Here is a 130,834-nt window from a genome sequence, read left to right as displayed (position 1 = left end):
CCCACACTCCAAGCCAACTCTGGGCTCTGTACTTATTTCTTTGTTCCTTCTCACGCCAAGCAAGATTGACTCTGTGGCCCCAGCCAGCCAGATATTTTCTATTTTTCTCTTCCTTGCTCTTTATTCTACAGAAGCTTCCTGGCTCCCACCCCATTTTGCAGTTCTCCAAACAGAGACTGTCTACTTCATGAAGTGTTAAATAAAGTTTGTTCATATGATCTAAATTGTCTTCTTTAATCATTTTTTTTTAACAGTGTAGTAGACAGAATTCTGGGGTAGCCTCCCTAAGATTCTTGTCTCTCATTTATTCAATCAAACATTAATGTAGGTACTGCTGTGAAGGGATTTTACAGATATAATTATAGTCTTATATCATTTGACCTTATGATTATTCAGGTAAGCCTGGCCTATTCAGGTGAGTCCTTTAGAAGAGGAGATTTTCTCCAGATGGAAGAAGGGAAGTTAGAGATTTGAAGCACAAGAGGTTTGAACATACTGTTGCTGGCTTGAACATGGTGGTACCACATGTTGAAGAATGCAGGTGACCTCAAGTAGCTGAGGATGGTTCTGGCTGACAGCCAGAAAGAAAACAGGGACCTCAAGTCCTACAACTACAAGCAACTAAATTCTACCAACAATGTGAATGAAGCAGATCTTTTTCCCAGAGCGTAGATAAGAGCCCAGCCTGATGACACCGAGATTTTGGTCTTGTGATACCCTGAGCATAGAACCCAGCCAAGCCCTCTTGGATTTCTGACCTACAGAACTATGAGCTGATAAATAGATGTTGTTTTAGGACACTAAGTTTGAGGTAATTTGTTACAGCAGCAATAGGAAACTAACACAGTTAGACATTGATATAAATGTAAAACTATGAGTTTACACTAGTTCCAATCAAATACCACAGGATTTTTTAAATCTTCCCTTTCTCAGATCTGTACCTTCAAAAATTAATAACCTGATTTCCCTTATCTTTGAGACATTTACTTATTTGCTCAATCTACTCCATATAACCAAACTCTTCACCATGTGGGTCATCTCCTCAGCCTCACAGCACTCGGGTTGCATTGGTTGAGCTCCCATCACCCCGACCCCATCACACACACTAAACCCAGACCTCACCATCCATCATGGCTATGCCAATCAAGTTACCCCCAGACTATGGCTCCCCCCAGTCTAGAAAAGTTATGTTTAAATACATTTTATTTTTTTAGCATCATTTTAGAGACTAGTTCTTCTCTCTTAAAAAACTGTGGCTATGTACCACTTCCTGCTCTAACGGTGTTACTGCTGCCGTCAACAGGAAACAACACTTAACTGAGTACCACTGTACTCAACCATTGTGTGAGACATTCTGAAGCAATTCTAGATGAATATAAATGCAATGCCTGCATTACCCGAAAAACTGGGATTACCTCTTGGTGGATGTCGAGGCAAAAGACACAACCAAGGCAAAAAGCAGGAGAAGGAAGGATTTTATCATTAATTGTAGCAAGTAAAGAAAACACCGGGGATCTTTCCCAAAGCAGTGTCTCCCCAAACAGAAAAATTGGGGATATTTTAAGCTAAGGGCACATGTATTCATGAAGGGACTTGGGTGGTGGAGAATTCAGCATAGAATTGGGCAAAGGTCGACAGCATCCAAGCTTTAGTTGATTGAAGTCATGAGGGTCAACATTATCATTCCATCCTCCACCTGGGTCAGGGGCCTTAGTTCCTGCAGAACTCAAAGACACGCATCAGATTGTTGTGTATATCCTAGGGCTCTGGTATATCACTGAAATATTGTTTCTTGACTACTTTTCCTTTCCTGCTTTCCCTCACTTCCCTTAAGATCATGAGTTACTGAGACCAACTCAAAGGCAAGCATTGTGGCCAGGCTTAGATCTCACAAAAGGGCTTAGGCCAAAATGACTTCTCTTCTGTCAAGAAAGCCATGCCTGGTTCTCTTTCTCCAGGGACCCCTTACCCTATCTGCTTACACCTGCTTTCCGACCACCATTTATGATATAGTAAGGATGGAAGAATTACAGCCCTAAATTGATAGCTGAACTTTTACTTTGCTTAACATTCTTCTTCAAAATATGATAGACTCTCTTATCCAGTTTTGAGGGTTTTTTTTTAACAAACAGCCTGTTAGGGAGGAAGAAATTTTCTTCTACCCTTCTAGTTTCTTCTAGCTGGTCTAAGAATTAAGTTGACGTGAAAGAGGTTAACAGGAGAAAATAAAACAAAGCTTAATAACATGTACACATAGGAGAGGCTAAAGAAAATGGAATAACTTGTCAAAATGACCGAAGTCCTCACCTTAAATATCATCCTCAGCTAAAGACAAAAGAAAATGTAGGACTTCCCTGGTGGCACAGTGGTTAAGAATCCTCCTGCCAATGCAGGGGACACAGGTTCGAGCCCTGGTCCGGGAAGATCCTACATGCCACAGAGCAACTAAGCCTGTGTGCTACAACTACTGAGCCTATGCTCTAGAGCCCGCGAGCCAGAACTACTGAGCCGCGTGCTGCAACTACTGAAGCCCGTGCACCTAGGGCCCGTGCTCCACAACAAGAGAAGCCACTGCAATGAGAAGCCCGCGCACTGCAACAAAGAGTAGCCCCTGCTCGATGCAACCAGAGAAAAGCTGTGCACAGCAACAAAGACCCAACGCAGCCAAAAATAAATAAAGAAAGAAATTTATAAAAAAAGAATATATAGAGTGTGGGGATAGTCAGTTGTGGGAGGTTACCAGGAAAAGCACAGTAAACAAGGGTGATTTTGATGCAGATTTAGGTCATTTCCTTCCCCACTGATAAGACCTCCTAGAGATTTGAGCATCTTTCTCTTCCTGGTATGGAGGGAGACACCCTTTCAAATGGAGATTTCTCTTACAAATGTAAATATCTCTCACAAAATGGTACCACCTACTTGGTTTTCAGAGTTTTTCCCATGTCTACTCTTAGAAAATGACCAGCTTAAAATATTTAATATGCCAAAGAGACATATTTTGGGGTGGCAAATTCTGCTCCCCTACAAGCTCATGTGCTTATTAGTAAAAGGAAAAACAGTCCTGTTTCTCCTTTGCCATTCATACGGATGTTGACCTAAAGACATACAACATAAGAGATGTGAGTTTGTCAACAAAAAATTAATCAATAGTTGACATAAGGAAGAAAATGGAAAATTTTATTTGAGACAACCCGAGGATTATAACCCAGGAGACAAAGTCTTTCAGAAAGCTCTGAGGACTCCACCCCACCCCCAGTTAGAGCTCAAAACACAGTTATACAAGTTTTTGAGACAAAGGGTTAAATGAGGTATTATTAACAGTTCACACAATTCAGATCTACACTACAAAGTGAGTAGTGGGTCATGGGGTCATCATGGCCCTTTACAAGATTAAGAAGGAATGTTATCTCCTGAGGAGGTTTGATTAATACAGTTACACAATACACATGAAAGGGGATGGAAAAGGCACAAATTTTAGGTTTAAAATGTTCTTGTCTTGCATAAAATATGAATTTTATTTCATCAAGTTTTATTCAGCGTCCTGCAGAAGACTATAGGCAAGAGACAGCCACTGTTAGCGTTGAGGAAACTCCTCCAAAGAGGTAGAGAAGCTGTAACCAAAAGTGGGTCTGGCTACTCACCACTCAGAAGCCAATAAAGGGGCAAGGTTTGTGAAAAGGAAAATTTGTTTTATTTCAGATGCCGGCAATGGCGGTGGGGGAGGGGAGGGGGGATGGACTCCTGTCCAAAGGTCAATTACCCCACCCCACCCCAATAATCAGCATGCAAGAGCTTTTATAGACGGGAGGAGGGGGCTCCATGCAGAAACAGCACAGTCAGCTCTGACAGTCATCTTGAAACTTGTCATGCGGTGGTCTGACCAGCATCATCTTGATTGTTTTAAGTACAGTTAACCTTCAGTTCCAGGGTCGGTTTGTGCTCATTTCCTTGAGGCCAATTCTTGGAATTGTGGCAGCTTATGTCATGGCTACAGTCTGGTCATCACGTAGTTAACTTCTTTCACCTGATGGGGGTTTCGGTATCTATAAGACGGCTCACAGGATAGGGCTCAGAATGTTACCTATAACCCATGAAGAGGAACTAAACGTCTTTGACTATGCTTAATGACTAAACTATTATTATTTAGTCTTATTGGACTGTTTTCCTTTGTTTCTGCAGTTTCTCATTTCTCTGATTAAAATTATTCTTTGGCTAAAGTTTTTCCACAGACAAAGGCAGGCAGAGGACATTGGGGGGAAGGACCACATGGTCCTGCTCCTTTTCAAAGCCAGTTTATATATGATTTTTTGGCTAGGAAATACATGCAATCAAACATACATCTTGGTAAAAATAACTGCTAATCACAAAGAACAGCTAACTCAAGTTAACGATTTTAATGATTTTCTATATATGGGAAGATGTAAGAGTCTGAGGTCATTAAAATTCTTCTTGTGATATGCATCTAACTATCTAAGGTGCCTGCTTGTCCGAAGCAGAGTGCCTCATCTTGTCTTAATTTCCTCTCTGAGTGCACTGTCCCTCTACTTAACCGTTGTAGAACTGTGTGGTGAGCAACACTGTTTGTTTATCTTTGTTCACACAGAATACATCACTTCTGACACTTCGGGCCACCAATTGCGTGTGTGTGTGTGTGTGTGTGTGTTTGAGAGAGAGAGAGAGAGAGAGAGAAGGGTTTCCCCACACCAAACAATTCCATGACACCAGCTAGGTATCCTACAGTTAAATTCAATTCTTACACTACCTGGTGATAGGGTGAGATCTCACAGGTTAAGGGCTTAGTCCCGCAAGACTGTACCGACAGCCCCCGGACGCAAGTTCAGGTGACCTTTGCTTCTGACTGACTGGCTATAAATTGGGGGTTCCCACAACCCTCTCTATGGGTTTGATTTATTTGCTAGAGAGACTCACAGAACTCAGAGAAACACTTACATTAACCAGTTTATTATAAAGGATATTACAACTGATACAGATGAACAGCCAGATGAAGAGGTGATAATGAAGCCAAATCCAGCCTCTGTACCCCAACACTGATTTAAATCTCGGAGACACAGTTTTGGGTGAAGTAGAAAAGAATAGCTTTATTGCTTTGCCAGGCAGTGGGGGACACAGTGGGCTAATGCCCTCAGAACTGTGTGTCCCGACCTGGAGAGGGAGTGAGGAGTTTATAGTAATGGTTCAAAGAGGGTGTGATCAGCACGTGGACATTCTTCTGATGGGTTGGTGGTGAGGTAAGTGAGAATCAGTACATCAACCTTCTGGTTCCAACCAGCCTGGGGTCTGCGTGCTTGTGGGCAGCATACAGTTAACTTCTCCCACCTGGAGGGGGTTTCAGTATCTGCAAAACAGCTCAAAGATATCATTATGTGTATCTCTTGAGTGGAAACTAGGACCATGCCCCAAGGCTGTTCCTCCCTGGTCTCTGCATCCCCTCTCTTTTTTTTTTTTTTTTTTGCTGTATGCGGGCTTCTCCCTGTTGTGGCCTGTCCCGTTGCGGAGCACAGGCTCCGGACGCGCAGGCTCAGCGGCCATGGCTCACGGGCCCAGCTGCTCTGCGGCATGTGGGATCTTCCCCGACCAGGCACGAACCCGCGTCCGCTGCATCGGCAGGCGGACTCTCAACCACTGCGCCACCAGGGAAGCCCCTGCCCCGCCCCCCCTTTAATTAGCAACTGTTTGAACCTGTCAGTTTGGAACTCAGGAAAGTTCATTATGGCGGAATGAAGCTTATTTCCTGTTATCAAGAAATGGGGGACACAGAATGGCTTTTGTGCCCAGGAGCCCCACAGGGTACCGTTCAGTTTCAACAGGGTAAGTTCTGGAAGAGTCTCCAGTGTAGAAGCTTCTGTTTGTAAGGTCGGATCTTAACAAACGGCACCGCGAAACAGAGGAAAGCTTCAAGTGAGCTTTATTAGGGAGCGCTTCCGGGCGAGGTTCACTGGTCCGAGAGAAAGGGGCCAGAGAAGTCGCACCCGGGCGAGGGTTGGGCAAGATTTTATAGGGGAAGAAGGGAAAGGGGTGTGGTGAATCTGGGAGGGCGCAGGGTATTCCTTATTTGGTGGTCTTTTCAGGTATCCTGGGGGACCGTTGGTCCCGCCCCTCGAAAGGCGGGAAGGCTGGGCTGGGTTCAAAGTCCCCAGGTCAGTTCCTGGAACTGGGTGGTCCGGAATGTCTCCAGGGCAGTTTCTGGAACTGGGTGGTCCAGAGAATTTCGGTCTGATGCAACCTGTGTATCTGATTGTGTTCCCCTGCCTCGGGCCACTTGGCCTTACACTGTTCCCTTGGAGCTGGGAGGGGCACCGCCCTCCAGGCACGTGGATGAGTTCACCCACGTGGAAACTCACATCTCCTCTCTTAGGAGGTTTTATGGAGCTTAATCTGCAGGCCACCCTCTTCTCCTTCCTAGAGTTTGGGGGGTGGGGCTGAACATTTCAAACTTCGGATCCCTTTGACTATCCCCATCCTAAGGCTACCCAGGGACCCCACCCTAAGTCACCTCCTTAGTTTAAACTCAGAGGTACTCTTAAGGAGCTCCTTAGGAGTAACAGAAGGCACTCCTTGCTGGAAATTCCAAGGGTTTTAGGAGCTTTGTGCCAGGAACCAGGAATAAAGACCAAATATATATCTTATCGTACCACAATTAGGAGCATATCTTCCACACATTTCTCCTCCTTTGGGGACCAAGAGGGACATGGGAAAGGCTGGATTTGGGAAAATGTAAAACACAATAAATTTTCATTATAATAAGTAATACACAGAACTTGTTTTGCTATCTAGTAGAAAAAGGCCTCTTTTCTCAACTATAATTTTGGCTGAGAGACAAGGACAAAATAATTATATATTCACCTCAGTCTCTCAATAAAGGCAGAAAGAGCTTTCCATTTCAAATTTGTTTTGTTTTGTACCACATGTTGGTTAATTAGATAAAACCATGTCATGTGCCAGATTCAATCAGCCTGAAAATAATCAGAATACCGGGTTTGGCATTGTTTATGCTGTCTTGGCTCCACTAGACAAAAGCGCAAAATGTAAATTGGATCCAGAAAATAACATATGGGGACTGGTGCCAGGTTTTCTTTCATGGGATTATCTCTAGCTGGCACCTGAGCTGCAGATACTGCTCTGGGGGACCGTTGTAGACAAATCTACATGATGCTGATACCGCTTTTCCACGATGAGACAGTGGACACCTCCATGAAGGGCACTTACCTTTCTGCCTTTGACATAGGCTACACCCAGCTTTCCCGCTATTGAAGTCAGTCAACTGAAAATACATGTTGAAGTTAAAAAATGAAAACACGTTTTTGTTTGGCTTATCCCCTAGTGATTCCCTTTAGACTCACTTCTTTGTTTTTAAAATCTCCTGTAAGATTAGAAATACAGTGCTGAAATCACTCTTCAGCTGTATTTTCTTGTTATCGGTAGTTCAGTGAGTATCATTAAGGAGAAGGCAGAGCAGTTCATTGTCATCCTACTTAAGTTCTGAAGGATGAACATTTAAGAAAATACCCAGGTGATCACAGAGTAACAGTCATTTTGAAAACCTAATCATCTGATCGATGATAAAATCCAAGTTAGCTAGTTTTCCCTTCTCTTCCTGCTATATAAATTGTCTGATATCAATACACAGAGAAATAGGATTTACTGCTCTTTTTATACTTTTTTAAAAAGGATATTCTTTAGAATATTCTAGAATGTGGTGTAGGTGGTGATGACTGTCTAGTCTGGATGAGAGTCCACCAGCAACCACCTACTTGCCACATTCAATGGGAACCTTTTTTCCTTACCTGTAGGTATCTGGCATTTCTCACTATTTCATCCCTTTTGAAATTTTCTTGGTTTCCATAGCCCCATTCTCTCCTGACTTCTAGCTCTTGTCCCTCCCATTGGGGAGTTCAGGTAATTTGAGCATTTGCTGCCCCATGCTCCTTGCCTGGTGCCTTACAATAAACACCGGTACTTTCCTTCACCACAGCCCAGTGTCAGTACAGTAGACTGGCCAGCAGATACAAATTTGTTTCGGTAACAAGGGAATATAGAAACAAAGGAAAAGCAGTCGAGTCCTTGTTCCTCCTCAAGAGATATGCATAACAATATCTTTGAGTTCTTCTTCAGGAATTAAGGCCCCCACCCACGTGGAGAATTATTCCTGGAACACCACTCTGTTACCTCACCACCAACCAATCAGAAGAAAGTCACACACCCTGCAGCCCACCCCCCAAATCTTGCCTATAAAAACTCTTCCCCCAAAACTACTGGGGAGTTCAGAGTTTTTGAGTACAAGACACCTGTTTTCCTTGCTTGGCCCCTGTAATAAACCTTTCTCTGCTCCAAACTCCAATGTTCTGGTTTCTTTGGCCTCGCTGTGCATCAGGCACACGTAGTTGGGTTTGGCAGCAAGTGGCATGAAAAAATGTGGGGAAAGGAATTTTTGTGACTAAATGAGACGAATGTGACATAAAAATCAACTGTGGTGTGCGGACTTCGTTTGGATCCTGACGTGAACAAATCAGCTATTTACACATTTTTCGTAACGACGAGAGAAATTTGGATATAACTGGATATTAGATGACAAAAAAAGTTATCAATTTTTATTAGATGTCTCAATGGTGTGATATGTTAGAAAATGTCCATATTTAGCAGGAAATATACTGAAATATTCAGGGTGAAATGAAATGGTATCTTCGTTTGCTTTAAAATACTTCATCCAAGAAAGGAAAATAGAGTACTTTGTGTGTGTGTGTGTGTGGGATCTTAATTCCCCGACCAGGGATCAAGCCCATGCCCTTGGCAATGGAAGCACAGAGTCCTAACTACTGGACTGCCAGGGAAGTCCCTAGAGAGAGTATTGTGGCAGAATCTTGACGATTGTTGAGTCTGGATTTAGGGGCTATGAGGTCTCGTTATACTATTCTTTCTACTTTTTAAATGCTTACACTTTAAAAAACAAAATTAAATAGAAATGAAAATAAAGGGAATTTTTACTTCATAACTAAAAATTTCAGAGATGGGGTAAACTTCAAATGAAGTTTGATTAAGGACTCAGTTTCTTTTTGACCTCCTTGTAGCTTTCAGGGGTGTTTGCTGCATCCTCAGGCCATGTCTTCTCATGGTCGTGAGACAGGAGGGAAGGAGGCAGGGCACAACCTTTGAGAGAATGACACAGCCCGAGGACATGACTTAAACTGATTAGAACCAAATGGATCCAAGATGGCAGACAACTTCCACTCGACCTGGAGCCTCACATCAGCAAGCTAAATGACACACCCACAGGAGCCATGACAGTTCCAAGACAGACCATAAAGATCAAAAAGTGGGCAGTGGCCCAATTCCTGGAAATCCCGCCCCTTCCTAAAATAGCTGGAATACTCCTGCCACTCATTAGCCTGTGAAATTACCCACCCCTATAAAAACTGACAACCCCATACCCTGGTGCCTTTCTCACCTTCTGAGATGGCCCACACTCTGTGGAGTGTGTTTCTCTCTAAATAAATCCACTTCTTACCAATCACTTTGTGTCTCACTGAATTCTTTCTGCGATGAGACGTCAAGAACCCGAGCTTCGTTGAGTCCTAAAACCAGGTGTGTGATCTCAGCTGGAAGACTGTGGGTTTTGGCCGGGTTTGAGTCCCAGCCGCATGGGTTCAAGTCCCAATCTGAGGTGCACAGTTTCAGTTGGCGCATTATGTGTCCTGGTTGATCAGGACACTCCCAGTTACATCTATTGTCCTAACACAACTATTTATAGCACTATCTTTCATTCAAAGGTGATCTAGTTTGGGATGATAAATTACAAGGTCACCCTAGCTCATGGCTGTCAAACGATTGTCAACCACAATTAGGGCTTCATGCTTCTCTGTTCATGTCCACCTGAAAAGAAAGAAACTGCTTTCCCTGAAGCACACAGCAAACTTCTCCTATACTCCCAATATCCCAGAAGGGCTATGTGCCCATCCATGAAACAAACACCACGACCAGAGTGGTGGGCCCACCCTGCCACTGCCCTAATTTAGGCCTCAACATCTCATACTCAGGCTATTGCAATAACTCCCTTGTTGATCTCCCTTTTCTAGTTTTGGCACATCCATCCCACATCATCGCTACCAGAATGATCTTCCTAGCATGTAGATCTGATCACGTCACTACCACATTTGACATTTTTTGATGTCTTGCCTTGACCTATGAGATAAACTCTAAATGCATTTTCTTATTAAATAAAGCTGGGCCGTATCTGGCCTTGGGTTATCTGTCTACCCTTATCCATCTTCATTGTCTTTGTACTTTAAGGTTAGCCAAACTGGATGACTTGCTGTACTATTCATATACGATGCCTTCTCTACCTCGTTCCCGACCCCCCAACCCAACCCCCTCCTCACCCCCGAGCCTGCCTCATTCTTATCAATCCAGCAAACTTGTATTCACCCTTCCGTGGCCAGCTTGAGCACTCGCTTCTCCGACTCCTGCCTGGGTCTTTTCTAGAACTTTACTATGTATCTGGCATTGTTCTAAGAGCTTTACAAAAGTCAATTCATGTAATCCTCACACAGGAAGTGCTATTATTTAAATAGAAGAACAGACATACACTGTATCCACTATATCTATTCGTGTACTCTATGTTTACCTGCAGGGCCAAAGTCTTTTACTTGGGTGTGGGCCCTCTGATTCAGTTCTGCCTCCAATTTCTTCTACACTGGTGATCTATCCTCAATGACTACTAATTTGGTTTTGTTAAAATAAAGCGGGAACAAGACATTTTATAAACAAACTGAGTGTAGAATCATGATCAGTTTTTATGAGTCTCTTACACCTGCCATTTGACGGCTTTTTTTTTTTCTAACTTGCTTTTGTCAAGTCTTTCCAAAGCATTTAGTTTCATTTCTGTAAACACAACTCCTTGCGCCCCCAACACTTATACTTTATCACTTTGTAATGTCTAATCAGATTATATCATTTCAAAGACAAGACAACCACTTGGGGATCAAACACAACAGTTGGGGCTGAGAAGAAAGAAGAAAATATACAAGGAAACAAGCAGGTGAAAGAGGTAATATAAAGAAAAGAGTAACTAACACTTTATAGAACTTACTCGGTATATAGAGTAAGTTGTAGATATGTTTTCAGAGCTTTACAAAAGTCAATTCATGTAATCTTCACGCAGGAGGTGCTATTATTATCCCCTACTTTACTGACGAGAAACTGAGGCACACAGAGGTCAGTTTATTTATTTTTTGCCAAAAGTCTTTTTAAAAAAAACAAATGTTTAAAACCTTTTTTTTATTGAGACATATCTAAGATGTATTACCAATACCTGCTTTTCTTTTAAAAAGTCTATTGAATGTAGCGTTACCTGTCTCTGAAGTGATTTAACTAATAAAAATAGGCCAATGAAAATTTCATGTGGATTCCCCTTTGGGTTTCACAAGAAGCATTCCTCTTCATTCTCAGGGAAGCCAGAGAAGTAAATTTAGCTAAATCAGGAAGAGATCCTTCTGGGGAGAGAGAGGACTTAATTGTTCTTGTTTCCGTCCCTTTTTTTTTGCTGGTGAGGGTAACCTTAGCAAAGAACCAAAGTCTGACAACTGAGTAGTCTTTGTGGAAGATTTTTCTTTAAAGGTGGCTACTGCTGTAGGAGGAGATACCCAAGGCAGCAGTGGAACTGGGGCAAACCTGCAAGCAGCCAGCAATCTGCTCTCAGTAGGTGGAGTGCGAGCTACAACCCTGCTGAGCCCAACTCCCTTCTATCTTGTTATCCTCTCCCCTGCCAGGTTCTCCTTTCTCCTCTTTTCCTGACTTCCACTCTGGAAGCTTCCCTCCAGTTCTTGAGCAGAGGCAGCAGCTGCCGTAAGAGGAGCTGCATTGGACCTGGGTCTCGCTTTAATTGCTCCTTTGCTCCAGGCTGGAAAACTGTGACTGCAAGGGCCCAGCCACTAGGGGACACCATAACCCTCCTGTGAAGTGGAGTCTGTGAACTCCAAGAAATCAGATACAGTAAGTCCCCTACAAAAGATAAGGAGTTCCCTTCCGAGAGCGCGTTCGTAAGTCCCACGAAATTAGCCTAGGTACCCAACTAACACAACCCACTATATAGTACTGTACTGTAATAGGTTTATAATACTTTTCACACAAATCATACATAAAAAACAAACACAAAAAACAAAGAAAACATTTTTAATCTTACAGTACACTACCTTGAAAATACAGCAGTCCAGTACAACAGCTGGCATACAGGGACTGGCATCGAGTGAACAGGCAAGAAGAGTTACTGACTGGCGGAGGGAGAGGTGGTGTGAGATGGTAGAGCTGAAGGATCTTCAGCAACAGGAGATGGAGGGCAAGCTGCAATTTCACTCACGCCTGACGGTGATGGCACAGGTCTGGTTCCTTGCTGGATTCAATTCCACCCTTCTGAAAAAAACGACCTAGTGATGTCTGGGAAGTCGCTCTTTTATTCTCGTCGTAGATGACATGGTAGCACTGGATTGCATTCTGAATGGCTGCTGCAACCTTTGTGTACTGTTCTAGGTTCGGGTCCTGTGCCTCAAAACCAGTGCCTCCTCAAATGAAGAAAATCCCCTTGCCATTTCCTCTGTCATGAATCTCTTCGGTTCTTCAGTTATTTCTTCCTCTTGTCTCTCTTCATCCTTTCTCTGGCCCTCCAATCTCATCAGGTCTTCATTAGTAAGCCCCTCGTGTTGCACAGCAAGTTGTTCAATGAAGTCGTCCTCTTGCAGATCTAGCTACGGCTTCTCGCTGAGGGTCACTAAGTGGCTGAAGACCTCTTTGGATTCCTCATCCACCTTCTCAAATCCACAAAAATCATGAACAAATTGCGGGCAAAGTTTTCAACCCCCACCAACGTTACGGTGACGGCCGTAAACTCACGCCAAGCAAAGTCAATGATTTTATAGCCTTGTAGATGTTATAGTCCTTCCAAAATTGTCACAAGGTTGTTCCTGATTCATCACTTGCCTTTACTGCCTGACGAAAAGTGTAACGTAAATAATATTTCTTGGAAGTCGTTGTAACTCCCTGGTCCATAGGTTGGCTGAGTGACGTAGTATTCGGTGGAAGATACACTACTTTGACGTTGGGATGAAAGTCGTCCATGCATGGGGAATGGCCCGGAGCACTGTCGAGCAGCAAAAGAATGTTGAATGGGATGTCTGTCTCCAAGCAATATTTCTCTACCTCCGGGATAAAGTGGTGGAAAAACCCGTCCTGGAAAATGGCTTGGGTAATCCAGGCTTTGGGGTTACTCTTCCACACAACAGGAAAAGAGCCCTTGGCTATGTTTTAAGGGCTCTTGGGTTCTCTGAATGATAAACTAAGAGACACTTCAGTTTCATATCACCGGAAGCATTTCCACCAAACAACAGAGTTAGCCTATCCTTTGCTGCTTTATAGCCTGACATCAACTTTTCCTCCTCACTGATGTAATCTTGGTCTGGCATCCTCTTCCAGTACAGTCCTGTCTCATCCACATTAAAAACCTGCTCGGGTCAATACGCGCCTTCATCAATAATTTCTCAAAGCAATTCAGGAAATTCCCTGGCAGCTACGGAATCTGCATTCGCTGCCTTGCCACTTACTTTTACATTGTGAAGGTTGGCTCTAGCCCTGAACTGATGAAACCAGCCATGGCTGACATTAAAAGATGCGCCCTCTGATTCTTTGCTGTGTTTCTTCTTCAAGTCCTCAGAAAGGCTTTTAGCTTTCCCTTGAATCAGCATTAAGCTGAGCGGGACTTGACGTTGATGCTGATCTTGCATCCGCACACTGAGAAGTTTCTCCATCTCTTTTTTTTCTTTTTTCCCCACACGTGAACATTTATTAAACATTTTTGAGTATTACACGCAATTTGTTTCCTTTACTTAGCAATTTTTGGCATTTTTCTGTCAGAACTTCATTCTTTTGTACTGCTGCAGATGTTACATTTTATAGACATATTGGTTAGTTAGTTCTCATTAATCAACATTTGGGCTGTTTCCAAGTTTGAAAAAAAAAAGTTGCAACAAATACTCTTGGGTCCATTTCTTTGTACAGGATTAATTTCTAGAAGTGGAAGTTCTGTGTCCAACCCAGAATAGTTTGAATTTTAATTCATGTTGCTAACTTACACTCTAAAAAGGTTGTACCAATTTATAAGGCAGAAAATGCTTTTTTTTTTTTTGGATACTTAATCTAAATCTTTGCTAACGTGATGGGTAAAACATGTCTTAATTTTCATTTTTTAATTCTGTGAAATTTAGTTTCTAACTTACTAATTTTGGTTTCTAGCAATATTCATTCTCAATTTATTACCTCTGAATTTTAAATTTTAGCCATTATGCTTGATAATAGAGTATTCTTTTTTGTAAAGAGCAGCCGATTCTTGTTCTATCATTGTAACATCCCATGCAATCTCACTGAAGATCAGAAACAAAGTTTTTTAAGGTCTCAGACCTTCTGCTTTAACCACCAAAATGGTAGTCTCATACCTGCCTCTTTACTATCTTTGTGGAATATCCTGGAGTTTCCCCCCCCCGCCCCTTTATTTATTAACATCTTTATTGGAGTATAATTGCTTTACAATGGTGTGTTAGTTTCTGCTTTATAACAAAGTGAATCAGCTATACATATATCCCCATATCTCCTCCCTCTTGCATCTCCCTCCCTCCCACCTTCCCTATCCCACCCCTCTAGGTGATCACAAAGCACCGAGCTGATCTCCCCGTGCTATGCTGTTGCTTCCCACTAGCTATCTATTTTACATTTGGTAGTGTATATATGTCCATGCCACTCTTTCACTTCATCCCAGCTTACCCTTCCGCCTCCCCATGTCCTCAAGTCCATTCTCTATGTCTTTATTCCTGTCCTGCCCCTAGGTTCTTCAGAACCTTTTTTTTTTTTTTAGATTCCATATATATGTGTTAGCATATGGTATTTATTTTTCTCTTTCTGACTTACTTCACTCTGTATGACAGTCTCTAGGTCCAACCACCTCACTACAAATATCTCAATTTCGTTTCCTTTTATAGCTGAGTAATATTCCATTGTATATATGTGCCACGTCTTCTTTATCCATTCATCTGTTGATGGACACTTAGATTGCTTCCATGTCCTGGCTATTATAAATAGAGCTGCAATGAATGTTGTGGTACATGACTCTTTGGATTATGGTTTTCTCAGGGTATATGCCCAGTAGTGAGATTGCTGGGTCATACGGTAGCTCTACTTTTAGTTTTTTAAGGAACCTCCATACTGTTCTCCATAGTGGCTGTATCAATTTACATTCCCACCAACAGTGCAAGGGGGTTCCCTTTTCTCCACACCCTCTCCAGCAACTATTGTTTGTAGATTTTTTGATGATGGCCATTCTGACTGGTGTGAGGTGATACCTCATTGTAGTTTTGATTTGCATTTCTCTAATGATTAGTGATGTTGAGCATCCTTTCATGTGTTTGTTGGCAATCTGTATATCTTCTTTGGAGAAATGTCTCTTTAGGTCTTCTGCCCATTTTTGGATTGGGTTGTTTGTTTTTTGATATTGAGCTGCATGAGCTGCTATATCCTGGAGTTTTCAACTTACTGACTCCTGGTCTGAGTGAACAGAATTTTTTTCAGAAGTGTGATATAAAGTAATTCGCAGTCCCTCTTTTTTTTTTTTTTTTTTTTGCGGTACGCGGGCCTCTCACTGTTGTGGCCTCTCCCGTTGCAGAGCACAGGCTCCGGATGCGCAGGCTCAGCGGCCAGGGCTCGCGGGCCCAGCCGCTCCGCGGCATGTAGGATCTTCCCGGACCGAGGCACGAACCCATGTCCCCTGCATCGGCAGGCGGACTCTCAACCACTGCGCCACCAGGGAAGCCCCAAAGTCCCTCTTTTGATCTAATTTTAATAATTGAATGCTAGCTCTTCTGTTTATAATCCATTTCTGACCTTTGGACCCATCTGCCTAGCTCCTAGCTCTATGGGCTCTGGTTGTTTCAACTCATGCTACCAGGGGAGTCTCCCACTTTGGGCTGTCTTGGTAGATATTCTGCCCTAGGCAGGTGCTGGTCACCTATTCTTGACTCCTGATGGGTATTCAGGCAGTTACAGCAAGAAATGTTTCACAAATGGTATCTGATAGAGTCTAGTTAAGATTAATGGGGAATAAAAGTACTTTGCTTAGAAATAATTATCCATGGATCTAAAATCAACAGAAGTCTCTATAACAAAAAATACATAATTTGGGGGGGGGGTAGGAGGAGGCTTGAAATAGATCAGAAAACACTTTCACATTAATCGTTCTTTTCATATACTTCAAATTTGTACTTAATGCCTTTCTCCTCCTGGACGTCAGAAAGAACACCTGGATATTCTGGGATAAGTTTATATTTTTCCAAATCAATTTTTGGAAAAAATGTGTCACTTTCAAATTCCTGCATGATCCTTGTCACGAATAGTCTAAGATGGCCTGGCTTGTTTGTGGCTTCCTTATAAACAGAACTGCCCGCCACTATCCAAACCATGTCCACTTTATTTGTTAATTCTGGTTGTTCAATAAATTTTAAGGCGTCATCCAGACTTTTGGCAAGAAAATGAGCTCCCTGTGGAGGTTGCTTGAGTTCTCTAATGAGAACTATATTAATTCTGTCCCTTAAAGGTCGATTCTTCTCTGGAATGAATGGTGAACCAGGTTTTCCTACCCATAATCACCAAATTCTGTTTACCTTCTACTGAAGAGGTTGTGGTCATTCTCTGGAAATACCTATATTCATTCCTGAGCAGGGGCCAGGGCAGGTCCCTGTTCTTGCCGATGCCCATGTTCTGCCCCTGTACACAGCGACCATGCAGTTTAGTGGACGAACCACGACAGCGGCAGAAAACACTTCCGAGCTAGCGTGTCACACTGACGCGGGGATTACCCGCCAGCTTGGCGCGAAATTCCTCCATCACTTTTCCACGCTTCTTCTATATTATTGTTGACATCATCGGCATGGCAGACTTCACACATTCCATGATCTTGTTCTTGTTCTTTAGAATCGTGCCAGTGGTTGAACGATTCATGTTATAAGAATGAACTACGTCCACCATCTTTTCGCCTCACTCCACTCTCTCAATTATTTTTACTTTTGTTTCCACTGTTATCCCTTTGTACTTCTTAGCAGTACCAGCTACAACATCGCTGTTTTTATGCTTGCTTCTGGACATCCTGCACTTAAAATAAAGGTACTGTACTACTGTACTTTATACAGTACTGTACAGTAAAGTACATAAAAGCACAACCACTTGTAGAGGATGTACACATGTGACAGTGTACTCCAGACACGTGAACTAACTTATGTGATTGGACATGCGAACGCACGTTCACATTTTGAAAGTTCATAACTTGAAGGTCTGTATGTAGGGGACTTACTGTATCTTATTTATTTACTTGGCATTGTAGACTCAGTGCCGAGTAGAGTGTCTGATACCTAACAGATGCTTAACACATATTTATCGAATATATGAATGGATGAGTGAATGAATGACCTGTGGGTTCCAATCCAATTTATTTACTTAGTTCACCAACGTCCTCGATACTTGTGGATCAGTCTAATGAAAATGAATTTATGTAATAAGGCCATTTTTCTGAAGAGTCTTGGCATGTTTTTTTTTTCTAACCCAGTTCTACACGCCACCTTTTTCATTTCTGTGTGTTTGTTTCCAGCTAACATTTCCAGTCTTCCTCCTCTTTCATGTAAAAAAGTCTTACCCATTTGTTACTGACCACCTCAATGGCTCAGTCTCCACCAACCCTCCTCTGATGACCCTGGTTAAAAATGGCCACTCCCTCCCAGAAACACCAGTCAAATTGTGGTAGTAACTCTCTTCTTAAGTGTATTGTACAAATTACTTCCATATTCTTTTTTTTCCTTTTTTCATTTTATCCTTACAATTTCCCTGAGTCAGAATGTTGGAGAAATGTTACTCCCCTTCCACAGGTAAGGAGAGATTTGAAGCAGTTAATGGGTATATTCAGGAACACAAGCCTAGAAAATGAAGGAACATACACCAGAACTCAGATCTCTTCTATCCTCCTAGTCCCTTCCTCTTTATACCGCTGTATGATGCATATAGTCTCATGCTCTGGAATACATTATAATCACTTCGTATTAGTTTTATCTTCCCTACTGGATTGTAAATTCCTCCAGGCCCTAACTTCTTGGGCTTGCTAATAATATTAACTAAATCAATAAATTAGTAGATCCTCAAAACTTTTAAATCAGGAATTAAAAAAAAAAAAGAAAAGATTTGTAAGCTGCTTTTGCGATGGGTATAAAAGGCAAAAGAGCTCCAGGTTGGTACAGGAGTTGGAAAGCACTACATTGGCTTCATTTGTTGGTTAATTTTTGCTCCAAAAGGCTTTACTTAAAAATTAATAATAATAAATCTGAAAAATAAAATAAAGAAAAAAACGAATAACAAAGTGGGTCTTTCTATATCCAAGTCAGTACAAAACCATTTGTGGGGTGGAAGGTTACAAGTTTCTTCTTTGTAATTTCATCTTACATATAGCCAGTCATATGGCGGGAAGGGGGGGAGTAAGCAGGTTGCCGCTTCTATTGCCCGCATGGATGGGAGAACCGTGGTATTATGAAGTATGATCAGTGGTTGGGCGGGGTGTGTGTGGGAGGGCAGGTTTAGAAAGGTCTGGTGTGGGTCTCAGGGAACGTCAGGGAACTTCGGCACTGCACTTAGACTCTCTGGGTCTCTCCTGGTCCGGCATCTGATGAGACCAACATCAGATCTAACATCAGACTGCAGGGCTTAAACCCAGGCTCTCAGGTCGGGATAGGGGAAGGAAGACGGGCCCCATCACGCTTTGCCCCAACGAGTCCCAACGTTGGCTTTAGGCCCGCAAATCTGAAACAAAGAAAAAAACTCCTCCACATCCTAGGGGCCCCAGCTCGCATCTGCCCTTTGGCTTGAGGGGACAAGTTGGTCTGAGCCTGGGTGAGAACGAGATCCCTTGGGGCCCCGCCCTCCACTAGCGCAGCGGGAGAGGCTTAGGTAAAACCCGCGAACGGACCCGCCCTAACTAGTTTGTCCCTGCGGCCGCCTCGTAGGCAGCGGGGCGTTCCGAGTGCCCCGCGCCGCATAGCCATGGCTGCCCGTGGCGGCGTCGCCGGCGCCGGCGAGAGCCTGCGCTACGCTGAGGACTCGCCGCCCCCGACCAAGCGGTCGGACGCCGACACTGACCCGAGACTGGTGAGTCTGCCGGCTCTCCTGCCGTTCTCCCGCTCCAAGCTGCCCGAGCCTACCCGCTAGCGCTCCCCCCCGCCCCCCCCACCCCAGTCCCTGGCTCACCTCTCTGCACCCTTACCCCCGAACCGGGGTGGTCCCTGTGTTCATCCACTATCTTTGTACCACCCCTCATTTATTCAGAGTTGATGCTCCTCGGTGCCCGGCGTTGACGAGTAGGCGTGTTCGGAGAATCTCTGGTCCCTCAAGGAGCTTTCATTCTTGTCGGGAAGACAGACCAGAGAACAGGCAATTGCAGATGCAGTGTCATAAGTGCTGTAGGGTGGGTGTTCCCATCATGTAGGAGGAGACCCCAGTCCAGTCTTTCGGGGCTAGGGGGTGAGGCCAGGGGAGGCTTCTAGGAGAAAGCGCTGTAACCATCGTTGTAAAACTAAGGTCTGAAGAATGAGTAGCAGCAGACTCGGTGAAGAGGAAGAAGCGTTTCAGGCGCCAGTAGTATCATCTACAGAGTCGTAGGCCAGGTAAACAGGGCCCAGTCAGACACAGTAAGGGGGTCTCTTCAGGCTGAAATGTAGAGCTGGGAAAAGAAACTGTCCAGTGGAAACAATGCGAGCCGCATACGTGTTTTTAGATTTTCAGTAGCCATATTTAAGAAGTGAAAAAAATAGGTGGAATTAATTTTAACAATGCATTTTTATTTAATCCAGTATGTCCACAGTGATATTTTGACGTGAAATCAATATAAACATTATTTTTTTAAAAAATAAATTTATTTATTTATTTTTGGCCGCGTTAGGTCTTTGTTGCTACTCACAGGCTTTCTCTAGTTGCCGCCAGCAGGGGCTACTCTTCGTTGTGGTGCGCGGGCTTCTCTTGTTGCGGAGCACGGGCTCTAGGCGCGTGGGCTTCAGTAGTTGTGGCACGCGGGCTCAGTAGTTGTGGCTCACGGGCTTAGTTGCTCCTCGGCATGTGGGATCTTCCGCATGTGGGATCTTCCCCGACCAGGGCTCGAACCCGTGTCCCCTGCATTTTGATGAGCTTTAAGCAGAGGAGTGACCTGTTGGACAATTGTAAAGTTCTCTCAGGCTACGTGTGAGAAGAATGGATTAGTTGGAGAAAGCCTGTTTTATCCCTTTTCCACACCACCTTACGTGTTGATCCAGCCAACAGTGATATGTCTTGCCCTTAGATGCACAGCACTTGTTGTCCATACTGTTCGTTGACTAGTCATACACAGTCTTATGACATCTTTTATGTTGACCTGTCATTTTCCAGCATTTTTTTGTTTCTTAAGAGCAGAGACTGGGTGTTTGCTTCAAGTAAGCACTCAATTTGTAAGCGCTCAGTTATTGTTACTTAACTGATAAATTTCTGGAACAGAGTCAGTGGGCTGGAAAGGTTTCAGAAAGCAATATGCTTTTGTTCAACAGACATTTCTTGAGCACTGCTGGATACCAGCCAGGTATCATCCTTGGAAGAAGTAAACGAACAAAACAGATAAAAAGTTTGAAGTAGCAAACTCTTCGAGTTCCTGCTATGTCTGATTCATTCCATACCACAGCCCTGTGAAGAAGGTCCTTTTCAGTTGTCACTTAAACGAGAAGATGGAGACTCAGAAAGTGGTAACTCATCCAGGATCATTCTCCTAATAAGTGGTGGGCCGAGGGTTCTAAATCCTAACACTCTTTCCGCTGTGACTTGCTGACTCCTTAGAAATAAGGCTTTCTTTCTTTATTATTTAACTTTTAAAAAAATTGAAGTATAGTTGATTTACTATGTTATGTTGGTTTCAGGTGCACAGCAGAGTGATTCGGATATATATATTCAGGTTCTTTTTCCTTATAGGTTATTACAAAATATTTCAAAATATTGAGGATAGATCCCAGAAATAAGGCTTTCTGAATAGAGTGTTCAGTCTGTGATGTAAACTGGATAAGATATTAGGTTAGGTAGAACTCATCTCTCTATGGAGAGTTGTAAAAATCTCAGTACTGGACTGATTTGCAAGGCAATTGGAGCCCTGTGGTATTTTGAAGATAGAAATAATATTGGTGATTTTTTTACATCTGTAGGTACTTTTATTTGGAAAAGGGAGTGTATAGAATCCAAGCTATCAGTTAGGAGACATCTTTAGTAGTCTGGGCACGTGAAGGCTAAAGTGTAGGCCAGTGATTCTAAACCTGCCCAGCCCAGAGCCCCCTTTTTATAACAAATATTAAAGTTTCCTGTAATATCCTAAAGATTTATAGGCAATAAAAAATACCCATAAGCATAATTAAAAAATCAGTGTACTGCTCTAATTGAAGCATAAAGGTAAAATAAGTATTTTATTAGAAAATAATGTGTCTACTATTTAAATACGTAAGTACTCAGGCATGATTACATTAGAAGACACAATGAAGAACTGATCAGTTGCTGGCATATTGCACCCGTGCAAAGAAATCATTGTGAGTGGGATGGCTATAAATGCAGGCTGATTTCAGATGTATTACACTGGCAGTTCAAATACCGTAAGAGCCATTGTCATCGACAAACTAATTTTTCCCAAGTTGTGAACAATTTTTGGTAAAATTTTGAATGAAACAAAGTGGAATCTTACCTCAATTTACATGATAGCTGCAATTCTGGAAAATTCAGCCTTCACTAAAATGGTGCAAAAATGATATATTTTATATGTAGTAAAGTCCTAGACTAAGATGATCATAGATAGGCTTTTCACCTACTCAGTGTCCAGTAGAGTCTTTTAAAATCTTGAGGGATGCAGGCAGTTGTTTGTTGTCCTGTGTTGTCTCATATATTTTAGGACTTCTAGGATTCATAGTCCTCATCCACTAAATACCCTCCTTCCTATCCAACTTACCGTGACAACCAGAAAATGTCCTTGCAAATTTTCAAAAGGTCCCTAAGGGTCTGTTCTGCTTCTGTAGGGAATCACTGGTCCAGGCAGTGACCAATGATGAGGTGGAACATAAGAGAGTTGATAATAATAACTTTGGGGAAACTTAGAAGTACTGAAAGTGATGGGAAGTTGACAAAGTGTAGGATAACAAAGAACAAATGACCTAAGTATGGGATATATTTGCTAATCTTATTGAAAATAGTAGAAAATTAAATGTTTGTCAAGGAATTGAAGAAGACATTTTTCATACCATTTTTTAAAAAGATGCAATTTATTTTAAAGTTTTTGAAATATATATCTGCAGTTGTAGATGTTAAATAACTGTCTCATGTAAGCTTTCCTTTAGGGATTAAGAATTCAGGTTCATTAGCCTGTTTGGGAGATTAAAAGCTAAAAATGTAGGAGGAAATACCTGCATAGTACTTCGAATAAAATACTATCTTACAATTAATTGTTTAATAATCACAAGTCATGACCAGACTTTGCTTTAGCAAAGCTGCTTCTCATGGACAAGTAGAAAAGAAACTTTAAAGTTAAGAGGAGAATATTAACAATTTTTAAAGCAGTTTGAACAAAATTCAGTTTGTATGACTTGGTAGCCTTTCAATTTTCAGTACTTTCCTGAAGAGTGTAACTCCTAGTATTATTAGGATGATGTAACATATAAGAAAATTAGCCACATATATGTTTCAGTGTAAGCAAACCTTATACATGAAAATTAAAACCTATCAGACATGTAAATTATCAAGTGCTTATTCATTACCAAAAAAAAGAGACCACTTTTATTTTTCAATTGTAATTTAAAATATTTACCTTGAAGCTTACCTTTGAAGAAATCACATGGATTATGTATTGTATATCCATATTTTTAACCTTGCCCTATTCTTTCCTCACTGTAAAACAGTGTTCCTATCATTGTTATCATAAGAGGAGGCTAAAATGTAAGCTCCCTGAAGAGGGACTTTGCTGTCTGTGTATTTCCAACATTTATAAAGGTGCCTGTTATGTGGTAAGCACTTTAAAAATAAATTGTTTAATGAGTACCTGTTATTCTGGAATGGGAAGGAATGAGAAGAATAGAGTTAATAAGAATTTTCAGTCGTCTACCAGTGAGTCCTACAAATAAAGATACAAAATTCAGCTTATCTAAAATGTAGCTCGTTATATCCGCTCCCTACGCATGGTGATTCTCACCTATCCACTACCTTGAATAATGCCATCAACACTCCACTTTCTCCCTTCTCACTGTTATTCTGTTGGTCTAGCCTCTCTCCTCTGACCTATTGTATTGATAATAGCCTTTAAAAACGGGTCTCTTTGCTTCTGGTCCTTTACCCTTTTTACACTTCACACAGCCATCAGTTATTTTTCTATACTACACAGCTAATTATGGTACTATAATTTTTTAAATTAATTTACCAAGTTCCTTTTTATAAATTTACCAAGGTCCAAACTTCCCATGGTAATTATATAAATTGTATAAATATGCCATTGTGGTATACAGGACTGTTCATGAACTAACCCCTAAATGACTGACTTACGCAGCCTCATTCTCCATCTCCTTCACTGTACTGTACCCTGTGCTATGACTTTACTTACTGTAGTTTTCTCCTCTGTCTGAAATTCGTTGCCTGGCAAACTGCTGTTCTTTTTTTTTTTTTTTTAATATATTTACTTTATTTATTTTTATTTTTGGCTGCATTGGGTCTCCATTGCTGCGCACGGGCTTTTCTTTTAGCTGAGGCGAGTGGGGGCTGCTCCTCCTTGCAGTGCGCGGGCCTCCCATTGGGTGGCCTCTCTCGCTGCAGAGCATGGGCTCTAGGCACGCGGCCCTCAGTACTTGTGGCACTCAGGCTCACCAGTTGTGGCTCGCGGGCTCCAGAGCGCAAGCTCAGCAGCTGTGGCGCACGGGCCTAGCTGCTCTGCGCATGCGGTATCCTCCCGGACCAGAGCTCGAACCTGTGTCCCCTGCACTGGCAGGCAGTGATTCCTAACCGCTGCGCCACAGGGAAGTCCTTGCTGTTCATTTTTTAAGACTCAGGTTACTGATGTGAAGCCTTACCTGACTCGAGTTCCCTTTCCCTAGTAGAATAAAGTTGTTTTATCCTAAGTACTTCCTTAGAAAGTCATATAGTTTTTTATTAAATTACTTCTTATACTATATCAAAATTATTTGTATATGTATAAGCACCTAGGTTGTGAACTCTTAGGGCAAGAACTTACATGCTTGCTTCTGTGATTGGCATTGCAGTCGATACATGGTAGTTACTTGTTTATTAAATGAACAGCTATTAACTTTTATTACTACTGAGTGGCTTAATAAATAAACATGGATGTTTGGTTCAACATATTGATGCATGTATTCTTTTTCTGTTGGATTTCTCCTTTATGTTAGTTTCTAAGGGAGAAGAGTCTGTGTCTGTCTTGCTCACTACTCTGCCCAGAATTTAGCACAAAGCCTGTCATAGATGCTAAATAAGTATTTGTATACTTATAGATAAATGCTAAACAAATGTTTGTTGAGTGACTAGTCTCCATATTTCTCCATCACAGCTACCATTTTGATGCAGAATTTATTATTTTTTAAAAATTTTCCTCTGGTACAACTATTGTCTATCTTGAAAGTTAAATGTTGCAGTCTCAAGATAGAAGTTTTAGCATTTTATAACACTTTCAGGCAGTTCATATTTATCTAGAAGGTTATTTACTGCTTTTGCTGTTTTGGAAGAATATAATGCCTTAGGGAATTTGTAAACAATTTTGATGCTTTTTTTTTCCCCAGCAGTATCAGCTATGATGGAGTGGGCTGTTTTCCCAGTTCTCAGAAATTCTTTGATTCAAGATGGTGGAATATTTAAAGTAATGTGTGTTTGTGTGTGTGTGTTTTTCTGGTGGATATTTGAAACTAGGTGATAGTAACAGATTGTTGACTTGGCCCAATTGTTGAATTGCTGGCATTATTTAAATAGTACTTCTTCTCCTTTGGCCCAATTGTTGAATTGCTGACTTGGCCCAATTGTTGACTTGGCCCAATTGTTGAATTGCTGGCATTATTTAAATAGTACTTCTTCTCCTTTTTGAAACATGTCTTTTAAACTAAAATTTTATATTCTTTACAGGCAAGGACCAAGTTTTAAGGATCCTTGTTCTCTCAGTTCTCAGCATGGTACCAGCCTTGGTTACTGCTCTATAAATCCACTGAATAATTAAATTAACAAAGGAATGAAACAACTAGATGGAAGAAAAACAGAGGATTAGAGGACATGTTTTACAGTATGATGAACTGATGGCCTTAAGGAATAAAAATGACTAAGATAAATGATATTCTCTCTCTGATTTTTTTTTAATGGTAAAGACAGGCATGAAATATAAGCATGTATTAAATATTAGGTGTAGTCAGAGTACACATGATGCTCTGACTTCTTCTGACGTGCTTTTCCAAATTTTGGTAACTTTATTGCTTGATGCTTCTGATAACACAGGCAGTCTCCAACTCTGTTTTTAAAGTTTGTCGATTCAATTCAGTATAATAGATTTTTTTTTTAACACCAAATACATAGAAGCTATATACGAGGTGTGTGTGGGGAGATGAGTGAGCCAGGATTGCCACCTTCAAGGGCAGAGGGCAGCAAACTTCTTTTGTAAAGGGCTGAATAGTATTTTAGGTTTGCAGACCTTATGGCTTCTGTCACACTACCAAACTCTGCTGTTGTAAAGCAGAAGCAGTCATAGACGTACAGCCTAGCTGCAATGATGTTAAAGTTTTACTCACCAAGAACTTTATTACTGTATAGTACTTACAGTATTTCTAAATGTGTTACATGGTTTTGGTAAAGACTTTTTTAAATTAATTAATTAATTTTTATTTTTGGTTGCGTTGGGTCTTCGTTGCTGTGGGTGGGCTTTCTCTAGTTGCGGCGAGCAGGGGCTACTCTTCATTGCAGTGCGCGGGCTTCGCATTGTGGTGGCTTCTCTTGTTGCAGAGCGCAGGCTCTATGTTCGTGGGCTTCAGTAGTTGTGGCACGCAGGCTCTAGAGCGCAGGCTCAGTAGTTGTGGTTCACGGGCTTAGTTGCTCGCTGGAGGTAAAGAATTTTAAGTAGAAGTTTTAGTAAGTGCCATGAGTTGATACCTAATTTGTATATTTCCATTTGGGGTAACCCATTTCATTCTTTCCTTCCATGCTAGAAAGCTTGTGATATTCTATTCAGAAACAGTTTAGAATCGTTGACTCATTTACTCTCAGTTTTGTGTCAGTGGATCTATGCCTAGCACTAAGTTTATTGTCTATATTTGATCAATATGGTAAGGTTTTTTAACTGTGAGATTTTGTAGGGGATTGTTTCAGGTGCTTGTAGTATAAAATCACTTTTGGCCAGTACAAAAGCTGTGACCATGTGGGATCTTCTCATGATTTTTGTTTTTTTAATAACTTTTTTTTTTTCTGAGTTTGTCTTCAAGCAGTGCTTCCCAATCTTTTAAACTTTTTATAATGTAACAAGTTTCATACCTGTCTCTTGCCCCCATAATATTAGTAATATTTTTTATTTTTAATCATTGAATATATAAAAATAAGGTAAAAATTAATGATATGCATGAATGTATTGAGTTTATGATATGCAAACAAATAGTTAGGGAGGAAATGAACTAACATTTAGTGAATGCTGTTTACCAGGCACTGTATTATATTCTCCCAATTCTCATAATAACCCATGAAGTTAGATGTTACTTTTCACCATTTTACATATAAGAAAACTGAGGATCCAAGAGGTTAATTAACTTTCTTAAGGTCATATAGCTAGTAAGTGGCAGGACTAGGATGTGAAACCAATTTTGACTCTAAAAGTCCTTGACTTTTATACTGTACCATATTATTTCTCCATCATTTAGATATAAGAAATTGATGAAATTCAACTCTAAGAAATGATATACAGTCTTGGTTTTTGTGGTACTTTTCAGAGTCTTCAGAAGCTTCAAGATATATTTTAATATTCTGGTTTTTTAAATAAATTTATTTATTTTATTTATTTATTTTTGGCTGCATTGGGTCTTCGTTGCTGCATGCGGGCTTTCTCTAGTTGCGGCGAGCGGGGCTCCTCTTCATTGTGGTGTGCGGGCTTCTCACTGCGTTGGCTTCTCTTGTTGTGGAGCACAGGCTCTAGGTGCGTGGGCTTCAGTAGTTGTGGCATGCAGGCTCAGTAGTTGTGGCTCACGGGCTCTAGAACGCAGGCTTAGTAGTTGTGGTGCATGGGCTTAGTTGCTCCACGGCATGTGGGATCTTCCCAGACCAGGGCTTGAACCCGTGTCCCCTGCGTTGGCAGATGGATTCTTAACCACCATGCCACAAGGGAAGCCCGGTTTAAAAATTCTTAAACTTCAAAGCAGAGTTAATTTTATTTCACCTTAACTCAAAAAAGGAAGAAAAGAATACTGTGTAATGAAATTAAGCTATAAGCATTACTACTGTAAGAAATTACAGCCTTAAAGTAAAAGACCCTATTGTAAGGGAGTAAAAGTAGCTTTCAGGAAATGGGATGATTTCCCAAGCAAGAAGAATAACCGACTTACAAGGTGTTGCAGGTAAACCGAAAGAGAGAGTTTAAGGGGTGCTTTCCAGGGTCTTTGAAGTCAGTATAGTAAAAGCTTGTAAGAGTACATGATAGGAGATGTGGCACATATATACAATGGAATATTACTCAGCCATAAAAAGAAACGAAATTGAGTTATTTGTAGTGAGGTGGATGGACCTAGAGTCTGTCATACAGAGTGAAGTAAGTCAGAAAGAGAAAAACAAATACCACATGCTAACACATATATATGGAATCTTAAAAAAAAAAACTGGTTCTGATGAACCTAGGGGCAGGACAGGAATAAAGACGCAGACATAGAGAATGGACTTGAGGACATGGGGAGGGAGAATGGTAAGATGAGATGAAGTGAGAGAGTGGCATGGACATATATATACTACCAAACGTAAAATAGATAGCTAGTGGGAAGCAGCCACATAGCACAGGGAGATCAGCTCTGTGCTTTGTGACCACTTAGAGGGGTGGGATAGGGAGGGTGGGAGGGAGACACAAGAGGGAGGGGATATGGGGATATATGTATACATATAGCTGATTCACTTTGTTATAAAGCAGAAACTAACACACCATTGTAAAGCAATTATACTCCAATAAAGATGTTAAAAAAAAAAAGTACATGATAGGGAGGAGGCTAGCTAGAGACACAGCAAGATCACTTTTATGGTCAGGGTGCAAAATTAAGTGCAGGATTAAAAGGGAGATACCAAAGATGAGGTATATTTGTTTCTGTTGAAGAATTTGTTTTTAAAGTTTATTTTAAAGTAGACAAATCAGAGGGTTTTCTGACTTAAGTTATTTATTAAACCCTTCTGACTGGTGGGATCGTCCATAACTTTTCTTTTTTAACCTTTATTTTTTCCCCTGATTTTAAAAGAAACAATTGTATAATAATATCATATAGTAATTGAAGTAGGTACCATTTATTGAATGTTTACCACATGTAAAGTACTAGGTGATGTATATGTATATCCTAATTTTTAAAAATTCATAGCAACCCAAGGAGGTAGGTATTGTTTATTTCATTTTACAGGTGAGGAAGCTCTAGTATAGAGGTTAAGTAACTTGGCCAAGGTTATGTTGCTGATATGTAGAGAGTAATTCAAACCATATTTCTTTGAATTCCAAAGTCTGTGATCCAAAGATTTTGTTTTAGTGATAAAAGGTAGGTAATAAGAATATATAACTACTGTTAATGTTTTGTTTTATAGCATTCCATTTTTTTCCTGTGTGCATATATGCTGAACATTCCGTCGTATAACTTGCTTTTATTCTCTAAGGTGGTCTGTAAACATTCCTCAATATATTATTTAATTGTGGATGCATATTTTAGATGTGCCTTAATTTATTTAATTATTCCCCTATTGTTGGGTATTCAAATTGTTTCCGGTTTTATATATTATAAATAATGCAGTGATGCATATTCTCATATAAAAGTTTTTATGCACCTCTCTGATTATTTTCTGAGCCTAATGACATGAATATGTTTAAGGCTGTTGATTCCTATGGTGAAATTACCTTCAAGACAGATTGTCCCAATTTGAATTCGTAGCATCAGTTTGAGAATGTTCATTGAACCACTCCCTTGACAATTGTAAGGCTTTGAGTTGTTGGCTAAATGGATGCCTCTCATTATTAATGGCCTTTATACTGGAGTGTGACAGATTGCCACATGGCCCCATCCAGAAGTTGAAGGAGGTACTAGTAATCCTACTTTTATACTTAACAAACTGTTAGTTTTATATTAAATGTAGGAGTTTTGAACATACAACTTCTTGTTGGAGGTTGAGGGAAGGTAAAATTTTGTGGAAAAAAAATAGGGAATTATATAAGGAGTGAGGACATCAAGGACCAGTGCTAGGATCTAACTTGACATTAGACAATTAAATGACACTATTTTCTCTGGGTAATTTATCAAACTACCTAGTAAGAAGTTGTACAAGGCAAAAGGTTTGTGAATGGGCACTAAAGTCAGTTAGGGATGTTGCATTGAGTATGAGCTCACACTGGAAAGAAAATTGAATGATTTTTATAATCTATTAAAAGACTGTAGGAGATTAAATTGTTGCTTGAAGACCTAGGCTGTGGTCTGGAATTAGGATACCTGTGTTCCAGTCCCAGTGCAGACACTGATAACAATTGCTGTGACGCTTCCCTGGTGGTACAGTGGTTAAGAATCCGCCTGCCAATGCAGGGGACACAGGTTCGAGCCCTGGTCCGGGAAGATCCCACATGCCACGGAGCAAGTAAGCCCGTGAGCCACAACTACTGGAGCCCGTGCACAGCAGTGAAGAGTAGCCCCCACTTGCCACAACTAGAGAAAGCCCGCGTGCAGCAATGAAGACCCAACGTAGCCAAAAATAAATAAATTAAAAACAAAAGAAAACACAAACAAACAAACAAAAAACAATGGCTGCAACTTGGACAAGGCATGTGACTATTCAGGACCTCAATGTCTTCCTCCGTAAAAATGGAGGAAGTGGAGTGGGTTTTGGCTAGATGTTTTCTATCATTTCTTTCAGCTCTAAAAATGCCAGCAAAACATTGGACATCTTATGGAAACTATTGAAAATAAAACAGAAACATATATATATTTTTTTTGTGTGTGGGATCTTAGTTCCCCAACCAGGGATCGAACTGGGCCCCCTGCAGTGGAAGCACAGAGTCCTAACCACTGGACCACCAGGGAATTCCCAAAACATATCTTTTCTGTATAAAAGTATAATGTGTCTGCTCGTAGAGTACTGTGTGTACTTCAGTTTGCACCTTTCAAAAGTCAAATAGAAATAGAACATTTCCTGAAAAAGAAAATATATAAATGAATTGGTGGGAGAAGTGTGTGATTGTGTGAGGGGGAAAGAGGCAGGGAAGGCTCATTTGAAGGTAGGCTAAAATAGTTTAGAACTTAATTCAGGAATAGTGTAGAACTCTTAATTCAGGAAGTTATTGGACAAAAATAATTTAATAAAAGTCAATAAAACAATAAAAGTACAATAACAAAATGATAAAGGATATCTGTTAGGTAAAAAAAGTCCCTTTTCTCCAAATTTTAGATAATAGAAAGAACTAAGGAAAATCCTTAAATTTGAAAGAGAGAAATTTAGGGCCAGTGAATAAAATAGCAGTGACGAACAAGTTAAAGAAACTAACTCCTAGAACTAAATGAACCTTGAATTGCCCAGAAGACCAAGCTTTTTAGAGCAGATATATCTGAAGCTTCAGGCCAAAGAACACGTCTCACAGGCTTCACTGATAGACTTGACACATCTAGCATGAAGAGCCACAGAGCACGGATGTAAAGCTTGCCATAGTTCTTACTTCCTAACAGATGTCTTCCAAACACCGAAGTCATCTTTCAGTATCATTCTGGCTTAATTTTCTAATTAGAATTTGACTTTGAAAATCTTGCCCCTTTTTGGCCTGTCTGCTTAGGGTTATTATCTTGAGATGATTCCATATTGTTAAATAGATGGAAGTTGACCTTATATTTTACACGTTGTCTGCTCTATGTTTGAAATATTTTATAGGTTACTGGTCTAGTCTGTATTTAACGTATTCTGTAGATATTTAACATATTCTGTAGATGATCCCTGCCCTCCAACGTACACATATATTCAATTGCAATAACCTAAGGTCACCGTGAGTTAAGGATAGAATCTCAATCAGAATTCAGGTTTCCCAGCTTCTAACCTTTGTTCTCTCCTGTATCCTCCCTTTTCCCTCTTGGTCTAGCATTGACCCTATCCTTCAGTTTTATCTGGACTCTTCTCAGAAGCCATCTGTGACCCAGAAGCAGAGTACTTAGCAACTGGCCACCTGTCCACCTAACCATCTACACACACATTCATCCATGCAGTCAGTTAACACTAACTTTCATTTAACCCATACGTATTCTAGGAATACAAAGATGAATAGTACCTGCTTCTTGCTCTCTAGAGGCTCACAGTTCAGTAAAGGAGACAAGTTATGAAGTTGTAGTCTGGGATTACAATAGACAAACTGGGATGTAGAGAGGTGGGAGTATTTGAATAGGGGAGAGGGTACTGTTGGCATTGATTTCTTTCATATTTGGAAATTCACTTGTTCCTGCTGCCTATCTAGAGTCATTCCATTTTTCTTTGCTATTTAGTAACTGAGAAGCCATATATATACCAGACATCCTTCTGTGTTAGGGACTGGGGTCGATAATACTATCTTTATATGAACAGTGGTGAAACAGAAGGGTGGAGACATATTAGACTCAACTGAATGAGGGTAGTAGGGATATGACTCAGATACCCCAAGTCCCTTAGAGCCAGCAGCTTCAGAGGACGGAGACCTTATTTTGGGAAGTGACCTGGTCCAGACACAGGTAGGGACCAGCTCACAGGGCAAACATGTAAGGGTAAGTGCAAGTTTCTTATTGGCAGCCTCTGATCAAATATCTGCTGAAACCGACTTTCAGCGTTTTACTTCCACTACTCCCTACTAGCACTGACTTACTAAATTGTAATAAAGATAGAAAAATGCAATCTCTCCCTCAGGTTAAACCTAGTGTTAAAGTGAAAGTTTTTACCAATTAAAAAAATGTCAATTACTATATTATTATAATCGTATACATCTTAAAGAGAGTTTTTAGTTAGTGCGTGCTTGTTTCAAATTTGATGGAATGTGTTAACACTAATTAGTAAAATCTGTGCACTAGATTATTCTCAGCACATTGGTTATCTCAGTGTAGCTGTATAAAGCACTGGGTCTTAACTCCAGTGTCTCTGCACATTGATGAGGTATCATGAGGTAACATGACAAAGGGATGGGATTACAACCATGTGCCTTTGCAAATAGCCTAGAGGGAATCTTATCTATGGTCCATGATCTGATTTAAAATCTGGTCCGAAGAGAGGGTGTGTCATGTGTCAACTTTTGAGAGTCATTGACAACTAGAATAACCATCCCTTTATTATCCTAAGAAATATTTCTGGCTAAAAATCTAGTAAGTTCTAAAAGAAATTAGATAAATTTATGGAGAAATAAAGTATAAAAGCAAACTAGTAAGTTTTTGAGGACTCAGGTTTTGTTTTGAGATTGTGAATCAGTTTGTAACCTTTGTGAGGTGACCTTATTGATCCATATCTCAACCCCTAGTACAGTGCCTGGTTTGTAGTAAGCACCCCGATTAAATGTTTAAATAAATGTTGAATTAGTGAATAATGAATGAGTCAGGGCGATATACCTAAAAACATTATTTTCTGGTCCTGAAACACAGTAGAAATATGTTTCAGCCAGGGTTCTCCAAAGAAACAGAACTAAGTAGAATGTATTATTTATCTATTTCTAGGAACTGGCTTACACAATTGTGTGGGCTGGCAAGTCTAAAATTTGTAGGGCTGGCCTGCAGGCTGGCAACTTTCAGACAGCACTAAGTCTTGAGGCAGAATTTCTACTTCCTCAGGGAAATCTCAGTTTTCTTAAGGCCTTTCAACTGCTTGGAATGGTCACACCTATGTTATCAAAGATAAACTGCTTTACTTAATAAAGTCAGCTGATTATAGATGTTAGCCACATGTACCAAATACCAACACAGCAACACCTACATTGAGGTTTAATTGACTGACCTAGCCAAACTGACACATAAAGTGAACCATCACAGTATCCTTGGGTTTGAGAACTTGAAGCCAAATGTGCAGCCTGTTTGGCAAACCTGTGATGAACCCAGGGACTCCTGGTACCCTCTGAGGCGACCAGAACTAGGTTGGTATTGGGACAGGACTTTCTGGCTAGTCACATTTAACGTGAACAAAGAAAGCTGCTTGCGTTATTAGAGACAAGGTTTGTATCAGTGGGTCACTGAATAAATGCTAAACAGTACTTAAAAGGTTATTCATAAGATCATCAGTTATAGCAAGGATTTCAGTTTGGAGAATTTTTTGTTCATTATATTAGAGTGGAGAAGTACTCATTTGTCCTGAGCCTGAGAGTTTTGTTTCTTTTCTTTTTTTTTTTTTTTTATGGTACGCGGGCCTCTCACCGCCGTGGCCTCTCCCGTTGCGGAGCACAGGCTCCGGACGCGCAGGCTCAGCGGCCATGGCTCACGGACCCAGCCGCTCCGCGGCATGTGGGATCCTCCCGGGGGGGAGGATCCCGTGTCCCCTGCATCGGCAGGCGGAGTCTCAACCACCGCGCCACCAGGGAAGCCCCTTGTTTCTTATTATGTTTGCTTTTGGGTTTTGTTTTACTGTTTCAGTTTGTTTTTGTTTTGCCCTTTTATTTACTCTCTAGTCATGCTGTAGATATTAATGCTTGCCTATGGTTTAAAATAAAGTGACTTTAAAGTCAAACAAGTAAGATGTAGTTAACATTGCTTTTTCTTTTTACTTAATTAAAATTTTTCACTTAAATTAATTAAAGAATTGGTGCTTTGAGAGAAGTTCAAGTGTATTTTTTTTTTGGCAGTGGAACAGTAATGGTAAGGGCCAGGTGGATTTAGATATGAAAATCTGGAACATTCATGCCAGCTTGAAATTTTTAGGGAAGGATAATTGTAAAAATTCTCTTCCCAATGTCATTTTATCATGTCTGACACTTTTTCTGGAATATAAATTCCCTTGCTCTCCTTCTTCTGATCTGCATGTGCACTACCTCTCTTTCTCAAATTCTGCTGATTTGCCAAGCAGTCTTTCTTGTTTCTTCCCTTTTTTCTCCTTTCCACTTGCTGTTTAAATTCAAATAGCTTTCTTTGTAGAAATTGAACCAAATAATAAGGCAGCATAAAACACTGAGTTCAGCAGAAAGTGATTTGCTTGTGATTAGCCCTTGAGAACTGAGCCACTGCAGGATAACAAGGGGTGTATTTTGAGGCAACCTGCTCATTCTGCTTTTCCATTAGTAGATGAGACCGTTTCTTCCCCAGGTGGTAGGAATTCATGTGCAGCTTTGCTTGGGTTTTATTTATCACACTGAGGGTGGCGTGTATTTAGAAAAGCAAGACCAAAGGAGCTTATGACAGCCCTTCCCTCTGCCCCACTACCTCTCACAGACTTTCCTCCCAGCAAAAGGGAACTCCATTCTTCCAGTTGTGTAAGGCAATAACCTTGACATTCTTTCCCCCCAGCTTTACTGAGGTATAATTGACAAATACAGATTGTATATATGTAAGGTGGACAACATGATTTAATAGACATATACATTGTGAAATGATCACCATAATTCAAGCTAATTAACACATTGGTCACCTCACATTGTTACCTTCTGTGTGTATATGTGTGTGTGTGTGTGTGTGCATGCGTCTGTGCACATGTATGTACACATACGGTGAGAAAGCTTAGGTCTACTACTCTTAGCAAATTTCAAGTATAAAACTTATTCATCTTACAGGAACTTTGACCCACATCACCCCATTTCTCCCACCCCAGCCTCTGTTAACCGCTGTTCTACTCTCTGCTTCCATGAGTTTTTGACTTTTTTAGATTCCACATGTATGTGAGATCAATCAATATTTGTCTTTCTGTGTCTGGTTTTATTTCACTTTGTGTAATGTCTTCCAGGTTCATCCAAGTTGTCACAAATGCTAGACTTTCCTTCTCTTTATGGGTGAATAATATTCCACTGTACATATGCACTACATTTTCTTTATCCATTCATCATCTTCTCTTTCTTTTAAACCTCACATCCGGTCTCTTAATAAATCTTGTTGGCTTTTTAAAAAATTAATTAATTTATTTGTTTTTATTTATTTATTTTTGGCTGCGCTGGGTCTTTGTTGCTGTGTGTGGGCTTTCTCTAGTTGCAGCGAGCGGGGGCCAGTCTTCGTTGCAGTGTGCATTCTTCTTATTGTGGTGGCTTCTCTTGTTGCAGAGCATGGGCTCTAGGCACACGGGCTTCAGTAGTTGTGCGCATGGGCTCAGTTGCTCCACAGCACGTGGGGTCTTCCCTGACCAGGGCTTGAACCCGTGTCCCCTGCATTGGCAGGTGGATTCTTAACCACTGTGCCACCAGGGAAGTCCCCACACGTAATTCTTTGGCTGCTTAATTTTCTTCATAGCACATGTCACTTTCCATTGTATATTTTTCTGATTTCTATTGTTTATTGTCTATCTCTTTGAAATACTCAGAGATGGGAGAGTCTCCAAATGGCTGCTTGAAAAAATGCCTGACTTTTTTTATTTGGAGTGTTGTTATTTTTCTTTGTTTAACAATTCAGTTACTCCTTCATGTTTTTCTACATGGATCTGTGAATTATATTCATTTAATTTTTGTAATGAAATTTACCTGGCATAGGCCCTTAACTTCATTTTCTTTTTCTTCTGTGAGACTTTTGGATATATATACCTGGTCCAGAATATTTTAAGACATGATTATGTGTTAATTTCTTGATTAAATGTAACGATCATTTTCCATTATATTTTCCCATTTCAATCATAATTCCATCCACTAGCAGACACCAATACAGTACATAAATAATTCAAGTTCCAAAAGGCATCTGGATAGTGGGAATGCTTCTTAAGATCATTTTCATCCCATTATATTAACTTTTGAGAACCTACTATGTACTAGGTACTTTGTTAGATTTCAGAAATCCAAAGAGGTAAACAGTCCCTACCTCCAGAAGCTCACATTTTAGCAAGGGTTTGAAATAGGTAAGCCATTATTAAATAATGTGCTATGTACTATAATAGAACTGCTAAGTACCATGGAGTCACTAAAAAGTTTTACTTGAGTGAGGAGATGGGTGGCGTAAGTTTTACCTGGAGGTGACCTTAAAGCTATTTGAAATAAGCCGGGATTTTCCAGGAGGAATGAGCAGAGAACAGAAAGGATTAAGAGTAAAATTGTGGGAGTGAAGAAAGAACTAACAGGCATCTGCCATGTTTACACAGTTCGTTGGTCATTTTTCATAATCTTTTCTCATAAATCATTTTGAGCACGCTGTGATTAGGTTTTCACATTCCCACATTCCCATTTTATAGATGAGGAAATGGGCCTAGAGAGATCAGCTTAGGGTCGCAGATTTGGTAAATGTTGAGCTGGAATTGGAGCCCAGGCCTGATTAACTTTGAAGCACATGGGTTATACATTCAGGGGTGACAGGGAAGATTGAGGAAGTTCATGCTTGCTTCATGGGTAAAAAACATGAAGGCTAATGAAAAAAGTAAAATTTAGAACAGTAAGAGCAAAAAGGAATGGGGAATGGTATGAATCAAGGATGAAGGAGATGATGATACTGAGTGGATTTGAAAGCCCAGCCGCCATCAGAAACCATAATTTTGTCATGGTGCTATGTAGTGTGTTCATAAGACTTTTCTCCAGTCAGCTTTAGCAGTCTAGGCAGAGGATTCTTTTGTTTTTTTAAATAATTATTTATTTATTCTATTTATTTGGTTGCGCCGGGTCTTATTTGTGGCCCGTGGGCTCCTTTGTTGCAGCTTGCAGGCAAGCTGTGGCATGCATGTGGGAGCTAGTTCCCTGACCAGGGATCGAACCCTGGCCCCCTGCATTGGGAGTGCAGAGTCTTAACCACTGTGCCACCAGGGAAGTCCCTAGGCAGAGGATTCGTTATGGTAACTCTCCAGCCATTTTAAATCAGTCAGTGACTTCACTGGGAATTTACTGTTCGTTAATTTCTGCAATGCTATTATACATATGCTTGGACATTTTAAAATCTAAAATATTCATGCATTGTGTATGGTCACAGGGGATGCAGTGAAAACTATGTTTTTTGGCATTTTTGAGAAATATAATCTAAAGTTGTCATGAATTTTTAAAAACTTAATTAAATACCATTGGCCAATAACACATAAATTAGTTATATGTGTACATATCATCTTTGTTTTCTGTGGTGACTATGATGAGATTGTTAAAAACTGAATTTCCAAATTTAGTATGAATGGAATTTTTCTATTTTTCTTATATGGACCACTTTCCCCAAACACTGGTCTGGACCAGTTGTAAAAGAATTAGTTGGTAGAATTTTTAATTGATTTGTAACTGTATTAGTTTTTAGGTATATATGTGCACATATATACCTTTTTTATAGAAAGATCAACTTGTTATAAATACGTGCTCGCATAATTTTATATAGAAAAAAATGTATCTAAGAATTTATTTAGATCTTCTGCAGGCCTAGAAAGTGTTAGCTGCTTTTCTAACCATCTGAACCTTCAAAGAAAAAGTTTCAAAACTAAAACTTCCTGAAGGCAGCCTTGTGGATGTTTAAAACAACAACAACAACAACAAAAATACCTTGTATGGCATCCACATTTACCATCTGCTGTCTCCTACATATGTTTGACACCTATGGCCATTTTAGCTTAGGCCAGAGTACAGGTGTATACATATCTTTCTTTTTAAATCACACTGCCTGTCTTATTTTCAGCCCATATTCTAATTTCCCTAAGTCAAAAAAATAGCAACATTTCCCTAGTTTCTGTAAAAACACAGATGTAACGTGCTATCAGTCTAGTTGCATGAGCAATCATAGACATTTAACCTGGTTATTGCCTAATTGGTGAACAATGACAGTGCTTATGGTACTAACACTGCCTCACTCTCCATTTTGCTTTTACATTGTCTTTTCAGTGTCGTTTTTGTTCTGTTACTGGCAATTTAGTTTTAAAGCATCATTGTTTATAAAAACATTCAGAATAAAAATTGAAGCACATCATTGTGCTTGACATAGATCAAATATGGTGTTACGTATATAAAAGAAATAAAATAGATCCTGTTAGCCTGAAGGTACAACACTGAAGTTTAAGTAAATGTGAAATAGCGTAGTGATAAAGCATATGTGAATTTTTTTTCAACAGTAGTCAGATAGAGAAGATGTTGATGGAATTCTCTGATATTTACACAGTTATGCCAAATGAACCATGGGCTTTTGTTTTTTAAAGCCCCAGTATGCTTTAGATGTTATTTTACTTAAAAAAAATTTAAGGTCAGATAAAGGTATGGCTGAGAGTTCTGCGTGAGCTACTTGCTCAGATTTCAGATGGATTTTCCTGTGCTTCCTGTCTTCTGTATCTGCAGCTAGATGATCTCTTTTTTCTGTTTGGGTCATTCATGTATGTGGAGAGTTGGTGGAATTTGTTTTAGAGCTCTCTAAATTTGTGTCTGAAAAAAGACATGACTTTCTAGTGACTGAAAAACAGGTAGTAGATAAATATTTTTCTCTAGGAACCAAATAATATTCTTATTCTGGACCATTTGAGGTTGAAGTTTTAACTTATTTGCTTATCTCTCTGACAGTATTTCCATAGAAAACTTCATGCAGAGGACCTTTATTCTTATTACAGAGTACAGGAATCTGGTAGTGCAGGACGCATAATAGTTTTAAAATTTCAAGTTGAGTTCTACTTCCAAATAGTAGATTTTTGTTATCAGTTGTTTATGCTCAAAAGGTATAAACTATTTTAATATCAAATTAATTGAAAATACTATTAAAGAGGTAAATCAGATACAGTCCCCTTCCAATAAGTAATTTAATTCCAATAAGAAATGAGTTGTTGATTAGCTGTGCTAATACTTTGTCCATTTTCAGTGTGGATGAGTAAGACTTGATTGCACAGTTTGGGGTCATTTATTGAACATTCTTATTTGCTCCAATGATCTACCTAATTTGGGTTTGTTTTTGTTGTTTTTAAAGGTTGCAAGGCCTTTAGTGTTTATCTTTCTATAAAGTTAGTCTTCAGAAATAGAGATTAATTCTGGCATTAGCATTATTTTTCTTATTGTACTATTGTTGAACGAATGAGAAATGAAATATAAATGGCAGATCTTCTGATATGCTCTGGGAACTCAAAGTAAATGAAACACCCTTCTTATTTCAGTGGGCATTTGTTTATTTTTAATTTTAATTTTTTTTTAATATTTTTTGGCTGCGTTGGGTCTTCATTGCTGCGCGCGGGCTTCCTCTAGTTGTGGCGAGTGGGGGCCACTCTTCGTTGCAGTGCGTGGGCTTCTCATTGCAGTGGCTTCTCTTGTTGTGGAGCACGGGCCCTAGACTGCGCGGGCTTCAGTAGTTGTGGCGCATGGGTTTCAGTACTTGCAGCGCACAGGCTCTAGAGTGCAGGCTCAGTAGTGTGGCGCACGGGTTTTGTTGCTCTGCGGCACGTGGAATCTTCCTGGACCAGGGATCCAGCTCGTGTCCCCTGCATTGGCAGGCAGATTCTTAACCACTGTGCCACCAGGGAAGTCCACATTTATTTAAAAAAATTATTTAAGTAATTTAGTTTTGGCTGTGTTGGGTCTTCGTTGCTGCATGTGGGCTTTTTCTAGTTGTGGTGAGCAGGGGCTACTCTTCGTTTCAGTGCGTGGGCTTCTCATTGCAGTGGCTTCTCTTGTTGCGGAGCACGGGCTCTAGGCATGTGGGCTTCAGTAGTTGTGGCTCATGGGCTCTAGAGTGCAGGTTTGGTAGTTGTGGCACTCAGGCTTAGCTGCTCCACGGCATGTGGGATCTTCCCAGACCAGGGATCCAACCGGTGTCCCCTGAATTGGCAGGTGGACTCTCAGCCACTGCGCCATGAGGGAAGCCCCACATTTATTTATTTCTTAGAGGTTCTCATGTTGGGGTCAGTGAGCTGAAGGGCCTCAGGTAAACCCATGGATTCCCTCAAATTATATACAAAAGTATTTGCGCTTTTCTAGGGTGTTGCTCCATAGAGTTCATCAGATTTTTTAAAAGCTCTTGCTATCTAGGAAAGCTTAAGGAGACAGAACACATCTAAGCATACATTAGTGAAATAAATGCGGTAGGTTAAAAATAAAGATCTTTGGGAGATTAGCATAAACGTTGGAGGCTCACCATGTTTAGCATCCTGTAGAGGACCCATTTGATGTAGGCCTTTGCCTTGTTGTGTATAGTGACTGGTGTACAGTCATGCTTGTATCACTGAGGGTCCTGGGAGTAATGGATGGTTTTTTGGAACATAGTTTAATGAAGGGACTATTTGCAGAGTTGTGGGCATAGTTTAACCAAAAAGGGATGATGAATCGCCCAGGGACTAGCACCAGTTGGAAACAGTTATCCACTCAGGCAAAGAGGCAGGGGGTTGGGAACTATGCTCCAGAACCCAGTGAGAGTTACAGGTATGGAAGAGGAGCCACTCAACAAGAGCCATGGCCAAAGAGGAAATATAGCAGGGAATACGTTGTACTGTTGTTTCTACCTCCTTCCACTCTTTGCTCTTCTGCTGATCCTTCCTGTTGGGAAAAAGTCTCATGTGCATAGCCTTTCAACCCCTCTTGGCCTCGTAAGAATGGGTCTTGGACTTGGAACACTTGGAGCTCACACAACCTGTACTTTGTGGGATTATCGTCCCCTGTTTCAGTCTTGCCCCCAGCTCTCAGTATTTCAGACTCCAGGGCTAGTGTGGGATAAAGAGGGGGAGGGTGCTTGTGGGCCAATTTCCCTTTGTCAGCTGGCTGGCAGCCACTAGCCGTATGAGACTAGTGCCCATGACTGGAGCTGATCTTACTCTGTCTCTTCTCTATATGAGTAAATCATTGTTCTACCTAGTGCTTGACTGTTGTGTTTTCCTTCACAACCTTGATACCAAGATATAATGGGCAGAAATGTATAGAGTCCTTTTCTGGGATTGGTAACCAGTGCATGGTGTTCTGTTCAACACTTCCTCTCATTGGCAAAACCCAACCAGAAGCAAGAGGGGGCAAGCAAGGACTGGATAACCTAGTCTTTTGAGATAAGGGAAGACAGAGGTAAAGAGCAAGGCAGAGAAGGGTGGAAAATGAATCTGGAGAGACAAATGGAGGATAATCATCAGAGTACTCAATACTTGATTTGTTAAATTAAATTGAAGTTTTAATTGTTAAACGCAATTGAGCCTTACATATTGTTAGATTAAAGTGATAAATGATCAAATGTCTGATGATTTAATGTTTCTGATATAAATACCTTGACATAAAAATCTCTTTAGAATAATGAGGCAACTATTTGTCTCATATATATATTTGAATAGTAGAAATAATAAAAATGATGCAATAATCAACCTATAAAATTGTGAAATTAAAATAACTCAACTTTTCAAGACTTTTTGTTTTTCAACTATGCATTTTTCAAAATGTGAAAATTTGGATTATCTAACCTAGAGAAGACCGATTCATTTTCCACGGCCTACCTCAAAAACCACTTCTGTGAATCTTCTTTTACTTGGGCAAATTTAAGAGTTTGTGAAACATTGTTCGTATTTCTGTTACACCACTTACATTCCTAATAGCTAGTTATTCTTATTGATAACATTAAAGTGGTTCACGTTTACTGCCTGTTTACTATGTGCCAAGCCACTGTGCTAAGTCCTTTACATACATTATTAACATTATCCTCAGAATAACCCTAGAAGTGTAGATATTATTGCTTGGTGCTTGATGCATCAGTGGATAGAACAAACTTCACAAAGGCCAGAGATCTTTATGTTCTTGTATTAATATTTCTACAACATTTTGGTTTTGTGGTTATGGTTAGTATTCATATGTTTATTAGCCATTTAGATTTTTTTCTATGACGTCCCTGACCTACTCTTTTTTTTAAAAAATATTTTATTTATTTATTTATTTTTGGCTGTGTTGGGTCTTAGTTGTGACACACGGGATCTTCAGTGCGGCATGTGGGATCTTTCACTGCAGCATGTGGGCTCTTTGTTGTGGCACGTGGGCTTAGTTGCCCCGGCACGTGGGATCTTAGTTCCCCTACCAGGGCTCAAACCCGTGTCTTCTGTATTGGAAGGTGGATTCTTTACCACTGGACCCACCAGGGAAGTCCCCCTGGACTCTTGTTCATTTTCTACTGGATCATCTGTCCTTTTCTTTTTTTTTTTTTTCTTTTGCGGTACGCAGGCCTCTCACTGTTTTGGCCTCTCCTGTTGCGGAGCACAGGCTCCGGACGTGCAGGCTCAGCGGCCATGGCTCACGGGCCCAGCCGCTCCGCGGCATGTGGGATCTTCCCGGACCGGGGCACGAACCCGTGTCCCCTGCACCGGCAGGCAGACTCTCAACCACTGCGCCACCAGGGAAGCCCCATCTGTCTTTTTAATGTGGAGGAATTCTCTGTATTTTTGGGCATGTGCTCATCATTATGTGTTGCAAATGACTTCTCCCATTCTGTGGCTGGTTCAAGCTGAAATATTAAGAATACGTCAGATCTTGATAGCAAAGATAAATATTTCTAGTCAGATGAAAGAATAAACAAGTTTTATGAGGAAGGAAAATAAATTCACACATAAAACAGTTGAGTACTTTTTTAAAAATAGATTTATTTATTTATGGCTGAGTTGGGTCTTCGTTGCTGCGTACAGGCTTTGTCTAGTTGCGGTGAGCGGGGGCTACTCTTCGTTGTGGTGCGCAGGCTTCTCTGCAGTGGCTTCTCTTGATGCAGAGCATGGGCTCTAGGTGCATGGGCTTCAGTAGTTGTGGTGCCCTGGCTCAGTAGTTGTGGCTCACAGGCTCAGTAGTTGTGGCGCACGGGCTTTGTTGCTCCGTGGCATGTGGGATCTTCCCAGACCAGGACTTGAACCCGTGTCCCCTGCATCGGCAGGTGGATTCTTAACCACTGTGCCACCAGGGAAGCCCCTGTTGAGTACTTTGGTTGGACTGAGGATCTTTAAAGTGAACCAATGGAAAATAAGACTGGAAAACTCAAAATATGTAGCCCCTGGGAAGCTCTAGAAAATGGCAAAAATATACCTCAACAGAACATCTTCTTGAAATCAATACTCATTTCCCTTCAGTTCAGGAGTAATTACATCTAGACAACTTGAAGGGAACCTCAAAGACTGTTTGGCCTCTTGCTAGCTAGCTCTAGGCTTGTCCTTCTCTGCCAGGGAAAGAATCTTCCTTTACTGAGATTGCCCTAGTGCTCTGCCTTGTGAAAAGGTGAATCTTAGAACTGGAGCTGAGGACTTCCCTGGTGGCGCAGTGGTTAAGAATACACCTGCCAATGCAGGAGACACGGGTTCCAGCCCTGCTCCAGGAAGATCCCACCTGCTGCAGAGCAACTAAGCCTGTGCACCACACTACTGAGCATGCAGTCTAGAACCTGTGAGCCACAACTACTGAGCCCACATGCCACAACTACTGAAGCCCACATGCCTAGAGCCTGTGCTCCGCAACAAGAGAAGCCACCGCAGTGAGAAGCCTGCACGCTGCAGCGAAGAGTAGATCCCACTCACCACAGCTAGAGAAAGCCCGCCTGCAGCAACGAAGACTCAGTGAAGCAAAATAAATAAATAAATTTATTTTTTTTAAAAAGTCTAACTCTTTAAAAAAAAAGGAACTGGAACTGAGGAGAGGAAACCTAGATGAACTTTCCTCATCTTGTCTATGAAGAGCTCTAGACTTCTAAGAGAGAGTTACTGGGTGTTAAAGTTAGAGCACCTTCATACAGTTGGCCTTTGTGTCTTGATGTTTATCCTTATAGAGTGTCCTCTTGAAGACTTGGGGCTTTGATTTCCTAAGATTTGCATTCCCTTACAGAACTTGAAAACTGATGGCTATAGGGCCTTTTGGTTTTACTATCCATCTGGTCTCAATCTCCATCTTAGGATTTCTGCTGTACTGTTGTGAAATGACTCCATTCTATTCCCTAGTGAGATTATTGTAGCTTTTTTTTTAGTTTTTGGATCTTATGGGTTTGCCTCTTTCACCACTAATCAGACAGAAACCGTTTCTATAGTGTCTCTCCTTAATTCTGATCCCATCAGAATTTGATTTGGCTGCAAGTACCTGAAAACTGAAAATAGTCGTAGTATCTTAGAAAGACAATTTTATTTTTATCTCATGTAAATAGAAGCAGTCCAGGGGTGCTGTGGCAGCTACATGATCATCCAGGACACGGTCTCCTTTCATCCCATTGTTCTTCCTTCCTTATCCGACATGGCAGCTCCGACATGGCCAAATCCGACATGGTATAATGTCTACATTGCAGCCAGCAGGAAGGAGGAATGGAAAGGGAGAAGGACATTCCACTGTCCCATGAAGGACTTCTCTGAGGCTGCACACACCACTCTGCTTATATCCTATAAGCCAACACTTAGTAAACATAGCTGTACCTAGGTCTAAGGGGGGGGCTTGGAAATATGTGTCTGGCTAAAAATAGGAATTTTGATCCTATAGAAGAAGGGGAAAGTGGATCTTGGGGGGCAACCGTTGATCCTTGCTACATAAAACCTTTTTCTGTTGTGACGAATATTTTCCCAAGGTGGTTAAGGAGAAAAGCATAGACTGATATGGAGTATATAACTAATTTAAAATTTATCAGGATGAGCTCATAACTTTAAATTCTGAATTCTTGGCTCTTACTGTAAAATTTTTACATTGGTCTAGAAAGGTAGAAATAAGCTAGCTCTTAAGTTATTCATCACTTTTACTAATTTTTCACAGTTTGACTTCTTTTCTAAACATGGATACATTTTATCAAGTTTTTTAAATATAGCAGAGTCCATTGAGCATTGCATATATAAATGAGGAGGAAATATTTACCTTTTAGCTTTATAGAAGATAAATACATTAAACCCACTATTAAGAATAGTCTAGGGGCTTCCCTGGTGGCGCAGTGGTTGAGAGTCCACCTGCCGATGCAGAGGACGTGGGTTCGTGCCCCGGTCCGGGAAGATCCCACATGCCGCGGAGCGGCTAGGCCCGTGAGCCATGGTCGCTGAGCCTGCGCTCCGCAACGGGAGAGGCCACAACAGTGAGAGGCCCGCGTACCACAAAAAAAAAAAAAGAAAGAATAGTCTATAGAAAACATTTTAGCAATAGGTAACATAAAAGCTCTTGGTTAGAACAAATTCAAATACATGGAAATTAAATGAAATCTGGAATTATTTTAATTCACTGAAAATTAGCTGTAATCCTGAAGATTTTTAAAAATTCTGCACCACAGAGCTTGAGGAAAATGTGTTATTAATCATAATTCTCATTATTTAAAATGATTTACTTTAAAAACCCAGTATGTAACACTGTAAGTGATAATTATTTTTTCTTCCATAGGCAAGAAGTTTGATAGCTGTGGGACTGGGTATTGCAGCTCTTGGATTTGCAGGTAAGATAAATAAAGGATATATATCAATAAATGTTGCAGGAGAAATATTTCCAAGTAGCTTCTATAGTGATTCATGAGAAGACCCTTAGTATTCTGAGGTTTTTGATTTTAAGACATACGTTCCCATTCTTTGCAACATTTATAGTCACTGAAGATTTGTCAGCACAGCAAAATCTAGATAAACTTTGTAGTGAAGGAAATTAACGATACAAAAGCTAGGAAAACTAGCCCCAATAATAATTGATCTTCCTGACATTTTTTTAGTTTGAGCTATAGTGTACTATTAAAAAATAAAATCTCTTTAATATGAAGCAGTGTAAGTGATAATGGGGCTCTTTTATTCTCCCATATTTTTTTCTTGCCAATAAGAATACACATTTTCTGAGCTGTCAGTTCTTTCTGATGAGCGTAGCCATTCTTTATAGTATATTTATCATTCATTTTAACATGTTGGTGTAATTTCTTTGACAAACCCAGGAGAACTTCTTTTACTGCCAAAATCTTTTTAGAAAGAATAAAGATTTAAAGTAAAATTGCTGTCTCTTCTAACCATTAATTTATAGTTTTAAATTGCATAGCTATTCTCTAATTAAATGTTAATCTGAGAGCATTTCCTTATTGATAAAGGTTTACATTTTTCATTTAGCATTTGTGTCTCTTAAGTTCCATGGATTTGATCTTGTTAATTGGATCTTCTTTTTAGGTGGAGCTACATTCCATTGTGGTTATATGCAGTGAGATCCAATAGAAAAAGAGACATAGAAGATTTTGTTTTGTTTTGTATAATATTTAATTCCACACAACTCTGTTTAAAGCACCTTACCAGTAAGAACTTTAAAATCAGGAAGATCAGTGGTTCAGATTCTCTTGGTTCTTGTACTGTCAAAGTCTTGTGTCTCATATAACTATAGTTAACTACTTACTGAGGTTTCATGAGAAGAGTATCATGTCTGAAAAGGAATTCTGACAAACTTGCCCATAAACATAAAACAATTTTTGTATTAATTACTGTAGCAGAATAGGCACAGTTATTTCAAATTCAAATGTAAGATTTTTATTTGAAATTAGAGAAAGATATACTTTTGCCAAGGTCTTGTTTCTACAATGAGAAGAATTGCTGTATGTATTCTATACATACTACTCTGTTGCCAAATTCAGTTTACTAACTAGAATATTAACAGCAGGCAGTTCTCTTTCAGGGTCAAATACGACTGAAGAGTAGAATCTAGGAGGAAGTACCCCTAGACTATTGGAACTAGATATTCTCCTCTATAGTTAAAGTAAATGTCCGGATGTCACTTCTTGAAGCCTTTAATTGCTTTTTTACATTGAGATTGCATGATTGTGGTTTTGAAGGACTTTTAAGGCACTTTAAAAGCCAGATTTTATACTGTTGTAGAATCAAATGGAAGTTGATATTTATATAAGAGATTTAGATGAGTTAGGGTTTCCGCTTCATTTAATTTTACTTTATTTAATGTTCTACTTGATCTCAAGAGCTTTTTATCTCCTACTTAGATTGGCTACTTCACATCTTCCTATGTCTAGCATCCTTTGTTTTTCCCTGTAACATGTTGTTTGCACAGGAATGACAGTATGTTTAGACAGGTTACTTCTTATAAAACATCTATGTAGTTGAACTTTCCCAGCAGAAATCTTGATTTGCAAATAATGTTATGGTTAGAAATTGAATTTAAGTTCAGAGGGTCATAACTGGTTTTCTAGCAGAGCTTTGGGAAAAGAGACCCTAGTATTAGTAGACACACGTTCTGATTAGGGTACAAAAGGTAAATTAGCCAGATAATATTTTATTCTTGTTCTGTGCCCTTAAAACAATTTAGGGCCTGTTTTGCTGTTGATACTTAGTTGTCCAGACTCAGAGGAATTTTGATTATTAGGATGCCTAAGAAAGGAAAGCACTAAAATAAAAGAAGCTTTCAGGAGAGTAGTCATCCTCAGTGAGAAATTGAGTACTAGGGTGTTATTGTTTTTATGAGCTGTAACATTGTATAAAAGTAGGATTTTATACATAACCATTGAAATTTTCTAATTTTATAATTATGAACTAAAGCTTAATTTAATAGCTATGAAAATTATATTAAAATGAAATCTGTCCTCCATTTAATAAATTAGAAATTTGAAAAAATGTGACTGTCTTTCAGGTAGATTTTTGAGATAGGTATTAAAATAACATATATAAAGTAAACAATAAATACTGTGGTGAGCACTTTGTGGGTGTTGGCTTTCATTATAGAAAATATATTTGCTTTTATTCCTGTTACTATTTAGGTCGCTACACATCTCAAATCTGGAAACCTCTAGGACAAGTAATCACAGAAACTGCAAAGAAGATTTCAACCCCTGTAAGTTAAAAATGGCTTTAGTTAGAAATCTAACCTTGCTTTGATTTTTGTTTATATGCCATTATTGATAGTAATTCAGAAAAATGTTTTGGATTTTCATACAAATGTTTGTATCGTTGGCAACTTTACTTTATTGATTTAGTTTCTTTTAAGTTTCTTGGTCATGTTATTTTATATCTAAGCTTATTCCTGACTTTGACTTTTAATTATCATATTCCTTTTAGTAGTATTACATCAACTTTGAGGTAATTTATTTTCCTTGTTTAATTAGTGTTCATTTAGTGACTGTCCTGTGCCAGGGGCTAGGCATAGCTGGTGAACAAGACAGACATGGTGCCTGTCCTGATGGAGCTTACCCAAAAGTTTATTCCATCTTCAAATTTGAAACTAGTTCCCTCGTACCACCACACCTGGCTATCTCAAACATAAAATTATATGATTCCAACCTTGAAACCTGTAGGGCTTATACATTCATCTACCAGCATTACAGCTACTCTGCTGAGATGAATATAAGTAAAAGATGAATGATAGTAGGTGTCTAAAAAGCTATAGTGTGGTGAACTGGGTGAACTGTGGTTTGTGACCACTAGAGACCATGCAAAGAAAACTCACTGACGCAGTACAACATAAACATTGATTTCTGGGAAACAGAAGATCTGGGATAGATCAGCTTGACTTACAGCAATTTGAGAATGAATGGCTTGTTTTAGCAAAGGCATTATAGGCTTGTGAGGCTTAGTTAGTCATGAACAATAACCACACTTTCAAAGGATGACATACTATATTATGACAGATAATTAAACTCGGGGTCAAAAGAACTGCAAGTGATTTTGCAGACTTATAAATGCGTGTCTGTGATTAGAGGGAGCATGTGTTTATTTTCTCTTTTCCTGTTTATATTTTATTTGGCTAAAGTATTAATAGGTATTTAGCATTCATTCAATAAATGTTCATTAAGCACCTACTACATAGTGGACATTATTGTGGGGAGTGGGAGGTAGTCATGAACTAGACAAAGACACTGCCTTCTAGGAGTTTACTTTTTAGTGGAAACAACAAATAAATAAGATACATAATATGTAGAGGTGTTGAAGGTGGGAGTTAAGTTTTCTTTAGAGAACTAAATCAGCGTAAGAGATTGATTCTTTAACAGCAGAGAGGAATCTATATTAGATAGGTCTGGGAAGGCCTCTCTGAGAAGATGAGGGAGCAGGCCATGTGAACATCTGAAGAAAGAGCTTTCTAGTGGGAACACTGCAGAGGTCCCGAGGTGGAAATGAATTTAGCAGCAAGAGTAAGTAACTCCAGTGGAATATGTGGAAGGAACAGTGGTAGTTTGGGCCCAGATCACTTAGGGCCAAATAGACTGTGACAAAGATAGCAGATTTTGGTTTAAGTGTGATGGAAAGCCTTTGGAAGGTTTTGAGCATGTGGGCAACATGATTACCAATTTAGGTGATCACTCTGCCTGCTGCAAAGAGTATAGACTAGAATGAGTCAGAGGAGAAGCTGTGAAGCCTGTTAAGAGGGTACTGAGATAGTCCAGGGACTTAGATGATGGTGGCTTGACATAGTTATTTAAATGTCTTTCCATATGTTTATGTAAAGCAAATTGAGAGACTTTCAGAAATCATTTCTCTCTGTTTATGCTGATGTTCAGTAGATATATTTATACCATAAATAGACTTGTGTTTTGTAGCACTACATTATTTAACACTGAAAGGAAAAGAGAGAAAGAAAATGAGAAACATTTCACTGCTCTGTGCAGGCTCACAGATAACGTAGAATAGCTTAAGAGATTATTATGGGTATCCTGAATGCAGCCCCTGCATTTCTTTTTTCTTTTCAAAGGTGTCTTTATTTATTTATTTATTTATTAGCTGCATTGGGTCTTCGTTGCTGTGCGAAGGCTTTCTCTAGTTGTGGTGAGCGGGGGCTACTCTTCATTGCAGTGTGTGGACTTCTCATTGCGGTGGCTTCTCTTGTTGTGGAGCACGGGCTCTAGGCACGCGGGCTTCAGTTGTTGTGGCATGCGGGCTCAGTAGTTGTGGCTCGTGGACTCTAGAGTGCAGGCTCAGTAGTTGTGGCTCATGGGCTTTGTTGCTCCGCGGCATGTGGGATCTTCCTGGACCAGGGCTCGAACCTGTGTCCCCTGCATTGGCAGGCAGATTCTTAACCACTGCGCTACCAGGGAAGTCCCGGCCCCTGCATTTCTTAAGGAGAGAAAAGTGATACGTGCCCCCTTTCCCTCCCTTTTGTGGGCTTCAAGTTAAGACAAGTGCCTTTTGATAAATCTGGCCCCTTTTCCACAAAGTACTACTCTTGCAGTTTGCAGTGAAACATCTTGGAATATCTTTATCATCATTATAATTATAACTCAGTGAAGATAGGAGTTTTTAAAATACTTCTTTAAATATTAATTGTTCCAGGGAAATTGAGGAATGAAATATATACATACTTCCTCTTGGCACTGATTCCAAAAAGCCAAATTCATAAGCACAGCATTTACAGTGTTTTGATTTTGTAACTGTGTTCATTATTGAATCAAATAGAGTTACTAGCAAATAGGGACTGTAGTTGTGTGTCAATAAATCCCTGTCATTCAAAAGAGAATGTTCAAGGCTCAAGTTCCCATGGGTTCTCTTTTCATTTTTTCTTAAACTTTATTCGCTTCTTTGATGCTTTAACATCATCTTTTTCTTAAATCTCATCTTTCTTTTTCTCGTGCTTTTTTCCCCATTCTTCTGGAATATTGCCTAGAATAATTTTGTTCATATGGAATGCATGGAGAGTTTGTTTCTTTCCCTCTCACTGTTGTCATGTAGCCGCTGGCTCCTTGGAATCTGGTGGAGCCAGTATTAGAGGGATACTACAGAAGTCTCTGCTCAGACGGAGTCTCCGTGCCCACCTTTATACGTTCCTGCATACTCTCAGCCACAGTTTTTGGTACTCTCAGACTTAGCCAGATTTTCTGGTGTTCTTTTTGCTTTGTACACTGCTTGTTTTGATTTTGATTTTGTTTGTGCTTTTGGTTTTTAGGTTGGGGTGATTTTTGTTTGTGTGTTTGTTTAGTGCTGGAAATTTGGGGGATTTTCTCTTTATTATTGATGTTCTGAAATTTCACAGGAATTTTTAGCCTTGGCTTATGTGAAAATTGTCTGTTTTTTGTTCTGTTAGATCCTCATATATTTTTTCTTTATTTTTTCCTTCCAATGTGTCTCTGCTCCCGGAACTCATATAAGTGGCCTTTCTCAGCAGTTTGGTAGATTTACCTCAACAATTTAATTGAATGAGAAGATTGGCAGTGTGCTGTGAGCACGTAGGTGGCTTATATCAACAGTCATGTCTCTTCCAAATCAAGGAGCCCAGAGGCAGTCTTGGAACCTCCAGAACCCAGGAGTGGTTGAGTACTATGTGTATTTTACTGCTTGGCATAACTGTCCCCCTCTTCAGCCCTCTGGGTTCAGTGTGATCTGTTGGTACTCGCCTTTGCTTCTCTTGGGACCTACCACCCACAGCTGGGTGCATCCCAGACATATGATTCTCTTTCTTGGCCTGAGGCTAAAGTGGTAGGTGGCAGGCCCTTATGCCCAATGCTAATGGAGTTAGGAATCATCTCTCTCTGCTGTTCTGGTTTAATTAATTACCCTGATGTTATTTTTTGTATTTGTTGACTCTGAATTTAGTCAGAGGGGCTGCTGAATTGGGGCTGCTGTGATTTTTTCTATATGTGCAGTCTTACCTGTTTTCAATCTTCCAGGATTTCTTTAAACTTTCTGGTTTGCTACTTGATCCATTTCTTGTTTTCTAGGCCTCTTATGGATTTTTCTTGTTTAAAATATCTTTTCTCATTTCACAGGCACTTTGGAAAGCAAAAGACTTTTATTATTAAGTCTGCTGTTTTGAACCAGTACCTTTTACTTGATTTTTTTTAAGTATTAATGTATATTATTGACCCAGCTATTGTCTAATTACCCCTAATTTTTTTCTTGGGGAAAAAACCCAAGTCATTTATCTTCTTTTGAGGCTTTTATTTTTCTATTTGTTAATTTTTCTTTTTACTTGAATACAAGTTTTTAAAATTGGACTTACATTGTTTTATGGTTAAGTGAAATTCATGGAAATAACACTAATTAAAATCATCCTGTGGCTCTATAAATCAAATAGATTATTGTACATAATTAAAGTTTATAGTTTATGGTAAATGTGTTTCTTCTCGTAAGACTATGGAATGATATATTTTCCTGGTTGTCTGGAGGGCTTTTATGTTTCAAGTGATTGAGTAAATTAGCTAATGAAGACTTTAACTTGGTTCGTTTCACATCTTCTTTAATAATATATAGCACTACAGCATTCAATGTTAATTTTAGAAGGAAAATTATTTTGATTTTTGTTTATATATATACTTTATAAATAAAATAATACAAAATAATAATTTGTAAGGTTCAGGGTGTGTTTCCAATAGACAGCAGAATAAATCCCACTATTTCTGTTCTTGGAAATTCTATTAGAAAAATATAACCATCTACTCCATCTATTTGGTGTTCCTTATTGTAATCACATCTTTTTGAATTTAAACATTTCCTTGACCCACCAGTGTTGTCAGAAAATAGTTCTGCATTGCCTTTGTCTGTATATCCTAATATAATGCAGTATTGGTGTATTACTTGTAAGCTTCAAAGGGCTTACAATTTCTTTTTAAAATTATGTAATGTAAAACCTAAATTCCATATGAGTTTAGAAGGCATGATTTTTTCTGAAGTAGCATGAGCAGTTGTTTTTCGTTGTTTTCTCTGTCTGCCTTTCTGTATATAGCCCCCAAATATTAAATGTCTATCCTCAAAAATGATATAGCTCCTTTAGAAGGATTATGATGATTGTATATTTACTTGTAAGCTTATTTGTAAACAGGGCAGTGTTTTAGGGTGTGAGCCTCATCCAGTTGCTAGACTTTAAGTAACCTTTTCTTAGTCTCCTTTTCTACCTGGAAAAAACAAAGTAAAAAATTTGCTTAGATATAATGGCTACTTTTAGGGTTAATGAGCTTTGTGAATATAGTGGAAATGACAGTTCATGAAACATCATCAATTTATTATGCTGAAAATTTGGAGCTCACAAAGGTAGATACTCATAGAAATATTAGGGAGTAAGGTATGCATCTAGTAAAAATTTTGATCACCTGAGAGAAACCTTAAAACCAGCTGTTCTTCCTCTGTTTTCTATTCCTTTATATATATTCCCCTATATATCTCTTATTCCTTTATATATTCCCCTGTGTGTGTGTGCTTGTGTATATATACATAATTTGTCCACATTAGTATGTGTACTTAAACAATTTGCTTCCCTTCCTCCCCTCACAATTTGGAGGAGGGGGTTGTTTTTTGTTTTCTTACTAGATTGTTAATTACTTGAAATTTGGAATAGTACATCATATTCCTCACAGTACTGGTACATTGATAGATTAGCATCTATGTGATAAAGGACAGAACTTCACTTGTCTCATTTGAAAAGGTCCTGGCACATAGTAGGTGCTAATGTATTTGTTGAATGAGTTAATTGCCAGGGAATTATTACCAATGGAAATTTATGACAAGCTGTTCAAAGAGAATAGCTTATACAAATGACCAGATCTGGCTCCTTAGGACTCATTTCTTAAGCTCTAATAATTTAGTTGGTTTCCTTTTAGTCCCTTTTTTTTAAAAAAAAATTGTATTTGTAACTGTGTTTATTGTTGAAAATTTAGAAAGTAAAAATAAACATGAAGAAAATAATTATTCATAATTCCACCACCCCAAAATAACATTTTGGTGTGTATACTTTAAGATTTTGTTTTATGCAAGCATACACTTTGTTTTTCCTTAGAAAAATATGGGTTCACGTTTTAGAAACATGCACGCATTCAATCATGTGTGAATTTTTTTCCTTCTAAAAGTTGAGTTCATGCATCTTGTTTTCTCTAAGAGCTCCTGAAGAGTTGTCCCTCTTTGCTGTCTCCCATTCCTTTCCTCCTGTTCTGTGTTTTTTGTTTTTGTTTTTTTAATTTATTTTTGTCTGCATTGGGTCTTTGTTGCTGCGTGCAGGCTTTCTCTAGTTGTGGTGAGCAGGGGCTACTCTTCTTTGTGGTGCGCGGGCTTCTCATTGCAGTGGCTTATCTTGTTGCGGAGCACAGGCTCTAGGCGCGTGGGCTTCAGTAGTTGTGGCGGGCGGGCTTAGTTGTTCCACAGCATGTGGGATCTTCCCGGACCAGGGCTCGAACCCGTGTCCCCTGCATTAGCAGGTGGATTCTTTACCATTGCGCCACCAAGGAAGCCCTCTCCTGTTCTCTCTTAAACTCACTCTAATCAAACCTTCACTTCCAGTACCTTCACTAGACTTAGATTTACCAAAGGGTAAATCCAGCCGTCAGCCCTCAGTTCTTGTCTTACCTGACCTATTGGAAGCATTTGAAACTTTTTTTTTTTTTTTTGTTTTGCTACACGGGCCTCTCACTGTTGTGGCCTCTCCCATTGTGGAGCACAGGCTCCGGACGCGCAGGCTCATTGGCCATGGCTCACGGGCCCAGCCGCTCCGTGGCATGTGGGATCTTCCCGGACCGGGGCACGAACCCGTGTCCCCTGCATCGGCAGGCGGACTCTCAACCACTGCGCCACCAGGGAAGCCCTGAAACTATTTTTCACTTCCTCACTTTTGGCATCTGCTTTTCCTCCTCCTGCACCACTAGGCCATCACAGTTTCCTTTACTGATTCCTCTCCATCTCTGTGCCATTAAATGTTGCAGTTTCTAGGGCTCAGTCTTTGGACTTCTTATCTACACTCCCACTCTAGGTGACCTCATTTAGTCTCACACTTTTAAATACCGTCTGTGTACTCATGACTCCTAAATGTTATCTCCAGGTCAGACTTTTCCTCCACTTACATAGACGTTTTTGAAACTTAATGTAACCAAAACCAATCTCCTGATATGTGTTACCCACAAGAAACAAGTAACAAATAACCACGCCTTGTCTAAGTCACTAATGGCAGTTTAGGCCAGAAACCTTGCAGTCATTTGCAGAGTGAGACAAAGTTTAGCAAGCTGTTAGTTTATTAGAGAATGCTCTTAGGATCAACAGCTCCAGGAGGCAAGAGAAGGAAGAAGAATGGAGGGATAATTTAGGCTGCAGTGCAGTCTTAGTAAAAGGTCTGAGACAGCGAACCCCCCGGGACCTCTGACGCTCAGGTGACTCATCGTGATTATCCCGATTTGGGGCAAGAGGCCATGAAGCTAAGTGACATCACTTGGGAGGTAAATATAGCTAAGAAGTCCAAGGACTGAGCCCTGGAGAAGCACAGTGTTTATACCCTGACGTCAGCCAGTCATCAGCTAGAGACCCTCCTGCGAAGGGGGCGTGAGCTTGACATTCTTCAGCCAAGGCAATTGCTGGAGTTTGACAGCTGAGTGCTGTCTGCCAGCCGCAGCCCCAGTGTCTGAGGAGTAAGCGCCTCAGCTCTGAAGGGGGATCTGTGCAGTGTATAGCAGCGTTTACTGCATCATCTTTAGTTCCCTGCTTTTTCTCACATCCCAGATTCAATCCAAGCAAATGTTATTTCTGCTTTCAAAGTACATCCAAAATCTGACAGCTCTCACCTCCTCCTCTACTACCACATTGGTCCATACCAGCATCATCTCTTGCCTAGATTACTGTTATGTCATCTTAACTGGTCTCCTGCCTGCACTCTGTACCTGTCTTTCTATTCTCTACACAGCAGTTAGAGTAATTCTTTTAAAACCAAGTCAAATCTGTTACCCCAGTGCTCTGGTTCTCCTACCACTGAGAATAAAATCCTAAATCGTTTCCATTGCTTCCAAGGCCCTCCACAATCTGGCGCCTGTTATCTCTCTACTACTTCTCTCCTTGCTCAGGCCTCTCCAGCCACATTGACCTTTCAGTCTAGTCTTCCGGTCTCTTGGCCTCCCTGTCTAATATCCTGATGTCCTCCTCACGTTGTCAGCTTCTCCTCTTTCTCAGTCAGCCAGTCTAGTAGGTTAAAAAGATGTCTGTCATCTCTACAGTAAGTGACTTGGTCAAGGTTATCCAATGAGAAAATTACCGTAGAGCTTAGATAAAGTTCAGGCCTTTTGCTTCTACTGACCTGTTTTATTCCTTTAGTGTAGTGTTTATCTTGGTCATAATTTCTTGTAGAGGATTATTGTTTAGTGCTCTCCCTCCCCAGCTCCCACAATTCCAAGGTGACTTCTGGAAAATACATTGCTCTTTTTTTTTTGAAAAAAAAATTTTTTTAAGAAGATGTTGGGGGTAGGAGTTAATTAATTAATTTATTTTTGGCTGTGTTGGGTCTTCGTTTCTGTGCCAGAGCTTTCTCTAGTTGTGGCGAGCGGGGGCCACTCTTCGTCGCAGTGCGCGGGCCTCTCACTGTCACGGCCTCTCTTGTTGCGGAGCACAGGCTCCAGACGCGCAGGCTCAGTAGTTGTGGCTCATGGGCCCAGTTGCTCCGCGGCATGTGGGATCCTCCCAGACCAGGGCTCGAACCCGTGTCCCCTGCACTGGCAGGCAGATTCTCAACCACTGCGCCACCAGGGAAGCCCTGGAAAATACATTACTCTTATTGCAGCTGTGTGATGGGATTGAGGTCATGCCACCTCATATGTGGAACTAATTATTTCTTGCTCTTTCTTTCCTCTATAGAGTTTTTCATCCTACTATAAAGGAGGATTTGAACAAAGAATGAGTAGGCAAGAAGCAAGTCTTATTTTAGGTGTAAGGTAGGTGTGCTGCATAAGTATTATTTTGTTCTGTGGCTAAGTTTGTCTTGAAAAAGAAGAAAATGTGACAGTAAAGTTATCCTTATATTTTAAATTATGAATAGGAGGCAGAGGAGAAAATATCAAATTTTTACATTTTAAAACCTCAAATCTAAGAAATTATCCTACCACCCCTAAAAAAAACCAGGCGTATTTGTGATGTGCCTTTATTTCTTAACAAGGAGCTATTGTATTTTAATACTAAAGTTCCAATGCAATTATCAAAATAACCTTTATTGTGACAATGAATTCTTTCTGGAGTCAGTTTTCTAATTTGATATGTGTCATATTTTTGGGATCTGTTTCACACTTCTTTCTTAGTTCCACAATTTGACATCTAGCATATTTCATTAGATTTGTTTTACCTTAGTATCCATTTATTGTCTAACTTTGAATGGCTTGTAGAAAGTTAATGATATTATGTGATTGCTGTATATCATTTAACACTTAAAGTTAATAATACATCCCCTACCATAGATTTACCAGTATCTATATTTGTTTACCTTATGTTCCCTTAGAGCTCACTCAAATTTTTATGGGGGTTGGTTACAATATGTTAGCTACAACACATCTTATGGTGACTTAGTCAACATAATTAAGGAGAATAGATCATAAAGTCCTATATCAACAGAATTCTTAAATCTCTTTTAGATTAGCAGATATTTAAGGCCAAACATTTTGTAATTTCTTATGACTAATCAAGAAAAAACAAAAAGGTGGGTAGGGGAGTAACAGCTCAATTTAGCTTGGTGCTTCATTTAAATATAAGAAGAGATGGGGGCTTCCCTGGTGGTGCAGTGGTTAAGAATCCGCCTGCCAATGCAGGGGACACGGGTTCGAGCCCTCGTCCGGGAAGATCCCACATACCGCGGAGCAACTAAGCCCGTGCGCCACAACTACTGAGCCTGCGTGCCACAACTACTGAAGTCCATTCCCGTAGAGCCCGTGCTCCACAACAAGAGAAGCCACTGCAACGAGAAGCCCGTGCACCACCATGAAGAGTAGCCTCTGCTCGCTGCAACTAGAGAAAGCCCGTGTGCAGCAATGAAGACCAAGTGCAGCCATAAATAAATAAAATAAATTTATTTTAAAAACTTAAAAAATAAGAAGAAATGGGCTCTCTCACTGAGAATACAAAAAAAAGAAATGAAAAAAAAAAAAAAAGAAATGATTTTAAGCAGGGAAACCAAACTAGGAAATTAGCTGTATTGCTAACTATAGTTTTCTTTAATATTATTCAGAGTGGCATTGTTATTTTTCTTGGGCCCCCATATCATCCCATTCATAGTGTTGAAATGTGAATATGATGCACATTATTAAACCAAACACAAAAGTTTTTGAGGGTATCATTTAATATCATCCAAGGTATTCCTGTTTTTAGGAAAGATAATTAGGAGTTGACTTAAGATACATGGTTATAAAGTTTTATCCCATTGAGCTGGAAGCTATACAAAATTTCACAAGGAAAATTGAGTGGCTAACAGCACAGACTCTGATAACAAGTGAATCTAGGTACAAATACCATTTTTACCACCTGTTAGGTGCGTGACTTCAGTCTCATCATTTGTAAAATAGAGAAAATGTTAGTTTCTACTGCATAGGGTTGCTGCGAAGATGAACACATATGAAGTTTTAGCATAAACGTAGAACTTGGTAACTACCCAATAAATACCAGGTAAGCAGACAGATCCTCGTCCTGATTCTGTCGCTGAGGCACTTATTGTTAGCTTTTCTGCATTTCAGCATCTTCATTTTTGATTTGGAATTAATAATATCTGCCTTGTCGGAATTTATAATGACATGAGTGACCTTTTTATCCACGTGCCTGCCAGATAACAGGTGCTGCATAAATGTTGGCGCCGCTCCATTCCCATCTCTGTCGTGAATGCAGAAGCTAAATATTTGCCCTCAACACATTAAATAGAAAGGTGGACCTTATTTGTTTTCCTCTAGCCCTTTCTTTCAGTCAGGCGGCATTGATTTTGAGGAGATTCTCAAAATGTGAATACATTGCTGTGGTTCCATATTCTGTGATAAGTGAATCCAAATGATTTAGACTACATAACAAGTAGGTAAAGACAAAATGGAGCTGACTCTGTTGATACGCTATTTAAAAACAAAGAAACCCCTATGTTACTAGCTGACTATGTTACCAGATGACTCTGTATATTCTTACATATTGCGTAAGCCTGAAATATTTTACTGAGCTGCCCAGGAAAACTTAATATACCTGATATATTCTGAAATTATGCACACATTTGTGATTTTCAGACTTTAAAAACTTCTGTGGAGCTCTGTTTAAATGTTATTTAATAGACTAGTAGTAGAAAAAGATGAGACCCAAACTGCTCCATTTGCTACAGGATCAGGGAACACTACTCTGTTCTATACACCCCACTCACTTACTCCCAGTCAAATGCATTCCAGGGAGCAGTTTGAAATCCCTGATCTAGGCAAAATGATATTTAATTTAAAGTTACATTTTCAATTTGTGGTGGAATTGTCTATACTGGAGATATATCAGAGCTACGTTTAATTTTTAATGCTTTGTTTAAGAACTAGGATTCTCTCATCTTGCTTAATCTTTACAAGACCAATATCAAGGAGCTTATATCCTATATTTTCTTCTAGTAGTTTTAAGGTGTTACATCTAAGTCTTTAATCCATTTTGAGTTAATTTTGGTGTGTGGTACAAGATGAAGGTCCAGTTTTATTCCTTTGCATATGACTGTTCAGATTTTCTGTTCCCAATAAAAACCATTTATTGAAGAGACTATCCTTTCCCTTACTGTATATTCTCTATTCCTTTGTTGTAAATTAATTGACTGTATAGGTATGGGTTTATTTCTAGGCTCTGTTCTGTACCATTAATCTATGTGTCTTTTTATGCCAATACCATACTGTTTGATTACTAGAGCATTTGTAATATATTGATAGATTGAAATCAGGAAGTTTGATGCCTCCAGCTTTGTTCTTCTTTCTCAAGATTCCTTTGGTTATTCAGGATCTTTTGTGGTTGGTTCCATACAAATTTTAGGAATTTTTGTTCTATTTCTGTGAAAAATGCCTTTGGAATTTTGATATAAGTTGCATTGAATCTGTATAGTGCTTTGGATAGTATGGACATTTTAAAAAAATTACTTCTTTCAATCCATGAGCACAGAATATCTTTGCATTTTTTTGTGTCTTCAGTTTCTTTCATCAGTGTCTTCTGGTTTTCAGTGTACAGGTCTTTCACCTCCTTGGTTAAATTTATTCTTCGGTATTTTATTGTTTTTGATGCAATTTTAAATGGGATTGTTTTCTTGATTTTCTGATAGTTTGTTATTAGTATATAGAAACAATAAATTATTGTACGTTGATTTTAGAGCCTGCAACTTTACTGAATTTGTTGATTAGTTCTAACAGTTTTTTGGTGTAGTCTTTAGGGCTTTTTATAGGTAAAAATGTCATCTGCAAATAATGACAGTTTTACTTCTTCCTTTCTCATTTGGATGCCTTTTATTTCTTTTTCTTGACTAATTGCTCTGACTAGGACTTCCAATGCTATGTTGAATAAAGGTGGTGAGAGTGGGCAACTTTGTCTTGTTTCTGGTCTGATCTTTTCATCATTGAGTATAATGTTAGCTGTGGGCTTTTCATATATGGTCTTTATTATGTTGAGGTTGGTTCCCTCTATACCAACCTTGTCAAGAGTTTTTATCATTAATGGATATTGAATTTTGTCAAATGCTTCTTCTACATCTATTGAAATGACTATGTGATTTTTATCCTTCGTTTTGTTTGGAATAAATCCCACTTAATCATGGTATATGATCCTTTCTTTTAATGTATTGTTGAATTCGATTTGGTAATATTTGTTGAGAATTTTTGCATTTGTGATCATCAGGGAGATTGGCCTGTATTTTTCTTTTCTTGTAGTGTCCTTGTCTGGTTTTGGTGTCAGGGTAATGCTAGCCTCATAAAATGAGTTTGGAAGTGTTTCCTCCTCTTCCATGTTTTGGAAGAGTTTAAGGATTGGTGTTAATTATTCTTTAAATGTTTGGTAGAATTAAGTGAAGACATCTGGTCCTGGACTTTTCTTTGTTGGAAGTTTTCTGATTGCTGATTCAGTCTCATGAGTAGTAACTGGTCTGTTCATATTTTCTATGATTCAGTCTTGGTAGATGCTTTGTTTCTAGGAATTTATCCATTTATTTCTCCTAGGGTGTCCAATTTGTTATTGTATAGTACAGTTCACAGTAATCTCTTATCCTTTGTATTTCTGTGGTATCAGTTGTAATCTCTCCTTTTTCATTTCTGATTTTTCTTGAGTCCTCTGTTTTCTTGGTGATCTAGCTAGTGGTTTGTCTGTTTTGTATATATTCTCAAAAAACTAGCTCTTAGTTTCATTGATTTTTGGTTTCTTGGTCTTTTTAGTCTCTATTTCATTTATTTTCACTGTGATCTTTATTTTCCTTCTACTAGTTTTGGGCTTAGTTTGTTCTTCTTTTTATACTTCTCTGAGGTGTAAAGTTAGGTTGTTTATCTGAGTTCTTTTTTTTCCCCCTGAATGTAGGCTTTTATTAGTATAATTCCTCTTAGAAATGCTTTGGCTGCATCCCGTAAGTTTTGGTAGGTTGTTCATTTGTCTCAAGATTTTTTTTGATTTCTCTTTTGACTTGCTTTTTGACTTGACTTATTTATTTTATTTATAGAAGAATGTTTATATGCTTATGTAGCAATTGATAGTGTATTTTAACATGTTTGATGATCTGTTACTTAACCCCAGGAGATTAGAAGTAGCAAGTAACTGGCAAGTAATAGCTAGAGACTGGAACACTGGCAGAATTGAGGATTGACAACTGACAGCAAGGAAGGCAGTGTTCAAAACAGACAGAAGAACTTAAATGGATAGCATTTTATGACCATTTAGGAGAAGGGCAAGCAAACCTCTGCAGACCTTGAGAGTTTCTTTGCACTTAATTGATACTCATGATAATGCTTTTTGAGTCATTCAAGATATGCTAGATTAGATTATTTATACCCCATTTTTTAAAAAGTAGGAAATGTAATACACTTTCATAAGCATTCTTTATGTTCATGATAATAACTACTATTCTTTGAACACTAACTTTATGCCAGGTCATGCTCATCCTTTTTGCTTATATAATCTAACTTGTCCTTAAAATAATCCTAGGAGGTATGCTTATGAGAAAATTTTGCTTGTGAGAAAATTATAAGTCAGAGAGTTCAAGTAAGCAAGACGAAGTGTTTTTTTTTGTTTGTTTTTGCCGCACCACACGGCATGTGGGATCTTGGTTCCCCAACCAGGGATCGAACCCGCGTCCCCTGAAGAGGAAGTACGGAGTCCTAACCACTGGACCACCAGGGAAGTCCCAAGACAAAGTTTTATAGATTATGAGTGATGGATTTAAACCAGTGTCTGAATGTCTCTAAAAGTTCCTGCGTTTAGCCCCTACAGTGTGGTTCATCCATATAGATGATTTTGAGTTTCACAGCAACCACTGTGTACTTTGGGTCAGCTACTGTTATTTCCATTGAGGCTCAGAAAAGCAGCTTAGATAAGCGAGTATAAATATTAAGTAGGAACACCAGGTTCTTGTTATTATTAGTGTTAATTTTTTTCCTTACCTGGAAAATGTACTAGAGAGAAGGAGTTCCAGTACTGGATAAATTAGGTTTTGCAGGAATAATTTTAGGTTTATTTAACTTTCTCCTTTAATTTTTGTTTAGAGCATAGGCTCTAACAGCCAAGCTTTTCCCATAGTTTTCTCACAAAGCTAAATAAATTGTGAGCTATTAAGGGTTTTGAGATGTTCTGTTGAAAGATAATAATAGTAAAAGCTAACTATTATGGAACATTTGCTACACACCAGGCACTGCTGTGGCACTTTGTTGGCATCAACTAATTTAATCCTTGTAATTGCTCTATGAGGACTATGTTGTTCCTATCCCTGTTTCACAATGAAGAAACCGAAGCTCAGAGAGGGTAAAAAATCTGACCAAGGCTACCCCATCTTTCATGGCAGTGCTGGGATTAAAATCCTGAAGTCTGGTAGCCCTAGAGTTCAAATACCTGTTTGTTACATTATATATACTGCCTTCCCCTCAAAGAGCTTGAAGCATAAATTTTCAAACTCACAGTAATAGTCTACAGGCTATGATTCTCCTATCCTTATATTGTGTATATGTTTTTTTAATTGAGAATAAGGACTGAAGGAAAGTACATGCAGCATTGAATATGATTTATTTTGATGGTTGGTAGAATGAAGTGACAAGCTGTAATTTCATATTTATCCACAAGATGGTAAAATTCTCATTAGTTTTTAATTTCTTAAAACTCATATAAACCATTAATTTATAATCTGCATTTGACACTATTTGTTACAAGCACTTTAATTTCTTTTTACAGCCCATCTGCCGGCAAGGCCAAGATTAGAGCAGCTCACAGGAGAATCATGATTTTGAATCACCCAGATAAAGGTAGGTAAAATTCCTGTTATATAGCTGAAATGGAAATTTTTGTGTCACACGTGTTGTGATTTTTCTTATAAATAAATGAGCCTTTAGATTGGAGTTCAGTGACCCACCGAAGTGATGCATTTATAGTTATCAGTTTTGGAAAACTTTGTTAGCAATTTCTATATATGAGTATCTAACCCCTGTTTGAGGCTCCTAGCATTTTTTAATCTTTTTAAAAAATATTTATTTATTTTACTTACTTATTTTCTTTATTTTTTTGGCTGCGTCAGGTCTTAGTTGTGGCATGCAGGGTCTTTTGTTGTGGCACACGGGATCTTCTTTGGGGCACGCGGGCTTCTTTCTAGTTGTGGCGCTTGGGCTCCAGGGCATGTGGGCTCTGTAGTTGTGGTGCATGGGCTCTCTGTCGAGGCGCATGACCTCAGTAGCTGTGCTGTGTGTGGGCTTAGTTGCCCCGCAGCATGTGGGATCTTAGTTCCCCGACCAGGGATTGAACCCACGTCCCCTGCATTGGAAGGCAGATTCTTTACCACTGGACCATCAGGGAAGTCCCGAGGCTCCTAGCATTTTGATGGAGAAAGAAAAAACATGACTTGTGGACTCTTTGACTGTATTAACTGATTTGGGCATCATGAATTACATTTGTTTAACCTTACACATAAAAGTACAAGACTTGGAGGGTATTCTCTAAATCTCTTAATGTAGTATGTCACAGATGATTCTGAATTTCTTAATTTTATTCTGGAAGGCTCTGAGGCTGAGCTATGTTTTTTTAACTGGCCAGGTTTTAAATGTAGATTTATCTTACAGAAAGACAATTATTATAACTTTAACTACCCTACAGCTGCTTGAGAGAGAAAGCCCATATGTTTTTTACTGTTTCTGCTCTAAAATAACAGATGGCAGAAGGTTACACTGTATTTCAGAAGTCAGAAGTGGAGGAGTAGGGGGCAGAGAGTGAAGGGTTTCTTGGATTCTTACAGACTTTCAGTTTTCTAATTATTTTGAAAAAAATTAAAAACAAATTTTGGATTTCTACCCATCCTGACTCCAAAATCAGGCATTCTTTTTCAGCTTTCTCAATTACTGTAAAAATTCTTTTCACTAAATATCATCTCCTTTGGTTTTTGCACTTGCTATTCTTTAGTGTGAATAAACAAGAGAATAAACTTTGAAAAGAGGTTTTGCTTAAAATTTCTAAACAGCTTCAACAGTTACTAAAAGATCCATTCAACTAATTTACTTTGCACTGTGGGCTTTTAGAGTAATTGACTCAGAAAGAAATGTGTTTAAATGGTTCTGATGAACCTAGGGTCAGGACAGGAATAAAGACACAGACATAGAGAATGGATTTGAGGATGCAGGGAGGGGGAAGGGTAAGCTGGGACGAAGTGAGAGAGTGGTATGGACATACATACACTACCAAATGTAAAATAGATAGCTAGTGGGAAGCAGCTGCATCGGACAGGGAGATCAACTCAGTGCTTTGTGATCACCTAGAGGAGTGTGATGGGGAGGGTGGGAGGGACATGAGGGAGGAGATTTGGGGACGTTGTAGAGCAATTATATTCCAATAAAGATATTAAAGAAAGTAAGGGAGGGAGGGAGGGAATAAAATATTAAAGAAAGGTAGGAAGGGAGGAAGGAAGGAAGGGAGGGAGGGAGGGAGGGAGGAGTTTATCAAGTGTATGCCCTTCTCTCGTTGATTGCGGTGGGATCAAGCACTCATGTATTTCAGATGATTGACAAGTTGTTGATTGTGTCTACTGGCAAGGAAGTGAGCTCTAAAATGTGTCTAAAAGAATATATATTTTTAGATACCTTTAGTAAAATATAGAAAATGTTTATGTTATGAGCCAGTAGTGTTTAAAAGAATTACTTGATTTATTCTGAGATTGTATATTTATCAGAATTCGGGTTGTTGGCTGCCCTTAGTGTGCTTACTAGTATCCTCTAGTCTGGCCTTGCATTGGTGGCAGAGTGGGAGGGAATGGATCCGGAAGTAGGAGCCAGCATTCTTCTTCTTCATCTTCTGCCTTCTAGCTAGCAGCATGGACTTGAACACTCCCCTAACCTCTCCAAATGTCAATGTTATCATCTACAAAATGAAAGGATTTATTTCTAAAGCTTTTTTTGGATATATGATATAATGTAATACTTTTATATACCTATTAAATTAATTAAGAACCCGTACCTTATATTTCTATTCGGATCACATTTTTAACCTAAGAAAGATGCTTTTAATCAACAGTTGTCAACAACAAATGTGACAGCTGTAGACATCTTGTCCATATAATTGCTCATTCACCCAAAATTTTATAATATTTGGAGTTTCAGAGAGTTCATAGACTTCTTAAAACCCATCCATATACTCATAGTTAAGAACTCCTGCTCTAGTACAAGTATGATGATTTAAGGAATATTGCAACTACTTGAGGGAAAAAAATTCATGTTTGATGGAGTTGGGAGATGATAGCTCATAAATCTGGAAATTATCTCTTGAGAAGGAAGGTTGTTTTGTTTTGCTTCATTTTTAATGGGAAGAAGATAATGGATTTTGTTATTTATTTTCACAATGGTTTATATTTTCTGATTTCTAACTCTACAGTAGTTATATTTAGATAAGGGTATTCCTCACCTGGTACAATCTGTCTCTATAAGAAGATAGTAGATTTTAAATGAAAATATCTGTCCTTGCAGAGAAAAAGCCAGGAATATTTGGGGAAGTATGAGAACGGGCAACTCTCAGTTTTGCGGCTCTTCTTACAATTCTTTACCATATTTGCTTGGCCAGGTCTCCACTGAGTGTTATTTATAGGTGGTTGCAAACACTTGACTCCTCCACCCAGTGCTTCTGAAATTCATGCATATTCTTTCTCTCACCACCCCACCCCCACGTGGCTTCTCTCTTGGTTTTGCTACCGGCTGGTAAAACAAAGCAAGAACTTCAAATGTGTGATCAAGATAACTTGTTAACATATTTCATTATTAGCTTGTGCAAAGAAAGTGACACCAGAAAATTAGGTGTGGGAAATAACTGGAAATAAATTTTTTGTAACCAGTTTTAAATGAGCATTCAGATGTGCTTTGGTAAAAGTAAATTTTGAAAAACAAAAAAAAAGTAAAGTTTGCCTTTTCTTTTAGTGAGATAAAAGGTTAATGCAGTAAAAATGTCTCAGCTCTTTGATCTAATGCTTTTAGAATATCTTTTAGCTTGTATTTTTTTAAAAAAGTACTGGAGAAAACGATTAGTTATGAAGTTAGTAGTTTGATATTAATGCCTAACGAAAATAGGAAGACAGACTAGGTAAGTTTGAAAAACTGTAGAACCTCAGAGATCTCTTATAGACTGTCTAATCCAGTGCTTCTCAAAATGTAGTTTGCCTGTTCATACCAGGCCAGTTTGTTACCTGTGTGCAACAAATCAAAAACTGAAATCAAAAGTAAGCATTCAGGGCTTCCCTGGTGGTGCAGTGGTTGAGAGTCCGCCTGCCGATGCAGATGCAGGGGACACGGGTTCGTGCCCCGGTCCGGGAAGATCCCACATGCCGCGGAGCAGCTGGGCCCGTGAGCCGCTGAGCCTGCGCGTCCGAAGCCTGTGCTCCGCAACGGGAGAGGCCACAGCAGTGAGAGGCCCGCGTACCGCAAAAAAGCATTCAGAAATCTTTATAGCCATTTGACGTTGCTGTGACATCCAAGAAAATTTTTTAAAAAGTGCTTCACCATAGTTTGAGGACACTGGTCTAATCCATGCTGCCTACTAAATCTTTCTGCTCCATCCTGGGAAAAATGCCCTGTTAGCTTTCCTTAAAGATATTTAGTGATGGAGAGCTTCCTGCTTTGCAAAGCAGTGCTCTGATAGGCAGCGGTAACTACTAAAAAGTTCTTCCTTACACTTAGCTGAAATCTGCCTGCCACAGCACATTCTCAGTCTTTTTTCCATGTATGTCCCCTTTCAATAAACATATAATGCTCTCTCTTCTTTAATAGTATTTAAATCAAAATTAAATTAAATATTGGGATTAAAAGCAAGTCAAAGTAATTATACAGTTGAATGGGTTTTCCTTAATTACCCTTATTGTAAAAGAAGCCAAATTTGACATGAAGTCCTGGTAATAATATATTACAACTTACTACAATATATTGCATTTAAAATATGTATTTCAAACATTTAGAAAAAGGAAGGTATGATCACTAAGAGTCAACATGGAATCACTACGGAAAAGTGATGCCTAATTAGCTCAATTTCCGTTTTTGGTAGCTGCACTAGACTATTGTTTGTTTTAGAGGGCTCATCTTTCCTTTCCCTTCATTTCAACATTTTAATTAGATTTAAGACTTTGTATAAGGTAATTTCGTTTTTCTCACATATTAATTTTCCTTGATAAGTGGTGAGATGTTTAAAAGTAAAGAACATGGCTTATTTATCTTTAGAACCTATGTGTTTGACATTTAATAAATTCTAATTTTTTTCATGAGTGAATGAATAAGCAAATCAATAAAAAGAAGGCATACAAATAAAATGTACAGGTAAAATAGTGTTGTGAAAATGAATATATAATGATCATATCAAAATTTTAAAAGACTTATTAGCTTGATGTGAAATGACCTGAAACTATTCTTTTTATTCATTCAGAAATTATTTATTCAACTTCTACAAGGTGTCAGAACATTGTGCTAATAAATCTTGGGATTTAAACTGTAAAACAGAGTGGGGTTTCCCTGGTGGTGCAGTGGTTAAGAATCCGCCTGCCAATTCAGGGGTCACGGGTTCGAGCCCTGGCCCGGGGAGATCCCACATGCTGTGGAGCAACTAAGCTCGTGTGCCACAACTACTGAGCCTGCGCTCTAGAGCCCATGAGCCACAACTACTGAGCCTGTGTGCCACAACTACTGAAGCCCACACGCCTAGAGCCCGTGCTCCTCAACAAGAGAAGCCACCGCAATGAGAAGCCTGTGCACCACAATGAAAACCCAATACAGCCAAAAATAAATAAAAATAAAATAAATAGATTTAAAAAAAAACCCCAAAACTGTAAAACAGGGCAACTAAATCCTTGTCCTCGTGGAACATACATTCTAGTGGAGGGACAGACAAAAAACAATTAAACCTATTTCAAATTGCAGTAAGTGCAATAAAGGGCACAATGGCCTGAGATTATAGAATACGGGAAAGAGGCAACTTTACATGGGATGATTGGGGAGGCCTCTCTGAGGAGCTCTAAGGGATGAAAAGAAGCTAGCCATGTGAAGAGTGGTTGGAAATTTAAGGAACTAGCATGTTCCTAGGAGGAAGGAACTTATTGTGCTTAAGGGAGAAAACTAGTGTGATAGGGGTGTAATAAGCAAGGGGAGAAGCTGCATGAGATGAAGTGGTGCCCAGAGTTTGAAAACAGTATGCTTTATGGTAGTGAAACACTATAGGTTTTGTATAATATTAATATTCCGTAAGATGTCACAGAAAAACCCAAACGACCCAATATTTGGGTCGTTTTTGGCCAACCCAATATTTGAACTTTATTCTAAATAGAGTGGGAAGTTACTGTCAGGTTTTAAGCAGTAGAGTGATGTAATTTGATTTCCTTTTTTTAAAGAGATTATGTTTCTCCTCAATCTCTTTTTATTTTTAGGTTCTCTTCGTATTGAAGTAGAAAATACAGGCAGCAAAGTTCACATCATAATACATATCTAAATAAATTTTTACAAACATACTCATATAAACAGCCCCCAGATCAAGGACGAAAACATCACCATACCCCTGAAAAGGGTGGGGGTACTTTCAAGACCCCTTTCAGTCTACCACAGCCTTAAAAGGAGCCACTATCTTGATGTATATCACAGGTTAGCTTCTCTCTTGAATGTCGAGTCATTTGCATCTGGCTGCTTTGGGTCAACATTATCTTTGTGCGATTCACCCATGTTGTAATGTGGAGCAGTCATTTGTTCATTCTCATTGATGTATAGCAGCCTTAGCAAAGCGTGCACTGTGGACCCCCAGGGGTTCCTAAGACTCCTCTAGGAACTTATTTTCTCCCTTTTCAGGCCTTCTTTGGGTATACAAGGTAATTATTTTTTTGAATGCCATGTATTTTGTATGAAAGCAACAGTTTTCAGACTTTTTCGTCTCAGACCAAAAAGTGTGTCGGTGGAAATGATCAACTAGAGAAATCAATGAATTAGAAGAGATTAAATTTAAATTCAACAGGGGTAAATGTAATGTTCTTTTAGGTCCCCAAAATCAATTGTGTAAATATAGGGCAGAGACTTGGCAGTGTTACACATGAAAAAGAGCCATGGGGGTATATTTGATCTTAAAGGCTATAAGATTCAACGGTGTAAAAGCCACTAGAAATAAGCCAGTGCATTCTTAAGCTGCATTAAAGGGCACACAGTATCTGTATTATGAGACTGAATATTACCACAATCTTCTGTACTTGTCACTCACTTTTTCAACTACTATTTATTACCCAGCTATACTGAGCTGAAGTTAGATCTTGTCCAGAATTTTGTGTCCCTTTCTGGATGCTAGGTTTTGGAAGACATGGACAAACTAAGTAGTATTCAGAGGAAACCAAACAGGATGTTGAGGAGCTGGAAGCAGTGTCATATGAGTAGTCATTCATTCATTCAACAAAACAGAATATAGCAGAAGTAACATTGTATGAATTCTGAGTCTAGGCCTCAAGAAGCTTTGCAGCTTCAGCCTTTACCCTCTTAGAACCTGGAGACTACCATGTGAAGAAGACCAGGTTGGTCTATGCCTCCTGAAGGATAAAAGACCAAGTTGAGAGTAAGGACTAGCCATCCCAGGTGAAGTCCCAGTGAGGCCACCGTGTACCATCCAGCCCTGGCTCCCCTGACCCAGCTCAGGAGAACTGCCCAGCTAATCCATGGAATAGTAAGGGAAAAAAACCATTGTTGTTGTTAGCCACTAAGTTTTGGGAGTAGTTAGGCAGAAAAGGCTAGTATGGAAAACGTCACATGATAATAAGAGCTTTTAGAAAAATAAAGCAGAGTGGGGGAGAGGTAGAGATCAGCAGCTGGAGAGGAGGCAGTTGCAGTATTACTTATATCATCTTAAAATTCTCTGTAAGGGGATAATATTTGAGCAAAGACCTGAGGGAGTAGGAAGTCATGCAAAAATCTTAAGAAGAGTATTTTAGGCAGAAGGAACATCAAGTGCAAAGGTCTTGGAATGAGAACATACTGTGTATTTCTGGAATTGTAAGGAGATTGGCTAGAGTGTAGTGAGAAGGAGAAAAGTGGTAGGAAATATGATTGGAGAGAACATCCAGGGCCAGATGATGACGTAGCTGGAGAGCTAATGCTAAGAACTTTGGCTTTTACCTTCAAGTGTAATGGGAATGATGTGATATCTGATTTACAATATGAGAAAGTCTGCTTTGGCAGCTGTGGAGAAAAGATAGCTATAGGATGTCAAGAGTGGAAGCAAGGAAGTTAGTCGAGAAAATTGTTACCAAAGAAAGAATGATACTGATTTACAGTATGGGTTTTGTAACGAAGGAGGTAAAGAATGGTCCAGTTCAGGATATATTTTGAAGATAAAGCCAACAAAGCTCATGGATTGGAGATAGTAAAAATGAAGAAGGGTAACTCCTAGGTTTTTGGGTGAAGCAATAATGAATAAGAAACCTTGCTATCGTGAGAAAATTGGAGGACTTCTATGCAATATCTAATACTTAAAATGTTGCATGAATATGTGAAGTCTCTCTTCTGTGCCTTTATGGAGGCAGAATTATGTTCACTTAGAAGAAACTATGAGCAGTGAAGATTGGACCTCTATAAGGAAGACTGTGCTTGTAGTTGGAGCTATCCTAGTTCCCCTTCATGAGATATCAGTCAACTAGTAATTACAAGTACCTACTGGGAGCTAGGCACTGTTCTAGGCACTGGAGCTACAGCAGTGGAAAAAGTGACGTTCAAGCAAAGCAGTAAAGGTAACCTGAGATTGAAAACTGTTGGAGGACAGTTTGTTGGTGATGTAATAGGAGGTATTCATGTATTGTGTAACAGGTAAGAACCCTTTAAGACTCTTCCAACCCTAGGTTTCTGTGATTCTCTATAAGGATCTGATAAACTGAATCAGACTCAAAGTATTCTTCAGAGCCTTCTGTCTGTTGTTTTAAAACAGCTATATTGAGATATAATTCATGTACCATATGATTCATCCATTTAAAGTGTACAATTCAGTAGTTTTTGGTATATTTACAGATGTGTACCACCATTACCATAGTCAATTTTAGAACATTTTCATCACCTCAGAAGGAAACTCTATCATCCTTTAGCTCCACCCGCACCCCATCTCCCAATCCTCAGTTCTGTTCCGTTGATCTGTATGTTTGTCTTTGGTGCCAGTACCACACTGTCTTGATAACCTTTGCCTTGTAATAAGTTTTAATTTTTTTTTTTTTTTTTTGCGGTACACGGGCCTCTCACTGTTGTGGCCTCTCCCGTAGCGGAGCACAGGCTCCAGACGCGCAGGCTCAGCGGCCATGGCTCACGGGCCCAGCCACTCCGCGGCATGTGGGATCTTCCCGGACTGGGGCACGAACCCGTGTCCCCTGCATCGGCAGGCGGACTCCCAACCACTGTGCCACCAGGGAAGCCCAAGTTTTAATTGTTTGAAGTGTGACTCCTCTTACTTTATTCTTTTTTATAGGATTGTTTTGGCTATTCTGGGTCCCTTGCAATTTCATGTGAATTTTAGAATCAGCTTGTCAGTTTTTACAAACAAGTCAACTGGAATTCTCATAGAGATTGTGCTGAATCTGTAAGTCAGCTTAGGGAGTATTGCCATCTTAACGTTAAACCTACTGATCCATGGACGTGGGATGTTTTTCCATTTATTTAGATCTTCTTTAATTTCTTTCACCAATATTTTGTAGTTCTAAAGTGTTTTATTCTTTTTGATACTGTTGTGAATAGAATTATTTTCCTTTTTTAATTATATTTTATTTATTTATTTATTTTTGGCTGCATTGGGTCTTCGTTGTTGCACGCGGGCTTTCTCTAGTTGTACCGAGTGGGGGCTACTCTCTGTTGTGGTGCTCGGGCTTCTCATTGTGGTGGCTTCTCTTGTTGCGGAGCATGGGCTCTAGGTACGCGGGCTTCAGTAGTTGTGTCTCTCAGGCTCAGTAGTTGTGGCTTGAGGGCTGTAGAGCGCCGGCTCAGTAGTTGTGGCTCACGGGCTCTAGAGTGCGGGCTCATTAGTTGTGGCTCACGGGCTTAGTTGCTCCGTGGCATGTAGGATCTTCCCAGACCAGGGCTTGAACCCAGTCCCCTGCACTGGCAGGTGGATTCTAAACCTCTGGGCCACCAAGGAAGTCCCTAGAATTATTTTCTTAATTTCATTTTTGAATTATTCATTGTGAATGTATAGGAATATCATTGATTTTTATATATTGATCTTATATCCTTCAACCTTGCTGAACTTGTTTATTCCAGTAGTTTTTTTGGTAAGTTCATTAGGGTTTTCTATATATAAAACTATGTCATCTATGAATAGAGTTTGTTTTACTTCTTCCTTTCCAATCTGGATACAATTTATTTCTTTTCCTTACCTAATTTCCCTGAATAGAAGCTCAGTACAATGTTGAGAAGAAGTTGTAAGCAGGGACATTCTTGTCTTGGTTCTCATCTTATGGAAAAGCACCCAATCTTTTCCCCATTAAGTAGGGTATTAGCTGTGGGTTTTTCATAGATGCCCTTTGTCAGGTTAAGAAGTTACTTTCTAAGTTTGTTGAGTGTTTTTGTCAAATGCTTTTTCTGCACATATTCAGGTTATTATGTGATTTTTGTTTTTTGCTTTTTATTCTGTTGATGTAGTGGGTTACATTAATTGATTTTCGGCTGTTAAACCAATCTTTCATCCCTGGGATAAATCCCACTTGGTCATGGTGTACAAAATTTTTTTAGTATGTTGCTGGATTCAGTTTGCTAGTATTTTGTTGAGTTTTTTGCATTCACATTCATAAGAAATATTGATCTATAGTTTTCTTGTGATGTCTTTGTTTGGTTTGTTATCAAGATAATATGGGCCTTGTAAAATGAGTTAGGAAGCATTCCCTCCCCTTCTATAAACCATCTAGACCTGGGTTTTCTTTGCATAGTTTTTTGATTACTGATTCAGTCTCTTCACTTGTAATAGATCTATTCAGATTGTCCATTTTTTCTTGAGACAGTTTCAGTAATTTGTGTCTTTTGAGGAATTTGTCTAATTTTATATATGTTTTCTAATTTGTTGAAATAGTTATTTATAGTACTCCTTTATAATTATTTTTATTTCTGCAAGGTATGATAGTAACGTCCTCTCTTTGATTTCTGATTCTAGTAATTTGAATCTGTTTTCTTTTTTTCTTGGTCAGACAAGCTAAAGGTTTGTTTTGCTGATCAACAAGCTAAGGACTTCTTTTCAAAGAACCATCTTTTGGGCTGGTTGATTTTCGCCGTTGTTTTTCTGTTCTCTCTTTCATGAATTTTTGTTTTAATTTTTATTATTTCCTTTCTTCTTCCTGCTTTAGGTTTAGTTTGCTCTTCTCTTTCCAGTGTCTTAAGGTTGAAGTTTAGGTTATTGATTTGAGATCTTTTTTTCTTTTCTTTTTTATTTAATTTAATTTATTCATTCATTCATTCATTCATTTATTTTGGCGGAGTCGGGTCTTAGTTGAGGCAGGCAGGATCTTCGTTGCGGCATGTGGGGTCTTTTGTTGTGGTGCGCAGGCTCTTCATTGCAGCACATGGGCTTCTCTCTAGTTGTGGCATGCGGGTTTTCTCTCTCTAGTTGTGGTGCACAGGCTCCAGGGCTCATGGGCTCTGTAGTTGTGGTGCGCGGGCTCCAGAGCACGTGGGCTCTAGTTTTGCAGCGCGAGAGCTCAGTAGTTGTGGCATGCAGCTTAGCTGCCCTGTGGCATGTGGGAACCTAGTTCCTGGACCAGGGATCAAACTCACATCCCCTGCATCAGAAGGCAGATTCTTTGCCACTGGACCACCAGGGAAGTCCCTAGATCTTTTTTCTTTTTTAACCCAGGAACTTAAAACTATAATTGCTCTCTAAGCACTACTTAAGCTATGGCCTGTAAGTATTTATTTCCCAAATTTGTCCTTGCTATTGATTTCTAATTTCATTCAATTGTGGTTGGAGAACATAATGTATTGTTTCTTTCCTTTTAATTTATTGAGCTTTGTTTTATGGCCTATCATGTGGTTTCTCCTAGAAAATGTTCCATGTGCACTTGAGAAGAATGTATATTCTGTTGTTGGGTGGAGTGTTCTGTAGATATCTGTTAGGTCTAGTTGGTTTTAAGTGTTGTCCAAGTCTTCTACTTCCTTGTTGATCTTCTGTCTAGTTGTTCTATCCATTATTGAAAGTGGGGCATTAATTCTTATTGTTGAATTGTCTGTTTCTCTGTTCATTTTTCTTAGTTTTCGTTTCATATATTTTGGTGCTCTGTTGTTAAGAGCATATATATTTATAGGAACACTTTTTTGTTTTAAACTCTATTTTTTCTCATGAGTATAGCCATTCTAGTTTGTCTGTGGTTGATGTTTCATGATACCTCTTTTTCCATCCTTTTACTTTCAATCTATTTGTGTTTTTGAATCTAAAGTCTGTCTCCTGTAAACAGCCTTTAGTTGGATCATGTTTTTTTAATCCAACCTGACAACCTAATGACAGATTGGATTGTTTATTCCGTTCACATGTAATTTTATTATTGATATAGTTGGATTTATGTCTGCATTTGCTTTTTAAAAAATATTTATTTATTTGCTGCATTGGGTGTTTGTTGCTGTGTGTGGGCTTTCTCTAGTTGCAGTGAGCAGGGGCTACTCTTCATTGCGATGTGTGGGCTTCTCATTGCGGTGGCTTCTCTTGTTGCGGAGCATGGGCTCTAGGTGCATGGGCTTCGGTAGTTGTGGTGCGCAAGCTTAGTAGTTGTGGCACACAGGCTCTAGAGTGCAGGCTCAGTAGTTGTGGTTCACGGGCTTAGTTGCCCTGCGGCATGTGGGATCTTCCCAGACCAGGGCTTGAACCTGTGTCCCCTGCATTGGCAGGCAGATTCTTAACCACTGTGCCACCAGGGAAGTCCGTGCATTTGCTTTTTGTTTTCCATGTCATGTCTTTTTTACCCCTGTGTTAGTCTTCCTTTATTGCTTTCTTTTGCACTGAATATTTTCTAATGTAGTATTTTGATTTTATTATTTCATTATTCTTGAGGGTTTTTAAAAGTGATTGCTCTAGGGTTTACCATATATATCTTAATCTCTCAGAATCAGCTTCAGATTTATACTAGCTTAATTCTTATAATATATATGGAAATATTACTTCTATATAGCTCTATTCCCATATTCCCCCTTTTGTGGTATTATTGTTATACACATAACATCTACTAATGTTACAAGCTGAACAGTACATTGTTAGAATCATTACTGTCTGCTGTTATTTTCTTAATCTATAACAGCTTTGCTCCTATACACCTTTGTGCTATTACTAGCATGTGTATTATGCATGTATTATATTTCTGTGTTACAGACCAAACAGTACATTTTATGCATATTTTTTTACAGTTACCTTTTCAATCAGTTAAGCGAAGAAAGCAAAATAGGCATTTATATTGTCTTCTATAATTACACAGTTACATTTACTAGTGCTCTTTGTATATGTAAATTCAGATTACCATCTGAGGTCACTTTCTTTCAGCCTAAATAATTTCCTTTAGTATTTCTTCTAAAGTGGCTCGGTTAACAATAAATTCTTTCAGTTTTTGATTATCTAGGATAGTGTTTATTTCACCTTCATTTCTGAATAACAGCTTTGCTGAATGTATAGCATTCTTGGTCAACAGTTTTTTCTTTGAAGACTTTATGTTATACCACTGCCTTCCTGGCCTCCATTGTTTTTCTGCTAAGTTAGCTTTTTATGTTATTGGGTTCCTTTATAAGTGTCACACTGTCTTTCTCTTGCTACTGTTAAAAGATAAACTGAGGCATATTAAAAATTTTAAGAGTTCGTTTGAGCAAAAATTCATTTGAATTGGGCAGCACCAATCCGAAAGTGGTTAGGAGCCCTCTAGTGGAAAGATTTTTATAGAGAAGAGGCTGAATCAAACCAAGAAAATTATTTGATTGGCTGTAGCGTAAGCATTTGCTTTACTTGGAAAAGTCTGGTTGGCTGTTTGTGATTAGCTGTACTCAGGTTTTAATTTCTTAATGTGGAGAGATTTATAGCCTTAGGTTTTAGTTTGATTATGTAGTCTACTAAGGCATTAAAGCCACCTCAGTCTAATGGCCTCATTTTTTAATTAATTTAATGCTACCTTCCATATTTTCTCCTTGTCTTTGACTTTTAGCATTTTTTAATGATGTGTGTTTTAGGCCTTATTAAATTTATCCTACTTGGAGTTTGTTGAGCTTCTTGGATGTGTAGGTTATTGTTTTTCAATAAACTTGGGAAATTTTTAGCCAGCATATCTTTAAAGATTGTTTTTTCTCCTTTCCTCTCCTGGTACTCCCATTTCATGTATTTTTATGGATTTTATGATGTCCCACATTTCTCTGAGGCTCTGGTTTTTTCTCCTTCTTTCCTTTTTCTCTCTGATCTTCGGTTTGCATAATCGCAATCGTTGTATCTTCAAGTTTGCTCATTCTGTCTTATGCCAGTTCAAATCTACTCTTGAGCCCCTCTAGTGATTTTTTTTTTTTAATTTTAGTTCTGTGAATGTATAATGGCTACTTTGGAAACTTTTCCCATAAATCCAGCATTTGGTCCCTCTCAGAGATAGTTTCTGTTGCTACTTTTTTCATGATGTGTGTATGGGTCATACTGTCATACTTGCCTGTTCCTTTACATGCCCTGAAATATTTTGTTGGAAACTGAATATTTTAGATTATGTATTATAGCAGCTCTGGGTATTGGTTTGCCACCCCCCACCCCCCAGGCCAGCTTGTTATTGTTATTTGTTTATTAACTGGCTGGATGGTTTTAGTGAAGTAGCCAGAGGTCTTCTCAGCTTGCCTATCCTGGTGTGAAACCACCATGCCTTGTGGGCTGGGAAAAGAGCTGTTGAGGTCCCAGTATTTATTCTAAGGGAGCCGTGTCCACGGTAGAGCCTCTGTTCCATTTCCTGTGACTGAGCCTCAGCACCAGGCAACTGGGAGTAGGAAGAGAAATACGAAGGTCCGTCCTGCTCCTCCCAGAAAGAAAGCCCTCTGTCCAGGAGCTGGGGAGAGATGGAGGTCTGTGTTCCTGCTAGAGCAGTCCAGCATGGAGTCTCTGCCTTGCTGAGCTGGGAGGGGAATAGGAGGGAGCCGTTTACCACAGATGCCTACTGACTTCTCATAGATCTTCTCTAGTAGATTTTTCTTTTTGTTTTTAAGATCGTTTCTAGAGGTTACAAATGGTTGGGGGTTATTATATAGTTTTCACCAGTTTCACTGGGGAGCAGATCACTGGAACTTCTCTGAAGTTCAGAGAAGTCAGTCTCCTATGTGCTTCAATGTGATTTTAACATCTTTCTTTTAAGAAGGGTGGGTGGCTTTTAAGAACCCTTCAAATCAGCAGATGGCAATACTTCTTACTTCTGTCTTACAGATTTGGGATGTAGACATTCCTAAGTTTTAACGAGAGTTAAGGAATATATGAATCTGCATAAGGAAGACCCAAGGAAAAAAGGAACTTATATATTCTTAATCCTCACATTGGTGTACTTTCTTTGAAACTCACATTAGTAATAAGTTATACAGGCATACCTCAAAGATACTAGGTTCAGTTCCAGACCACTCCAATAAAGCAAATATTGCAATAAAGCAAGTCACACAAATATTTTGGTTTCCCAGTACATACAAAAGTTATGTTTACACTATACTGTTGTTCGTTAAGTGTGAAATAGCATTATATTTAAAAAACAATGTATGTTCATACCATAATTAAAAAATAAACCTGTTGTAAAAATGGCACTGATAAGACTTACTTGACACAGTGTTGCTGCAAACCTTCAATTTGTAAAAGACTCAGTATCTACAAAGTGCAGTAAAACAAAGCATGAGAAAACAAGGTATGCCTGTACCTCACTTTGTAACAATTGTTAGTTGTAGAATATTTGCTTATTTTCTCTTGTGCTGGTTAGGATTGTTTTACCCAGATGTTTTGCAGATATTTATTTTTAAAGCACCCACTCGTAACACACTTGTTTATCCTGTTTTCTGTCTCTCTGGAGTGATTTTACTTTTCTGAAACTGGTACTTGATGCAAGAAAATAAGGGAATAGTGATTCACCACTTCCTTCTCCCCATCAAGGACACGTCTCCACTCCCTTCTGTGTACTCAGAGCTGTGCTGATAATACAGAGAGATCTAAGACATGATTGCTCTTCAACGTATTTGTTATGTAATGAGCAGATAGACATATACTTTAAAAGTAAACCACAAGGCATGATTTCAATCTTCCTAAGAAGGAAGAGGACCTGGGATGGGGTTACCGGCTTGAAGAAAGTAGAAAAGGTTTATAACAACCAAATGTTTAACATGGTAGGAATTTAATAAGCAAAGAAGTTTGTAAAGAGAGTGAGAGACAGTGTGGTGTGGTAACCTTCCTGGGAATCCTGACTCCACCTCATTTTAACTCTGTGGCTAGTGTTGGGCTAGTAACTAAACTTTTTTGTGATTCACTTCTCTTTATGTAATGAAAATAAGAATTGAGCAACTACAAAGGATAGTTGGAGGAACCAAATGAAATACTGTATTAGAATAATGCCTAGTTACTATGCTCATCACAGTGGTTTTGATCATGGGTTTGCTGAGCCCCAGTTATTTTTGGACAGTATGAATTGATAGTGTCATCAAACTTCATTGAGGTCAATGTATATCCAGTATTAGTTTTTTGATAATTTTTTTTTATTAATTAATTTATTATTTTTTTATTTTTGGCTATGTTGGGTCTTCGTTGCTATGTGCGGGCTTTCTCTAGTTGCGGTGAGCGAGGGCTACTCTTCGTTGTGGTGCGGTGGCTTCTCTTGCTGCGGAGCACAGGCTCTAGGCGCGTGGGCTTCAGTAGTTGTGGCAGGTGGGCTCAGTAGTTGTGTCTCGTGGGCTCTAGAGCCCAGGCTTCAGCAGTTGTGGCACACAGGCTCTAGAGCACAGGCTCAGTAATTGTGGCTCACAGGCCCAGTTGCTCCACGGCATGTGGGCTCTTCCCAGACCAGGGCTCGAACCAGTGTCCCCTGCATTGGCAGGCAGATTCTCAACCACTGCGCCACCAGGGAAGCCCAGAGGATGAGTATTCTAATTAAATGGAATCCAGATGATTACCCCAAGAAACCTGAGCAGGATCGAAAGATTCAAAACTGTATTGTTTCCATTAAATAAAGGATATGTATCCTATATATTTTATATTAGTCAAGATTCAGTGCCAGAAACCAGAGGTTTTATGCAGGAGAGCATTTAGTGCAGGGAATGAATGGTTACAAATTGTTGGAAGGTCTAAAGGAGTACATTTTAGACTTGGCTTACAAGAATGGCTCCCCTAGTAATTACAGAGCTGCTCTGTCAGGAGAGCTACTCATTGACCACCTCATGGACTGCCACTAGAACTGTAAGGAAAGCACAGCTGCGGCCATCACTACACCATGATTTCACTTGCTAGCAGCAGTAACAAAGAGGCCCAGCAAGAAAACCTTTCTCTTCAGCCTTTCAAATCTCACAAGACTGCCTCTCATTGATAGATCCTAATTTGAATCAAACACTACTTGAAGAGAATATAGGAATCGTAGTTTTAGGCTTAGGGCCTTTTCCAAGTTTTAGGAAGGTAGAATGAGTGCCGAACCCAAAGTTTCTGCCATGCACATAATTGAGAAGTCCAGTGTCCCTCTCATTAAAAGAGGGTGAAGGGTAATTCAATGTTATTCTGAATAAACTGTCAATTTTTTTCCTCTAACATTGCCATCAATAAATATAATGTTTAATGAGACTTTCGATCTTCCATGCCTTTGATTTTTTTTCTTTCTGCTAAATGAGCATGTTATGGCCAGTGATTTAAATATCCAGAATTCATATCAATCAATTAAAGGTTATGTTTGAGTTCAGTTAATATTTTGGTAGTTGTTGAGGATATACAGGATGCCTGGCATTACATTGGTAACTCTCAAAATTTAACCAGCTTGTTACCAAGATTGACATTACCTAATTCTGAGATCATTTTCAAAGATAATCCTGAAGTCAGTTTATTTCAGAGTCAAGTGCATATGGAAACTTGCATCAATTTCATTTGTAATTCTTATTGTATATTCAAGGGCACTCTGTGATATAATCCGTAAGTGTTTATAGCAATTCAGATCTTGATGTGAAAATGTCAGTGATATCTTCAAGGGTAAAAAACTAAATATAGCTCCTTCAGCATTGCCCTTATGCTGTTCTGTTTCCCTGCTTTCTTCCCCCCCACCCCCCCTTTTTTTTTTCTTTTTCCTTTTTAAAATGGGTGGTATGATATCAGTAAAAGGCCTGGATAAAGTCAGGACAATATACACACCAGTGCTATCTAGATGTTTTTGGTTTGTTGTGCACTACTGAGGTCTTATGTTTTCAACAGTTATAGATCATTTGTACTCAAGGGGAGAAAAAAAATAAAAACAAACACAAAGGGACTGGTGAACTGTAATATGATTGTTAGTTCTAGTGTTAAGCAATGAAAGTGTTCAGGACTAGAAGTTGGAAGGCGTATGATGCTTAAATAGCTTTAACGTGACAGTTTTGGGGCCAGTATTTTTGTATGTCAAAAAGCATCTGTTTGTGATTTATAAAGATTCTGAATTTGAAATTCACCTCAGTTTTCCTCTTGCTCTTTGCATTAGCAGTAATTCATTGTGAAGAACTCTAAAAAAGAACTGACAGTTTTATTTTAGGGCACAGTGACTCTAAGTCTGTACTCCATAAGTATTATATTTCATTTGAGACTTTAAGAACTGTCAATAATGAAGTGTGTTTTAATCCATTTACTTTTCTTTGTCCTCTCAGGTGGATCTCCTTACTTAGCAACCAAAATTAATGAAGCAAAAGACTTGCTAGAAGCAGCCACCAAACATTGATTGATGCTCAAGGACCACTCTGAAGGAGAAAAAGGGGGACCTTATAAAAAACGTCCTGCAAGTTAATCTAAATCATGACCTTCATAATTTTCATACATGTAGTGACCACAATTATTTCTTCCACTACTAAGCTATATAATAATAAAAGAGGAACAATCCATCTTTGTTTTATCTTTCAGAGGAACAGGTTAAAATGCAATCACTGATCTTTCCCCCTTATTTTCTTCCTCTCTCTGATAGTCATACATTTTAAGACTTCTGTTAGTTCCGAATTCCTCCCACCCACCCCCAACCCCCCGTACAAGTATAATCATCGGTAATATAATTGGAATTTGTGAGCGATGGGTAGAAAGTTTCTTGCTGCTTATACTTACGCTCATGTTGTCCCTCGTTTCCTCAGAGGAATTTAGTACTCTGCCTATGTGAGGTGCTTTAAATATTTTGAGACCAAACACTGACTGCCATCCCGGGGAAGTGATTTGAAAGTTGATTGAATTTACTAAATGGTGTTTTGTAAAACAGTGGTTAGGAAAGAACTCTGCTCTCCCTGAGACCCTATAGCTGAAGCATGAGAACTTGGAGAGCGACTAAAATGATGAAAGGTTTACAAAATGAGCCCTGTGAGGAAAGCCTGAAAAGAGCTGGGAGAAGTCTGAGGGATTTGTATTTAATTATAGTCTTCTGGTACTGTATATTTATTCAATTATTCATTCTACAAATATTTATTAACCACCTGTAACGTGCGAGGCACTGTAAGGTTCCTTGAGAGTTACAGGTGTGAACCAGTCATGGATCGTGACCCAAAGGCACTTACAGTTAGGGAAAAGATAAACCACACAAATACTATTTGAGAGGCAATGCTAAAGAAGTTCAGAAAAAGGAAACAATATGTTAAATTGAGCATCGGGGGAGCTTCATAGAATCACGAGTAGCATAGACCTTGGCTTTAAAAACAATGAGATATACCATATGATTGGTGACTCTTTTGTTTCCCCTGAGATCAGTCACAATTAGCAGAAATAGGATGTATTAGTTAGTTTGATTAGAGTGCAGGGTTTCTCCAAAGCAGGGGATGAACACATGGTCTGGAACTCCTGGCCCTGAGATGTACAGCATGTTAAATTATTTTCTCAAAACAGCCCCTGGTCATCATCACTTTACTATTCTAAAAGTGAGAAAAGAGACTCAGAGGCAGAATACCAGCATTATTTTCTAGTACTCCTTCACAACCCTGGGTTCATCCCAGATAAGCTGAACTATTGTATTTCATCTATCTTAAAATGCTTTCTTAATATTCTAGACACATTTTTCAATTTATGACATCCTGTAGTGGGGGAGTTTTCTTTTTCTTTTTTTTTTCTTAACATCTTTACTGGAGTATAATTGCTTTACAATGCTGTGTTAGTTTCTGCTTTATAACAAAGTGAATCAGCTATACATATATCCCCATATCTCCTCCCTCTTGCATCTCCCTCCCTCCTACCCACCCCATGCCTGTGGTCACAAAGCACCGAGCTGATCTCCCTGTGCTATGTGGCTGCTTCCCACTAGCTATCTATTTTACACTTGATAGTGTATATTTGTTCATGCCAATCTCTCACTTCGTCCCAGCTTAACCTTCCCCCTCCCCGTGTCCTCAAGTCCATTCTCTACGTCTGTGGCTTTATTCCTGTCCTACCCCTAGGTTCTTTAGAACCTTTTTTCTTTCTGTTTAGATGCCATATATATGTGTTAGCATATGGTATTTGTTTTTCTCTTTGTGACTTACTTCACTCTATGACAGACTCTAGGTCCATCCACCTCACTACAAATATCTCAATTTCGTTTGCTTTTATACCTGAATAATATTCCATTGTATATATATATTCCATCTTCTTTACCCATTCATCTGCTGATGGACACTTAGGTTGCTTCCATGTCCTGGCTATTGTAAATAGAACTGCAATGAACATTTTGGTACATGACTCTTTTTGAATTATGGTTTTCTCACGGTATATGCCCAGTAGTGGGATTGCTGGGTCGTATGGTAGTTCTATTTTTAGTTTTTTAAGGAACCTCCATACTCTTCTCCATAGTGGCTGTATCAATTTACATTCCCATCAACAGTGCAAGAGGGTCCTCTATTCTCCACACCCTGTCCAGCATTTATTATTTGTAGATCTTTTGATGGCCATTCTGACTGGTGTGAGGTGATACTCATTGTAGTTTTGATTTGCATTTCTCTAATGATTAGTGATGTTGAGCATCCTTTCATGTGTTTGTTGGCCATCTGTATGTCTTCTTTGGAGAAATGTCTATTTAGGTCTTCTGCCCATTTTTGGATTGGGTTGTTTGGTTTTTTTGATATTGAGCTGCATGAGCTGCTTCTATATTTTGGAGATTAATTCTTTGTCAGTTGCTTCATTTGCAAATATTTTCTCCCATTCTGAGGGTTGTCTTTTCATCTTTTTTATGGTTTCCTTTGCTGTGCAAAAGCTTTGAAGTTTCATTAGGTCCCATTTGTTTATTTTTGTTTTCATTTCCATTTCTCCAGGAGGTGGGTCAAAAAGGATCTTGCTGTGATTTATGTCATAGAGTGTTCTGCCTATGTTTTCCTCTAAGAGTTTGATAGTGTCTGGCCTTACATTTAGGTCTTTAATCCATTTTGAGTTTATTTTTGTGTACAGTGTTAAGGAGTATTCTAATTTCATTCTTTTACATGTAGCTGTCCAGTTTTCCCAGCACCACTTATTGAAGAGGCTGTCTTTTCTCCATTTTATATTCTTGCCTCCATCGTCATACATTAGTTGACCAGAGGTGCGTGGGTTTATCTCTGGGCTTTCTATCCTGTTCCATCGATCTATATTTCTGTTTTTGTGCCAGTACCATACTGTCTTCATTACTGTAGCTTTATAGTATAGTGTGAAGTCTGGGAGCCTGATTCCTCCAGCTCCGTTTTTCTTTCTCAAGATTGCTTTGGCTATTCAGGGTCTTTTCTGTTTCCATACATATTGTGCAACTTTTTGTTCTAGCTCTGTGAAAAATGCCATTGGTAGTTTGATAGGGATTGCATTGAATCTGTAGATTGTTTTGGGTAGTATAGTCATTTTCACAATGTTGATTCTTCCAATCCAAGAACATGGTATATGTCTCCATCTGTTTGTATCATCTTTAATTTCTTTCATCAGTGTCTTATAGTTTTCTGCATACAGGTCTTTTGTCTCCTTCGGGAGGTTTATTCCTAGGTATTTTATTCTTTTTGTTGTAATGGTAAATGGGCGTGTTTCCTTAATTTCTCTTTCGGTTTTTTCATCATTAGTGTATAGGAATGAAAGAGGCTTCTGTGCATTAATTTTGTATCCTGCTACTTTACCAGATTCATTGATCACCTCTAGTAGTTTTCTGGTAGCATCTTTAGGATTCTCTATGTATAGTATCATGTCATCTGCAGACAGTGACAGTTGTACTTCTTTTCTGAATAAGATTCCTTTTATTTTTTTTTCTTCTCTGATTTCTGTGGCTAAAACTTCCAAAACTATGTTGAATAATAGTGGTGAGAGTGAGAAACCTTGTCTTGTTCCTCATCTTAGAGGAAATGGTTTCAGTTTTTCACCATTGAGGATGATGTTGGCTGTGGGTTTGTAATATGGCCTTTATTATGTGGAGGTTAAGTTCCCTCTGTGCCTACTTTCTGGAGGGTTTTTATCATAAATGGGTGTTGAATTTTGTCAAAAGCTTTTTCTGCATCTATTGAAATGATCATATGGTTTTTCTCCTTCAGTTTGTTAATATGGTGTGTCACATTGATTGATTTGCATATGTTGAAGAATCCTTGCATTCCTGGGATAAACCCCATTTGATCATGGTGTATGATCCTTTTAATGTGCTGTTGGATTCTGTTTGCTAGTATTTTGTTGAGGATTTTTACATCTATGTTTATCAGTGATATTGATCTGTAGTTTTCTTTCCTTGTGACATCTTTGTCTGGTTTTGGTATCAGTTTGATGGTGGCCTCCTAGAATGAGTTTGGGAGTGATCCTACCCTCTACTATGTTTTGGAAGTTTGAGAAGGATAGGTGTTAGCTCTTCTCTAAATGTTTGAAAGAATTCGCCTGTGAAACTATCTGGTCCTGGGCTTTTGTTTGTTGGAAGATTTTTAATCACAGTTTCAATTTCAGTGCTTGTGATTGGTCTGCTTATATTTTCTATTTCTTCCTGGTTCAGTCTCAGAAGGTTGTGCTTTTCTAAGAATTTGTCCATTTCTTCCAGGTTGTCCATTTTACTGGCATATAGTTGCTTGTAGTAATCTCTCATGGTCCTTTGTATTTAAGCAGTGTCATTTGTTACTTCTTCTTTTTCATTTCTAATTCTATTGATTTGAGTCTTCTCCCTTTTTTTCTTGATGAGTCTGGCTAATGGTTTATCAATTTTGTTTATCTTCCCAAAGAACCAGCTTTTAATTTTATTGATCTTTGGTATCACTTCCTTAATTTCCTTTTCATTTATTTCTGATCTGATCTTTATGATTTTTTTCCTTCTGCTAACTTTGGCAGTTTTTTGTTCTTCTTTCTGTAATTGCTTTAGGTGTAAGGTCAGGTTGTTTATTTGAGATGTTTCTTGTTTCTTGAGGTAGGACTGTATTGCTATAAACTTCCCTCTTAGAACTGCTTTTGCTGCATCCCATAGGTTTTGGGTCATCGTGTTTTCATTGTCATTTGTTTTTAGGTATTTTTTGATTTCCTCTTTGATTTCTTCAGTGATCTCTTGGTTATTTAGTAGTGTATTGTTTAGCCTCCATGTATTTGTATTTTTTACAGTTTTTTCCTGTAATTGATATCTAGTCTCATAGCGTTGTGGTCAGAAAAGATACTTGATAAGATTTCAGTTTTCTTAAATTTACCAAGGCTTGATTTGTGACCCAAGATATGATCTATCCTGAAGAATGTTCCATGAGCACTTGAGAAGAAAGGGTATTCTGTTGTTTTTGGATGGAATGTCATATAAACATCAATTAAATCCATCTTGTTTAATGTATCATTTAAAGCTTGTGTTTATTTATTTTCATTTTGGATGATCTGTTCATTGGTGAAAGTGGGGTGTTAAAGTCCCCTAGTATGATTGTGTGTTACTTTCGATTTCCCATTCTATGGCTGTTAGCATTTGTCTTATGTATTCAGGTGCTCCTATGTTGCCTGCATAAATGTTTACAATTGTTCTATCTCTTCTTGGATTGATCGCTTGATCTTATGTAGTGTCCATCTTTGTCTCTTGTAATAGTCTTTATTTTAAAGTCTGTTTTTTCTGATATGAGAATTGCTACTCCAGCTTTCTTTTGATTTCCATTTGCATGGAATATCTTTTTCCATCCCCTCACTTTCAGTCTGTATGGGTCCCTAGGTCTGAGGTGGGTGTCTTATAGAAGCATATATGTGGGTCTTGTTTTTGCATCCATTCAGCAAGCCTGTGTCTTTTGTTTGGAGCATTTAATCCATTTAATGTAGTTATCGATAATGTATGTTTCTATTACCATTTTCTTAATTGTTTTGGGTTTGTTATTGTAGGTCTTTTCCTTCTCTTGTGTTTCCTGCCTAGAGAAGTTCCTTTAGCGTTTGCTGTCAACCTGGTTTGGTGGTGCTGAATGCTCTTAGGTTTTGCTTGTCTGTAAAGGTTTTAATTTCTCCATCAAATCTGAATCAGATCCTTGCTGTGTAGAGTCATCTTGGTTGCAGGTTTTTCTCCTTCATCACTTTTAATATGTCCTGCCAGTCCCTTCTGGCTTGCAGAGTTTCTGCTGAGAGATCAGCTGTTAACCTTATGGGGATTCCCTTGTATGTTATTTGTTGTTTTTACCTTGCTGCTTTTAATATTTTTTCTTTCTGTTTAATTTTTGATAGTTTGATTAATATGTGTCTCGGCGTGTTTATCCTTGTATTTATCCTGTATGGGACTCTCTGTGCTTCCTGGAGTTGATTGACTATTTCCTTTCCCGTATTAGGGAAGTTTTCAACTATAATCTCCTCTAATATTTTCTCAGTCCCTTTCTTTTTCTCTTCTTCTTCTGAGACCCCTATAATTCGAATGTTGGTGTGTTTAATGTTGTCCCAGAGGTCTCTGAGACTGTCCTCAATTCTTTCCATTCTTTTTTCGTTATTCTGCTCTACAGTAGTTATTTCCAGTAATTTATCTTCCGGGTCCCTTATGTGTTCTTCTGCCTCAGTTATTCTGCTATTGATTCCTTCTAGAGAATTTTAATTTCATTTATTGTGTTGTTCATCATTGTTTGTTTGCTCTTTAGTTCTTCTAGGTCCTTGTTGAACGTTTCTTGTATTGTCTCCATTCTATTCGCAATATTTTGGATCATGTTTACTATCATTACTCTGAATTCTTTTTCAGGTAGACTGCCTATGTCCTCTTCATTTATTTGGTTTGGTGGGTTTTTACCTTGCTCCTTCATCTGCTGTGTGTTTCTCTGTCTTCTCATTTTGCTTATCTTACTGTGTTTGGGGTCTCCTTTTTGCAGACTGCAGGTTCGTAGTTCCCGTTGTTTTTGGTGTCTGCCCCCAGTGGCTAAGGTTGGTTCAGTGGGTTGTGCAGGCTTCCTGGTGGAGGGGACTAGTGCCTGTGTTCTGGTGGATGAGTCTGGATCTTGTTTTTCTGGTGGGCAGGACCGCATCCGGTGGTGTGTTTTGGGGTTTCTGTGACCTTATTATGATTTTAGGCAGCCTCTCTGCTAATGGGTGGGGTTGTGTTCCTGTCTTGCTATTTGTTTGGCATAGGGTGTCTGGCACTGGTCGCTGAGTGGAGCTGGGTCTTAGAATTGAGATGGAGATCTCTAGGAGAGCTTTCGCTGTTTGATATTTGGAGCCGGGAGGTCTCTGGCGGACCAGTGTTCCTGAACTCGGCTCTCCCACCTCAGAGGCACAGGCCCGACACCTGGCTGGAGCACCAAGACACTGTCAGCCACTCGGCTGAGAAGAAAAGGGAGAGAGAGAGAGAGAGAAGAGAGAGAGGGAGCAAGAGAGAGAAGGAGAGAAAAAGACAAAGGAAGGAAGGAAGGAGGTAAGGAGGGAAGGAAGAAAAGAGCAACCAAACCACAAAAAACAAATCTACCAATTATAATAAACGCTAAATACTAAACTAAGGTAAACATAAAAATAGAAACACATTAGGTGCAGAAAGCCAACCCTAAGCCTGCAGTTCCTCCCAAAGCCCACCACCTCAATTTTGGGATGATTCATTGTCTATTCAGGTATCCCACAGATGCAGCGTACGTCAAGTTGATTGTGGAGGTTTAGTCCACTGCTTCTGGGGCTGCTGGGAGAAATTTCCCTTTTTCTTCTGTGTTTGCATAGCTCCTGGGGTTCAGCTTTGGATTTAGCCCTGCGTGTGCGTGTAGGTCACCTGAGGGCGTCTGTTCCTGCCCAGACAGGTCGGGGTTAAAGTAGCAGCTCCCAGCCCCGCCCGCCCCAGCGGGTGAGCAGACAAGCCTCTCAGGCTGGTGAGTGCCGGTCAGCACCGATCCCCTGTGTGGGAATCTCCCCGCTTTGCCCTCTGCATCCCTGTTGCTGTGCTCTCCTCCGTGGCTCCGAAGCTTCCCCTCCGCAACCCCTCATCTTCACCAGTGAAGGAGCTTCCTAATGTGTGGAAACCTTTCCTCCTTCACAGCTCCCTCCCACTGGTGCAGGTCCCATCCCTATTCTTTCGTCTCTGTTTATTCTTTTTTCTTTTGCCCTACCCAGGTACATGGGAGTTTCTTGCCTTTTGGGAAGTCTGAGGTCCTCTGCCAGCGTTCGGTAGGTGTTCTGAAGGAGTTGTTCCACATGTAGATGTATTTCTGATGTATTTGTTGGGAGGAAGGTGAGCTCCACATCTTAACTCCTCCATCTTGAAGCTCTTCAGTGGGGAAGTTTTCAGTGTTGGCAATATTGACTTATTGAGCTGAATAATTTCTCTTTGTGGGGAGCTCTCCTGCACATGGTAGGATGATTAGCAACAAGGGGCCTGTACCTATGAAAGGCCAGTAGCACCCCCTCAGTTGTGACAATCAAAAATGTTTGTGAATGTTGCCAAATGTTCCTTGGAGGGCAGAATTGCCCTGGGTGGAGAGCTACTGCTGTAAATGTTAACTATGTCTTTCTTTCTTTTTATAAATTTATTTATTTATTTTTGGCCACATTGGGTCTTTGTTGCTGCACGCGGGCTTTTCTCTAGTTGTGGCGAGCAGAGGCTACTCTTTGTTGCAGTGTGCAGCCTTCTCATTGGGGTGGCTTCTCTTGTTCCAGAGCATGGGCTCTAGATGCACGGGCTTCAGTAGTTGTGGCGCACGGGCTTAGTTGCTCCGCAGTATGTGGGATCTTCCCGGACTACGAATCGAGCCTGTGTCCCCTGCATTGGCAGGTGGATTCTTAACCACTGCACCACCAGGGTAATCCGACTGTGTTTTCTTTTGGTACGTAAAATTATGAATGGCTGACTTAACTGATTGATTCTTAGAGTCACTAAAATATGGTTCTTAAAATCCCCCTGTGTGTCCTAATTTTCTTGTGCTTTAGTATTTTTTATTTTTTTTCTGCTCACTGTTACCCTGTACCTCAAAAACCCTCCTAATTCTCCACATCCCCAAAGCCTCAGTATAGTTTAAGGCCAAGCTAAAATCTCTCTCCCTCCTTTTCTGGTGCTTCCAGCAAAAGTAATATCATGAATCATCAGTTCTTTGAGAGCAGGGACCATATCTGTCTTGGTCACTGCTACACTGGCAGCCAATAAATATTTCTTTAATGAATGAATAAATTCCCACAGCACTTTATTCCTCACTTATGGTACCTTGTGAAACAACTCTTTGTGTAACATGACTTATTTCTTCTACAAAAGTGCAAGAGCCTTTAGAGCAAGAATCTTGTCGTTCGTCTTTGTAACCTCTTCAGTGTGGAGCACTTGGCACTTGGTAGACATCATAAAGTTGTAAGTACTAAAAAAACGTTGTTTTCTGAATACTATGCTTCAAAAAATGTTACCGCTGATTTTGAAAGTTATGCTAAGCGATATTGGGGTACCCTCAGGACATACCTGTTAATTGACATCATTTTCTTCTCCATACTGTATTCATGAAAAATTGAGTCCCCAGCATTAGTTTGGAATTTCCTTCATTCTTTTCTCATTTATCTGCTGAGCATGTGCCCAAGAGACAGATCTGATTTTGAATAGCATCTTCCTATCACATGATCTTGGGCAATTAATCTGCAAGTCTTATAATTGCATCATCTATAAAATAGAGAAAATAAGAATCCTATCTAAAAAGGTTATTATAGGGAATAAGGTTGTATAAAGCATTTAGTCATACAGCAAGTGCTCAAAAAATATAATTATTCCTTCTTTCAGTGTCCCATCTGGTAGAATACCTTGAATTAAGGTTTGGTGTGCCAGTAATCATTTATTTTACTCTTGAATCTGCAGTTTGGTTAATGCATGGTGGAGACAGCTCATCTCCATTCCATGCAGCATCAGCTGGGGCTGTTGGCTTGGAGGTTAACCGGGGGTGTTGGCCTGGAGCCTCAGTTCCTTTGTACAGAGGTTTCTACCCGGAGCTACTAGGGCATCATCACACCACAGCAGCTGCAGTCTAAGAGACAGGAAGTGGAAGCTGCCAACTCAACCTGGGTCTGAAAACGGGCAGTTTTAATGGAAAACTCTTTCATGGAGCCCCCCTAGATTCAAAGGGAGAGGATATAGAGGATTGTGGAAGAATGAGGGGCCATCTTTAATATGTAGCAGGGCAGGGTCTGGATTGTTTATCCCCTTAATCAAATCAGTTAAGGCATTGTCTTTATTTATTTATTTTTAAGTTTTGGCCTCGCAGTGTGGCATGTGGGATCTTAGTTCCCCGACCAGGGATCAAACCCACGCTCCCTGCATTGGAAGCACAGAGTCTTAACCACTGGGCCGCCAGGGAAGTCCCAGCATTGCCTTTAAAAAATTCTTCAGGAATGTAGAATTTAAGTTCAACTAGCTGGTGTAGTTTCAGATGATACAACTATTTTTTTAGGTAGATATTAATTCGGTACTCAGTCTCTAAAAGGCGGAATACTTATAAAATTGGATAAACAGCTACCCACTCAACTCCTTATTATCTTTAAAAAGCTTATTTGAATGGTTACCTATCTTCAGTTAAGATTGCTTTTATGTATTTGCTGTCATTGCATAGTCTTCTTAATTAAGTTCTTTATTGATGTTGCAGTTTCTGTTTATTCTTTTTTTTTTTTTTTTTTTTTTGCAGTACGCGGGCCTCTCGCTGCCTTGGCCCCTCCCGTTGCGGAGCACAGGCTCTGGACGCGCAGGCTCAGCGGCCATGGCTCACGGGCCCAGCCGCTCCGCGGCATGTGGGATCTTCCCGGACCGGGGCACGAACCCGTGTCCCCTGCATCGGCAGGCGGACTCTCAACCACTGCGCCACCAGGGAAGCCCGTTTCTGTTTATTCTTACATCTTAGATGCAATCTGAGGGATTAGGAAAGACCTTTGAAAAACAAAGCAGTTACTTCCCAGATTCCAGAGAAAGTGTAAGTCAAGTAGACAGTTAATTAAAGGGGAGCACAGAATGCCATTTACAGTATAGTTGATGGTGCCAGTCTCCAGCATGAAGTCAAAAGTGGAGAGAAGTTGGGCTTCCCTGGTGGTGCGGTGGATAAGAATCTGCCTGCCAATGCAGGGGACACAGGTTTGATCCCTGGTCCAGGAAGATCCCACATGCCACGGAGCAGCTAAGCCCATGTGCCACAACTACTGGGCCTGCACTCTAGAGCCTGCGAGCCACAACTACTGAACCCCGTGCGCGTGCAGCCCATACTCCGCAACAAGAGAAGCCACTGCAATGAGAAGCCCGCGCACCGCAACGAAGAGGAGCCCCCGCTCGCCGCAATTAGAGAAAGCCCGTGCACAGCAACGAAGACCTAACACAGCCAAAAATAAAAATAAATAAATAATTAATTAATTAAAAAAAAAAGTGGAGAGAAGTTTAGTAAGGAAAAAAGTATGTTCACTGAGGGAGACATTGTTTTATTTAATCTTCAAGTCATTTCCTTTATTTAGTTTGAAGTGCATTTTGGTTATTCAACAAATATTGAATACTTACTATATCAGGCAGTAAAGATACAAAATAGGTTCATCCTTAAGATGTGTTGTAAACTCAAACTAAATAGAAGAAAAAAGCAGATTCTTAAATATAGAGAACTTTTTTTTTCCTGATACTTTTGAATTAAGAAATATTAAGAGTTGTATTATTGGGTATGCTTGTGATTACCCAGCAGGGTCATAAGAAATAACGTACTTTATCCACGTATAGAAATCCTCTGCTTGTCATGGGGGACCTTGAAAGAGCTTCTAATGATGAATCTGCAACACATTTGGCAATTAGCTTAAGGTAGTTTAATGACATTTGTGGGGGAAGATGAATTAGCCAGGCCCTTAATGTCAAAAAATATGAAGTTTCTATGACTCAACCCACTTAGGACGAGCTACAGAGGCTGCAGCAAGAAGTGAAATATACTAGGAGGCCAGCTCATTTGGCACAGTGGGAGCCGCACCATTCACAGAGACTCTGCACCTTGCCCAGCACCTCCTAGACAAAGGCCTCTGGCTACAAGGAGGATTTAATGGCAGTGAGTAAATGTGTCAGCACTGAGCCTCCCTCCTGGTGGAAAAAGAGCATATCCAAAGAGCATATCCTGTTAACACTAGGTCAGTGTCATCTACTTGTCAAAAATATGCCATGAATTAGGAGCCAACATTTTATTTATGGTGGAGTTAGACACATTAGGAGGTTAGATGATTTATTAGCTGGAAAAGTTGAGAAGGTTCTCTGGACTCGTTTTTTAGGTGCAATCTAAGTGATCTGGATCACTGCCCACTAGTGAAATTGCTGGGTATGGTAGACAAAGAAAATGTTCCTTCTAATAATTTTTATGAGCTCTGTAGCTCCTGTTCCCAGCCGAGTGCGCTTTTCCCTTTTTTTATTGTTGCTGAGCAAAGAATTTATAAAAAGCTTTTTCTTCCTTTTTTTTTTTTTATTAAAAGCCCTGCTCAATTGAAATGGAAGTTCATTAAGTACTGTTCATTTCTCTTCCTGTCGTAATAACCCTGTCCCCCTCCGCTCTATTCAGCAGTGCCTGGCAGCACTGGCCAACGTTTTAAGTCTGAACAGACTATTACATAGATACAGATATGCAGTCTCCAACATCAGGAGGGAGTTCAGTGCCACATGGGCAGAATGTGATCACTCAGGCTAGATGTCAACCGTAAATTTCAAACTAGCCCCTCACCTTAGAGGAGTAAATGCCCTGGACAATTAAATCAGCAGTCGGGAACTGCTGTGCCAAGCAGCCTGCCTGCGTTCTCTCTCTTAATTTTCATGGCACCCCTGAGAGGCAGCTGCTATTTCTGTGCCCATTTTAGAGATGAAGAGACAAAGGCCCAGAGGAGCTTAGGAACTTTGCCAAGAATACACAGCTAGTAAGAGGTGGGACTGGAATCCGAGTCCAGTCTGGCTTGACGCCAAAGCCCATGTGCTTTACCTTTACTGCACTAACTGTAGACAGTGCAGGAATCATGGTAGAATTAACGGGGCTTGCGTGGCTCTCGGCTCCTTTTTTGACAGCTGTGCCCTTGGGTTATAATTTGGGAACTGGGTTTATGGCAGGATGCAGTGTCACTTGGCATGAGCAAGGAGTCCCTAATGTCCTTCCTTGTGCTGCAGAAGCCTGTGATGTCCATCTGATCGCTCAGAGCGAAAGTTCAGTCGTGGAGTTTAGCAGTGTGAGCTTCTCTGACTTAGAGTGTGGCTGGAGGAAACTTTGTTGAGATTTTATTTGAAACACTGCTGGGTAAGAGCTTTCAAGGAGAACGTCTAGAGCAAGGTTCAGAAAACAGCTCATGAAAGTGAAGCAGCAGTTCTTGGGGAGAGAAATGGAGAAATTACTCGGTATAATACAGATGAGAACAAGAAGCCTGCATTTACTGAAAGAAGTAAGAGAGGCAATGGAAAAAATTAAGGTTAAAAAGAGAGAGAACTGAAATAAAAAGAGGTAACTTGCATTTGAAAGGAAATTGAGTGCTCAGAAGAATTTTTGAAAATTGCTTTCCAGTATTCCCAAGTGTGGACTGGGTTATTGGTTCAAGCCATGCTTTTATGCCGGATTCCAAAATTAAATTTTGCACAGAGCGTTGTCTAATAGAACCCATAGAACTGTAGTCACCAACCTAAGACTGGGTCTTTTTTTTTTTTTTTTTTACATCTTTATTGGAGTATAATTGCTTTACAATGGTGTGTTAGTTTCTGCTTTATAACAAAGTGAATCAGTCATCCATATACATATGTTCCCATATCTCTTCCCTCTTGAGTCTCCCTCCCTCCCACCTCCCTATCCCACCCCTCTAGATGGTCAAAAAGCACTGAGCTGATCTCCCTGTGCTATGCGGCTGCTTCCCACTAGCTATCTATTTTACGTTTGGTAGTGTATGTATGTCCATGCCTCTCTCTCGCTTTGTCACAGCTTACCCTTCCCCCTCCCCATATCCTCAAGTCCGTTCTCTAGGAGGTCTGTGTCTTTATTCCTGTAAGACTGAGTCTTTAAGGTTGTCATGTAACTCTCTGTTCTTTCACCTGCTCTAATCAAATGGTGAAAAGGTTTAACTCTTGGAGATTTCTACCTCCTCATGACTATAATATTAATAGCAGACTTGTGAGTTCCATGAACATAGATATACCTATATTCAAAAAAATAAGTGCATTCCAAAGCCAACTCATCGATCTTTCCATTTATCTACTCTTGCTTTTGCTGTTTCCGTCTATGAATGTGGATAACCAAGAGCTGACTTCAGAAACTTTACATTTTGGCTTCCGTGCCTCTGGAGTAGGATGAAAATATCTAATAATAGTTTTCCTCTGGTGGTGAGATGTCAGACTATATTTGCACAGTCTGCATCTCCCAGGCTGGCCTGGAATGTTGGATAGCAGTGTTGCAGAAAGAGCAGCGTGTACACACAGAAATGCAGCCTTCCCTAATTGACCCCCCTCGGACCTGATGTATGCTTTGTTCCTCAGCTTCTTGGTACTTAGGTATTCAATTTGCATTCTGTTCCACTGCATTTTGTACTCACTTATATACTGTATTTTTGTTCGGCTTTTTTTCCCCTTGTAAACAGATTTTTTTTTAAATCCTATCTGTGAAAATAATTAATAATAAATACTGCCATGTTTGTTTTGCTTTAAAATTGTAAAGGATAAACTCTAAGATACTTCTATGTATTTAGTTTTCCAAATACAATTAAAATTAAAGCTGACTTGCTAAAATTGAATTTACACTAAATTTTTTCCGTTGTACAACTCTTGAAGAAAAGACACTAACCTTATGTGTTATGTAACTTCATCTGCCCTGTGAGCCCTCGTACAGGCCCTGCTCTAATTTCTTTTTAGACCTCCATGCTGGGGGAGATGCTCTGCCCCTTTGTCCCTCAGGACACAGTATTGATGGCATCACTTCTAAAGGCAGCTGTCAGAAACCAAAATCATAGACATGTGGATTTTCTCAGAAGCCTTTAATGAAACTTGGGTTTTCACCTCTCATACCAAAATAAGCAAGGGAAAAAAATAGAAATCAGCCCAACAGTGCTTTAAAATTGATTTTTGTATTTATCTTCTAATGCAAATGCCAGAGAAAGCGCCTGCTTCCTGGGTTTGTTTAGTTGTTTTTTGCCTGAGGTATATCTTCATGTCAATTTTTGACCCACAGCACTTTCGACTGCATAAAGAACTCTAAACATAAGCATTGGTAATAGAAATGCTGACACAACCCAGCTGTCACCCCTGGAATATGTCATTGAATGTCTGCATACATGCCAGGATCCCGTACTTGGGGTAAGTGAAGAATAAGGCCACTGTTCAGTTTCCAGCGTCTAACAGGGGGAGAGTATGGAGGGTCGTGCCCTCTGTTTCTCGTCTCCCACCCTTTCATCATCTCCCCACACACACCGTGCCCTGGGGAATGGTCACATCTTAATTATCTTTTCTTTCAAGGCCAGTTAGACCTTCAGAGGGTACAGTGTGTGTTGCCATCACTCATGCTGTCATGAGACTGTCCTGTGATCAAGTGTTTTCAAGTCGGTAGAGAAAGGAGGACTGACAATGTTGGGCCAACATAACATGAAGAGTCTGTTTACCATCAAATGCGAGCTTGGATCTTGTTTCATCAGGGGAGGAATATGTTTTTCACAGCAGTCTGGTGAATTAAGAACAATATACAGAATCACGCAGTGAGTCTGTTATATTTGACTCTGTTAATGGGATTTACGTATGGAACATCGGTTTCCTCTACAGACATAATTGAGTACATATTTACCGTGATATGAAAACTGCAAGCATATGTAGGGTGTGTGTGATGTTAAATTTTAAGAAACGTAATGAAGAGGAAAATCAGAGAAAACCTGAAAGTATGCAAATAACGAAATTATTAATTTGAATTTTTTGCTGAAGATATATGTGAAGCAGCTATGCCCTCCATATTACTCTGTGGAAATACAACAACAAATAGATGATTTTAATGTGTTACCATCTTCCTTTTTGGATTAATTTTTTAATAGAGCCATAATGCCTGAAGGGCGGTTCCTAGGGTCTGGCGTGTGGTTCAGGAATGCTCTGTCGGTTATAGCTTCTTCCCTCAGGGCTCTGAGTGGTGTCTGGTGTCAGTAGGTCTGAGGGCCTCTTGTATTTCTTAATATCAAGGGAGTAGGATGTTCTCCCCCAAAGCCTGGCTGACGGTTACCCCTGGGGAAAGAACGGTCGGGCTAAACTGACCAGAAATATCTGGAGGCGCGAACACCTCGTTAGTGGAGGTCAGCAGGTCAGGCGGTAACTGCTCAGAGCGTCATTCTTGGGCAGTGGTGTGATTACCATGGTATAAATTGGCTTCGGGGGACAAATCGATCAACCAAAAGAGGTTTAACGATTTTTAGTGTTCAGTTACAATATGGTTTCCGACTTTCTGGATTCAATGAGGGGATGTGTGGCAGTCGACTCTACTTAATTCTAGGCTGTGCGTCCCCCATCCAACCCCCAACACCACCAATTTTGTTCCCAAGGCTGCCTTAGCCTAAAACAGCTTTTGGTCTTTGCTGTCTGGGAGTTAGAAATCCACAATGGCAGTGAACGTTTCTCTTTCTCTTAGTGAGCCCATCGGCTTTGTCCTCTCCTATTCTTGGCCTCTTTTTCGCTCTTGCACCAGTGACACCTCAGGACTCTCGCAGCCTCGGGGCTCCTGGGTGAGATTCCTCCCAGACCATCCGTGAGCTGCGGGTCCAAGCCCAGTGCCCCAGCCTGCCTCGCCTTGCTTTCTCCTTCTGGAATACCACCCACCTGCCTGCCCACAGAGGGAGACAATGAGACTAATGAGAAAGGAATGGGAACCAATGGAGAGAAATGCACTGAATGCTCTGGACTCCTTGGAGAGAGGTGTTTGTTCAGGGCATTATTCATATTTTTGCGAGGAAGAGCAACATAGATTTTTTCCATCCAAGAGCCATTCTGCCTTTGCACGGAGTCACCAGAGCACTGAACCTTCCTGTTTTGTAAATGGGCAAAGTTTCTCACCCATGGCCTAATAGCACGGGCTTTGAAGCTAAATTTTTTATTTCCAGCTCCAGGCATGAATTGTTGCTTCATTTTGCAGGTGACTGGGAGATCTTCTATTCACTGGAATCTGTCTTGGGTAATACTGCATTATTTTAAATTTTCTCTCTGGGGCTTGGTGTATGAGTTCGCCAATGTCAAGCACATACTCCATTACGCGTAGAATGCTCTGCATGGGCTCCAGGCTGCAAACCTACCACGCTGCTGTGTTTAAAATTTTCCTTTACAGCCCAGCCAGTCAGGTGTCCGACTAAACCTTGAAGCCAATTAGTGTGTTTCACAGAGCCAGGTGCAGAGCTGCCAGGTAGCACCTGCAACTGAGTTGCATTGCTCTAATGGGATCTGCACATGTTTGGCTCTATATGAAGATGTTTTCACTTGACATGGAGTCATCTTTGGTCTTGTTCTCCAACCACTCCACTAAGCAGACACACCCACACATGTTACCAATTTGATCCGCTTTCAGAGGAGGAAGGTACCTAGTCTTTCTCGTCCTGCTGCTAATATTTATGCTGATGCCCCTTGGGAAACTGTATTCTTCCATCCAAAGTGCTTTCAGAGGGGAGAGGACCACAGATCTTCGTTATTATCTTCGTTACTATCAGGGCATTTTCTGATAACACTGCATGTCTAACTTAAATTAGCCCATAAAGATTTATTTGAGAATTTTGTGCTTTCTTTTTCAAAAATATGTTTGAAGGTGGCAATTTTTCTCAAAGAACACACCTGAGTTTCTGTAATTTGGGGACTGAAGACATGGGCTCTGGTCCTATAGCTCTGCAGCTAATGAGCTGTGTGCCTGGGCAAGGCACAGCCTTTTCTGAGCCACTTGGATTCACTGTTCTCTAAGGAGCATGGAATCTATAGAAGAGCACATAGACCTAAGTGTAAATAAATCCCTGATCCACTTTCTATTAGCAGAGTGACCTGGTCAAAGTTTTGTAGCCTCTCTTTTGGTCTCCTGACCCATAAAATGCGTATAATAATATGTACCTCAGAGGGTAATTTGGGGAGTTTAATGATTTCATAGTTACAGATATACCAGATTAGTGCCTGTACACGGTAGCTTTTCCAAAAATGTTCATTTTTACTTGCCTATCTCTTTGGCTTTGCTGTTTTTTTATTTCAAGTACTGTACAGATATTACAACAATAAGTGGATTTTTAAAAATAATGAATAGCAATACAGTTGACCGCTGAACAACGGGGGTCAGGGGCACCAACCCCCATCCACCACCCCACCCCCCAGTGGAAAATCCTCATATAACTTTATAGTCAGCTTTATACAACTTTATAGAGTTGTATAAAGATTTAAATTCTGGCTCATATACTTACTTGCTGTGTGGCTTTGGACAAGAGTCCTCAGTTTCCTCATCTGTAAAATGGGGATCGTTTCACTTCACACAATTGCGGTGAGGATGAAATAAAGTGATACGTGTAAAACGTCAAGCATGGTGCCTGGTGCATAACTCCACAGCTGTGCACATAACCGATTTCTTCTCACTAAGTCAGTGATTCTCCACTTTGGCTGTTTCTCGGAATCACCTCTGTAGCTTTTACAACTCCTAATGTCCAGGCAGTACCCCAGACCATCAGACTTTCTGGAGTGGGAGCCAGGCAACACGTTTTTAAAGCCCCTCTGGTATTTCCACGTCCAGCGAAGGTTGAGCATCCCTGCGCTAGACGCACCCTGTGTGTCTCAGCCTGTCTACACGGGCTCAGCAGGAGCGCAGCTCAGGAAGGCGACAGGACTGAGGTCCAAAGGGTGGTGTGGGAGGGACTCTGGGAGCTGCTGGCAGGGCCGTCCCCACGGCCTGACAGGTTAATCACCCTGGGGCCTCTCCTTTTCCCACAGCATTTTTATCTAAGTGAAGCCAGCTTAAAATGGAATTCTGGGGGAGCCTAGAGAGGAATCATGTGCAGAGCAGGCAGCTTAAGGAGAGATGGTTAGCAGAAGGGGGAAGAGAGAGCAAAAGGAGATGGTGAGAGCAAGGTTACATCCGCAGGTCCTGACCGAGAAGGTACTCTGACCTTCAGGACAAGATAGCCAGAGTTATCTCTTTCTCCTCCAGGAGTCAAATCATCAGTGGGAAGTGCAGTGTGGTCAGTCCCAGAACCAGCAGCAACAGTGTCGCTGGAGACCTAGTTTAGAAGCGCAGACTCTCACACTCCCCCCACAAATCTTCTGAATTAGAATCACTAGGGGTGGGGCATAGGACTACGCATTTTAACAAGGTTCCCAAGTGATTACATGCTTGTTAAAGATTGAGAAGCGCTGCTAAAGTGAAAACAGAACAAGCTTTAGAGGCAAACGGTGCTTCTGAAAGAGTTCTAGCTCTTTCACTTACTCTGTGATCTTTGAAAATTTACTTCTCTGAACTCCTGTTTCCTCATCTGTAAATTGTGAATGAAAGAATTTACCTTAATCATAGACTGCCAAGGGAATTGTGAATGGAATACAGGGGGTCCATGGACTTGGATAGGAAAAAAAAGTCATTTTTATTCTCACTAATCTCTAACTGAAATCTAGCATGCCCTTCAGTTATGAACATAGGCAAAAAAATCACAGTAGTGTTAGTAGCCCATAACTGTCAGCAGTAGAAATCACAGATATTTTCATATCACATTACAGTTCTCTGCAATTACAGATATTTACAATATCTCTACATATCATTTATGTTCATCTACTTAAAAATGATAGTTTTTAGACTTGCCAGATCTCAATACTTAATGTATTAATAATGAGGCACATACATTACTCTATCATAAATGTGTTTTAGTTTTATAAAAACTGTATTTTAAACTAATTTGTTTCCTTTGTAATTTTATTTCATTTTATTTATTTATTTTTTGTGTGTGATATGCAGGCCTCTCACTGTTGTGGCCTCTCCCGTTGCGGAGCACAGGCTCTGGACGCGCAGGCTCAGCAGCCGTGGCTCACGGGCCCAGCCGCTCCGCGGCACGTGGAATCTTCCTGGACCGGGGCACGAATCCGTGTCCCCTGCATCTGCAGGCGGACTCTCAACCACTGCGCCACCAGGGAAGCCCCGTAATTTTATTTTTTATTGCCTGTATTTGAAAACTATTCTGAAAAAGGGTCCAGAGGTTCAAGGCACAAAAAAAGGTTTAAGAGAAGCCTCTCTTGCCTTGCAAGTTGTTGTGATGATTAAACAATGGAATCAGATGTGTCTAATACTTGGCAGAGACACAAATTACAGCACCCTGATTGCCCTCCTCTGCATCATCCATCATCGCGTTTGTCCTCAACCTGGACCAAACCATCCTTCAGCCTTTTCTGGGGGTCCATCAGAATGCACAGTGTCTAGTCAACTTCCCCCACAGGTATTTTTCTAGCTAATTCTGGTTTTATTGAATGAGAGTTAGTGTTTACTGAATGGCTGCTCTGTGCCAGAGAGGTGAACTAAGCTGTTTGGAATCACATAGCTGGTAGTGGGAAAGGTGGCATTCAGCCTCCACACTGCCATGTATATGCCTACATCCAGGCGTAGAGGCACAGATGAAGGCCTCCTGCATCCTCCTTGTTCTAGAAGGCAACAGAGGGTTATCATCTGGCTCACTAAGCACCTATAATCTCTTAGTTCTTGTACATTCAATAAACATTTATTGAGCACTTACTATGTGCCTGGCTCTATGCCAGTTGCTAGGATACCCAGATGAATAAGTCCTGAGCCCTGCCTCTAAGAAGACACTATGTGCTCTGGAAGCACAGAAAGAAAACCCCTAACCCAGCGGGGGCAAAATGTAGAGACAGAAATGAGGGGAGGGTCCCCCAGTCACTTGGGTACAGTGTGAAGTTTAAAATGTTAATTTTACGTGTCAACTTGGCAGGGCTATAGTGCACAAATATTAGGTGAAAGTTTATTCTGAATGTGTCTGTGAGGGTGTTTTTTTACCTGAGTCTAGCATTTAAATTGGTAGACTTTGAGTAAAGCAGATTGCCCTCCGTAATGTGGGTGGGCCTCATCTAATCAGTTAAAGAAATTAGTATAAAGACTGACCTCTCCTAAGCAAGAAGGAATTCTGCCAGCAGATGACCTTCACATTTGACCTGCCACATTGGCTCTTCCCTGGGTCTCCAGCTTCCTGGCCCACCCATCAGATTTTGGACTTCCCAGCCTCCATAATCACATGAGCCAATTACTTAAAATAAATCTCTCCATATATACATACATATCCTATCGGTTCTCTTTCTCTGGAGAACCCTGACTAATACAAAATCCAACTGGAGCAGGATGGAGGAGTAGGACATCTCTCAATTATATCTCCCCTTCAACAACAATTTAGCATCCATCTACAGACAAAGGTACTTTATGGGAGCGGTGGGATTCAGCATCACACAGCAAGGGACCCAGGAAGAGTCTAGCCCACCCATGCATCAGGGTCCTTTGTCCTGCCTGCGAACCCTGAAGTAGTTCATGAACTGGCTAGAGCTCTTCTTGGCCACAGTACAGGAGCCCCTGATTTAGACAATCACCCATGGGCAAGAGAGCCTTAGTGGAAGTCCAGTGGAGAAAGTCCAGGACATCATTGGAGCAAAGAAATCAGATTGGATGCATTAGAAGGGGTAAGAGGACCAAGTTGACTTTATCCCATCAACCACCACCCCTGCCCAAGAGAGCCCTTCTTGGCCTGTGATTTCCCCCCACAGGGGAAAGTGAGAACATGTGAATGAGCATATGGCTTCTCCAGCTGTGCAGGATGCAGCCACAGAGGCCCAGTTCTCTCTCACTCCATCAAGAGTGCTGAGTTGTGAGCTGCACAACTAGGGGGCTGTGAGCAGCTGGGGGGGACAACATGAAGCTCATAGGTCTCCAAACAAATTCAACTAAAAAAACTCTTCTTGAAAACATATTATAATGAAACTATCAAAAAATCAAAGACAGAAACTTAAAAGCAGCAAGAGAAAAGAAGCTCATTGCTTTCAAGGGAACCCCCAAAAAGCATCAGTGAATTTCGTAGCAGAAACCTTGCAGTCTAGAAGATAGTAGAATGATAGATAAATGTATAGTGCTGAAAGGGAAAAAAAAACACCAAAAAAACTTGCCAACCAAGAATACTTTATCTGGTAAACTTGTCCTTCAGAAATGAAAGAGAGATAAAACATTCCCAGACAAGCAAAGGCTGAGAGGAGTTCATCACCACTAGATCTACCTTACAAGACATACTAAAAGGAGTTTTTCAAGCTGAAATGAAAGGATGCTAATTAGTAACTTGAAAGCATGACAAAATACAACACACTGGTAAAAGTAAGTACATAATCAAATTCAGAATATTCTAATACTGTAATATGGTAGTGTGTTAACCACTTAACTTTAGTAAAAAGGTTAAAGAACAAAAGTGTTAAAAAATAACTATAGCTACAATTACTTGCTAATGAATACACAATATAAAAAGAGGTAATTTGTGACATCAAAAACATCAAAGGGGGAATAAAAAGATAGAGTTTTGTGTGAGATCAAAGCTAAGTTGTTAGTAGCTTAAAATAGACTGTTAGGGGCTTCCCTGGTGGTGCAGCAGTTAAGAATCCACCTGCCAATGCAGGGGACACGGGTTTGAAGCCTGGTCCGGGAGGATCCCACGTGCCGTGGGGCAACTAAGCTGGTGCTCCACAACTACTGAGCCTGTGCTCTAGAGCCCGTGAGCCACAACTACTGAGCCCGCGCACCACAACTACTGAAGCCCACGTGCCTAGAGCCTGTGCTTCACAACAAGAGAAGCCACCGCAATGGGAGGTCCGTGCACTGCAGTGAGGAGTGGCCCTTGCTCGCCGCAGCTGGAGGGGGCCTGTGAGCAGCAGTGAAGACCCAATGCAACCAAAAATAAATAAATTAAATAAATAAATTTTTTTTTAAAAGTAGACTTTAACTCAAAAGCTATAACAAGAGAAGAGGAAGGTCATTATATAATGATAAAGGTGTCACTTCATCAAGAGAATATAAATAATATATGCTGTCAACATTGGAATTCCTAAATATGTTATTAAGCAAATACTAAAAGGGAATTCCCTGGTGATCCAGTGGTTGAGAATCCGCCTTCCAATGCAGGGGACGCATGCTTGATCCCTGGTTGGGGAACTAAGATCCCACATGCCACAGGGCAACTAAGCCCGCACACCGCAACTACTGAGCCTGCTCACTGCAACTAGTGAGCCCGCTCGCCGCAACTAGTGAGCCCATGCACCTGAACCCGTGTACCGCAACTACACAGCCCATGCGCTCTGGAGCCTGCGTGCCGCAATGAAAGATCCCATGGGCCACAACTAAGACCTGATGCAGCCAAAAATAAATAAATAAATAAATATTTTTTAAAAAAACCCACGTGCTTCTATTCAGGTTTCAATTAAGATGCTATGAGATTCAAGGAGGATAAGAAATGAGATAAAAATTGGAACTAAATGTTATTTATAAAAAAAAGCAAATACTAACAAATCTGAAAGGAGAAATAGACAATACAATTATAGTAGGGGATTTCAATACCCCAATATATCAATAAATAGATCATCCAGATAATAACCTTTGCATATATGATAAACTAATATTTAACATGGGAGCCAAGAATACTCAATGGGGAAAGAATACTCTCTTCAGTAAATGGTGCTGGGAAGACTGGATAATCACATACAGAAGAATGAAATTGGACTCCTATCTTACACCCCTCACAAAAATTAACTTGAAGTGGGTTAAAGACTTAAACATAAGACCTAAAAAACCATAAAACTCCTAGACGAAAACAGAGAGAGAAAACTTTTTGGCATTGGTCTTGGCAATGACTTTTTAGATTTGACGCTAGAAGCAAAAGCAACAAAAGCAAAAATAAACAAGTAGGATTACATAAAACTAAAAAGCTTCTGCACAGCAAAGGAAACCATCAACAAAATGAAAAGTCAGCCTACCAAAAGGGAGAAAATATTTGCAAACCATATATCTGATGAGGGGCTAATGTCCAAAATATATAAAGAACTCAAACAACTTGATAGCAATAAATAAATAAATAAATAAATAAGATCCTGCATGCTGCGGAGCGTGGCCAAAAAATTAAAAAAAAAAATCTTATTAAAAAGTGGGCAGAGGTAGACATTTTCCAAAGAAGGCATAGAGCTGGCCAACAGTTTCATCAGGGAAATGCAAATCAAAACAACGAGATATCACTTCACATCTCTTAGATATCTTCAAAAAGATAAGTGTGGCCGAGGATGTGGAGAAAAGGAAGTCATTGTGCAATGTTGGTAGAAATATAAATTAATGCAGCAAATAAGGAAAACAGCATGGAGGTTCCTCAAAAAATTAAACAGGACTACCATATGATCCAGCGATCCCAGTTCTGGACACATATCCAAAGGAAATGAAATCAGGACATCAAAGAGATATCTGCACTCCTATGTTCAGTGCAGGATTACTCACAATAGCCAAGATACAGAAACAACCTAAGAGGCCATCAATGGGTGAATGGATAAGGAAGATATGGTGTGTGTGTGTGTATTTATATACATATATAAATGTACATATTTATATATATACAAAATGGAATATTTTTCAGCCATGAGAAGGAAGAAAATCCTGCTGTTTGCAACAACATGGGTGGACCTTGAGGGCATTATGCTGTGTGAAATAAGCTAAACAGAGAAAGACAAATACTATACGATCTTACTTATATGTGCAATCTAAAAAAAGACAAACTCATAGAAACAGAGAGTGGAATGGTCGTTGCCAGGGTCTGGGGCATGGAAGAAATGGGGAGATGTTGATTAAAGGGTACAGACTTTCAGTTATAAAATGAACAAGTTCTGGGGATATGGTGACCATAGTTAACAAAACTGTATTATATATTTGAACGTTGATAAGAGAGCACATCTTACATGTTCTCACCACAAAAATTAAAAATGCTAATTATATGAGGTGACGTAAATATTAACTAACCTTATTGGGGAAATTTGTTTGCAATATAAGTGGATATATATATTATATATAAGTATCAAATGATCACATTGTACACCTTAAACTTATACAAAGTTATCTGACAATTATATCTCAATAAAGGTGAAAAAAATAAACAAACGAAAACCCAAAGTCCAACTGGCTCTATCCACTTGTGATTATGCTTCAGTGTGCTTTACTTTTTGTCTGAATATGTCTTATATTACAAGGCTCCTGGTCTGGGATTCTGAGTCCCCAAGAGATTTTTGTTTCATTACACACCCTTTGTGGCAGTGTTGTATCTAGGCTAATATAAGCAATGCTGGGAAGCCTGGGGTTAGGAAGGAAAGGAAATAACATTTATTGGGTGCCTACTGAGTGCTGGGCACTGTGCATTTTACATTCATTTTAACCTCTAATTATTAGTATACAAAAAAGTAAATGGAATCATGCCCATTTTACAGACAAGGAAACTGAAGCCTGGAGAGAGTAAGTGACTCTTCTGTGATCACCCAGGTAGCAGGGAGAATCAGAGCTGGCATCCAAACCTGAGTCTCTACCTGGCACCCAAGACAACCAAGGCCAGGCTCTTTAAGACACAGAGTGTCACCTCCCACAGAAAGTGCTAGGCCCAGGGAATAAGACCTCCAGCTCCTCAGAGACCTCACTCCCTCGCTGGCAGAGCTTCCTACCCCCAAGGGGCCCCTGCAACCACACTAGCCCCTCCCGTGAGAGATTACTCTATGCCCTGCTTGAAGCCCATGCAGAAGATCACCAAATCGCCAAATAAAGGAGCCCTTTGGTCTCAGTAGAGTCTTTGAAACATCCCACTGTGACGTTGGCCCCAGAGCTTGGGTTTCACCCAGACTCTCCGGGTCTCAGTCGTGTTGATCATCAAGGGCCTCTTGACTTACTTCTATATGTCACTCCACCAGGACCCTGTCATTTTGCTCTACTGATGAGAACATCACGTGGGCAGAGTCAAAATCTCTCCTGCAGCCCCAGAAGATGGCATCTATTGCTGGTTTCCTTATCTGTGTTCCCTTTCATCCATCAGACAAGGAAATTGAATTGGTCTGGCACCATTGGCTCTCCAGAAAGCTCCTTTGGCTGCTCAATCTACCAAAGAGGGTGGATTTTTTTTTTTAACATCTTTATTGGAGTATAATTGCTTTACAATGGTGTGTTAGTTTCTGCTTTATAACAAAGTGAATCAGCTATACATATACATATGTCCCCATATCTCTTCCCTCTTACATCTCCCTCCCTCCCACCCTTCCTATCCCACCCCTCTAGGTGGTCACAAAGCACCAAGCTGATCTCCCTGTGCTATGCGGCTGCTTCCCACTAGCTAGCTATTTTACGTTTGGTGGTATATATAAGTCCATGCCACTCTCTCACTTCATCCCACCTTACCCTTCCGCCTCCCCATGTCCTCAAGTCCATTCTCTATGTCTTTGTCTTTATTCCTGTCCTGCCCCTAGGTTCTTCAGAACCTTTTTTTTTTTTTTTTTAGATTCCATATATATGTGTTAGCATACGGTATTTATTTTTCTCTTTCTGACTTACTTCACTCTGTATGACAGTCTCTAGGTCCATCCACCTCACTACAAATAACTCAATTTCGTTTCTTTTTATGGCTGAGTAATATTCCATTGTATATATGTGCCACGTCTTCTTTATCCATTCATCTGTCGAGGGACACTGAGGTTGCTTCCATGTCCTGGCTATTGTAAATAGAGCTGCAATGAACAGTTCCAACTTTAGTATATGTGCTGCCGAAGCAAGCACTAGAGGGTGGATGTATTTGGGTGTTTCTTTTTGGAGTGAGTGAACAGGCCTTTTCAGAGCCGCCCACAATTAGCTGAAAGGCCTGAACTGCCGTGCCAGGCCCACCTGTCACGAGGATGGCGGCCAAATGGGGCAGATGGGATCCAAGCCAGGCCAGCAGAGAGCCTCTTAATTTAGCCTCGGAGTCCTTTTCCTCCCTTTTCTGGGCACCCTGGAAATAGGACAGCGGTGGAAGACAAGAACATGAGTCAGAGAAAACCATCCAGGAGCCTGTGTGTTAAAAACTCACCTCCAGGGCTTCCCTGGTGGCGCAGTCGTTGAGAGTCCGCCTGCCGATGCAGGCGACGCGGGTTCGTGTCCCGGTCCGGGAAGATCCCACATGCCACGGAGCGGCTGGGCCCGTGAGCCATGGCCGCTGAGCCTGCGCGTCCGGAGCCTGTGCTCCGCAACGGGAGGCAGTGGGAGGCCCGCGTACCGCAAAAAAACAAAAAAAACAAAAAAAACAAAAAAAAACAACTCACCTCCAGACTGCAACAGTGATTGTTTAGAGGAGAAGAGCTGAGGGACTTCCCTGGCGGTCCAGTGGTTAAGACTCTGCACTTCCACTGCAGGGGTACGGGTTCAGTCCCTGCTGGGGGGAGTAAGATCCTGTGTGCCGCATGGCCAAAAAAAAAAAAAAAAAGAGAAAGAGAAGAGCTGAAAACCAAAATTAAACATTGGTTTTGCTCATGCTGCCTGGAAGGCTCTTCCTTGCCTTGGTTTGTTTTTTTTTGTGTGTGTGAATAAATCTCTACTTCTCCATCCTTCAAAGGGTGCCTCCTTTCAGGGGCTTTCCCAGCACTGCTCCCCCGCCCCTCCGCCCAGCTCCCCAGGCAGAGCCCACTGGCCCTTCTTTGTGCATCCTTTGCACAGTGAGATGACCTCTTGGCACAATTGTGGGTGCAGGTTATGTATGTTTATTTTGACATGCTCCAAAAGGGAGGTAAGGTGGATTGCAAATATGTAACTCGAATGTAAACTAAACCATTTACTTTAGGTGACAAGATCAGGGCGAAGGGAGATAAGGGTTAGAAAGGTAAGAAACAACAAAGGAGGACATTTGTGCATAAACTACATACTCCGGGATCTTATATTCAGGTTTCAGGTGAGCCATGGCTGCCGCTCTAAGCTTTCCGGCAGCCAACGCAGCTCTGTGAGGGGTTGTGAACAATGTCCTCCACAATGTCCTTAGGAGGGACGTTATACATTTCATGGGGCTGTGTCATATAACATCCTTTCCTGTCCACCCATGACATCGCACCTAAGTGCCCTTCAGGGAAAGCAGTTCTACAGGGCGGCCAATACAATTTTGACCTGGTTAGATTGACAGATAGCCTTTACTGAATCAGGGGAATTGAAGATCTTGCTGACTTCAGCGGAGATTTGGATAAGTGTTGCGTTGTGCTCTTTAAGGAGTGTTCATTCTTTTCATCACCGAGCATCTGAGCCCCTTCCTAGCTTGGTGGAGTTCCCTGAGCTAAGGTAGATCCTGCCTCCCGTTGTAGAAGCTGGAGGTGGCAGCGACTTGCTTCTCCAGCCCCTCTGCAGCCAGCATGTGAGCAGATGACCCAGGCACCACCAGCCTGCTCCAAAATTATGATGACAAGGTCACTGCCGGTGGCTGCAGAAGGATAACCTTTTGAAGGCAGCATTGGCACCCTGACCTGTGGCATCCAGTAACTGATGTCATCAGTATCAGTAATGGAGACTGTGACCCCCCCCCCAATTCCATCCAAGCCACTGTCCTTGCTGCAGGACACTGAACCTGGTTCTTCTGCCTTCTCAGTGATGCTGTGCACCTGTCAATATCCCTGTAATGAGTTCATTTCCTGCTTAAATCAGCCTGAGTTGGTTCCAGTTGTCGCAAGAAAGAAACTGTCCGTTGTACAGAGCTCTTCTACTCTGCCTCTCACCACCGACACACAGAGGGAAGGAAAGCCAAACCGCTGTGAAGATCGGGGGTGCATAAGGACATAAGGACACAATCGAGGTCGGCCTACAGAGAGTCACTAAGAGGCATAGATAGGGAAATTGAACCACGGGAGACTGTTCCAATGCTGGCCCCCTGGAATCTCAAAGCCTGGAATTACATTGTCCAATATGGTAGCCAGCAGCTACATGTGGCTGTTTAAATAGAAACTTAAATTATCTACAATTAAAATTAAATACAATTAAAATCTTATTTTCTCAAGTGCGCTAGCCACATATCAAGTGTTCAATAGCCACAGTCACCTAGTGGCTACCATTTTGTACAGTGAAGATATAGAACATTGTACAGTGAAGATATAGAACATGTCCATCGTTGGAGAAAGTTCCATTGGGATACGCTGCCCTAGAACCTTGAAATTGCAGACTGAGTGGCAGGATTACTGCCTTATTTGGTCACATCTGTCCTTTCTGGTGTTTGGTGAGGCTCCGAGTACAAAGGCAGTGGGGCAGCAGTTCTATGCTTCTCTATCCTGGTGGACCTCAAATCCACACCAGCTGGCAGGACCAGGAAACCCTGGGTGTGCCCTGTGAGAAACAGCGGGGTCATTGAGCCCCCTTTACCCTCCTGTATGTTCGTCTTATGTTCCCTTTATACTGCTTGTTGTTGGCTGCCCCGGAGGAAACAAAAGTAAAGGCAACTTTGAATCTAGTCCGCAACATCATTCTCATCTTTCGAGGACCTAGACCGGGCTCTGCAGCCTAGGCCAGTGTAGAGGCTGCCTGAGGGATGCAGGATGTGTGTTAGCGACGGGGGCTACATGCTCACCCGGGACCTAGCACGGTGCTTGGCATATTGGAAGTACCCAGCAAACATTCCCTGGATTGACATGGATCTAATGCAGACTCCAAGGGACCTGACTTAGGACAGTCAGATAATTTTCATGCCAGATACCTTTCATCCAACGGTTGAAGGAGACACTAATAATGATGATATGATGGTGAAGGTACGAAAAAAAATGGGACTTAAGAGTATAAACTCATTATAATTGGAATTAGGCAAAAGCAGGGTACACATGTGAAGATGTTTGGAGCTATGGGAATGTTTCTGTTTTAAAATTCCTTAAATATTGTTGTAGGTATCAGAGTGATTAAGAATGTTCAGACAGGGCTTCCCTGGTGGCGCAGTGGTTGAGAGTCCGCCTGCCGATGCAGGGGACACAGGTTCGTGCCCCGGTCTGGGAAGATCCCGCACGCCGTGGAGCAGCTGGGCCCGTGAGCCATGGCCGCTGAGCCTGCGCATCCAGAGCCTGTGCTCCGCAACGGGAGAGGCCACAGCAGTGAGAGGCCCGCGTACGGCACAAAAAAAAAAAAAAAAAAAAAATGTTCACACAGGTGTGATCCCTTTGGTGAAATGGCAGTAATAGTACCTACTCATGGGAACTGGGGCTCAGAGAGATGTCATGATTTGCACACTCTCGCAGACTTAGTTTCACTGCCCCAGGACCCAGAATACTCATCTGCTAGGGACCTTCAGCCCCTGTCGTTCCCCTCCACGCCCCTGTCAGCTCTAGGACTCTATGATTCCCACCAGAAATTGCAAACCATTCAGATCAAACTTGCCCAAGAGAATCTGTGTGGCTTTGATGCACACGGTGTCCTCTATAAATCACAGTCACAGCCACAGATACTCCTGGGGACTCCAGGCTGAATGGCCACTCAGAGCTCTAATCACGTTCTGGGTCTTAGTCCTCTGTGGTGACTCTTACAGCAGAGCAGCGAGTGCTAACGCAGAAACCCCGGTGACAGAAGGAGCTCTCTGAGGGTTTGGTGGAATAAATTGCTCAAACAGTTGGATGTGTCTAAAAGCAGTGAAACTGAATTCCTGCTATGATACTGGGATAAACAAAATGTAATCTACAGCATTGTCCTAGCTCATCCAAATCATGTCTTCCTTTTTCATGTAAGTAATTGAAAAAAACTGCGGAGACCTTTAGGAGAGTTATCTTATTTGGATCTGATTTTTTTTTTAACATCTTTATTGGAGTATGATTGCTTTACAATGGTGTGTTAGTTTCTGCTGTATAACAAAGGGAATCAGCTATACATATACATATATCCCCATATCCCCTCCCTCTTGCGTCTCCCTCTCACCCTCCCTATCCCACCCCTCTAGGTGGTCACAAAGCACTGAGTTGATCTCCCTGTGCTATGCGGCTGCTTCCCACTAGCTAGCTATTTTACGTTTGGTAGTGTATATATGTCCATGCCACTCTTGCCGAAGATTTCATACTGAAGGCGAGTGCAGGCTTGCTGTAAACGCAGGTGAACTTCAGGGGGAAGGAGCGCCCCTGTACAATCACAAATGCAAATGTTTAAAGCGACTCAACAATTTTCCGCTTGCAGCTGCCCGTTTTATCTCTCGCAAAACCAGTAATGATACAAGCAGTTGATTATGGTTTACAATAGCAATAAACCTCTCACAATTGGTTGTTTCCAAAATAAATAGCCATTCTGTTAAATGTTAAATAACAAGCCATAAACGGCGGAGAACAACCAATTTCTTGTGGATTATTGCCTGAATAAATTTCAACAGGAATGGCAGATCATTAAGCTATAAACGCCACAGATCAAAACCATTGAAACATTTTTAAAAAAATCAATCAAGGAATTCATCAAGGACTCCCATTTTACAAACCAAATCACACCACACATTCTTTGGAGCTTTTCCTTTGCTGGTCATGGTTAGCTCTATTCTTGCTCTATTCTTGCCCAAATCCTTCCAAACTTTTTCAGAATACCTTTCTTTTTTTTTTTTTTTTGGCCGTGCTGCACGGCTTGCAGGATCTCAGCACCCCAAGCAGGGGTCGAACCCATCCCTCACCCCACACAAAAAAAGAATACCTAGCCTGATAGTTAAATTGGCCCATTCTGAGAGCATGCAGTTTCACTCAGCTGCATTCTATAAGCCCTACATTTAACATCTACAATATTCCAATTGATAAAACACAGACCTGTCCACAAAGTTAAACATCTGAGTCAAAGCTCAGTGGCAAATATATTCAAACTGCAGCTCTAATAGAGACTGTTCTTGCAAGAGGAGCCAACTTCATCCGGGTGATTGATAGAAGATTCCTCGCCATAGCAACCGGGGTTATCTCTCTGGAATAACAACACTAACCTCTTTCATAACCAGTTTTTCATCCTTAAGTTTCAAAGGCAGTTGCATGCATATTGTGTGATCCTTTATTTTTCTTTTTGAATGAACAGTTACCACTTAGATAAAAATAGAACAAGATGCAGGGAAACCAAATTAATTTCGCATTCTTCCTGGGAAAAAGCATTACAATGGGTCTCGTAGGCAGAACAGTTAAAGGGCAGGAAGGGTCCCTGTGTCTTCTGAGCACAGAGGGATGGCAGAGAGATTTCGATTCATCTGCCGCCTCTGAAATAGCCCTACTGCACTGATTTGCTTTGTGCTGTCATGGGATCAGGGTAAAGAATTTTTTTCAGATTTTATTCCTGCCTCATTATTTGACCTCATAATCCCTAATACACACACACCCCTTAGGTATGATCCAGTACAAAGTAATAAGTGGTCTGCAGAAAATGGTAGAAAAATGTATATTCTCTCTGGAAAAACATGCATATTCCATCACCTTTTTGAAAGAAATTGCTAAATGAATCTCAAACCACCTCCTCTGTCTTATATCTAATGTTCTAGGGAAGCCATAGACATCAGTGTCTTTCAATGTCACTGAAGTGTCTCACCAGCCCCTCACAGGGATGCTGTGATAATGTTCTGGACCAGACTTCTAGTCAGAGACTTCAGTCTCTGCAAGTGAAAAGCATGGCCCTCAAGCCTCGAGGAACACGGAGGCTGTGACGAGGAGAGACAGACCATAACCCTAGATGGACCACTGCCAAATTCTCCCCATCTCTTGTCCCAGCTCGGATCCATTTCCCATTGGAGCCAACCTGACTGCAGTTGCTCCCTTGAAAGTTTGAGTGATTCTTCACCAGTCTTGTCTATCATTCAGAGCCACAGTCTGGAAACCTAGGTCCTCACTGTAACCCTGGAGACTTTCAGTCCTCTGCTGAGGAGAGAGTAGGCAGGAAGTAAAAAAAAGGTGCCACTAGGGCCAAAGCAAGAGGAATCTGGGGATATGGTTTCTAAAAAGAGCCAAATAATGTGGGCCCTAAGAGGGGGAGGGTAGCCATCCAACAGAATCGCTCCAGGTGAATCTCTGACCTGATTTGGATTTAAGCAAGAAGGCATGACAAATGGATTCCAAAAGATGTTCTGTATAGCAATTTTACCCTCAGTTTGGAAGTAGGAAGAACTCTTTGAGAGCTCCATTGTATTGGACACAAACACTGCAGGCCTCCTAAGAACCCCTTCGTGGGCACCTTGTTTCCAAAGTTGAAGCCCAAGTTGTTGGCTGCTCACTGAGAAATGGTGTCCGGGGCAGCACCACTGTATCACGTTGCTTCTTGTCTTCCCTCCTTGTTTTCCCCCTTTTTTCCTCTTACTCTCACCTCTCCAGGGTTTCACTTCCCAAATAAATTAGCTGCACTATAATCCTTGCCTCAAGCTCTGTGTGGAGGGTGGGTGCAGAATCAGACTCAGGGCTGGGGCAAGGTTCTCTAGACACTTTATAGGCAAAGGGGTGGGTGATGCAAAGCATGCCCCTTCTCTTTGAGGGAATACAAAGATTCCTTCATTTGCTAAATGATCCCTGACTTTACAGCCACCTTGGGAAGCGGCTTCCCAGAGGCTGAGGTGTGAGGAAAGGTTGCTTAATTGCTTTTCAGAAATAGGGCAATGGGCCTTTTTTACTCAGCAGCAAAGGGTCGAACTGGGAGCAAATTAAGCCTCCTGGCATCCAAGGTGTTTGCAATTAGTTTCTCCTGAAACAGAAGATAACTTTGTTTTAATGGTCAAAAGAACAATAGCAACGGCAGCAAAACCCCACAAACTGCCGGTCATCAGACGGAGGAGACCTCATGCCCACCTTGAACCCGCACAGAGGTGGCGGTGCCCTCCCAGCCCAGAGGGAGGAAAGCCAGTGCTCTACTCTGCGCTCAATGCCCTCCTCACGAAGGCTTGCTAAACCCTGCGGCATCTATAAATATTTCATTATTTACGGGTGTGCTGGTTTATTCATGCGCTGGCCCAGCATCCCGTGATCTCTCTCTGTGTTGTGGAGCCTGTGTGGGGCTGGTTGGTTGCAGCTGGCGCTAATGAGGCCAACGTGTGGTTCACTCCCCACGGGAGCCAGTTAACTTCAGTCCGCTCCACGGCCGGAGGCAGCACCCAGCCACCGAGCTTGTGTGCACTTCCGGCCAAGAGCATCCAGGGAAGGGGGCGTGACTTAACACTCCGTCTCCAACTCTGCTGGAGAAAGTTACTCCTCATGGTGTCTTCACTCCTGCAGAGGTGAGCATGGTTTTCTCCAAGATTACCCCTCGATCCTCTCTAAAGAGGTATGTATTTTTTAGAATCTTCCTTTTTCTTTCAATGAGTATTTACCAAGCACCTGTTATGCGTTAAGAGCACACTTCTTTGAGTCCCTTCCTTGCTCATTTATTCTTCATCCACTAGAATGCAGTCTCCTAGGGGGAGAGGCGCTCTGTGGACATCAGGAAATAAACTAGGTGGGGTTACAGATTTTTGTATGTTTCTGTATAATGTTAATATACTAGAAAATATTTATTCACTCAATATTTATTGACTATTATGTCTTTCTTGGACACCTAGGGATACAAGAGTGAAACAAAACAGCTTTAAACAATTCCTATTCTCATGGAGTTTATGTTTCACTGTGGCGAGTGATAGTAAATAAGAAAAGCTAGTTAAAAAATATGTATGTTCCCTGATGGTAAGTGCCAAGGAGGAAAATAAAGCAGGAGCAGGGATGGAGGCTGCTGGGAAGGATACTGCGATTATAAATGCTGCGGTCAGGGTAGACCTCGCTGAAGCGACATTACGCGAGGACCCTTTGCCACGTGCCCTTTGCCGGAAGTGCACAGAAGCTCCAGTGTCAGGTGCAGCCTCCGGCTGTGGAGCAGACGGAAGTTAACTGGCTCCCGTGGGGACTGAACCCAGACGTTGGCCTCATTAGCACCCGCTGCGATCTAGGGAGAGAGAGTGAGCTGTGTGGGTAACAGAGGGGAGAACGGTCCAGGCAGAGGGAACAGCAAAAGGTGGAGACCATGAGGAGGGAGCATGCGTGGCCAGTGGAGGAACAGCAAGGAGGCCCTAGTGGCTGGGACTGAGTGAGTGAAGGTGGTAGTGGAAGATGCACGAAGAAAGAGGGGAGGGAGGGGGACCAGGGAGGGTCCACGGGCGCTTGGAAGGGCTTTGGCTTCTTTTGGAAGAAATCGGAAAAGGCTCGTCAGAGGCGTTACTTTGGACCTGGGTGGAACAGGCTGAGCGGTGTTAATGTGTGCGTCTGCACTCCCCTGGAGGGGGCGCTGCCGGACCTCGCGTGCGATTCGGGAGATGACTGTGCAGGTGCCGAGGTTGCCTTTTCAGACTTGAGGGCTGAGCGGAGTTAGCGCTGGCTCCCTGCCCCACCCTCGCCCCGCCCTGTCCCCCACGTGCTACAAGCCTGGGAGTCACGTGTGGTCGCATGTTGGGAGCCCACACAGAGCCTGGGATTACTGTACCCACCAGCCAGGCGGGTGGGAGCTCAGAACAGACGCAGGAGATCAAAGGGTTGAGTCATTTCTTACCTTGTAGATTACAGTTATCGTTCCCACCTGCCAAGACACGGGAAAATTGCGTAGCACGTGACCCAAGGCCACGTGAGTGAAGGAGAAAGCAGAGGCACCCCAAGTTCCAGGAAGGAAGGTGTTGCCTTGGGGTTATGGAGTGGGGGGTAAGGGGTAACTGTGGAACGCTTAGAGGAGGGGTGAGATTTAAGCGGGTCGTGAAGCATGGGAGCGATGTGGGTCTGTGGACAGGAAGAGGGAGGGATTTCAAGTCTCTGTCCCTGAGTGAGGAAGGGTAGGACGTTTTGGACACATTCAGGGGTCAGGAATAGGGAGAGGCCGTGTTGGGAAAGAGCGAGAAGAGGCTGGCAAAGAGTGGGCCACATTGTGGAACTCCTGGCATGCCAGCGGGAGAAGTTTGGACTTTTCCTGGGGGCGATTTGCTGCATGAGATGGCAGGGTTGTAGCAGACAGAGCCGTGTCTGTTTCCTTTACGCCTATATATGTGTACGTGGAAGTCTTGCCAGATATAAAATACGGGAGACCCAGTTAAATTTGGATTTCAGATAAACAATGAATAATTCTCAGTATAAGTATGTCCCATGAAATATTTGGGACATAAATACAGGACACCCAGGTAAATTTAAATTTCAGATAAACAACGGACAATTATTTTTAGTGTAATGCAATATATGTCCCATGCAGTACTGGGGAGGTACTTATACTTTAAAAAATTCATTGTTTATACGAAGTTCAAATTTAACTGGACATTGGGTGTTTTTATTTGCTAAGTCTGTCAACCCTAGTATGTGGAACTGAATCAATGCTGCGGACTCCAGGCCAGAACCCCCCTCCTGCTACACTAACTGGCCTGGACAGCTCTGCCACCAGGGAGCTGATTTCTGGGCCACCCGTGGTGCCAGCTCAGCTCTCTGATGTCTCCAGCCTATGAGATACCCCTGAGAACTGTGGGGCTCCCAGCTGCCTCCCCAGGGACCAGCCGCAGCTCTCCACACCTGCCTCTCTAGACATGGAATAGGAACCCTGACTGCCAGCAGAGCAGTGGCAGCGCTGAGAATCAATATCAGCCCTGTTGTGTAGGGTGAGGGGACACAGCCTGCTACCCTAAGGCAGTATTGATTATGCAAGCGGGCTGCCCTCAACCAAGCAGGCGTGCTGAAACAGGATGCTGGCGGCAGCCTGCCCCTTCATGGGGAACTCTTCAGATAGCCCTCAAAGTCTAACAGGCTCAGAAGGGAGGAGCAGCAGAGTTCTTTCCTTTCATTAATGCAATGCCTTAGGGAGCTACATTGTATTCTTTGTTTTTTCTTTTTTTTAAAGGCAAACTTGGGGGGGGGGCACCCATAGCTGTCTTCTCTCCTTTGGGACTCTGTCTTCTTAAATGTGGTCCATCATTCAGTTCAAGAAACAGAGCACAAAATATAAAAACTTGGACTTCCCTGGCGGTCCAGTGGTTAAGTCTCTGCGATTCCAATGCAGGGGGCACGGGTTCCATCCCTGGTTGGGGAACTAAGGTTCCACATACCATGTTGTGCGGCCAAAAAAAAAACCCAAAAACTAATAGAAGTTGCATTGAAAGCCTAGAATGTGTTGGGCTCTGTAGTGAGCATTTTGTATGTGTTGTGGGGTTTTATCCTTATGAGAATTCTATGAGAGGGATATTACTCTCTTATTTCACAGATTCAGAACTAGAGACTCACCAAGGCTCAGTGATTTGATCAGGGCCACACGGCCTGCCAGTGGGTCAGAACCTTGGTTCAAACCCAGGTCAGTTTGACTTGTAACACAACTGCTGGCCCAAGGAGCCAGACAAGCCACATACACCGCTGGTTTGTCATGAAAATTCCTAAATGGGAATTCCTTGGTGGTCCAGTGGTTAGGACCTGGCGCTCAGCCATGGGCCCAGGTTAGATACCTGGTCGGGGAACTAAGATCCCTGCTCTGCGCGGCCAAAAATAATAAAATAAAAACTTCCTAAGTGATCAACATCCTCTGAGAAACTGTCCCTGGCTGCTCTGAAAACCTCAGCTACTTCTCTCTGCTCTTAGATGATTTCCGTTCCACCTGTGTTGCAGAACTCTGTCATTGTGCTGTAAAAACACTCACCTTGGTACATCCCCACTTATCCCCGAGGTCCTTAAGGTCAAAGTCTTTTTTCTATCAAGTGTGTCCCTCTCTGTCTTCAGGGGCCAGAATATTGTTTGGCATGCAGTAGACTCTCAATATATATCTGCTCTTGGATACTATTATTTCTAATTCTCTTTTCCCATTTGTTTAGGGAGCCCAAGGAATGCTGTCATGTTAGTGTGTAGCATTGTGACTACAGGTCTTCTGCATGCCTATCTCTATTTTCTTACACTGAGTTTTCTATTCTCCTGTCTTCACTGGGGACTCAGCTAACTGGTCAACACCAATACTGATAGAAGGTTCTTCTGCGGTCAAAAGATTGGACCAGCGCGGATGCCAAGACGGGTATATTTGCAAAAGTCCAAGCTGGTCTCCTCAGTTGTTCTTCCCTGTGATTTGGTGGAAGGGTCGAGGGCAGAGTGAGCCCAGTGGAAGGCCTGACTTCCCAGACTCAGGGTCTTAAGGCTGATGTATTTTCAGTCACAGCGATACAGGGATGGAGTATCAAGAGAAGGCTAAAAAATATGCTATTGAAGGAGGATGACAGATTGGCTCTGATCCTACCTTCTCACAAAAGCTTCTTAGGAAAGTCACCCTGTTTTTGAAAAGCGTACATATTCCCACGAAACCTCTTTCAGGAAGTAGATAGGTACATTTTCCCATGATTCTGATTCCAGAAGGAAATGTGGGTATAAAGGGAAATGTGGGACCCCACGTGTAGTCTGGCCCTTCAGGGATGAATGGGCCATGGAACAGGTAGTTGGTGCTCCTGGACAGGCATTGGCTGAGAGGGCCGGGTGAATACCCAGCCTAGCCACCGGGAGCTCAAGCACGAAGGAAGTCTGTAAATGGAGATTGTAGCACTTAAACATTCCTGAACTTTGTGTTCTGCGCGTCCTTCAAGGGGTCTTATGACTAACAGTGATTGCCCTGTCACATTAATTCATCTCCCATAGGCTATTTTTCTTTCAGATGCTATTTGGGGCAAAGATGACTGCGTTAAAAATCTGGGCTTGTTCTTGCTGACAGAGTTAAATCTGGTCTGTGTTTCTTCTGCACAAGAAGAAAAGTCTGAACTGCACAGAACAACTGTCTTGAGGGCACGTCCGGAGCTGAGTTTGTCTCTCTCATCTTCATCTTTTTATTGTTTTTGTTATGGTACATATTTCGGTGGTGTCAGGATTTTTTAAGGCTCTACCTTGGGAGAAGCTCAAGAAATGGTCTGTGTTAGCATTGGTGAGGCTAAGACAGGTGTATGCATATGAGTCTGGCTGTTTATTGATCCCATGGAATGAGTAACCACTTGGACTATCCTGGCTGTGAGAAATATAACCCTTGACCAGCCAAAGCCATTTGTCTGCCTTCCCTGTTGAGAGAAGCACATTTAAAATTCCTCACCTGGGGGCTTCCCTGGTGGTGCAGTGGTTGAGAGTCCGCCTGCCGATGCAGGGGACGCAGGTTCGTGTCCCGGTCCGGGAAGATCCCACATGCCGCGGAGCGGCTGGGCCCGTGAGCCATGGCCGCTGGGCCTGCGCGTCCGGAGCCTGTGCTCCGCAACGGGAGAGACCACAACAGTGAGAGGCCCGCGTACCGCAAAAAAAAAAAAAAATTCCTCACCTGGGAGGAACTTCTTGGAAAGAATATTTCATGCAAACGAATACACTCCTTGGACTTGCGTTGCAATTTGGATTAGAAAATATGAGCTCCTTATGCCTGGGCATACATTTCGTTAGAGGCCATCTTGGGAATGAGAGCGTGGATCGTTGCGGGAGTCTTGTGTAGGAGCTATCGTGGAGTAGATTGGGGATGTGTTGGGCTCCACATCTTGCGTGAGGGGTTTGAATCTTGGACTGCCGCTGCTTTTGGTTTAACGCTATATGTTGCTAGGGAGGAGGCCCAACAAAGTTCAGAATTTTGAAACAAAGCGTTGCCATCTGCTGGGAGGAAATGGAGAGCAGTTCTCAATTCCCATCTTGAGAGCTTTATGGGTAGTTACTGGGGGAAAGAGAACCTCCAAAAATTAAAGTCAGAGATTTATATTTTGTACACATTTTGCATTGGGGAGAATGTTAGGTTTTCCTCCAGAGGTTTTGTTTTGTTTTTTAAACTAGCCAGAGTTCTGTGAAATATGTTCTCTAAAGAATATCGAAGAAACTTCCAATCAAGAATTTTAGTTTCTACTGCTTTGGGGGCACTAATCGTGCCCCAAACGTTCTTCCTCACAACCTGCCATCTTTGAAGGCCTGAGCTTGGAAGGCAGCCGACTGAGTGGCATGTGAGCACCTTATTAGAAAAAGGATTTGGACAGCCCTGCCTGCCGTGAGGTAATGCGGGCTGTGAACCCTGATTGGGACTTGGTTTCGCATCTGTGGCAGCCGCGTGCTTGGCTAAAGATGGATTAGGTTCACAACTACAGAAACTTTAGAAATTGAATATATATATATGTATAAAAATTATAAATTTGTATATTATTTATAAATTTATAAATATACTGTTGATATATAATATTAAATAGAACGTTTATATCATAATAATTATATTAAATATCTAAATATAATATATTTTCTATAAATTTATAAATACATATGTTATCTGTGGATATCTATACGTATACTCGTCACATGGATTTTGAGAAGCTGCTGTACAGAGGATGAGAGGGGTAAGACTATCTTGAACGCATTGGCTCACACTCAGCGTAAGGGATGCAGGAAGTGCTGTCTGCCCTGGCGCTCCTCTCCGGAAGTCCTGGACATCATCATCCAGGGTATGTGTGAAAACCAGATTTCAGCACCTTTCTGGTTTTTGCCTCTCAGATGCTGTGTGTTCATGAATCTCCACAATATCTAGGACAGAGTGCATAACTCTTCTGGTTACTTCTAGGTAATAACGTACATTCTTTTTTTTTTTTTTTTTTTTTGCGGTACGCGGGCCTCTCACTGTTGCGGCCTCTCCCGTAGCGGAGCACAGGCTCCGGACGCGCAGGCTCAGCGGCCATGGCTCATGGGCCCAGCCGCTCCGCGGCATGTGGGATCTTCCAAGACCGGGGCACGAACCCACGTCCCCTGCATCGGCAGGTGGACTCTCAACCACTGCGCCACCAGGGAAGCCCCCGTACATTCTTATTAACAGATATTAAAAACCCCCAAATAATCTGATATTAAAACTGTAATCATTCATCCTGTTTAAAGCTCCCCTCCCCACCCACTGCCATTTAACTCAGGCCAGACTCTGGTTCAGAAAACTGCAGGAAAGGAAGATGGGAACGGTTCCATCCTCTCTGGGTTAGGCTGGGCTGAGAGTGGGAGCAGGAGCAGAGAAGGGGGCTAGAGAGCTTTTCCACCAGAGCTGTTGGTCTCTGCCGTTAGGGCCCTCCCCGTGGCCTGAGTCCTAAACTCGCTGTCTGCTGGTTCCTTGTGGGGAATTTCAACAGGAGCATTTAGTCAGTAATGACAGCACTGTTCTAGGTGCTACAGAAAATGGAGATCATCAAAATAACCCACTGATACTTACCACAGTTTGCAAAGTGCTTTTCTCTTTCTCATAAACTCTTTTCCCTCGAGGAAAGCTCTCGTTCTGAGCCTAAAAGAGGGCCTCCCCTGGAAGGCTAGTATGCAGGCCTGAGGTGACGGTGGGCAACCAGGTCCCAATAGTCCTCTTCGCTAAAAACTTCCTGTAACGTCTCACTCTGTGCATCCATCCTTTTCCTGAGTTCTTGGATGGTCTTTACGATCATTACTCTGAACTCTTAGGTAGACTGCCTGTCTCCACTTCACTTAGTTGTTCTGGGATTTTATCTTGTTCCTTCGTCTGGAACATATTCCTTTGTTTAAATTTCTATTTGTATTTTTATGTATGCAGTAGGTTAGTTACATTTCTTGACCTTGGAGAGGTGGCCCTCTGTAGGGGATGTCCTATGTGTGCCAGCAGTACACTCCCCTCTCGTCACCCAAGGGCCAGGGACCAGCTGGTCCCAGGGTAGGCTCTGATCTGCTTTTTTTTTTTTAACATCTTTATTGGAGTATAATTGCTTTACAGTGGTGTGTTAGTTTCTGCTTTACAACAAAGTGAATCAGTTATACATATACATATGTTCCCATATCTCTTTCCTCTTGAGTCTCCCTCCCTCCCACCCTCCCTATCCCACCCCTCTAGGTGGTCACAGAGCACCGAGCTGATCTCCCTGTGCTATGCGGCTGCTTCCCACTAGCTACCTGCCTTACGTTTGGTCGTGTATATATGTCCATGCCTCTCTCTCGCTTTGTCACAGCTTACCCTTCCCCCTCCCCATATCCTCAAGTTCATTCTCTAGTAGGTCTGTGTCTTTATTCCGGTCTTACCCATAGGTTCTTCATGACATTTTTTTTTCTTAGATTCCATATATATGTGTTAGCATATGGCATTTGTCTTTCTCTTTCTGACTTACTTCACTCTGTATGACAGACTCTAGGTCCATCCACCTCACTACAAATAACTCAATTTCGTTTCCTTTTATGGCTGAGTAGTATTCCATTGTATATATGGGCCACATCTTCTTTATCCATTCATCTGTCGACGGACACCTAGGTTGCTTCCATGTCCTGGATATTGTAAATAGAGCTGCAGTGAACATTGTGGCACATGACTCTTTTTCAGTTATGGTTTTCTCAGGGTATATCCCCAGGAGTGGGATTGCTGGGTTGTGTGGTAGTTCTACTTTTAGTTTTTTAAGGAACCTCCATACTGTTCTCCATAGTGGCTGTATCAATTTACGTTCCCACCAACAGTGCAAGAGGGTTCCGTTTTGGTTCCGCACGCTGCTGGATCGTAGTTCTTTTGCTTCTCTGTCTACCTCCTGGTGGGTGAGACTGGTCTAGAGGCTTGTGCCGGCTGCCTGGTGGGAGGGGCTGGTGCCTGCCCACTGGTGGGTGGGGCTGGGTCTTGGCCCTCTGGGGGGCAGGGCCGTATCTAGGGGTGTGTCTAGAGGTGGCTGTGGGCTCAGGAAGTCTTTAGGCAGCCTGTCTGCTGATGGCTGAGCTGTGTTCCCATCGTGTTGGTCACTTGGACTGAGGCGTCCCAGCACTGGAGCCTACAGGCCGTTGAGTGGGCCAGGTCTCCATGTCAAGGACCCAAGCAAGACGTCTGCCTCTGGCCGGAGTTCACATAGATGAACACTCCCCGATATCGCCACCCCCTGAGTCTACGTCCCCAGAGAGAGGCACAGCTGCCCCTCCCCCACCTCCAAGAGACCTTCCAAGGCCAGCAGGTAGGTCTGGCCCAGACTCCTATGAAGTCAGTACTTTTGCCCTGGGTCCCGGTGCACGTGAGACCTTGTGTGCACGCTCCAAGAGTGGAGTCTCCGTTTCCCCCAGTCCTGTGGAGCTCCTGCACTCAAGCTACACTGAACTTCAAAGCTGAATGCTCTGGGCAGTCCTCCTCCCAATGCCGGACCCCCAGGCTGGAGAGCCTGGCTAGGGGCTCAGAGCTCTCACTCCTGTGGGAGAACTTCTGTGATACAGTTGTTCTCCAGTTTGTGGGTTGCCCACCCAGGGGGTATGGGATTTGATTATATCTCACATGCACCCCTCCTACCATCTTGACCTGGTTTCTTCTTTATGTCTTTGGATGTAGAATATCTTTTTTTGGTAGGCTCCAATCTTTTGTATCGACGGTGGTTCGGTAGGTAGTTGTGATTTTGGTGTGCTTGTGAGAGGAGGTGCGCTTAAGGCCCTTCCAGATAGCCCTTTAGTTCCCACAGGAAGTCTCTTTGTCCTGCAGTCACCTGCCCAAGGAGCCTGCTCACAACAGGCTTCCCCACACACTTTTGCTCAAATCGGCAGTCTCCTGGAACTGAAAAATTTCAAAGCTCCCTGGTAAGAATTGCTTGGTTAATGTTGAAAAAGTACATTCTAGGGTTCAGAATAAGATGCCATTGGGGAAAGAAAGAAGGAAGAGAGAAAGCAGAGGTCCATGGGCCGCAGCAGTTAGACCTCAGTGGTTTATGGCAGGGCTGCCCTGACACTCAGAGGACAAAGGCCTGACCAGAACCAGTGTGAGATGCTGACCCGTTGTCAAGACGAGTCAGGTTGCACTCACGCCTTAAGTCCTGCACACAGAGTAAGGTTAAGCCTTAACGCCTTTCTCTCATTCACAAGAGTGAATCAAGTTTTAAAGACCCATCTGTTACGCGTTGAATTGTGTCCCTCCCAGAAGGGATGTTGGAGTCCTAACCTCCATACCTTGGATATGACCTTATTTGGAAATAACATCACTGCAGATGAAGTCGGTTAAGATGAAGTCATATTGGAGTAGCGTGGGCTCCTAATCTAATATGACTGGTGTTCTTTTTCTTTCTTTTTTAATTTAATTTTAATTTTTGGCTGCGTTGGGTCTTTGTTGCTACCCGCGGGCTTTCTCTAGTTGTGGTAGTGGGGGGCTACTCTTCGTCGCGGTGCACAGGCTTCTCACTGTGATGGCTTCTCTTGTTGCGGACCACGGGCTCTAGGCGCACGGGCTTCGGTAGTTGTGGCACGCGGGCTCAGTAGTTGTGGCTCGCGGGCTCTAGAGTGCAGGCTCAGGAGTTGTGGCTTGCGGGCTCTAGAGCACAGGCTCAGTAGTTGTGGCACACGGGCTTAGTTGCTCCGCGGCATGTGGGATCTTCCCGGACCAGGGCTCGAACCCGTGTCCCCTGCATTGGCAGGTGGATTCTTAACCACTGCACCACCGGGAAAGTCCTGACTGGTGTTCTGATAAGAAGGCCATGTGTAGACAGAAACACACAGGGGGAACACCATATGATGACCAAGGCAGAGACTGGAGTGATGAACCTACGAGCTAAGGAGCGCTGAGGATTGCCTACAACAAACAGAAATTAGGAAGAGAAAGAAGTGGACCCTCCCCTCGGGTCTTCAGAGAGAGCATGCCCTGCTGGTACCTTTAGACTTCTAGCCTCCAGAATTCTAAGAGAATAAATCTCTGTTGTTTTAAGCCTCCCAGTTTATGGTACTTATTACAGCAGCCCTAGCAAACTAATGCACCCTTTTATGATGCTCACAGCAGAATCGTAACAGCATTTACTTGTGAGCTCAGGAGTCTGGGAGCACCTAAGCATCCCTACAGCCTACTGCCTAACACAGACCACAGTGCATGCTAGTAGATATGGGTGGAATGAACACATTTCAGGAGTTTCGATCTCAATGGCATATTAAATACAAACAAAATATAAGAATTAACAAGGGAGAAATGACTGCCGAGATTGATGTGTGTATCTTATTTATAACATTATATAATTTCATTTACGATTTGCATAAATGAACTATTATGCCATAATCTGAAACCCCAAACAGTGGCTTTCCTCTGCAACATGAATGAAACAAAGGTCTGCGTCTTGTCTCTGTAGGTTAGAGATGATTGTTGTGTTAGTCAAACAACAGACCCTGGTCTTTACCACCTCTTAACTTCTTAGCATCTTTTCTGGTTTCCCACTGGGGCTGGAATGGCTACTGAGGGACCCTTGCTGCCTGTGAGATTTACATTATTGGAGATTTAAAGCAAACACTATTTCAAAACTAGCAGTAGCTTCAATAACTGACTGAACTTGATGCCCTGAGGCAGAATCTCAGATCGGCAGTTTAACTTACCTGGTTCCTAATGGCTGGGAAATAGCTGGCATCTGGATAACTGCTGTGTACCTGAGAGGCCGCGACACAAGGGACCCGGTGCCTTGGAAGAGATTTGTGGTATTAATCTCATTGGGTCTTTAGTTCTGAATAGCAATTTAGCAGATACGCCATTGAGAGGGACAGTTGCACATATGTGTTTGCATGTGTATCCCTGCGTGAACCAGAACCAGCAGCGGTAAATGATGAATAAGGATCCAAATTGCAATCACTTATGGAGGATGTACAAGAAAATATATGGGGGATAAGAGAAAGAAAAAACAAACTAATTAGAGAGGGTCCCAATTCCTTTATTGTCTCTCTTTTCACAGTTTATCTGTTCTTTGTACTTAAAGATTCTGGTTCCACTGGGTTGTGTCATTTACTTCTTATTCAAAGGAGATCAGCAGTGACATTTTGGGGGATTTCTGTTTTAGACCCTGACAGAGCCCATGCCATCAACCTCATCCTTAAATTCATCATCCGCAGGCGCATCTCATTCAATCCAGGCTTTAATTCAGTGCAATAAATATAGTGATTTCCTGCCTTACGCCAGGCTCAGTGCTTGACAGTTAAATACAAAGATAAGTAAAGCATAGCTCCAGATTATGAGGAATTTATAATCTAGAGAAGGGACTAGATGCATTATGTAGGTGTGGGAGGGTCCCTTCGTTTTCTATTCTTAAGGGTGATCTTGGCCAACACTTGGAGGGCAATCAGGAAGTTAAGTCACACTGTCTCCCAAACCTGGAGTCTGCCCTAGCATCTCCCGGTCATGACTCTCTTCTCCGCAGCTGAATCAACAGGTAATCTCAGAAGTAACGCACTCAGAGGGCTGGACCAGGTCCACCTCTCCCTGGACCACCCTATGCTTCAGCCCCCACGAAGTCCAATAACTCAGAGGACAATGTAGATGCGTGGGGTTCTTTACTGAATGGTTAGAGGTTTGCAGGTCTCATCTGGGTCCTGATCAATCCAGAGATGGTATAGGTTGCCACCCTGGGGAAACGAAAGGGGGGATCTACTTGACTGTGGGCCCAGAAAAGCCTCAATGACAACTATAGGGCTTCTGGGCCACTCAGGACTGCAGCACTGTGGGCCCCCAGGGCCACAATATGCCCTCTGGCGCCCTCCCCCAGAACTGCAGTTGTGAGGCTCCCATTGAGGGCCAGCCCTGCCTCCCCAGTGAGTCACAGATGGAGGAGAAGGAACTAAGAGGGCAGATACCTACCTGGCTGGACCTCCCAAAGCAGGAGATGGGGGTCTGTGACCCCCATCTCCACCCCCAGGGAGCTTGGGGACACAAAGGACCCTTTGGCCTGAGAGCAAGGGGCTGAGCCTGTTCCCCACTTTTAAGGCGAAGCACCCCGACCCACTGGCATGTGGGGTATGGTCCCAGGAGTTTCTTCCTCTCGCCATTCCTCCATCAGGCCAATTCCTCCTCCTTTGGCCAGAGGGCAGGGAGGGTGAGAAAGGGAGCCAAAATATGCCTTCCGATACTTCCTTCTGATCTTGGAGCGGAAATTCCCTTTCCTCCAAGAAAATGCGCATGTGCTTTGGGTGCACATGGCAGCTGAGAATGTTCCTGGCGCCGGGGCAAGAGAAACAACGGCCAGACCAACCCTCCAGCGCATTCTAAGTACGTAGAGAAGCTTAGAGTTGAAATTCCAGGTAGACATTTCTTTCTCCCACACCTTTCAGACTTGGGCCTGCGCAAGGGAATTGTCCCTTCACACCTTCTCCCCTTCGATGACGGAAGCTCAGCTTCTCCATACACCAGGGCCAAGTCGCGTCTCGGAGACAGAGTTTTGGGTGAAGCAGGAAAGGATAGCTTTGTTACTTTGCCAGGCAAAGGGGGACAGAGTGCACTCCTGCCTCGGAAAACGATGTGTCCCAACTTGGAGAGGGTAGGGAGGCGTTTTACAGTAATGGTTCAAAGAGGGCGTGGTCAGCTCCTGGACCTTCTTCTGATGGGTTGGTGGTGAGGTAAGGAGTCAGCATCATCAACCTTCCGGTTCCAGCTGGTCTGGGGTCTAGGTGCTTGTGGGCAGCATACCATGTTAATCATTAACTTCTCCCACCTGGAGGGGGTTTCAGTGTCTGCAAAACAGCTCAAGGATATTGTTGTGTGTGTCCGTTGATGGGGAACCAGGACCTTGCCCCGAGGCCGAACTGTTGTTTCTCCTGGCTTTGTTTCTCCCTTGTCTGGTATCCCCTCCCTTCCCTAATGAACAGCTGCTTGAATCTGCCCCGTTGGAACTCAGGGAAGGTCATGGAGGCTGAATGAAGGCTGTTTCCTGTAATCAAAGAAATGGGGGACACAGAAAGGCTTTGTGCCCAGCAGCCCCACAGGGCCCTGCTTGGTATCCCCCTCCCCCCATCAGCTCTGGTCTTGAATTTCCTCCCCCGGTCATCCCTGCAGTGACCTCCCTGGTCACTGGGACCCCATACTGGTGTTGGGAAAATGCTATGCCTTTCTTTCTTTCTTTTTTTTAAAAAAATATATTTATTTATTTTATTTTTGGCTGCCTTGGGTCTTCGTTGCTGTGCGCAGGCTTTCTCTAGTTGCGGTGAGTGGGGGCTACTCTTCGTTGCGGTGTGCAGGCTTCTCACTGTGGTGGCTTCTCTCGTTGTGGAGCACGGGCTCTAGGCGCGCGGGCTTCAGTAGTTGTGGCCCCCGGGCTCCAGAGCGCAGGCTCAGTAGTTGTGGCTTGTGGGCTTCAGAGCGCAGGCTCGGTAGTTGTGGCGCACGGGCTTAGCTGCTCCATGGCATGTGGGATCTTCCCGGACCAGGGCTGGAACCCGTGGCCCCTTCATTGGCAGGTGGACTCTTAACCACTGCGCCACCAGGGAAGCCCCTTACGTGGCTTTCTGAAGGCTTCTTTGGGAATCTTTTAACCTACATCTTAGCCTAGGTGTGCCATGATGTTTCCTTCTCCACCATCACGACTGTTGGACAGGGTGGGCTGAGGACTCCTGGCTGTGGACCCCGGGGAGATGTGGGTGGGCTAACCACCTTACTAGGTCATTCATGAAGTTTACCGAGCGAGACAAGCACAGATTTTCCTCAGAGAGCACACAGCCTCACCTGAGAATACTGCAGGAAGAGAGGGGCGTGTTTCCCCATTTGTCTGCTTTGGGCCTTGACTCTTAGGAAGAGTGGACGCTCACTGCCCCATCCCTCCCAGGCCCTGTGGCCTTCAGGAGGCCATCAGTGTTACCGAGTCCAAGCTCGCTCTGCTCGCCGCAGGACAGGCCAATGAATCGGACACGAGGTGTTGAGGCAAGGAACACGACTTTATTTGGAAAGCTGGCAGACCGAGAAGATGGCAGACTAGTGTCTCTGAACAGCCATCTTATCAGGGTTTGGATGCCAGTTTCTTTTATAGAATAGAGAGAGGGAGGACATGAGGAAGTAAAGTAAAAAGGCCATAAGATTTGCAAATGTCCCCTGGAATGGCCAGCCTCGGGGAGGGGATGTGTTCATTTCTTCTTTCTTGCAGCCATGCGCAGGTGGACAGGGTCAGGATGTACAAAGGCACTTTGGTTCAACATTCCGGCAGAGGGGCAGGGTCCCCTGAGGCAGGCCATTATGTATGATTATAATAACAAAAGCAATGAAGGTTAAAGTCAAAGAAACAGATGAACATAGAGTCTGATTCTGCTCTTCCCTGTAAACGTCAGGAGATGCTCGCTGTCACAGAGGGAGACGTGGCACCGGGCCTGTTGCACTGCCTCACATTAAGTTGTTTTGATCCAGGTTTTTCCTGAGGAGAGCCAGCAGGAACGAGGGTCTCCAGGTTCACTCTAACGTGGAGATGTAAATAAATGAGTGTATTCGGGGTAGAGAAGGGTAGGGTCTGCATGGGGAGCACTGAGAGTTTTCAAGGTTTCCGAGACTGAAAAGCTTAAATGTAGGCAGGGACCAGTGGGTACGCCCGGGAGGCAGCCCTGGGGAGGGAAATACGGGGGGGGGGGGCGGGGGGGGACAGGAAAAGAAGTCACAGGTTCAGACGCCTGGAGGTAAAAAAGCAAATCTAGCCCATGTTTGGGGAAAATGAGGTTCACCCTTTGGCTGTGGTGTAGGGGGTAAGGAGGGAGCTGGGAAGACTGGCAAAGTATTGATACCAGGGCTGAAAGCCAGGCTGTGGAGCTCCTACCTCACATGGAAGGCATCCCGCAGTGATGGAAGGTAATGGAAGAGTGCGCTGATCAAAGCAGAACTTTAGAAGATTGATCCCACAATGGCATGGAGGAGGGACTGGAGGACAGGTTAGGATGCTGATGGTGGCATGGAGGAGGGACTGGAGGACAGGTTAGGATGCTGATGGTGGCATGGAGGAGGGACTGGAGGACAGGTTAGGATGCTGATGGTGGCATGGAGGAGGGACTGGAGGACAGGTTAGGATGCTGATGGTGGCATGGAGGAGGGACTGGAGGACAGGTTAGGATGATGATGGTGGCATGGAGGAGGGACTGGAGGACAGATTAGGATGCTGATGGTGGCGATGAAGGAGAAGA

At 41.4% G+C, this 130,834-nt stretch overlaps 1 protein-coding gene and 1 pseudogene across 2 annotated transcripts; one reads left to right on the top strand and one right to left on the bottom strand.

Annotated features, from left to right (window-relative positions):
- Positions 1-16,277: 16,277 nt before the first annotated feature.
- On the bottom strand, positions 16,278-16,734 carry LOC309974702 (dihydrofolate reductase-like; annotated as a pseudogene). The gene has a single exon. The product of its transcript is annotated as a dihydrofolate reductase-like (transcript).
- A 2,382-nt stretch (positions 16,735-19,116) lies between these two features.
- On the top strand, positions 19,117-82,939 carry DNAJC15 (DnaJ heat shock protein family (Hsp40) member C15). Its single transcript, XM_082859352.1, has 6 exons — positions 19,117-19,230; positions 45,677-45,728; positions 48,018-48,091; positions 56,779-56,855; positions 63,310-63,380; positions 81,402-82,939. The coding sequence occupies exons 1-6, from the start codon at positions 19,126-19,128 to the stop codon at positions 81,470-81,472; spliced, it is 450 nt and encodes a 149-aa protein (XP_082715478.1). The 5' UTR covers positions 19,117-19,125; the 3' UTR covers positions 81,473-82,939.
- Positions 82,940-130,834: the final 47,895 nt, after the last annotated feature.

This window comes from Leucopleurus acutus (assembly GCF_964270905.1).
Source record: "Leucopleurus acutus genome assembly, chromosome: 18".
NCBI classification, from domain to species: Eukaryota; Metazoa; Chordata; class Mammalia; order Artiodactyla; family Delphinidae; genus Leucopleurus; species Leucopleurus acutus.
This window is presented reverse-complemented; position numbering and strand designations above follow the sequence as displayed.

Bases quoted from the DNA above. Each gene is read 5' to 3' on its own strand.
- DNAJC15 (XM_082859352.1), top strand. From the start codon at position 19,126: ATGGCTGCCCGTGGCGGCGTCGCCGGCGCCGGCGAGAGCCTGCGCTAC. The intron at 19,231-45,676 runs GTGAGTCTGCCG...TTTCTTCCATAG, and splicing joins CCGACACTGACCCGAGACTG to GCAAGAAGTTTGATAGCTGT. The intron at 56,856-63,309 runs GTAGGTGTGCTG...TTCTTTTTACAG, and splicing joins AGTCTTATTTTAGGTGTAAG to CCCATCTGCCGGCAAGGCCA.